Below are 133167 nucleotides of genomic sequence, written 5' to 3'. Positions count from 1 at the left end.
GTCAAACCAAATTCTTCCAGTTTTGTCTAGCTTATTGGTATAAAAGTCACTTTTTTTTCATCTGCTGCAGCCCCCCTAACGAATTTTGTCAAAATTTGAACTTTAAATACTTATTGTGACTATATATTTTTATCATTTATAATATTTTTCAACTGCCATTGTAACAATATATTAAGAGCCTTGCATTACATTTTCAAGCTTTTTGAACAAACGAATAAACTATTACTGACATTTATAGAAAAAAAAAATCTGAAAAAATTGAAAACTAAAAGAGTCCCTATAAACAGTTCAAAACAAGGCAAAATATTTTGAAAGTTTTATTGTGTATAGAAAATACTAATATAAACATTCAGTGAAAATCTCATGTATATGCATTCTACGGTCATTTGTTTTAGAGTTACACCAAAAACCAAAATCATTTTGTCGAAAACAAATCATGCGTGAAAATTCTCGTTTTTACTTATTTTTTTTGTTGTTTTTTACGACGCTTTTAAAAAATATAGGGAATTTTTTACTTTTGAATCAGAAGCAGTATAGGACTACAAATTACAATAGTCAAATAAAAAAAGAAATTACTGATGGAAAAAAATATTACTATAAATACCATAGGTAAAGAAGCTTATATAAGTTATAACAGTATATTTCTGGACTGTGGAATTATATGGATATAAGTCGTAAGACATAGACAGTAAGTTAAAATAAGGGGCAATAATGAATAAGTTGGACTGAAAGAACAGAAAATGAAGACATCTTAAAGAATAAAGAAAATGAGATGGCAGATAATCTAAGGTAAGGTAAGGTAGCTAAGGTATCCCGAAGATCGAAGAATTATACAGTTTAATAGCTGTAAGAATGATTGAAGGAACGTGATTAAAAGGAAAATTAGCCAAATGACGGAGGATGCGAGCTCAAATTTCACTTATCTCATTCACGTGATGTAAGTCAATACGTTCAACAACTCAAGATGTATTAAACAATAGGGAAACATAAAGAAAACAATGGTTGTAAATAAATATATTATAAGCCAATATTGAATTAAAAAACTAAAAAAGTGTGGTAGGGTGGGATGGGGCCATCACCCTATCTAGTCCACACATGTACTGATTGGAGCGTCTCTCCGCGCGTTCGTCCTCACTCCTCAGTCCATACCAATAACTTTTTTCAGGTTAATATATTTTTTAATGTGGTTTTTGAACAATATTATTGTATTTTGTATAATATATAAGATAATATCGAAAAGTTAAGCTTTGAAGTTGTAATACAATTTTTAAATAAATTATTTTTTCCATTTTATATATTGTGCTTTGTAAAAGTTTAACATATTACATACATAAACGATTATAAATAGAACCAAAAATGTAGGTAATTTTTTTTATTAAAAATGTTATAAATTTACTGTCGATTTAAATGAATCTTTTGGTAATAACTAATAAGTCATTTCAGTCAAACTTTTCGATGTTTTATTAATTTTATAGGTCGACAAATCCTATTTATTCCGCTATAATACATATTATTAAGTATTTCAGTTCTTGATAATAATATTAGCGAAATGTACAGTTTTGAGTTTCGCCTTATTTCTGATGTATATGCAACCTAACTTGATGGTATGTGAATGTCATCATATTTTATCAAAATATTTTGTTCAAAAATTACCTAGTTTTTGTTCTTTAAAAGTTAAAATGTTTATAACTTTCTTAAAAATAAAAATATTGAAAAAACTTACGTGAAGCCGCCACTGATAATGTTCTTATATTTAAATTTCAAAATAAGTCAATACTCCCTATAATGCAAGTAGGTGTCGTTCTGCTGTACAGTAGGTTACAAGTGGGTCACTGTGGATGGTATTAAATTTGAATTCAATGATATAATACCATTGTATACGAAAAACAATTATGAGCAGAGACGGGTTGTTAGTGTGGATATTTAATATTATATTTATATTGTTTTTACATATTATTAATACGGTAGCCGTTAAGTTGGATTAATATTATAAAATGTACAACAAAATAACTAAAATCGTTATTCTTGGTTATTTAATAAGTAATTTTGTACAAATTTGAACTTAAAATAACAATAAAAAAATTGTGTTTATATATATTATTATATTTTAGTTTTTTTGTTACAGATTTAACTACTTACGTGGAGCCTAGTTATAAATGTTCAATCCTTAACTATAAAAGTTTAACGTTTTATTCGTTTTAGGTTAAAATTCGAACTTTATAGTTTATATGCTTATAAAAAATGTGCACCTATGTATTTTTAATATTTTTCAACTGCCATTGTAACAATATATAGGAGCCTTGTATTAAATTTTCAATTTTTTTTACCCAACAAATATAATTTTATTGACATTCATATAAAAAAAAACTAAAAAAATTGTACATGTTCGTAAACCGTTCAAACAAATCAAAATGTTTTGAAAATTTTATCGTGTATAAAAATGTTAATATAAACAACCAGTGAAAATTTCATATATATATATAAGGTAATTTTTTGAGTTACACCCAAAACCAAAATCATTTTTTTATTTTATCATTTCTTGTCGAAAACCAATTTTGCGTAAAAATTCCGGGTTTTCCTTAATTTTTATTTTGCTTTTAATTAAACAGTTTTACTCATGAACGGAAATCCATTAAAACGTCAGGAGGGACTAACATTATTAACATCATAACATCAATGTCAGCGGGGGGCTTGACAGACTTTGGGGGGGGGGGGGCTATGCCCCTGCTCGATTTACGCCAATAGTGTTACTTCCCGAAACGGTGATGACAGACACAAAAAAAAAAAATTTAAATAATACACACATTGTAAAATCAATACATTAAACGCTCCGAATCTAATATATAACATATGCATATCTATAAAAAATCATGTCTTAGTCTTACATTTAATTATTGTATTAATCAACATTCGTTTCTGCATATTAATTCGCACTCATATTATAATGTTAGGTACTAGTATTACTTATTAATGTAATCGAACTTTTCATAAAATAGATAATATCCATTGCATGTACCTACTTATAATAAGTAAGTAACTTATTGATCATGACGTTTTAAGCAGAGGTGGACTGAGTACTATATTATATGGTTATGTGACCATGTTGGCCGTCAGCATATACGTCAGATGGGCCTAATTTATATTAAGTAATAATCAGTTTGAATTAAAAATAAAATCATTATGAAATCAATCTCAGTCGTCGTTGCAACTGTCAACTTGTCTATCCTTATTGGAATTTCTTCCTTAGTGGACAAATTTGTAATTCTTTTTATCTAGCTTTTTCATATTTTGTAAAATGTTGAGTAATTTCTTCAAAGTCTGGAGATTTTACAAATTCTCTTTTGGTGCTTAATATTCTGATATTATGAAGAATGAAGATCATAACATATTTTTTAATAAACTTATTTATTCATTTTTATTTCTTAACGTCAAGCTCCAGTTTTATAGATACATAATAAATAATATAAAACAGAATTAGACTTAGATAATAACAAATTACTGATAAAGTGCCATTAAACCTATACAATAATCGAAAATATAAGGACTTTCATTAGGTAGTGCAGTTAGTAGGACCTACCTATGAGAATATATAAGAGAAAGATACCTATAAACAACAAACGCGGGTAGGTAAACGGTAATAACTTTTAGTTTTAGATATTCACATTTAAAGATATTTAGATATTCGCATTTCGATATTTACATTTAAATCAATCATTGTCTTATGCATGCTAAGTAAAATATTCTTAACCTTATTCTAATTGCAAAAAGGTGAGCAAATGGGTACCGCTCTACTGACAGACTTTAGACTTCTAGAGCGCGAGTGACAGTAATTGATGTGTTAAGTTTTTAAATTTGAATTCAATGATAAAATATCATTGTATTCGAAAATCGATTCTGAGTGGAAACCGTCTGTCAGTCAGCTTATATTATAATAATATTTTTAAATTACAACAAAATAGCTAGAATCGTTATTCTTCATTTAAATATCTAATTTCGTCCAAATTTTAACTTAAAAATACATAATATATCTATAAAAAAATTGTATTTAAATATATATTTTAGATTATATTTTGGTTACAGTATAGGTAGGTGCCAAAGTGGACATTGCCCAGCTGTTATTTTTTTAAACTGTAAAGATATGCATTTAATAATAGCGCACATGTTGAACAATAGGTATTTAATTTACTTAAAGCTTATAAAATATTTCTAGAGTAAAACTTTTTTTCTGTCTTATAATATTAAGAAAATGTTGATATATCCCCGGATAGGACTCCTGCAGGCGTGATTGGTATTTTCCGATGACCATTTCACAAAAAGTTAGGTGGTAAAGTAGTTAACGTAGGTGGTCTAAATTAGGAAAAGTAGTTTCCATTTCATGAAATAGATCAAATTTGTATTCACTACATTATATATTATATGCATGTCCATTACAAGACGTTTAAGAAATATATCGATTATAATAAAACATCGTCAGAGAAAGGCGATTAAAAATTAAATAGGTATAGAGAAAGTTGTTAATATGACCATTTGGTGTTTTTATAATATATTATGTTGAAAAACATAGTTAAGGACATTTAAAAGTAAATTCTATGAAAGTTTTAATTCATGACGAAAAGTAATAACATTTGTTATTGAAATATAATAATATATTATAATAAGATAATACAAATGACTAGTCATGGACTCAAGTGAAAGCCTAAAACCAAGATGTATTTGTAGAATAGTTATGAGATATAAAGAAGTTATGTTCATTTTTCGACTTTATATTCCTATTACCTACATAACATTTCTATGTTTTAAGCCACATATACTATATGGTTACTCAGTGGCGTCTGCAAGTACGGGGTAAGAAGGTCCTAACCTAAACAATTTTTTTGGGACGTGGGTGGTGGGTGCTAGGTGGAACATGGTATGGATACTAATAAATGTAATAAGTAGTATAATAATTTACCTACTTATAATATGTTATCAATTATAGTATAAATAAACATTAACTCTATCTATATTCTCTAATACTTTAAATAAGATAGTATAGAATAGTGCTAAAATTAAATTCTTTAAGCAATTTACTGATTGCAATATACATTATATTTTATATTCAACGCCATGATTATACTCTATATTTATAAATGATAATATTAATACAATAATACCCGTCAAGGGTCAGCTGTCAGCAGTCTGGTTCCATTAGGTATCACATCCTGTTCGGAGAGCAAATTAATTATCTCAAGATACTTTTTAATTGGTTTTAGATTTAATAATTACTCAGATAAATAAATTTACAGATAATAATTTAAAAGTTATGAAAAAATTAGCTTTTGTTTCTATTGAAATAATCAATGAAGTTAAAATTAATCTTAAATTCATTTCAAAGGATGGTGCCTTTAAACCAGTCTGTTCAGTATATCATACATTTTAGATTCTGAGCGGAGCAATGAATGAATTTACTTTACAATGAATAATTATGTGTGTCTGCGTACACGATAAGTAGTTGAAATAATGCTTCCATTTTCAACTTTAGTATCTTTAGTGGCGGGAAAGCGAATCAAGTTGCACTAACTAACAAAGCAGCATTTGAGAGTTCAAAATTTAAAGTTCCCAGTAGCTTAAAAATGCATAGAAAAAAAAAGTGGGTCGCTGTAGCAGAAGGTGTTAAAATCTAAATTCAATGATATAATATTATCATTGTGTATCCTGCGAATATCGATTATGAGTGGAGACTTTGTTTTTTTTAGCCTACATAATATAATAATATTTTCGAATTACAACAAAATAACTACCTAAGGTCGTTTTTCTTCGTATAATATCTAATTTCATCCAAATTTGAACTTAAAATAGTATTTAAAAAAACTGTATTTATGTAATTTTTCTTAGATTTTTTTGGTGACAGTATGAACTACTTATGAGATGCCTTGTTTTAAAATTTCAATCTTTAGCTATAGAAACTGAACATTTTATAAATTTGTAACTACAAAATAATTTGAAAATTTTCGAGATTTGACGAATTTTGTCAAATGTTATGCTTTAAAAAAAAATCGTGCCTTTGTATCTTTTATATTTTTTTAACGGTTATTAACATAACATAACAGATTATGAAGAATTCTGTATTAAATGTTCAAGCTTTTGATATAAAAAAATAAATTTATTGACATAAATAAAAAAACTAAAAAAATTTGAGACTGACTATAAATATATCAAACCTAGTCTATATATTTTGAACATTTTATCATGTATTGGAAATTATAGAAATATAGAATAAACATTTGGTGAAAATTTCAAGTATCTACGCGTAGGTACTACGGTTATTTTGAATTACAACAAAATAATAAAATCGTTCGATGAGAATTTATTAATCTACGGCTGAAAACCCAACGCTCATAAAAATTATGTTTATTATTGTTAAAGGCAGAAAAACTTATTAGGAATCATGTATACAATTTTCAAATCTTTAATAGGTATATATACATTTCTAACTCAAAATAATTTGCAAGTTTTCATGATTTTGACGAATTTTGACTGGTAAAAAATTATTTTGGATTTACGCTCAACTTATTATGGGTCGGTCAAAACTCCCCCCCCCCCCGCTATTGTCAAAAATGTACATTACGCCACTATTTAATTTTATATATGATATCGGTAGCTGCTACTAAAATGTTGACCATAACATGGAAAATATAATCTAAATTATCAGTATAAATGTATTATGCAATGATATATTAAATCCATTAGTAACGTAGGTACTTAATAAAATAAACTCTATAGTTTATAATCTTTATACCACTATACTTATTACCTATAACTACGGCTATTCGTATATACATTAGATAGGTATGCATATTGAATAAATTGACTGGTTTCAAGGCTGATGATCGCCTTGAGCATCAAATATTATGATAATTGATAAATATTACTACTTTCACCTTCAAAGAATTTTGGATTAAGGGAATATTAAATATCTACATGCTACTTACTCAGTACAGATTCAAAACAAGTTGCAAGTTCTTAATATTATACAAGACTGCCGGACGCCAGTACCTATATCTTTTTATGGAAATGGAATTAAAATACTGTATAGGGCAGCTACTAGCTAGTAATTTTTTTTAATGATTATTTGTTATTTGCTACCTATTTAATATACAACCGTAGTTCGAGAACATTGTAACATTTCACTAACAGTTTTGTTTTATAAAAGAAACGTTTAGAAACATTTAACTACGAATTGAAGAATGAGAATCATTTTTGGTAGGTAAATTATTCACATACCTATCTTAAATATAGGTTATAAGTATTACGCTTCAAAGCTGGTATTCTGTTCTTCTTACCTTTAAGAAACATTTTGAAGTTTTCTCCAAGACTTTGATTGCAGGGTATGTGGCTGATAATATCATAATGTGCTCCCCAAAAACACAAATGCCCCTAAATAAATGCTCGTAATATTGCCATAAAAATATTTATCATAACTATATTTATTATAACTGTTTCTTATTACCTTATGAGTAAACGCTTACCCTGCATACCCCGTGTGCACCCCTATGAGTATGATTATTGAATATTGATCGATAATTTAATCCTCATATATTTTCGTCTTGATGTCTTAGTAAACAGAATCACGCCAAAGGCCAAACAACAAATCTCTATGCATTCTCCGTGGTTTGTACTAAATTGTAATACTTTGTATAGTAGGTATACACGAGACACATTTTCAGGTAAAGAAATTAGTCATATAAGCCAATTATTTAAATATGTACTTCTAAATCATTTATCAGTAGTACCTACTTTCAAAGTTAGAAGTATAAATGCAACTGTAGATAAATAAATAAACATTGAAATTATTAAAATAAATTATATTATTGTATTCTTTGAATTGAAATATTTAATGTTAAAAAATATATATATAAACAGAATTTAGTAACATATTCTTATGTAGTTACTTACATACATTTTATAAATTAGATCATGTTTATGGTTTGTAATATCTTTAGGGCATATGGGTAGTACATTAAATAAAGACGGTCCATGCATAGAAAGTAAATGTAGGTATATATATAGGCATTTGTCAAAAAAAAAAAAAATAATAATAATGAAATAGTGGGTGAAAGCACTTTCATCGAAAAATAAAAATACTTTCTCTGTTAAAAACGAATCGATAACAATGTTGCATAAGACTCGTATTACATAGATGGATAATGTGTATATTAGAACTCAACGTTGAAACATATAATATAAGAACATTATTATTCTACGCGCGAGTTACTCAGACTTATTTTAGGAAGACAAACTAAATAATATTATGTATAAACAAAATTAAATTATATTATCGCATTTTCACTGTTTTCCAACTTGATCAACTTGGGTTTGCAGGTTGCTGACCACCTCTGGAGGTACGTGGTCGCCGAGGATTTCGAACAGGTTGATGGCCTGTGACCCAGGTATCGACTCGTATGCGACCACCTCTACGCCTTCTTGGACCTTCTGAATCTGAGCATTTTGCGGTATAAGATGTGTACTCTGTGCTTGTCTGATGGCTTCGTTTGAAAATATTGCACCATCTTTACCTCCTTGAGGCATTGCCAGGCACACAGCCATCATGCACGTACCCAAAACCACAACGGTCATAAACAGATTCATAGTTCTAGTGGGGGAAAAAAATATATTTAAAAAAACTCGTTATTCCGTGACTCAACACGCTTATAAACACTGTTATTAGAATAGGTTTAAAAGTAAAATTTATTAATATGTAATACTATAATAGGTACTATTATACAGTCTATACATAATTGTATATTATACAGTCGTGTCAAACACTCTCTAAATTACTATTTATTATATAACATTATATAAGCCCCCACTGATTTATAGATTTCATAATGTAAATCCTAGAAAAATAAAATTTTCAATGACGAACTCTTAAGATCAAGTGTACGACCCGAATTGAGTAAATGCATCTATCAATATTATGAAATATGTACCTACTTAAAACTCATGAACAAAATGAAACATATTATTATGATTTTGTGTTACCAAATAAAAATATATAAGTACATATTTTATACTGTACCTAACTGATCCACTGTTAGATACATTATATAATACAAAATGTTAATAGGGCGTCTCATCCCTTGCATGTGTTATCAGTTATCACCGTCTTACAACAATCATACAACTATTGTCCATGCCATCATGGTCCACACTACAAGTGTACATAGTGGCGCACACCGGAGGGTTCAAGAGTAGCAGCTGTTGCCGCTGATTTTTTTGGTAGGTGAGTCGGTGGACCCCTTTGCTCCAAAATATTTACATCATAAAAATTCTACTACGTATAAAAATATTGAAAATAAACTATTGAATAATTATAGGCTATAGCCATTAGCCTATTAGTAAATATTGAGGTAACCGATTCAATATGCCACCACTATTTATTTTTGAGTGTGGGCCACTGATCTGTACATCATAGGAATAGGACATTTGCGTTCAGCACTTCAACAGAACCAATTCTATAACGTTGTTTTTTATTATCTTTAATATTAGAGTGAATTTATATATTATCTTCAAATTTATAGGTGAGAAAATTATCTGTGTTTGTACGTTGGTTTTTAACGTTATTTTTATTTTTAAGCGAATTACGAGTTGGTATGTAAAATATTTAAATTTAAAAATTCTTACACATTTAAAAAAAAATTAAATATCATAAAATCCAACGTACAAATATAGATAATGTTCTTACCTTTAATTTTTGTTAAATGTATTATTTTATAACTATAGTTATTCTTAATTGTTATTATTTATAAAATATTTAAATATCAGTATTATCTATTACAAGAGAATAAATAAACATAGCTTACCTGAGTAAATAAAACTGTTGTTGTCGATGTGTTGACTCACGAGTCACAACACAATATGAAAGAACACAGTGCGTTTTATAAGAAGACTAAAACAAATCATGTGATGCGAGTACCCAAGTGGGAGTATACTGTCGTTTGTCAGTAGCGAATTGAATTACTTTCTCCGGGATAATTTATGAAAAACCTTTCATTAAACATAATAAATTAATACGCACGTGTCAGTGTCAGTGGATATTCATTTAATTTTGTTCGGTGCAAGTTTCCAAACAACTGAAGTGTTTTCAATATTGATGTATTAAAAGATTGTTAAAAATATAAAACATCTTTTATTGGTAAAATAATAATTTCTAAAAATCATATAAAATTGTTTATAACAATTTGATCGTTGTGCGCACGACCTGTTCCTAATTCATAAGTACCATCAATTATCGTAAAAAATATAACATTGATGTGGCTCACTAATTTACTTACCTAAGTTGAAATATTATATAAATAAATAATCTAGTAGAAAAAACTGCTATTCTTATTTATTTCTAATAAATTGTTAATTGAAGTTTGATTTTAAAAATGCTAAATTCTTTAGACGCCATCCACAATCCACAACCAATGTAAAATCTAAATTTACAATATATAAGTACTCTATAGCAGGTAATAAACATTGAACAAAAATAATAAATAGGCGAATATATAATTTGTATAATGGATTAATTGTGTACATCTTAGTACTTATAACTTATAAGTAGGTATCCAACTTATAAGTACCTATCTAAGTGTATTGTAGTAGGCTTTGTACATTATTATAAATTATAATATATTTTATAAATTTACATGAAATCAGCTTTTACATGACTGAGATTTTTTTATAATAGTTTATCAAGTCTTGGACAAAGTTTAAACATTGACTAATTTATAACTTTAAGGGTACCTTATGATGACTGACTTTTTATTGATAATTTAAATTTTAAAATAATAAAGGTTGTTACTACTATAGGTATTAATTTAATAGACAATAATAAATCATTGGATATGAAAAAAGTAAGTACGATTTTGAGTGAAACACTGAAACCCTCATATTATTAGGTACATCTAATATTACATATGATTTATATTTTCCAAAAACCATTTTTAAAGATTATATTATATCCTTAGTATTAGTTGGTAAGTATTTTTTTGTTAATTTAACGAACAATTTTTCCAAAACAATTGGTAAATTTTTATTAAAAAGTGATTTATAGTGTACCTGTCCGTTTAATTTTATCACAATTATTGTCGTAATATTATGTTAAGAACATAAGACAAATATAAAATAAAACAATAGTATTGGTATAATATTCTTAAAATCTTATACATAAAATTAAATAAAAATAATTAGATTTAGATTAGAATTTAAAATACTTTACCGAACAAATGTTACACGGAAATTTACTAGATTCATTACAGATCATTACTTAGTGTAAACATTTTAATAACTCAGAAACTAATAGGTAAAATGTTGATTTAGATAGGTAGGTACATCAACATTTTCAAGGAAATCAACCACAAAATAACTTTCAGTAAAGAGGGGGTTCTCCTTTGAAAAATAGAAGTTTGATCGCAACAGGATACTCTTGCCGTAGTTAAAAAAATATCAGGAATTTGAAAATATGGTCTTTAGATATACTTAAAAATTCTAAAAATCAGAATTTGAATAAAATGTACGATATGCCATTAAAGTGAAAATGGTGATGAGTAGGCGCGATTTAAGGTATATATTATATGTGAGACGTGAGTAGTTTACTGATTTTCATCGATACGTTACCACAGAATTATAGGTGCGTTTACTATAAATATTTAAGTTGGTCACACTGGCTGTCCGGACGGTTACTTTTCAAAACTAACAATACGGTTATCTCGGCCCTCGGGTAGTCGTCCATAATTCCGTATATTTTGATTTATTCTTCATTGTTAAGTTGTTTGATTGTTACTATTGTAATTATTACTAATTTGTAAGCCTTTCATTATTTGCGTGTTATGAGTGTGTAAAAATTTAACAAATATGTATTAGACACCGATTGACCAATCATATTCATATATACATTTTTGTTAATATAGTTAGAGATATCAATTATCATCTACCTATTCATATTGATTCTTTGAATTTCTTTGCTCTCGGTAATTCGATTAACGTTCGTAAATGTGAGTTTTATACACCATAGTTGTTTTATTAATTTTTTAGGTTGAACCATTTTTAAAACTGTCACTTGCCTGTATTGCATTTTGATTGACTATGATTTTGTCGTCAATAATGATATATTAACTACGTTGTTTATATTATACTGTTTCCACTGGATTTATCAATTATATTAGCAAACAAGTAAGTAAATCATTAACAACCTTATTAGAACATTAAGCCTACAGTCATCCGAAAACATTATACATATTCGCATGTTTTATATTTTCATAAGATTAATTATATACCTACCTGAAAACAATAACAATACTAATTAAAATTAATTTTATTCTTATTACATAATTATTACCTTGGTACCTATCTCATTTAATTTGAAGCATTTATCAAGAACATTTTCATAGCATTTTAAATGTTCAAAATCAAACTATTTAGAATGTATATATATCATAAAATGTACTGATAATCATGTAGGCCAACACAGGTGCTACCAAGGTGCTATCCATCACTTTGTTTTTACTACAGTTTATTTTTTTTGTTAGTAATAGTTATTTCACAAATTGAATTTGAGGTGGATAATATAAAGCCTGAGCAAAAAGTTTTTATTTTTTTTTTCTAAATGAGGTATATTAGTCAGGTACCTACTAAAATAATTAATTTTTTGAAAAATGTATTTACCTAACTTGTTATAATATAAATATTTGAAAATAAAACTGCGGTCAAGCATAGTTTATATTATTATTCTCATCTACAAATTCAATGATAAGCTTCCTATAATATTAACCGTAGTAAGATTCCGGCACATACATTTGATACGTTACGCGACAATTACAAACAATATTAATTTTATTATGCGTGTGTACTGTGTAGCGCTATTAAAAAGAAAACTAATCTGTTGGTAATCACTATTCATCAATTAAGTTCAGTAAAATTTACTTATAACGATTCACGGTACCTACAAATATAATCTATGCACTGATCAATAAATTATTTTAAATGAAAATGAGTAACACAATGAAATATTGATGTAGTATATTACTTTAAATTAATTTATTTTTGTTTTAATTAAATTATTATAAGTCAAACAGACCTTAATATTTTTTTTAATTCACTTATTAGGTATTATGGTTTACCTATTTTATAAATTGTTGTTATAGGTGTTCTATTGAATATCGCTGAAATTTTAGTAGAAATCTACCCTTACAAAATATAATAATATCGATCCTACATTTGTAGGTACTCTTATATTTTGGTACCTATATGATAAACAAAACAATATTTATAAAACGTACCAAATAAATTAATATAGGTACTGATATTTTTGATAATTTTATTACAGAAATGTCAGGATTATTCTTGTCACTGTTAAATTATGAAATGATGTGTAATTTTGTTGCTATAGTACCCAGGTTACTATAAAATATGTACCTATGATTTTTAAATGCAATTAATAATATATATATTTAAGAAAAATGTAGTTGTATACTTTTATTTTATAAATATTCCTTCCTCTGTGTACATCGAGGACCCCGAGGTATACATCATATTATTATACTGCATAGTTTAAACACTGTATAACATGTATAACATCATAGAGTTAGTTATTAGATAAATTATTATCTATATAATATATTTTGATCTATTTATAGTAGATATACTTTTAATAAGTAATACAGATCATATTATAATATTATATTTTAAGAACAATTATACATACTATACATTTATAATTATGGAGGTATTGAATTAACAATTAGTAAGATTGTTTGATTGCGTTTAAACAGTTTTAAATCCATGGATACTTGTATGTTTACTGGTTGATAAAATAACTCAAACCATTGGTAAGAAACCGAGTATTCATGGATTTTAAATTATTTTTAACGCCACCATACAAACATTCAACTTGATTTAAGTTGAGTTTAAAAATGATACATTTCGAAGTGGACCTAAACTATTATTTGGTTTAATAGTTGTTGATTGAATTCCATCTAAATATTTCTCAATTTCTTTATCAGCTTTATAAATTAAATCTAAAGTTGGCAAAGTAACCATTGTTGTTGTCGTATAAACTATGTCTGGGATGCTTGTGTATGTACTTTTTGTTATAGTCAAAGATGGTCCATTTTGAATTGTTTCAAATTCGTCAGGATATTCTTTAGGATATGTGATTTTTTTAATAACTGAACGAATAGAGTCTTGAATTGGTAATAATTTTGTTTCGATAATAAAAGGAGTAGTTGAAGTTAACTCTGATTGAGGGTCGAATAGTTCATCATTTAGTTTTGAAGAATTGGTACAACTATTATTTACACACGATTCAGCATTATTTTGCTCTAATTCCAGAAAATTAGTGTCATTATACATTTCAGTTGCATTATTTGTATTAACAGATACATTTTTTAGATTATATTCTTTATTTTCTGAAATATTATTTTTAATTTTTTTTATCTTTGAATTACTGAATGGTCTATTGAGTAATTCATTTTGGGGAGATTCTGTGGTTGTTTCTTTTATATTTTTTAAGGTTGTTAATATGTTAGGTAACATTGTTGTATAAATATTTTTTTTAATTTGTGTGCTATCTGAATTTGAATCAAAGGAAATCTGATGTGTTTGTGTTTTATAGCCAAAATTTGGTCCAAACATATCTGTTGTATCTTCTAAATCTGTAAATGTATTTTCTGTATTTATTTCATCCTCAATTGTTTTTTGTAGAGTGTCCATAATTAATTTATGAGGTGTACCAATTGTTGATTTATCAGGTGATCTTGGTGTAGTTGCTTCCCTTGACCCTTCATAATCCATTTCAGTTGTTACGTCAATTTCAGATGTTATAGTGGAAAGTTCAATCATTGGTTTTTCTGTATCTAATATTAAATCATTTGGATTAAAAATTTCAACCTGAGTACTACTTGTTTCAGGTGCTGAGTTACTAATTTCTTCAGTAGCCGGTTCCTCTGTCAACCCTATAATAGTTTCAGTACCATTTTGATCAGTTATTATTACTGAATTATCAATATTTGTTGTAGTATCAAATAATTCTTCAAATTGAGGTACAATTTCTGAAGTTGTATTGTTTGTTATAAAGCTTGTATCAGTGGTTTCTACATTTGTTGTAAAATTATCTATTTCAAAACCTAAAAATGAAGTTTTTGAATTTTCAAAGAGTTCACCCACAGTTACTAAATCATTAACATCATCTGATTCTTTGAAACTAATATTTTTTTCAAGTATTGAATCTGATGTTGAAGCATCTAATTCTTCAAAATAATTATTTGGTAATGAAGTGTGTATGTCGCTAATTACTTTATCAGTTTCATATATAGGCATTTTTGTCACAAAATTTGTAACTGTAGTCAATTCTTGTTTTTGAATTTTTACTGTATCTCTTTTCCAAATGCTGTCATCGTAGTAATTCTGTTCTGTAGTATGTGACCAGTAATCAATATTTCTATTATTCGATTTCTTAGAACTCATTGATTCTTTTGGTTTTTGTTCTAAAAAAAATATCTCATTAAATATGATTTTCAAATTTTATATCCACACATATATACCTATTGAAGTTGACGAGCAATTATCATATTTAGGACAACAATCTCCTGGTAAATAATATCCTTGACAGTCATTTCTAGTGTAACATACAATAGAAGTGCATACTATTTCTCCACCATTGCAAAAACACACTCTACATTCTGATTCATCAGATTTATTAATTTTTTCTCCATTATTATACTGTTTACCTTTATGTTCACAATCTAAAAAACAAATATATTTGTTATTCTAATATTATATATTTTTAATTTTAATATTAAATGTCTTAAAATCATTAAGTACCACATTTGTACTTTGGACAGCATTTATTTGGTAACTGAATTGTAATGCAACCAGTATTTATTGGACATTTCATCATTGAACATACAACATTTGGTGGATGGCAAATACATTCTTCACATGGACCTGCTCCAGGTGTATATTCACCTTCTCCATATTTTGAACCATTGACTATACAGCTTGTGTTAGCAAGTTTTTTATCGTATTCTTTTTCGTGTACTAAATGTTCATTCATAATATTTTCTTGATTTGAATATGACATACTTAATGGCACTGAAATGATAATTATATTTTAATTAGAAATAAAATAGCCAACTAGTATATAAACTTCCTTTTCTTTGTTCTTAATGTATCATTTATTTATCTTGTATTAATTATTATCAATATATATATATTATATACATACAAGTACCAAATATTTACACAGTAACCAATTATAACCAAGCTATCAATAAAACATACAATAGAATACAATTATTAATTCAATTTGTAGCATTTGTGTTGCATAAAAATTCCTTTTAATAATTGTATATTGCAAGCAACCAATATTAAAAGTTGCTATATATTTCAATATAATATTTTTTTTATTCATTACTATTTATGACATGAAAACAATTTTTAATGTTGTATAATACTATTGTAAAAACAATTACTTTGAATAACTGAATATATAGACAATTTTAAAATTAAATGGACTGTTTTCAAGACTCGATCTTTCTAGATATACCCAGTATAATTTAGGTATAGCCAGTATAGCAATAATATAAGATAAATCAACCCAAGTTCAAAATAACCTCGAAAATAACTTTGCTTTTATTACATATTTACGTTACTAATATTAATTAGCCAAAATTATATGTTTCTCTCACCTCCAAATACCACGGTATTTAATGTCAAGAAAATACTTGAAACAATAATAATACATTTCCATCTTGAACTTATTAACTTATGTCTCATGATGTTCCTATAATAACAAAAAAAAAAATATAATATTCAATTACATAATTGGTGGAAAATTTAATTTATTCAATAAAGAAATATTTAAATTTAAATTATGGTCAATGGTAAACTAATAAAGATCGATAATAATGTTTTAGAATATTAATAGTGTAGTAAATTTTTTTAGCTTTCGGCCCAACTTATTATCTTTGATTTTATTAATTTTCTTTTTGAAAATATTCATGTAGTTTAAACTTTCTAACATAATTTGAGATTTATAACACTTAGTTTCTCAAAAACCCAGTTCAACTCTTTATAATGACTCAATGTATATTTATTGTTCATGGTACATAATATAGTACCTACCTATATTATTAAATCATTTTAATATTAGTAGGTATGTAATTCATTTTATAATTTGGATTTTTCTGTGAAATTTAATATATTTATAACAATAATTATAAATTATCATTACTTGTAGTTCATATTTATATAAAACAATTTTGGTTCTTAATTGAAATATCAATATTGTTTGTATTACCAAACATTCTAACAGTACTTATGTATAAATTAGTACCTACTAAACAGTTTCATGTGTCTTTTAACCACCTGATCGCTAGTCATTTTGATTATTGCTATACCTACATTAAACAAAGTCTATTTTTAATATTAAATAAAAATTGTACATTGACAAATTAGTTTATGCAGTATACATTTCTAATATTGTAAATAAGGTTTAAGAGGTAAAATAAATACATTTTAAGGTGTTTTTCGAATTAGTATTTTATTATTAGTTAGTAATCTAAATACTTTTTACACTAAAATATCAGTCATATATTATAATTAATTACACTGAAAATAATTAGATATAGTAGAATTAGTTTCTTTCTATCAGATAGCTCTGTAGTTTGAAAATTGTTTTTATCTTTTATTATCGTCATTCATTATAATATTGTACATTGCATTCTGGCAGCTTTCTTTTCAGATGATCAATTGTTGCTTCTGGTTCACTTAAAAATTGTAAATTTTTCAACTCCAAATATTTTAATGCCCTGCAATTCAAATTATTAATTAACGTGGTATTTATTGAATAAATTAATCCTATCCTTACTGGAGTTGTTCCAATGACATTATTCCTTGATCAGAAACATTTATACAGCCATTAATTTTCAAATTAGTCAAGTAATCTTTCAAGATATTAAGTTTACTCAATGCTTTATTATCAATCGTGTTACATCCAACAAATTCCACTTCAGAAATATTCTTACAGTTTTCTATAAAATTATGATTTATGTAAGTCATTAATAACAACCAAAAATAAATGTTGTGCAGTAATTGAGGAACCTACTAAAATAATTAAATCCTATATGTGAGATTGAAGCTTCTTTTCCAGCATAAACTTGTTCTATTAAAAACTGTCCGAGGTTACATGATGTTATATTAGGTAAGCAATTGTAATGACTGACAAATTCTTTACAACCTTTCCATCTAACTTGTGCGCCATTTTTCATAAGCCATTCAGCACATGCCAAGTTAGGGCCAATTTCCTTGATACGATCTTCATCCAAACTTTTTTTAACAAAATAACAATATTATTTTAAACTAAATACCTAAGTTAAATACTTAATCCTTGTAATTTAATTTTATGTAAAGGCACTTGCCTGTTGAATGTGTCATCAACCCATTGCCATAAACAACGTTTATTCGTTCCAATTGTATTTATTTTTAAAAAATTATATTGTAAAGTTTTTAACATCTTCATCTTAATGCAACACGATTAAGTCTATTGTGCAATACAACTCTAATTCTTGTTATTTTCAGTCAAACGAATGACAAATGATAATAGCATTGACTTTAAAAACAATGGTAATGGTCAATAATAAGTTTAGAAATCATAAATTCACATAATATATGCACCACCTATGACCTATGTAATAGGATGTTTGTTTGTTTATACAGCGGACCAATATCTGGTTTGTACTTTGTTAAATGATAAACCAGGGAATCTGATATGTAAAATTGTAAATACTAAATATATAACAGACAAACATCAGTGTGACCAATTGATATTCTCCTAACAAATATAAAAATGTTAATATTAAAAAAAAAAAAATAGGTATTGATTTTGTACGTGATCTACCAAACTCAATTATTAGAGCGGTTTGCGATCCACAATATTGAATTACAAAATTATTTATTATAAATTAATTACTCAAGTCTCAAATGATATGTTAATATTATATTTTATGATAATATATTGTTTCTTTTGTTGTTATAATCACTATTCACTAGTATAATTTATACATCACTTTAATAATAATAATATTATATTAACACTATGTTATGCAATCTATAATTCACTTAGGTATTATTTTTTTTTAAACTAAAAATTTAGTATTCTTGTCGGTCATTAAATTGTTTATGTTCATAACCGCTATAAGTGGTTATAGAAAATCAAAGTTTGGTTAGTTAAAGAACTGTATTTTAAAAATTGTACATCAATATAATATTATAATACATGTTGTACATTTGTAACATTGAATAATTTTACTAATTTACGTACCTATATGGTTATATTTTGAGGGCCTTTTAAACTAAAATGCTCGGTATGCGTTTAGAGTCAGTCCGACGCTGCACTTCATTAAAAATGGACAATATCCGAGTTGATTATTAAATATTAATTAATAACACCACTTGCATAAGTAACTCGTTAATATTAAAATATGTAGTACTTTCATTACGGTAGTACCTACGTCAACTAATTATAATTCTCCATGTATTACCTGCAGTTCTCTATATTATAGGTAGGTAATTAATTTTATCTTTTCGTATGAATTGGGTTATACAATTGTATATAGGACAGCCTTAAATGTATCGTACCTGATTATCGATCAGGTAAAAGTATTAGTGGCGTATCTACGAGGCTGTTATTGTTATTATACCCCTCCCTCTGATACCAAATTTCGTACACAATATATCTAATTGTATATAATAATATGAATATATATATACTATGTGTATACTGAATATATTTTAAAATCTTTATACCACCCCCCCCCCCCCCACCAAGTGAAAAAATCCTAGATACGCTACTGATAGGTTGGTATAATTATACGTTTTTTTCAATTTTGGGAGTTTTGGTAGATCGCGTAGTACAACACTACCAAAAATTGATACAAATTAAATATGGTAAAGAAAATTGCATTTAGTATGTACGTTGATAAAAAACGAACAATAATTGTAAAAAAAAATGCACTAAACCCTAATAATATGCAAATATTATATACACTCAAATTTAAGTAACTAAAAAATTAATTAGTGTAATTAATAACTCTCATATAACTTAATAAGTAATTAATTTCCTTAACAATTCTATAACAATTTAGTTTTATGACGTATATTTACAAAACAAGTATTCACAGAGTATGTTTGGATTCATTTTAACTGGCTTATTGCTGTTGAAAACCATCAAGTTCAAGGCCCCGAAAGAGCAGTGATTTTATGTTATATACGTAGAGATGCAAGAGGGTCATTCTACTGTTGCTATTAACCTATTAGTTACGGTGTACGGTTTTACACCTGACGTGATATTTCTGTTATTTTTTTTTTAGATATTTGTCATTGTTTTGGAGTGATTTGCAGTCAAATATTACGTGCCCATAATAAAAGTATTCCGACAATTAGGTATTATTCCAATTTTGTGTCTCGTCCTGATTTTCCTTATTTTATTACTCGTAATAAAATAATGTGTACTAGTTTTAAACTTCTATAGTTCTATATCGCTATTTGAACTATGCAGATTTAGTAATCGGATATATTTTTTAACCATTTATAACTGTTATATTATACCTAACAATATACATTATAAAAACGTAACAGAAACTATTACAAATATCTAACATTAGATAAATACAGATTTATTACAATATTAATAAATCGTATTGATTTCCGATTATTCTAGAGTCGTGTATATGTGTAATGTATGCAATGTATATAACATAGATTACTTTTGCAATATTTGTCTAGTCAAAACTAAATTATATAATAATTAAAAATAGTTATTAAATTAATTATTAATGTTTAAGTCATGGAATTTATTGCTTTGACACTTTCACAGTGATATTAATATCAAATAACAATTTTTCTGGTAGTATGGGTGATAAACCGTGATAATTCTTGGCCAATAAGTGCTATTTTGGTATTTGTTTAAAAAATATGTTGATTTTTTTTTTTGTTTATATGTATTTTAAATGGTAACATATTAAGTAATATTTATCTTTGAATATTAAAGTAATGGACAAGTGTACATTTGATTTCAAATTAATAAAACGACTTCATTATTATACGGGTAAATAAAATCATATATTAGTTTATTACTATTATTAATATAAGTATGTCTTAAAATGTATTATAATTTTTAAAAAAGACATACTTAATTTCATTGATTGATAATTTTAAATAATATCCATTGTTATAATAAAACACCAAAATACTATGAGTCGTTTTTTTTTTCATTTAATATTACTTTGTTTGCTCCTTGTTTATTTTAGACAACAATGAATTCCTTTTATTACATTTTATAAAATAACATTTCATTGGTGTAAACAAAAATAAATAAATTGTTTTCAGGTAGGTAATCAAGTAGGTATTGAACTATTATGATAATAAATTTAACTATATTTGACGTTTAATATATTTTTTATATAGATATGTCAATATTTGTTTTTTAATTAGTAAATTAACAGACAATTAATAGACACTTTTTATTGTTCCTAATATGTTCATATTTAATAAGAATAAGTTGAAATATTATTTAAATTAATGTACTGTTAAGCTTGTAATATTTTCCTCTTTTATCTTTATCAAAAAGCAAGATAAACTGTATAATACACGGTCAATAATATTATAAAATATGTAGTGACATTTGTATATTTTTTGTAAGTTACTTAATTTAGTAAATATGTTAAATGCTAATTGATAAAATAAAATATTTCAAGATTTTAAAAATTAACATTTAAACTTTTTTCAGTTTTTTGTTGTAAAGTAAAAAACATACTAACTATGTTTATTAATGAAAGCCACATCAAAAATTATACATTTATAAGAGTTGAATTAGGTATGCAGTAGAGATAAATGTAATTTGACGTTTTGAATTCCCCCAATAACGTACAATACGTCTTAGGGCCCGTATTACAATACATAGTTCAACTCCGGTTAAACCACCGAATTCGGCCGGTAAAATAAGTGGTTCAAGCGTAACCGAGGTTTAAACTATGATTGTAAAACGGGCCCTTAGTCTTACGCCTATTAATTTTTTTGACGCTAAATTATTATTTTTTTCTTTTGTATTGCGAATCTGATATAATTAATTAAGTTATATTTATACATTTACGCATACAAAAATGTAAAAAAAAATCATGATTTTTAATATTTTCGACATAAAAAAAATACCAATATTTTTGTATAATATAATAATTCAAATAATAAACTGTTACTCACATTTTTGACAGATGATCTTAGCCTATTAAATATTCGGTTAAATGTGAGATAGTTGTATTGGTCTCCTGTTACTGAACAACGATCTGAGATCTATCTACCTAATGTTGTCGAACAATAAAAAACGAATCGATTCAAATCTAGAGCCTCCAGACTGAAAATCACATCACGCATGCGCAATTTTACACTCGGAATAAAGCGTTTTATTTAGTGTAACAAAAACATTATTGACATTCACTAAAAAATTCTGGATAGTTAATTTTATTTTTTATCAATTTGATAATATTTTAGAACCCGTCTTATGTTTGTGTTATTAGTAAAAAAAATATAAAACAGTGTAACTACAATACTACATAACATTAAAATATAATGCCTATACTTACTTTACAATTACTTCGATATCTGTAGAACATATTATTACTGTGTATAACTTTTTAAGTTCTCGTATTTAAAAAAAAAAAAAAAAAAAAACAGTAACTTTACATTCCGTTTAATGCAATATTTTTGGTAACTAGCGATTAACCAAACAATAAAATCGGCTTTAGATCAAATTCAACATAATTAATACGTCTGCTTAATTCTACTATACAAAATTGTTTATCATGATAAATAATTATTTTTTGTTATGTAATTAAATCTATGAAAAAAATTGTTGTATACAAATAAATATTCTGAAACGAACCACGGTAGAAATTATCAGACTGTGCCCTTAGAAATTGTCTCATTACGAGGGTTGTTCTCCTTAGACACATTCAAACAGTATTATTGATCATCATTTCGGTACTACTATGTGCCATGCACCGAGGTTTAAACTTGTGTCCCAGTGTGAAACAACTTGGAAAAATATAGCATGTCATTTATATTACTCTTTTACGAATTTCATATTTTGGTTATGTAAATTATGAATTTAACTATAATAACTCAGATAGGCAACAAAAACCGTGGAGTTTTTTTTGATCATTCGTGTGATTGGTCTAATAAATCGTTAAAAAAAATACTTTGAAATTATTTGACCTTCTTATTGTAAGCCCTGACACAACAAGGTCCTGACAAAAAAACAACACAAAAGTACTTTCAAGATTAATTATTTCTATAAAATTTAAAATTTTATTGAAATTATTTTTTTATTCACACGCTAGACCGCATTGTTATTTTCAAGATAAATGTTGGTATTTAAATTGTTGTATACCTACTCCACATGTTATCCGTTCTAAATAGGAATAAAACTAAACCAACTGATAATTGTTGTTTTTGTTATACTTAAAAATATAAAATACGAAAAATTGTTCTAAAAAAATTTAAGTTTGATTAGGTATACTAAGAACTTAATAAATAATAATTAATCAGCTATAAATATATATTGTTATATTTTTAAATAATAAAAAATTGTTTCAAGAAAATAGGAATGGAGTGATGGTAAAATTATTTTATCTCCACAAGAATGTTGTATATTAAATCCCCTTCTCTAGATATACTTCAAAATAATTACAGATAGTAATTTATTTTTTCCACTATAGATATATTTTAGGCATATCAAGATTTAAAAATTGTCGTTCCATATCCGAGTTTAAAAAAAAACAGTTTAAATAACTAATTTATTATTCTATGATGTTATCAATTCGTCATTTTAGAAATAAAACTTCGATTTTTGGAACAAAATACGATTACCTAAGAGATAGATGAATATTATAAAAAAAATATATATTAATAATAATTAACTTAATTGTTTAGTTTATAACTCTTGTTGTTAATGATTTTAACGGGAAGGAGAAACATATTAAGTCACCTTTAGAATAGTTTATTATAGGGTGAATATTTTAAAGTTCAATATGTGTTTTCAATACTCATGTTTTACGTTCTAATTCGTGCAACAATCTAAATTTACAATTGAAAACTATTGCAATGCGATTCTCGTAAAAAAAAATTAAAATGCTGTCCTAGAATGACGTTACAAATAAGTTTATTATTTCTGCCTATCACTACGCATAGATACTTAACAAAGCAAAACCACGTTCCACATACTCCTAACTATATTGCTACAGTTCATATTATGTATGTCGAATTTGACGTATTGTAAATTTTATATATTTATTTATTTACAAAATAAATGTATTTTATGCATTATTATCACCCAATTTTTTTATTTTGTGCAAAGTATTATATTTTGAAATATTGTCAAATTAATTACAATGGAATAAATCGTTTTGCTATTAAGTATTAGTTCAATCAATCTTTAGGTTGTATAATTGATACTATAATTTGGAGCAAGCTAGAATTGTACTATTCTGGATCTTTGATGGGCAATGCTACAAATATCTTAAGGCACATTATTATCTTTAAAATACGTATTATAAAATAATAAAACAAATTTTGAATTTTCGTAACTAATTTTTTTTCAAATTGTCAGTGTAATGTCGGAATTAAATAAAACGTATAATAATACCAGAGTATTGAATTCTTGAGTATTCACTGTCACAGTTAATATTTATCTCAAATTCTATGTTTTTATTAGATCTATAAAATACTAAATCTTAAGGGACGCAAATAGTTTTTTTAAGCAGTAGACTAGTATCTAGTAGACATTCTTTCGTATTTTAATTACTTTTTTTCTGATCCATGTACCATGTAATACTGTAATGTATATAATATATACATAAAACAATAACGCAACAAATATTTGTTTATTATGTCTGAAACATTATTAATACAATATTGAAATATGAGTATCTCGTGAGACCTATGCTCTATTATTAGTTTTTACCTATATATACCTTCTTATCGTAATCCATTTTTTTATATCGTTTATATGTTAACTTGGAAACATAATAATTCTCAGCTTATAATGATATTGATTTAGTATCATTGGTGTAATAAACATTTTATTTTTTTATATTATTTTATTATATTTTAAAAATGAACAATAGCTAGGTACTCAATTGATATATTTTTTTATAATTAAAAAAAAACATATCACAATATCTAATAATAAATGTACATTCATAATATTACATAAAAATTTATATAAAATACAATTTTCAGACACAAATTTTTCTCCTTCAAAAACAATGGATCAATTATCATTAACCATGAAATATGATGAACATTTCAGACATGTGTTGGCTTTATTGGACACTACTGTGGAAAGAGGTACATACTTATAACAAACGTGTATTAATTTTATAATTGTTTTGTCCTGTATACATTTAAAAATACACCCAATTAAATTATCAGTAGTTTCATACTGACATATGTATTTTAATCTTTGGAATAAAAACAATACATACTCTACCTTAAAATGTTTCACTAATATTATAAAAATCGATGACATTTAAACATATACGCATACTTTTATGTTAAAACATTACATGATGTACCACTATTTGTTTTCAGTTTAAATATATCTGTCAATTAGAATGTATCCTTAGATATAATTATTTTAAGATTAAAAATGTATACATATTTATATAGACTATAAAGCCAAAATCATATCATTGGATGTACTCAGTGTACAATTTAAAGATCATGGAAGTGACAAAGAAATAATGAAGAAAAAACTACAGGAAATGCGTATTGAGTGTGAACGACTTATGCATAATCTTAAAAGTTCCAATCGATTATTAGATGAAGCAAATAAGGAAAAGAGGCATGCTGAAGTTGAACGGGACAATATGGTAAAATGTTACAGTTGGATGAATGCCTTATATGAATTAATGTAATATTTATTGTTATTAAAACTTTAATTAGGCCCAGAAACTTGAAAATTTCTATAGATTATTTAATAGCGCTAATAATTCCAACATAAATCGATCTGGTTCTCCAGTATTTCAATGTGAAGCAGAAAGGTTTGATCAAATACCACGTCAAGATACAACTGGTAAAATAATTATAATTGTAATTTACAGTTACTTCATTTAAAATTGTATATTCCAGAATCCGTATTATCAGACATAAGTTATTCAAGGGTAGAAGACAGTTTGGATTCTGACAAGAATTTTGAAGATGCTATGGATCGCTGGGAACCTGAAGTATTTGATACCGTAAAAAGAAAACGAACATCCGGTCTTTCAAACCCCAATGGAATGAGGAAAGAAATTGAAGTAAAATCTATATTATGCTATTTAGTTAATATTTTATTTTATGAATTGAGTACTTACAAGTCATATGCTTGGCTTACAGACTACTACAACTACCTCGTCAACTCAAATAGTTGCAACCACTACTGTGACAATGCAGCCATTCACAAGAAATATCAGTGCAAAATCTATTATTGAAACCAAACCATCTAACCTTTTTCCAACACCCAGTGCACCACCTATATCTGGTAAGATATCAATAATATTTTACAAAGAATCACATTTGTTATATAACTAATATAAAATTTGATTTTTGAATAGATTCTTTGGATTCATTTGACTCTGATCCATATGGTAATGAAAATAATCAAAATATTCCTAACACAATACATTCAAGTTCAGCACTTAATAAATTGAACAATAGAGCTCACAATTTTACTCAAAAAAGTGTTATTATTCCAGAAATATGTGGCCCGTGTGGGAAAAAGTAATTTCTATTTTGTATTAAATATAAATGTTATTCACTTTGTGCTTAATATTGTTATTATTATTATTGATGTATCTAAAAGATATTCTTATCACTATTTGCTAAAAATAAAAAACATGTTACAGAGTTAAATTCAATCGTGTTGTGGTGAAATGCTTAGACTGCAAAGCAACAGCACATTTGGAACACAAAGATAAAATTCCTTTACCGTGTATTCCTGTAAAAAGTACACCAAGCAAAAATGGCGTAAGTTTTTATCAAAATATCTATATAGTTGGTAATTGGTACTTTCGGAATATTTATAAAACATTTTTGCTAAAATTAATTTTGTTTTTTTTTTTTTTTTTGTTATGATTAAAAAAAGAATACACATAGATACTATAATTTTGACAAAATATTTATTTTAGTATTTTCTAGACATGATAACATTTTCAAAATATTTTAGCTCTTTTGAGCAATTTATATTTATTCTACATGCCTATTCAATATTTGCGCTATTCTATGGTACCTAAAACCGTCATTAGCTGGAATGGAAAGTGGTATACCATATTTTTAGCAAAAATTATTCAACCTACAAAATTAAGAAAATACTTGTAACACTAATTCATAGTAAATTCAAGTATTAATATTGAGTTCGGTTAGAAATAATTATAATTTAAATCATCTTTTGAGCAAATTTATTTTAAATATTCAAATTAATGGTGAGACGTAATAATACATGAATTATTTTACTTTTTTGTTTGTAAAATATTAGTCCATAATTATATTGTGGAATATTTAATATATTTTTAATAAATATTGTATTTAATGTAAATACTAATAATAGGGGCGAATAGCTGATTATTCGCCAATGGTTAATGGCCGCCCAATGATACCTGCATTAGTCATCCATTGTGTGAACGAAATTGAACAAAGAGGATTTGATACTGTTGGACTGTACAGAATACCAGGTTCAGAAAAAGACGTTAAAGCACTGAAGGAAAAATTCCGTAAAGGAGTACCTAATTTGTCTGATGTTGACATACATGTTGTGTGTGGTTGCTTTAAAGATTTCTTGAGGACTCTTGATGATCCACTAATTCCCCACTATGATTGGAAAACTTTTACTGATGCTGTCAGAAATTCAAAAGATGAAACTGAACACAGGCTATATCAAGCCATATCACTATTGCCACCGCCCAATCGTAACACACTCGCATACATAATGTTGCATCTACAAAAGTATGACATTTTGTGTTAACTTGAAGTACAATAATTATATGTATACAATTTATTTAATCCATAAATTATTTAGAGTTGCTGCGACACCCGACTGCAAAATGCCTGTTGGAAATTTAGCACGAGTATTTGGTCCAACAATTGTTGGTTATTCGAGCGAAGTTTCTGAAAATCTGTATTTTGATTGCGAATTGAGTAATAAAGTAAGAAAAAAAAATATTTTATACTACTTATATACCTTAAAAAATATTAATTCATTTTTTATTATACAGGTCGTTGAAGAAATGCTGAAGCTATCGCCTGACTATTGGTCAAATTTTTTAAACAATTTAGTACCTCTGCGTGCACAAAATACACCAGTGAAACGCACTTCTTCTCGTCCATTACAGCCCACTCATACGCCAATGTCTAAAAACAACAGAATTTTTGGTTCTAGGTTAGTTAGTTCAAACTTTTTAAAATTCAATTCAATTTTATGAAAACATAAATTACTTCTTATTGCAGCACAAAAAGACGATATTTGGAATCTCCGCGATCAGTCAAGGCTGCTAGAATCAAACAACTTGAATCAAAAAAAAAATAATTCTTAGTGATGTTTGATAATTTTTTTTTTTTTTGGTTTTTCAGCTTCTGTTGGATCAAAATTAAATACTAAATAAATACTAAATTAATTATCACAATACTTATATTTACTTATAAATTTATCTATAATTTTTCAAACAAAACTAATAAATCTGATGAATGTTTATCAGGCTTATTTTTTGTCACAGCTAGGAATTTTTTTTAAAATGTGCTAACAAACAAACACATTTTTACATTACTGTTGTATAATTTTCAATCATCATTGTATTATTGTTTTCAATTTTTTTTATAATCTGTGATTTTCTTTTTTACTCTAATTTTAATTTATTTACCTACGAACAAAATATATTTTATTGCTTATAACTTATATAAAAAAATCGAACAATGTATTATATATTAAGTCTACAATAAGTAATGAACAATTTATACGTATGTTTAAATTAACCTTAGTCTTTAATTTTTTTATATAATATATACCAGCATAATAAATAAACATACAATATTGGTATTTAATGTTATTTTTTATGATTTTTAAAGTTAGCCCTGGATTCTTGGTTACTGGCTTAAAAATATTTACTTTTATTATAATTATTTACAATTTATTGAATTAAATTATGTGTATTACATAGATTTATCGATTAATATGTCTATGGTATGATGTGCTGTGTGAGTTTTAAGTTTGTGTTAGTAATAGAAAGCCTGGAAGAACGAAGAACAATGTTTAGGAGATGACAAAGGAAAAGATGTGGTGTTATAGGAGAGACATTTGTGTATGATTTTAGAGGAAGTAATTGATTAATTTATATGTTGCAAAATTGAAAGATGATGATGGTGTGAAGAGAGTGGGAGAATAAGTTCAACTTGACCCATTCAAGTACTTAGGATTGGTGGTACAAAATAATGGTAAATTGGGTGGGGAGGGGGGGGTACTTTCATCAAAAGTATATTGTGTCGTTGTGACAGAAGAATACCTTTGAGAATTGAGATTAAATGTTAGGTTTTATAATGAAGTTGTGAGGGCAGTCATATTGTTCGGATCGGAATGTTTGGTAGTGGACAATAAAACAACAATGTGAGCATAGGCGCAAATAGGAGGGGGGCTTTAGGGGCCAAGCCCTCCCAAATATTTCCTACATTTTGTTTTAAGCTTATTCAATATGATCAATGTAAGGCTTTAGCCCCTCCCCCTCCCCCAAATCCCAAACGCTTTTTGCGCCTATGAAGATGAACGAAGCAGAGTTGATTAGAGATGTGAATGCTAAGGTGTATAGAGTGACTAGAGACGATAAGAATAATACATTGTATTTAAGAAAATCATTAGGGGTAATGTAATCATAGGCGCAACTAAGGTAAAAATTCTGGGGGGGGGGGGGCTATAGCCCCAAACAAATTTATTTGCTTCGATTTGAAATCTAATATTACATTATAATCTTATAATCAAAAAATAAATACAATTAACTGTTATAAAATATTCTATTTATTTATATAATCTATATTCGTCGACATTTTAATTGGTTATACTTTTCCAAAATGTCATTATTATTTATATTATTGAACATATCCCTTTCAATATTTTTAATGGGCAAGTTTGAAAACACCTAAATAAGTGTCATTTTCATTTTATACAATATGCAGCTTGGTTAAAAGACATTATTGTTATCATTGATAACTTCACATTGTTGATACAACTTATCAGCAATATTTCCCCCAAAAAAATTAAAAACTAGAAATACACTTGACAGAAAAACTGGGGGGCTATTTGGAAAACTGGTGGGACTTAGCCCCCCTAGCCCCCCCCCCCTAATTGCGCCTATGAATTTAATGTAAGTAATGTAAGTGGCACCAATAAAGACAAAATGGGGAAGTAAAGCATTCAAAGTTTTAGGTCTAATTAAGTTTATCGTCAATTTGTCTAGTAATAATTATTACATTAATGTACTGTTAAGTTAAATATGGAGAGTTTCATTGAAGTTACAGGTGCTATAATTTACTGATGCAGTTTTGCTTGCCACCTGATATGTGCATTTAAATTGTCATGGTATTGCTAATGTTACCGATTAATGACTACAGAATTGACAAATTAAGTAATAAATTAACTAGCAAAGTAAAAAACAAATTAAATTACCGTATAACAAAATGGTAGTCAATTACACATTAAACTGTAGGTAATTGGAAATGTTTCCGGAAACGCGTTAAACATCGTGAAGAAACTAATGACAATAATTTGATATTGAAATATGTGATTTTTGTGAAAAAAATCACATGATTTTTAGAAAACAACTTTCGGATACTAAATTCTAAGTAGTGGATTGTACATTTCTGAGTTCTAAATTTGTACCTAATACCTATAGTTCATGAATTGTGTAGTATTTGTCTGATTCACATTTCACATAAAAAATTATATTAGATTTTGTATAATAATTAATAATATGATTGTGAATTTATTAATTGTACCTATAACATCAGACTATCTAAACTATGAAAATCTTATACAATATTATGGCTAAAAAGCATCAAAACAGAAAAAAATCACTGTTTTTATACCTACTTTTAACACTAAAATAATCTAGGTTTTTTTAAAAACTGTTATTTTGTAAATACATTAATTATGATTCTTCACTTTCATTAAATAGTATAAAAATATCTAAATATATTCCCAAAATTTTAGTAGATTATCTGATTATATCACTAACAACATTTTAAACAATAAAAATCAAACAAAACAACAAAAAAAGCTACCTTCGGCGCACCTATTAGGAGGGGTGTGCGAAAAGGACTTGGCGCCCCCGAGTTAAAATTTAGCACCCATTGTTTTTTTAGATCTAATTACTATTGTTTTAGTGGAACACAATAAAATTCATGTTTTTAAATTATGAAATATATACCGAAAAAATTAAAACTATTAATAAATCACAGTAATAATTATTAGATAATTTTCTATAATACTTAGCCTATTTTAATTATATTCAAACTGTATTATCATTCAGTCGCAAATCATAAATTCAGGGATATGGATGGATTCACTATCTGTTTAGTGTAATACGTTGCTTTTTTTACTAGATGCCCTAGAAATGTTTTAATGCAACCAAATATACATATTATAAAGCGCGTACTAATACTAATATTTACATAGGAGAAGAAATTTCTGAACTGCGTTATAATTATTATACATTTTTAAGCTTGTAAAATTATAACGGCTCCGATTCAGCGGTAGACACTCGAAACCATCTGACCATCAGTTTGTTTAATTATGATACAACTATAATATAACCATTGATTATAAATGCTAGTAGTTATAATCAATGATACAACCCATTTTAAAGTTTCATAATTGTTGGTACCGATGTAAAGTTTTACGGATTAGAGAACAGTTAGCAGTATTCCTGAACAGTGACCCATATTATTATACTGATTTTCATAAGAGAAGAAATTACTAAACATCTAAACTGCGTTATAGTTGCTCCAATTTTCAAGGTAGACATTCGAAACAAGACGTGTACAGCCCATTCTGTGGTTTCATAATTAATGTAACGTATCATACTTATCTGTGATTGGAAATTGGAATATAGTAATATCGAAATCTATAGAATTAAAAAAATAAAATGTCAGGGAAGATAGGCCCCTATGCCCCTCCAGGATTCGTCCCTGTGTATAACGACCATTTTTTCTCAGATAGCCGTAAATATAATAAAATATTGTATACTACTGTTTCAAAAATATTATTACCTACGAATTACAATACCTAGTCAAAAATAGTAATTTTAGATTTAAAAAATGTCAATAAATTAGAAATAAGTAGATACAAAATCTAGCTTTTAGCCTGTAGGGCATTAAAGGCTTTTAAAGGGCTATACAATAAAGAACATAAGAATTATTAATATTCTACATACAAATTGGATTTATACAAACACACTTAGTAAGCCAAACTATGATCAATATTTTAGTTAGTTATTAATTATTATAACAATGTGTAACTATGTGTAAGAAAATACAGGAATAAAAAATTATCAATATTTCTGAAAATCACTGCATACAAATATACAATTAATGGCAGTACAACACTAAATTGCTATACAGTATTACAGTATACACGATACACCGTACAAACAACAATTTAAATTCTGCTACAGCTATTCTTTTTTTCTGTATAGGGGTATAGGTCAGTTATGATAGTTAAAGCATTAATTAAAAGTTAATATTTATACATGTACCTATAATATTTAAGCTTCAGAACTTATTACAAACAGTTTTTGAGCATAAATAAACAACAACAAATTATATTATTATACTTGTTTGTATATTATCGATTTACATTTTTTTTAAAAATAAAGTCATTTAGCAAATATTTTAGTTTTAAAAAAGAGAAAATACATGTTTCTTTTATATTAATATTCATTGTATAACGTAAATAATAAATATTATAACTGTATAACATTTCACAATTTTGCATTATTTTTTATTCAAACTTAAAATTATAATAATCTTTATAGTTTTAAACACACTAATATAATGATTAATTATATAATATAATATATTGTTTTTTTTTTGCAAATTCAATCACTCCAAATAACTATATAATAAATTATTAAAAATAAGATAAAACTATTAAAAACACTCTAAAAATAATGGTTGATTAAAATATTAAATAACTTTATCCAAGAAAACTAGGCAAGAATACAATATACATAAATATTATATATTAAAAATATTAAATATCATAAAAGGATCATTTTTCAAAGAATAACTAAAGTAGGTAGTTTTTTAAGTTAGCATAGAAAAATAATATTTCAAGGGTAAATTTCTTGTTTTTTTTTTTTTTTTTTAAACAAATCAATGGTACAAATAAAAATGGTAATATAAATTCAAAACAAAAATGCTTTTGATAATAATTATGAATTATACAGAAATAAAATAATAATACACAGCCAGCTTGTGTTATTTAATAAGTTTGTTTTGTCTTGAGAATAGGTAAATATATATTTTTGTTTACAAACAGAATACAATAGAAATAAAGGATAAAATACTTAACAATATTAATGATGACATTTTTTTTTCTCGAAAAAACCTACTCTTACACATAATATTATATTATACTTATGGGTGTATTTTATTCATAAAATCTCTATAATAGAATATATAGTAAAAATAATTCATTAATTCAAAAAAATATAAATACATACAATATATATATATTATATATTTAAATGATTATTATGAGTTTATCCAGATCGATCGAAGGACACTCATAGTTTAATTGCTTATCAAGTTTCTTAATATTTGTTTTAGAGATGAATGTTCAAAAAATCAACATTCACTCTAGTCTAAATTAATAATGTTCAACGCGATACTTATTATTTAAGCACCCCACCTAAAATTACTTTTATATACTTCATAATGAGATCGATCACAAATTAAATTTCTCTTAAACTTTGGCTTTTGTAAAAGATTTGAATCCAAATTATGCTCCCCTTAATAAAAATGTTATAGAGATCAAAAAAAAAAAAAAACAAAAAAACAAAATTATACAATAAAAAAAATGAAGTCTATCAATTTTAGTTTGAACACATCTGAATTATTAAATTCTTAATTCACATTAAGACTTATTTATCTTTTTTTTTTTTACTTTTTTTACATATTTTTATTTCCAGAACAATTTGAGCCTTATAATTAAGAAGCTAATTTGAAAAAAATTATATTTCTTTAGAAAGATATGTTAATTTGGGACAGGAGATTGTCTTAGAGAGCATTTATATAATAATAATAATGAATATAATTATATACAACCGCATGTGACATAACTACTTTAATCTTTTAGTATTACCATAATATTACTTTTGAATGATAATTTAATCAGGTTATATGCACTAAAATTAATGTGCATATTTAGTTTTTTTATTCATATTATAAGTCAAATTTAATAATTTGTTTAAAATAGATTTTTTTTTAATAATCAAAAAAATGTCACATGCGTTTAGTATATTTCTTAAAAAATAAATAAATAAATAAATAAATCAAATACAATAAAATAATAATAGTAAATACGAACTCATAGAGCAATTGGTAACTACTTAAAATAATATAACATAATATCATATAAACAATAAATAAATCAAAGTAATACAACCAAATAAAATAATGCAATTACTTTTGGGAAACAACATAGTTTGAGAAGCAAAAGTCTAAGTAAAATAAAATGCTTGTTCTCGAAATTTTTCATATCATTTGAAAATAAATACAAAAATTATTCTGTGCGCATTTAATATGTAAAAAACATTAAGTTTAACCATATCTATAAATATAATTTATTGTTAAAATTATTGCTTTTTCTCAGGACATTATCTTGTTGTTTTTTATTTATTAAAAACTAATACTTTGTCTTTTTTAAATTTATAAATATGGCTTTTTTGTCTGGTATATAAATATAAATTATCATTTTCATAACAGTCAAATGCATATCAATGCAATAACGGACCTATGAATGAATGAAGTACTTTTCCTAGGAACTTTTCCCCAAGTACTGAAACGTTACAAGTTTTTAAGTATTACGTCGTAGGTATTAGATACCTTAATGTATGTATTTAAATGTTTGTATGATTTACAAATGAACTTGGTAGAACAATTATTATTATTATTATCATTATGATTATACCTAGGTATATTTATATAACTTATTTTACAAAACATAAAATAGAAATTTGTTTGTACATAAAACGGGGTACAAACCTCGATGAAAGTTGATATAGAAAAAAAAATAATAAAAGTTATAAACGCTAGTGTGTCTTAGCGTTTAATACAAATATAATAATAATAATAATAATAATAATATAAAAAAAACATAATAATAATAATAATAATAAAAGGAAAAACATTTTAATTTTGGCAGTTAGCGTAAATTGGTGCAGATTGTCGGCATCGGCGGTACCCGGTGTGTCGTTTTCATTACGCCAATTGTGCGTTTTCCTGGGACCCGACAAATCTAGTGCACGCTTTCTTCCATTTGCATTGCGTGCACCACTTCTCTCGGTGTTCCATGCCGTATACCTTGCGACACTTTTTCGTTTCACCACGCGCTTTTCTCATAGGGCTACTCGGGAACCTCGGTCCACCCAAATTCTGATACATCATTTTGATCTGTTTCTATAAAGGAAAAAAATATATTCAAAATTTAAACCGTATATAATATTAGGTGACGCGTAATTTTCGGAAAAATCAAAATCAAATCTTTTTCTGAAATAAATGTAATTTTAATGCTAGAAACAATGGTGTTGGTGTATCGTAATTTAACAGGAATTGTAATCGTAAATCGTAATAATTATTGCGGTCATAAAATCACTCGAAGTTTCATTTTTTCATACTATATATTTTTATAATATAAATATTAACTGCGACGAACAAATTTTACTCGTGTAAATAAACATTATAGGCAATATAAGCTCATAATAATGGATGGTTAAATAAAAAAAATACACTAAATATGATTAAATTGTATCGCGAAACTTGATAGAAATTATTTGTTTTTATTGATATTAAATTTAAAAAAATGTAAATGACCACAACTTTGATTATTTTATTGTGGTTTTTAACGCCTTCAAATGAATACATTATAAGAAAACAGTTTGATTTTTGAAAGATTTTCCAAATTAATATCATTTTTTTTCCGAAATCGTACACTACGCACCTGTCCGTTAAGAGATGCGAACGGCCAGTTGACAGTGGTGGTTCCAGACGGTATGTTCATCGGGCAAGCACCGCCCGGACGAGGTATGATCAACGTCTTCTGGTATTCAGGATCTATATATTCGACGAAAATAACCAAAAACAAAACAAAAAATAATAGTTAATGATCATTCGCAGATTAAATAGCGCACACGCGAAATAGTAGTAATACGAATCGTACAAATAATGATCATCTTATTGGGCGCGCTTCCTTTACCTTCGTGCGGCGGACGGGCCATGTCCCGGTGCGACAGCGTGGGTGGCGATGAAGCCGCGCCGAGTTCCACTTCCGTGTAATAAAACTCCTCTTCGTGATCGTCAATTGAGTCGTTCGTGCAATCGTCTGACGGAGATTTGTCAAGTCTCGGTCTGAAAAAGTAGTACCAGAAACATACACACATGAAATTAAAAGGATCGACATTCAAGAATGTATAATAAACAAAAACATGAAAAAAAATTTATTTTTCCTCATCAAACTCAATCATATAAATATTATATAATATAGCAACCTCTAACCCCCGGCAACGTCATTGACAGTCCCGAGGTCGATATATGTATAATATATATTATATATATGCATAACGATAATATTAGGTATATATTATTATTATTTTAGTATTTTATTGCAGCGCCCTCGTTATATTGTTTAAAGACGAGGACGCCGACGGTCGTATAGTGCAATAATAATTTAATAATAATATCTAACACTCACGTCCCGCGCATACTAATATAGTTGCAGTTGCAATATAATTATAGCAGCTGCATACATATATACGAAAAAGCGTATTAATAATTGCACTACTTGCTGATCGCTTACCCAAGGTGATTCTGGCGGACGTGTAATTCGATGGAAGCCACAGTGGTAGTGATCATTACGCATCCGGGCCAAGTGCATTGAAAAACTGTGCGGCAATCCGACTGTAACATAAACGTAAGAAAAGTTCGATTATTATACCATAATAAAATTATTATTTTTTTTGTATTCTTTCGTCCAACGTTCTACACCACAAAGGGAGTAACAAAAGTTGGCAACGAACAAAATGAATAAAATTCAGTGAGAATAACGAAGACAACAATTATTGTTAAACGTACAATATTATTATATTTAATAAACGGACAATGAGCATTATGACATTTTGTACAGACAAAATATTTCTAGGTCATTTAAGAATTAAGAGATTAAATTATTGTTCTCCAATGTGTTTATTATAAGTAGTGAGAGCATATCCGTCAGTATTCATTATATTTTCTAAACCGAAGAAATAGTCACGAGAGCTAAAAGCAGAAGTCTATAACAAGACGACTATTAAAATATAATAATATAATGCGTCTGTCGACCACTGTCGTTAGTCGTTACATCGTCGCATGCAAACCATAAAACAAAATTATTAGAAACAAATATTACATTTATAACGCATAATCGAAAGAATTAGTTTATTGGTTTATATAATTATATTTAGTTTAAACTTAAATCATATTGATTTATAACGACAAATGACAACGATATAAAATAAAGGAAGATCAAACATCCCTTTTTGAGCATCGTAATATTGTATTCATGCCTCCATGTTCTAACAAACTTTGAACGGGACGCTTTTTGTCCCGTTTTAATCTCGTTATCTCCATATTATTCTATGAGCGTAGAAGAAAAAACCTGCACACAAAGCAAATACTAAACAGTATTTTTACAGTTTTATATTGAATTCTTGAAACCAAAGTTTAAAAGTTAATAGTCATAACTTATTAACAACAGATTTTGTATAACGAGCATCAAGTGCCGAACAAAATATATCAGAAATAAGGTTGATACATATGTTGTATTGGCGTATTCCACATCCACAGTGTAATTAAAGATTCACATTGAACCCGTACGACTGTGGCGACGCTTTCCAACAACCTTATATCTAACATGCAAAAATTATTTTTAAAAAAATATAAAAAATATAAAAAAATTTAACAATTTTGGTGCATTTAAAGTAAGACAAAATTGTCTGTCCCGTTTATTTTATAAACATGGTCATTCTAAATCAATCAATTATATTACGCGTATTGGCATATTGGTATTGTTTACTGTTCAAGAGAACTATATTCTATAGGTAGTTAAATAGTTTATACATCTATATAATTATTATTTGAATATATTATATGAACGCCATTGACAATAACGGGCGAAAGTGTATAGCGTATATCGCATAATATTATAGTCAGTGTATGCACGTGTGGCTACGTAGGAAGTGTAGGTACACTAACACTGCACCGGTGCACATAATAATATTTCTGCAGTTAAATCGTCGTGCGTCATAATGTAAGTTGGCAGAGGCTGATGTAGTATTTTCGGAATTGCGTAAACAATAGAACGGAGATAATTTTCGGAAATTTGATGAATTTATGAGACGCGTGATTTATTTATTTTTATTTATATTTTAATATTTATAACATTAATAATGCACAATCCGTAAACAAAAATTGTATTATAAATGCAAGTGATTATATTCTTCAACATTTCTAATTAGTTTAAAGGAAAACAAATCGTGCGAGCGTTTAAATACACGACTCTTTCTCTATAATAATATGTTCTACACTAATAATATCTACTGTCTGTATAATAGTATGTACTCGGGCGATAGAACGCCTGTATTATTGACATTTGACGGTCACGAAAAAAATCATGGCGTTCATTTATTATATAAGCATTAATAGCAGCAATACACTGCCATCGTGTTAAATTCTTTTTGAATAATTCCAAAAAAAAACAGGAAGATGATATGATATTGTTATTTAAATGCCGTTGACTGTTATTTTTGGTTTATGGAACAATCGATGACAACGATGACATATAAATACCATTCGACGGCCTTTACCAAAAGGCCAATTGTGTGATAAATATAATCTAAAATTCTTGGACAAGAATCAATAAAATATTAATCGGTAACCGCTTCGTGAGAACCATTTTCAGTGCCAATATGTATTATGGTTTTAAATATTATATAAATGCAATAAGGTCATTACCGAGAAACATTAGTGTATAACAAAAAGTAGGTTCAAAGGACACAAAGAGGAACTGGGTTATTAACGACAATAATATTGTTCCCTGTCCCCTAACCAAGGTATGAAATAATTTCATCGAAAGTTTTAAATCTACATGCCCGATGAGATAGTAGTAGTAATCGATGGGCGAGAAGAGTAAAAATAATAACATATTCGTAGTGAGTACGAGAAAGATAATTATTGCGACGAAAATAAATAATCTATACTTAATGTGTATAAAAATGCATCAAAGGTCAACCCCAACAGGCAACAACCTGCAAGGCGCACGGCTACTCCGCCGGCACTCTAATGTTATAAATTAAAATATTATAATATTACATATTATTGCACAATGCATCATCACAATCACAATAATAATATTATAACACGATCGTGATGCATCACGAATATAAACTGGAAACGGGAGCGAAACGTTTAACGCGAACACGCAAGACAGCGGCGGCGGTCAAGTGCAGGGGAATAAACCACCGTCCGTCAGCAGCTGCAATCGGCGAATGTATTTCGTAATATTATTTTAACGCGCGTACTGCCCCGCGTAGGTATATTAAAATATTTATTATATTAATATCGTCGGTAGTGCGGGTCGCGACGATGACGTGCGACATGGACATGGTATAGGTAATAGGTAGGTTAGCGTACGACAGTGACGAATCCGCGACGCCGAGAGGGACGCCGAAATGAGGCCGGTGCAGCGGCTGAAACCGTGTGTGTACGTCTAAATGGGTCAGGTCGCGAGCGGGGCCGCGGCGCGCGCGTTCATGTTAACTGCTGGGAATGGTCCGGGGAAAAATGAGGTCAGTAGGCACGGTAGCCGACGGTTTTCTGGCGCGCTGGGAACGACGATGACGAATAATATCGGATCGATGAGCGCGCGCGACGGTGGTGATGACAGTGGCGGGACGGAGCCGAGGAACGCGGTACCCACGTGTCAGTTAGCGCGCGCGTGCACGCCGGCCCGCTGCCGCCATCACACGCATACATACATCGACCGGCATATAATATTACACCGCCGCGCGCGTGTGTGCGGCCGGAAAAGCCGACTTTAGCGCGCGCCAATCGCGCTGGGCGCCCCCGCGATAACAAACCGCGGGCGTCGCAGCCGCCGCTGCATCGTCGTCCTTTGTTGCCGTATCGATCTTCGGCCGGCCGGATCGGCGTCGGCGGCGAGTAGGATCGCATCGCATACACAACAAAGCCGACGAAAGTGTAGTGGTGGTGTTATGTTGGTGGTGGAGCGTACCCCGTCCCCACGGGTTTTGTAATCGGGTCAAATGATTAACCCGGTTAACGGAGCGGCCGGGTGCCTGGAAAAACAAACCGAGCGCGCCAACGAAGTTTTCTTTTCCTGCCTACGGGAGCGCGCCGCGCATTCAATTATTGTGTTACGTCAAAGTATATTTAAAAATAATATAGAACACGACAATAACCGTCGCGATGCAAGATGACTCGTATAATAATAATAATAATAATATATAGTATGACGATAATATAATATTATATTATATTATGTATATTGTATACATAAATAATATTATGTGTAGTATACGTTATAGGATGAATACCACCACAACAACAACAATAATAATAATATATTTCGACGGTTTGAGCTGCGCGATTCAAAACTAGGTCAGCTCGACCCAATTCCAGCGACCGGCAGAGGTTCGCAACGCAAACAAACATTCACTCACTCGCGCGAAGAGACCTAGTTTCGTGTCCTCCCCACCACCGCACGTGACACGGGTTAGGTTAGGGGCGGGACGCCCCTCCCATCATAAGTCTATCAATTACTACCGTATCCGCCGTACGTCGTAAATTATTATTATATATACTACTTAATAATAATAATATAATAATACGACGTTTGGTCATTGCGTGCGAAAGATAGAAAAACCGCTACATAGTGTGCGTAATTATTAATACTTCGGACGGATGCGGTTCCGTGATGCGCGATGGAGAGGTGTGTGGACGAATGTACATTACATTTGTATGTATAGGATGAATCACTGTGTTTATTTCGTTTTTCTATCGCGTTTCAATCGTCAGGCGCGAGCAAAAAAGAATATAATTCATAGTAGGTGATAAATATATTTATAGGTACGATAGTTTGACGCAAAATCATCAATTTCCATCGTTTCGGTCTCGGCTTACTTATTAAATAATTTATAATATAATATTATATATACGTACGATTACATATTATACCGTATTACCGTGTGGGCATAACTATACATTACATAAATCGAAATCACTTATTTGTATATTATCGGTACGAATTACGAAAATAAATAAGTATAATACGTCATTATTGTATATAGTGAAACTCCGGCCAAGGTGTGTGTGGGGGTCAAGGTGGCACGGAAATAAGCTAGCTCAAAATAGCAGCAGTAAGGAAAACGGTTCTCGAATAATAATTATATATATAATATAAGAATTGTCGTTACTCGGAAAAGACGACTTATTTTTTGCACAGCGTTTAAACCAAAACTGCGTTTGCGTAATGCAATAAGTACGTATGTACATTGTACCTACAGCGAGACCACTGCCAACATGATTCGTCGGTCCACGCATCGCGAAAAATACACGCTCAAACGCAACTAAATTTTTTTACACTGAGCACAGTCTATGAAACATCTTTAAAATGTTGTCCATCATTCAGAGAGCTTATATTATTATGCAAAAATCTTCTCGTAGTTTGTAAAAACCATTATTATGAATTATGTAGGTAGCACAGGTATAATAATATATTATATTTAAAGTTTTACACAAACGAATTGATTTTTCAAGAGGATTATCATTATATTATGTGACACTAAATTATTATTGACACTATTTTGATGCTCCCGTCACCATTTGGCGTGACATCCAACACAATGTGTAATAATATTCGCGTCACAAGTGAAAATGTGGTCGGGTATACGTTTCAAACAATAGACAAATATAATTTATTGTTTTCGACAATTTAAATTTTAAACCAGCAATTTGTTTTCATTTTTTCCCCCATGCAGTGTTTGGGGACCTTTATATTATGTACCTGTTTTATTTTATCATTCTAATTTTGGTCAATTTGACAGTTAAATCATACGTCGGACACCATACCACGTTCACCAATGTACGTAACTACTCTTAATCTCACCCTGTCACCTACTACCACAAATATTGAGGTCGACCGAATTTATGTTGACCGTTTTGCAACGCAGGGCATAATATAAGGGACAACCATACCGATCGATTTTCGGAAAGCGCGCGCACCAAACGCACACTCACATAATAATCATTAGATGTAGTCGTAATTTTTTTCAACACGCATTTACACTTCATGAACAGTGTATTGACAAGCATTTTTTTTATGATTTATTCAATCCATATTACATATTTTTATGACGGACACGTTATAAGAAGAGAATGTCTTGCACATAATTCTATATACATGTATAATTAGGTATATATACGTAGAGAGAAGAGAATTGTGTAACTTTCACTTTCAATTCGAAAGGTTGGAATAACAACTGTGTGAAGTAAACATTAAACACGGTTCCACAGTAAAAACGGGACTAAAAGCGATGGCGCAGACGACGACGTTGGAAACGTGACCGGACCACGGATGAGCAAAGACTATGTAATACGTCTGAATTTGTTTACCTTCGCATATACGAATGTTTACATTTATTAGATGAAAAACGCCAGTGACAAAAATCCTGACGAAAAAAATCGATTTTATTCCTTCCGGTTAAAGGGTATAGGTTATATTATATACTGTAATTTAATGTGTGCGTATATTTGTTTGTTTGTGTGCAGTATACATTTCGATCGAAAACGCAACGGCCGCCCACGCTCCACAACCGCCGCCCATCAATGTATTATACCGCCACTTGGCGTACCCTACGGCCTACACGAATTCGCATCGCGGCGACATTCCACACATAGTTATCAAGACATTTTTTTATAGAAAATAATTATACGACGACTTGGTTTTATTTTTACACGCATTTACATAACGTCATCCGAAGATATTAAAATATTAATGAAAATATGTGCGTATATTAACATTAATATTTAATACCTACACAGTCACACGCGCTTCATATGTTCATATGTCATATTATATAGAAATTGTATAACGAGGTTACGAACCTTTGTGAGTCAACAACCAAAACCATTATATTATTCCAGTCGTCGTCGTCGACGCCACCGCTGCTCTACACAGGGTCAAGGTTCATCGATCGGAAAAATCTAGCATTATCACGCACAATGGACTTTGAAGCTCCTCCCTCTCAATCCATCACCAAAACTGGTCTAAAGTTTAGACTCGTAAATCAAACAATATTCATAAAGGTATGACACCTATATATTTCTTCGGAGTTGTCTGGTACATGCATGCAATTTTATTTCATTATTTTGAAAATGAATTTCCACACATGCTAAATGTGTTATAATAAGCATTATTATTATTACTATTACTACCTACATGACTTCAGGATGTTTTCGACCTATTTCTACTCTTCTCGGCCAATTTCCATACAATTTATATTATGCTAATCACACAATGCCATTTGCAAGAACCACGATTGCACTCCGACTCGTATAGTATACGATAATATAACTCGTATAATAGCTCCCGGTATTAATAAAAAACGTCAATAATATCACGAAAAAAAATTGACCTCAAATGCAGAATAACATTGCATAGTGTTTGGTATACTTGTAATAAATATATTAGCATAATATTATATATACAATATACTGCTGGTTGGGTCTCGTCTAAAAAATCATACTGTCGGTATTTACTGTCATTAATTTTGAAGGGAACTTTGCGTCTGAGAAAAGTGAGAAAAGTAAGAACAGAGCTGTATGAATTGCAATTGATTTCAAAATCAGCATAAACGATATCTGGTATAAAATTGAAATTTCGTTTATTGTATTCATTGAGAATATACGTGTAAAAGTTTGTGAATAACAATCTGTACTTTAAGAAGGTAGAAAATATAATAGGAATATAATGATTGTTGTGAATAGTGAACATTTGTGTAAGCATTTTACAACAAATTTTAAATGTACCAGCAACATAAATTGTATTAGATTTACATCAAAATTTTAAATTTTCAGTTGTTCGAAAAATTATTATATTTTTTGCATTGTCATTAATTAATACAATCTTCTTCATGATGTATTTTTATTTTTAATTTAAAATAGTTTTTTAGTGTTTTATGAATATCGCTTAAACTTTTAGGAATACTCGGTTGAATACTTTTTTTAACATAGTGCTAATTATTAGTGCATATTTTTTTAAATTAAAGTACAATCGTTTTATGTTAGATTTTCTGTACAATATTGTAACTTAGATTTTACAAGGATTTTCTTTTTAAAGAGTTACTCACTGTCTGTCTAGTTAAAATATTTGGTTACGATATTACTAGATATTACTAGTGGCATTGCCGGTATTGCTATACCTAATCTTTGTGTTTCAACGCATATTATTTTATTGCCAGAAAGTACATAATTCGTATTATATTTGTATTTTATATTATTACGATACTATGATACGATAAATAATTATACACATAGGCGCAACTGGGGTTAAAATTCTGGAGGAGCTAACAAAACTATTTATTTAAAATAACCCATATAGGGGACTTATATCTAAATCAATAAGGGATATTTGTGTGGATTGCTAAATCTTAGTCAGGGGGCTAAGCGACGGACCCAATTCGAACACATCATTTTATACGCCCGGATCCATTTCGTACAACTAATATTATTTTCGGACTCAACTCGGATGCTGCTGATTTTATGGGCAAGTTTGTTTATGTGTCTACGCGGTCACTGCACAGCCATTCCAGAAGTCGCTGAAATATAAGCATAAAACAGCAGCTGAAGAAGAAGTGTTGTAACGGTGGTTTTTTCACGATGTACCACTCCTCCGAAACCATGGCCACTGCCAGCGTGCAGTTGGATGACATTGGCCCGAGGTCATTACCCCACAAACGAAACAGTATAATAATATTATAACATAATAGTAATAATAGTATTACGCAGTATTATACCAGTATACAGTATAATAAACTCGAGATGTAAACACGGACACCGATCGAGAGTGAAGACTGAAGAGGAGGAAAACGAATAGTAGGACGACGGCACACAGAGAAGAGGTAAGACGTAAGAAGTTATTAATAATAACATCATCGTACTGATTTTAAGGTAATATAATATTATAATAATATGAGTCGTATCTATACTGTATAATGAAAAAAATTAAAACGCACGTTCGGGAGATAAGACGAACAATAGTTATTAGTATATTATACAATTTGTAAATTATGCCGAACAGTAATTACGCACGAGTGGCATGGTGCAGTATGGATGTGTGAGCGTGTATGTGTATATGTATATTGTATATGTCTATGTGTGTGTGTTGATGTGTACACACGTTTCGGTGTGGATAGGTCGTCGTTTTAAACATTTTAATTGGCATAAAACTGTCAATCGTTATCTCTGGTGAATATAATATTATAATAATAAACTACACAATATTATATTATATCACTATAATATTATGGCATATTAATATATTATACAAAAATCATTTTCTATGACAATGTTATAATTATTTATTGATCAACCTCCTTCCAAAATTCCTTCATACAAACTCCAGCAGCAATAAGTTGTCTCCTAGTCCAGTAGTTAATACCTATATATTGTTATACTCCTCGCGTACAACGAACAATTTTTATCAGCCATCGCAGTGATTTGTCGCACACAGTACATTATTTGTACACAAAAGAAATGCATAACTTATGTAACTATTACTATAATATATTACAATAACGGTCTTTACTCTTTTCTATTCGTTCGAAATTCGTTCGAAATTTGTTTTATTATTATTTATTATTATTCTTTTCACGACTGCCAAACGGACCAAATATTGCAGATTTCCATTAGTCAATACACGTTTGCTAAAGGTAGGTCGTTACGATCGGTCTGGGACTTTATACAAACAATAATGAGCGCTTAAAAAACCGCACGAAAATGAGCGAGTATTTAATCTATACGCAATCGGGTACGAAAATAACAAGATAGTTCACAAGGACAGAAATTAAATTGCACAAGATTTTTTTCCGCGTAGTATTTATAAGCTGTAGGTTGACGAGAATACACGAACTAAAAGGTGTACGATGTATTGGATGTATATTTATTGTTAATTCAAATTGTTTACGATTTAACTCTGGATAATTATAAAACCAACAAAAACTTGCAAAACAAAACATTTCATGCGAAATGGTTTTTATTAAATCTATTATGTAATCTTTTAAAAAAGTTCATTAATAATAGTGTTTAGCGATAACCTTTTTCCAACTTCTAGTAAACTGCTCGGTGTGATTTAACTTTTTCACAGCCGGCTTGTGTTGTATTATTAAATGCCCATCTCTAATGGGAATTTTTTTCAATGTCATTACGCCGTCAATCGAACTCGCACGACGTTATAATTGCATAAAATAATATAAATGGCAGCTGTCCGATATTACGTGAGCCCAAATGACGGATGGTGAGACGAGGAAAAAACTATAAATGTATATTATGTAGGAGTGAGAGGCACTATAAATAATAAATATAATATATTTATTATAAAAACCATAAATAAATAAATCCTGGCCCAAGTATTTATATTATAATGTTGCAATCATCTGGTATGCGCGCGACCGCCTGAACAAAAGTACGTATATAAGTATATTAAGAGTTTAGATTCAAATTCGTGAAAGTTGTGACGCGTCATGTACCGCCATCGATATACTGAAAAACACACGTCATATCGTCATATCTATCGGCCTTGTGGTAATTTAAGCGATAATGGTCAATACTGCGCCAGGTTTTCGAATACTGTTCCAACCACATCATTGTGTAACAACAATATTGTTATTTAGTAAAACAATAGTCAAACGTTTGATAATAATATTTTAAGAACGAAATTTTGTCTCCCTAATCGTATTTTCTTTGTAAACATTCTTTATCAAGACACATTCATATTTTATTTTATCATCCTTAATCAATAAATTTAATAGTTCTACGCGTATTTCTGTATATTATCAATATGTATATACAAAATATTACGTAGAGTAAATAAATCACTAATCAGTGTAGTTAAGCACACGCTAACGTCAACACATCGTTATAATCATCTTATATAAACCGATACTAGTATGCAGAATACACTATGTACGTACAATCTAGAAGAACGTTTATACAGGATTCAAAAAGAAAATTGTTTGTAGAACAACTCAGACGGACGTGTTGCCGGAATTGATAGTTAATAAACTAATATTCTAAACATTAAACAGACGGGTCATTTATTTATAAACAAACGGTCGTATAATAGCGGTAACTCGGATCATTTAACCAATGACAAAAAAAATTAAACTATACGTGCCAAAAACATTACTGATTTCCTGATGCGTTTTGATTTTTTTTCGACTTCTGTGACAGCTCAGCTCTACCCGTTGGCAATACATTATAGAAAAGATTTTCGATATTTCGATTTTCGATCAAGTATATAGTAACAACCCACACACGTACGCACGACAGGTAGGGGTCGATTACGTAACTGAAATTACACGAATTTATACATTACAATGGAACGATAAAATCTTTTCGTCGTCGACAAAAAGTGACTTGGAGCAAACCGTGTTTTAAAGAATGGGAAAAAAACTTCTACCGTCTGAGACCGCCCGCTGATAAAAGGTTTAAACACCAGTTGTATACATAAAACGTCACCAATTTCGGACGATGTACGCCTTTCACTTATCGGGCGGAAAAAATCCCTATTCTTCGATTGTATTTCTACTGCGTCGCAATACACTCGGAGTGGATCCCTGTTCTTTTCGGATTATAATACATCAATACATAAAATATATTATAAACGGCTATGATAATGAGAACGCACAACTCGGTGCTGTGCTCCCTTCACAATCCACAGACAATCATCAATGAAACCCTGAGGGAACGCAATACGGTAGCACGTTGCATATATATATTATGCAGTTTAGCTGTTGTTCAGTGGAAATAAATAATACGATATAATAATATTATATTGTGTGCGATGTGTGTGTAATGATAACAATAATACTATTATGTGACCTGAAAGACGTGCAGGCACCGAAGACATACATTAACATGATTTGAATTTTAAAAAAGAACTCTACACCTGCTGCAAAGGAGAACGGAAATCGAAACGAGAAATCGTATATACTAGAAATTCAGACCGGTGACGAGGAAAAGGATACTGAGAAGACGATGGGGCGACGTGTACAACAGAAATCCGACGCCGAGAGAACCCAACAAACGACTGCGACGAATATACCGCGCGCCAGACGGGTTCGTAGGTCGACACAATAATAAGATATAATAATATTATATAATGTATATCACGTCGTGTGTCGGCCACGGCAACGACAGGGGTGCGCGCGAGAGTGCATTACACCCAGGACGAGTAACGTCCTTGAGCAACCGGTGGGAAGAAGAGGTCACCGGACTCTCGAACCGCCGCAGACAGTTCTTACCCCAACGGTACGCGCACGCGCATACCGGACCGACCGTGTAATGACCGGTTAATGGTGGTAGTGCTACAACGGTCGTCAGTCGTCACAACATTATTATTATAATAATAATGGTCACAATAATCGCCGAGATAATGATTATTGCTACAAACAATAATAGCTGTCAACAATGTCGACGAGTGTAGTACGTGTGTATGACGATGTCGTTTCGTGTCGTAACTCTCTAGATATCACCCCGTTTATCGGACGTGTGATTTTCGCAGTTCGTTTCCGTATTCGCGTCAGACACACGGAAAGCATGTACATATTATAATAATATTATTAATACTGATAGTTATAATAATAATAATAATATTAATAGTAAATAACAACAATACGGTATTATGCGAAACGGATATAATAGTATATTGTGCGTAGTGCGTAGATAAATGGTGAAAATAAAATATAAACAACACGCACACAGGGGCAGCGGCGTCAGTATTCTTGGAGGGGGAGAGAGCGAGCACAGTCATCGGCGGCACGGGGTCGCCGAACCCGACGGTGTGTCCCGGTGTTGCATCGGCCTCTCTAGATATTGCGTTCAATCCCTACAACAACGTTCTACGCACACACACGCACGTAGACGCACAAGTTCAAGAAACTCTAGAGCCGCCGGCAACAACGGCGACAACGACTCGACGACGACGACCACTAGGACAGGACACGACTACGACGAGACCGCGATGAGCATTATTTATTATTATTGTTACCCAGTTGTATGTTACATACACGCGCATAATATTATATTTTTATATGCGGATATTTATAGATGTTGAACGGGACGACGAAAATAAAATCGTATTCGTTCAAATTGTGTGTACAAATACTATGATAATAATATATATACCCGTAGGTGTGCGTACGTGGATGAATAAATTGAAATAATATACGGCATACGCCGCGACATTGTGATTCGAAGAACACGAGGTAAACGGACTATTTAAAAACGATATTAAACCGATTATTGAGTCGTTACGTTTTGCTTTCTACATACGTAATACTTTGTGTATAGGTACACGACCCTGGGACGTTCGCCTTCGCCTTAAAAAAAGCAATTAACACACGTCCGCAAGCCGCCGCCCCATCAGTAATAGCCAGTAGGTACGCTAAATGTCCAACACCCAAGTAAACTATGTTTGAGGAAAAAAAGTATCGAAATGCCAGAGGGCTATTATATTTTTTTTTCGAGCAGAGGGCTTCATTTTGTTAGAAAAAATTTGGTCAAAAATATGTTATTTCTGAACTGTATACTGATTTGGAAATATAATATTTTACCGGAGAAGTATTTGCTTAGAAAGTTGAAAAAGTATTTTGTTTGAAAATATTATATTGTAATTGTATTTATTTGAAACGTATTAGCTTGGAAACGTAAAAATATTTGGTCGCTTAGTATGAGCTATGAAGCCACGGACCGCTAAATAAACCTTAAATTGGTCCGGGAGTCGGGACCCCCTTTTTTGTAAATACTTACTCTTCAATAAATTTGAATAAATTGATTATCAAATCTTTTTCGCGATAATCGCGTTTCAAAAATACACGGAATTTCAAACGGTTATGAATTTAATAATTTCACCAAAATAAAATAAAAATGAAAAATCACTTTAGTATTGCACAACTTCGGACCCCCAACATCAACACGCGGACTACCAATTATATTGGGAACCACTGCCGTAATATGGACTTTTAACAGAATGTTTTTCATAAAATTGCATTTCCGCCATGATATATTATTTCTAACGGATTACAATAGCAAATTAATATGATTCAATTAAAATACAGTTACATCAATATATTGTTCAACAAAGCAAATTTTCAACAAAAATACTGTAGCAAGCGAATAATTTTCCAACTTTTTATGCTTGCCAGAAAAGTCATCCCCATCCCTTGTCATAACTGTGGTTGTGGGATTAAGGTTTCAACAAACAACGGCGACTGCATTATACACTGTTCGTCGACGGAGTACAGTTGTAGCAGTAGTGATCGAAATTCCGTTACAGAATAGTACACACGCACGATGATTTTCTTATTATTTTTTTGGCCTATTCGAATCGTCCTCGGTGTTAACAACCTCTCAGCGGCGAATTTTACGGTTTCCATATTACAAACGGGCCGGAACAACGCACGTGAGGTGACGGCGGCATCGGCAGTGACCGGCCATCGCGTGGGCATATTATATGTATATCTACCTATATCATTATAATTTATAACGCTCACTCATCTAACAACAACAAAAACAACGACGACGACGATGATGGTTGCGTCACGGTTTAAGATGCAGGGTTTTCCCGTTGTGGTCCATCCGCCGGAGAGATGCGTTGTATATTTGCGTCGTATAATAAATTATTAATTTAGTACCGGACCCGGTGCGCCGGCGGTCGGCCTAGGAACGGCGGTGCGTAGAAGGTGACGACGGTAGGACGAGCGGGAAACGCGCGCGCGGGGGACACGTGTTCGTAAGTGCCGGCCGGCAATGATCGATACCGCACATACGCAGCAGCACGCATCGCGTGAGTCCCGTTATTGTTGTTATCTTTCGCTCGTAACATTCGCACGTACGACGTACCTACCTATATTTAAAAATTCAAATACGCTACGTTTAATAAGTACTTTATTGTTATTATCATTATCATTATCATTATCATCATCATCATCATCATCATCATCATCATCATCATCATCATCATCATCATCGTCATCTGGCGTAGGTAGGTATAATATACCGGTTCGTTTGCTTTTAAAATTTGTAATCGATTTTCGAATGACAGTTTGGTTTCGATTTCTATTGTCGTCCCCATTTTGGCACTGGTGGTTTTTTGACAGCGTTTCCGCCATGAAGCGATTTATATTTTTATTCCAAATGGAGAGAGAAAACTTAAATACGCCATTTTTCCTTTGTCACAACAAGTGTGAGTGCGCGCGCGCGAACGCTATCCCGCTCGCTCAGCCGCGTTTACTTTATGGCCGCGTTGTTATGGTATTGCGACGCGGACCAGCGCGCACGCCCCGCGCCATCCACCCTCTTGTACACACGTGCTGGTCTTCACTCCACGTGCAACGCCGACAGAACAAAGAACATTCCCGGGCGTGCGCAAAAGGGGCCCCTTATTATTCCTCCGTCGTGTCACCTCCGCCCCGCCACAATAATACGACCACTCGTTACCGAAACGACTTGCCACTCCTCCTCTACAGCTGGTATAAGCTGAACAGTGACAGAGAGAGACGCCATAGAGGTAATAACCAGTAGTAGTAATGGTAATATACCAGCGCACCGAACAGCAGCCGGGAAGCGGGATAGGGCGACGACAACGTCCGTGGGCCACGTACGAGGGAATTGCATTGCGAGAAATTTCGCACGGATGACGCGCGCCTCGGACGCTGCACGTGTCGCGCATTTCATTGCACTTTTTGACGCCAAGGCCACTTTGTCATCCTTTGTTAGTGCGTTGCGCGACCGGTTCTCCGACATATTATTGCAGTTGCTGTTGTGTCCGTAGATCCCATTCGATCGCCAGAAAACTGAATATAATGATATTATTCAGTCGGCAACATTATATATTACAAATTGCACTAATATAGTAAACAATGAAGTATATTATAAAATTATTATCATCGGAGACACGAATTTGTTTATCAAACAAAAATATTGTTGAGTGTATACCACAAAATATATTTGTTATAACATGTGTTGGTGGTCGGAACGCAATCCCATAATGTAATAAATAATATTAGAATTTGACACAATCTACACTATCGCGATAAATAACGCATAATGGGATAACCACGATGGGAACGTATGGGTAATGAAACGAATCAAACTTTTGGACTTGACACACCGCAAAAATTATCACCACTGGCGTGCCATAATTGCGATGTGGTGGTCGATGCGTGCAGTTTGTGGTGCAGTATACATAATTTATTTAAATAGAACCGACAACTAGTAGATTGGAAGTAGGAAAAGCGTGTAAAACAACCGACAGCCATTGGGCTTTTTGGGGGGCCACCCGTTCCCGTTACGAAACTACGAGAATACATGAAGGTCAGCGGAATTTTTTCTATTCATCATGATATTTTTTTTTATTCGACACTATTATTAGATTATTTAATTTCGTCAAAATTAGACGGACACGGATTATAAAAACGCACCACAAGCGTGTAAACATAATATATAATAATAATAATAATAATAATAAAGGCGTAATGCGCACGTGCACCACCGCAGCTAGTGCAGTTGCGAAAATTGCAAGGCCAAAGTTGCAACAAAAAGAAAAAAAATTACATGGAACCGACACGTCCAAGGACTTTCTGACACACGTTGCAGCATGCAATCCGACACTCCAGTGGCCCCTTCACCACCGCCTCATTGTCAGTCAGTGCACACACGCACACAATACATTTTTAAAAAAAATATTTATTTTTAATAACGCGGAGGTTTTCCAAAGAGAGAAGATGATGATGAGTGTAAAAAGAATATTAAGCTATTGCGTCGTAATTCAAAAACGTGAACAGCTGTTTTTGGAGGGAGCGGCCCAAAACCGACGGAGTAGATATTTAAAAAAATAAAACCGGTCCGAGTCGGGGTGAAATTCCCAGACACAGCCAATCACCACCAATCCCTCCAGCGGTAGAAGGAAATATATTATTATATCTATTACTCCTGTAAAATGCTACTCTCAATGTAGCTCGGAGGTGGAAAATAAGCGGACTCGAGACTACATTTTGTTAAACACGAACAAATGGATGTATAGAATAAGGTAAAATCCGAAACACCAACACCCGTCGTCATAGTCACCAACCATATAGTATATAGTATACCACAATTATCTATACCGCGTCCGTGCCAAATACATTCCGCGATTTCCTTCGTGGTACGAATTTGCTTTATGATTATGTACCATGTTATCCATGCATTGAGGATAACACTATAACTGCAGGCTGCAGCGCTGTATACAGAACTATTTACATATTTGGGGATGCATCATGCATATCATATATTTATGCAAACGAACACGTGAGTACGTACTTCAACATAAATTTAAAATTTTCAAATTAATAATTATTATATATACGTTTAATGATACGCCTCTCTCGTCGTGGTCATTATATTATATATGTGTTCGCATTCTTTTAACGAGCGATGGTAAACGTAACAATACCTCTCACTTTCTCCTTCCATTCGAATCTCAATTTTTATCTATCGACCATTTATCATAATATTTATAAATATTACGAGGAAAAACGATTTCTTCGGCGGCTTTAGGATGAAAGCTGTCGTATTGAATATTTGTCTAACAAATAATATTTTACTATTTTTTTTTGTCGCAATTGCTATATAGGAAGGGAGTATAGATGTCTCTATATACCGTGTATGATGCATTAATACATATTATTATAAGACCTTTGCATAGTTCACATAATACGTATGCCTGGAATCAGATCGACGGTTATCCCACCCCCGTGGCCATAGCAATTATATATTTTAAAACTACCTATTTAAAATTTAGGGAATACAGAACATGGTTGTAGACTTTACTCTTGTACGCCGTATTTCATGAAAATATATGTTCATTAAAAAAAACTTAATTAAATGTTATTGATACTTATAAATATTAGATAATAGATCAAAATATGAATCGGTTATTATTGAACTAACCTATATAACACATTATTATCAAATTAAATGTATAATATGGCGAACCTAAATTACTAGGTTAATGTAGCTGAAGTTAATTATTATTTGTACACGAAACCATTAATGTCTATATAACATAAAATATAATATACACAAACACCAAGTATAATTATAAATAAATAGCTACTCGCTGTTATTATTGAATATAATATATATATATATAAATTAGCTTATGCTGACAAGAAATATTTTTAAAAGATACAATAATCATAAAATTATTTATTAGGTGTATATGAATACCGGCTGATGGTTTTTATTTGATTAGAAAAAGTTATTCGTATTCAAGTCAAATTGATTAAATGTTAAACTTTAATTATTTATCGTAATACGACAGTTATTGTTAAAAAAATAAATTTATTCGCCTTCCGGTAATGATTTATGATTACGTTGGTGCAGTGCGAGGGCGGGGAAACAGTCCACGAGAGAATAGAGTCAAAAAATTAAAATTGTCGTCACGGCTTACAAGCACCCAACTGAAAATTGTAGTATAGATATCTATTACTAACGGATCAGCGCACTTTCGGGGAAAAAAAACCTACAGCACTACCGTAATTATTATTATTATGTACACCTAGAAAATTCTAGCTATTGAATAAAAAATAATTAAACAAAATAATACCTACACTAACACCAGAATCAGCATGCGAAAAAAAAACAAAGAGCGGGTTTTTAACAAGCTGACAGGGGCGTATCCGTTTTATTAGTTTTATATTTCACATATTATCTCTTTGGGTTCGAATTAACGTAATGTTAATATACTTAATAGTACGTACAACGTACACACATATTATACGCATATTCAGGCCCATTTTAGAAAGGAGGAAACATATAATGACGGTCCGCGCGTGTATATACGGATGGACGATGATGGCTATCGGGGCAATTATTCTAAACATTCATCATAATATACCGAGCACAATCGTATCGACGTGAAATTTAATTTTGAAGAGCAACGTACAGACGGTATACGAATTTTCTGTATTCTCAACGAGGTCCGGCATACGTCATAATATTAAATGAAGTGATACTTTTAGATCAAACTTAAATATATGCCTGCAGCGCCGTTCTATTACACATTCGCATATAATTCTAAAGTAATATAAGCACCTTTCGTGATGCATAATACAGTGTCTGTGTGTAATCACTATAATAACGACAGTTGAAAAGTTCGTAAATATACGACGAACTATAATATTATAAAAACCAGCTTTTGAAAATATGAAAATATGATGTGAAATACCACAGTTAAATCATTAAAATCTTTGAAACAATATTTTCCAATTACATTATAATAATATTATGTGTAAGATGCAGGATTCACTAAATATAGTAACATATATTATGCTACTGACCTTCTTTCGCTTGGGCACGTCTTCGAAGTCATCGTCGGTCAGGCCGATACCTTCGTCGACGACCGACGGCAGGCCGCGTCCGCTCCAGGCAGCCGAGGAACTGGACTCGCTCAATGGTGGTGACGGTGAGCTGCGACATGAAAAAGCTCCTTCGCTGGACGTGGACGGGCTGGTAGACAGCGACTCAGGTTGTTGGCAGCGCGTGATGCGTCCTGAGCATAATATACAAAAAGCATAGTTGTAATTTTTAAAAAAAAAAACACAAAAAAATCAAAAATAGCACGCTTGTGCGTCAAAAATAGCGAGTATAATATTATTACAGTCGCACACCGGTCGGAAGGTGGTGCGTGTGGGGAGGGCTGGGCGAGCGCAAGAAAATTCGCAGAGACCGAGCGCGCGAGACGGGCGGGCGCTCGCGGGCCCCCACGCAAACGCCAGCCGTTTCCGACCGAAAATAAGCTCGTAGGCGGCCGTGACGTGACGTCATCGAATGACGCTAGTGCCGGTACGCGGGGGCGGTGGTTACTTCTGCTGTCGTCAGGTGGTGAATCGTCGTAGTAGGTTGTAGCGAATTGAATAATAATAATAAAAAACACGACGTATAGGTACGCATATTATTATTAACACTCGTGTGTTTGTGCAATTGTGCGTGAGCGCGTGTGCGTAAGTCGGTTCACGCGCACAACAACAACGATTCGTCCTTGTGTGAGCGCGAACGTGAATTTCACTACTTTTTATAGTTTTTGTTTTTAAACCTTCCTAACATTTCGAACAATCGAAATTTATTTCATATTTGTCAAACGATAGTCATTGTACTTATGCATACGATCGAACTGCACGCATTTCGTACGTGATGGACGTCGACAATGACGCGATTATAACATTATGTAGGTACTATACCAATTTAATATGAAAAACCATAAAAACGACGTCGGTAATGATGACGTTGATTGCGTGTGTTTTGCACGCGATTGTCGATTTCCGGATTAAAATCATCAAAATTGGAATAATCCGCCTGCATTTTACGCGATACCACTGTATAATGTATAATATTATACGTCCCAGAAATCTCATATCGGTCGTCATTGAGATAACAGTCGAGCGATTAAGTGGTGCATACAAAACGTTACATTTGTTATTGGACAAGTTCTAAAACGATCAAACTAATCTCATTATAGTATTATAATATTCTGTTTATGTGCTGCACTAGTGCACTTATATAAATAATTATGCGATCGCGGAGTGCCGGTGGCGATTATGCAGTATCAGCGTGTAAATATTGGCTGTTAGTGCAATATTTAGTAAGCACGTGCAGCATAGTGATGAGAATCGACCGATAACAAAATGTACTGTCGATATAAGACACAACGTTGTTTACTTTACAGGCACTGAGGGTACCGCAAGAGTTGTACACACACTTACAATAGTATCTCGTAAGTTAATATTGAAGACTATAATCCGATGTTAAATCTTTATAGATGATCTATATTTTGATCGATAAAAAAATTTTTACTGCAAATAATAATTGATTAAAACCGTACGTTTCGAATGTTAAACTATTTATAGTGATACTGATTGAATTCATTTTCGACGATAAAATGTACACTTCCTAACACTTCTTAGTTAGGTTCTTATTGTATTTTCCCCCGATGATCAGTCACGAACATGGCCTTTCAGGATGACGAGAGCGGAGAGATTATCAACCGGGTTATCATATGAAGTATAATAATATAATATTATAGGTAGGTACCTATACCATTTTAGGTCGTGAAAACGCCATTCGCGGGGATAGAAAAAATTAGAAGTTTATTGCGCAACACCATCGTGTATCTCTATATATGTACATTGTACATGGGTATGGGGACAAAGCATACAGTAACTATAACCGTTGTGCACTAGTGATCGTTATACAACACCATTTCTGGTTAAAAAAAAACTGTTTCTATTTCCTCCGACGCGCAAGACCAAAGCTGCGCGAACGTCTTGTAGTCGCGGTATTATATAATAATGAGTGTTATTCAGACACAATTTTTTGGACGAATTCCTCCTTCTCGTAGTATCATGTTGCGCGTGATTTGTCGTATTAGTGCATTCGGAAGAAATTACGGATGCGTCACACACTCAGCACGTAATAACACGTAGTAACACGCTCAAAATATTTTTAACTATATAATGATGACTCATATAATATAATATATATACCTATATTCTATAAGTCTGGAAACTATGATATTCACTGGTGTGGGGGCTTTGCTAATAATTATATTATTATGAATTAACGTTCAACGTATGCGCAGCATAACATACGTCTGCCGTTCAGGCGAAAATTATGTGTCACGACTCACGAGCGCCGGCCGGCGACACAGTTTCCGAGCGTGGTCCGTCCTTGTCACGTCCAATGTCGGGCGTTTCGCGCTACTCGCGCGCGTTGGCGGGGCGGGCCGGTGCAGCAGGAGCGCGAGACCGGTTACACCGCAGCGGGCGCGCGCTCTTCGCGTCCTTAACACTGCGTCCCGGTTACGAAATGCCACATAAACGTGTACCCAAGCGCACTAGCTGGGCCACCACGGCGGTACAGCGCGTGCTGCATAGAAAGCTGGCTTTTCACTTTTACCATTATCATATCTAGGCCACAGTTGGGCAACTCTCTATATAATAAAAATAATAAAACGCGATGGAGAATTATTATTGTTGTTGTTGTTGTTGAGTAACGGACGGCTTGGCAGTGATAAGAACTCCACGCGCCAGATGGTGGCGGAGGCTCAACCGTGCCTCGATCAGGCGGCTTGCACAGCGTTTTTAAAATAATACCATCGATTAGTACCTATAATATTTATAAATAATAATACAATATTGACGACGCGACGAAATAAAAACCGCAAGCTCGATCCCATGTTATATAATATAATATATATATAGATATGTGCAGGGTCAAGTGCTTTAAAGAAAAAAAATGATCGAGTGCGATACGAAATTCAATACATTTTAAGATCACTGATACACGCGTCGGCCGTAAGACGTGTAAATGCAGTGTATGCGTGTAACGCCCGAGCCCGGTCAAGTGTTATACACACCGCCGCCCGTTATAATTTATACACACGACGACCGTTTAATAATTAGACGTGCGGCCAAGTGCCCCGTTATACACACATTACGCGTAATACATAATATTATATCGGACGACGGACGTTACACGATTACGGTTTTCGCGTTCGACGCGTGTATATTAAACGTGGTTTTTCTTTGCACATTGCTGCTGTAGTAAAGCATTATATATATCTATACCACCCATATATTATGTATATATGTATATTATATTATAGGTACACCATACTCCGCTGTAGCAGTGGTCAAATCAGAGGTCAACGCACCGCCGCCGGTTAAAGTACATATTATTATTATTTTTTTTTATAGGTATGTGCCATGGCAGTGCGGCGGTGTCAATGCACCGTAAAACAAAAACACGCACGAACCACAACGGCATCCCTGCGACGCAACACATATATGGTATATTACTATATTTTAGTGGGCGGCAAACGAAATTGCGTTGATTGCATGTTGTAGCTTCCTGTGCGTAGGTATAGCTGTATACCTAAATATGTATATTCAAATATATGATATGCACCATAATGTGTAGTCGGCGTGCCACCCTGTAACACCTGAAGCGCGGAGTCAATAAGCGCGATAGTATTGCCATTATACATGCATAATATTATAATAATATTATTATTACGCCCCCTCCCGTATATTGCAGTGTATATTGTACGATACACCTAACTACAACGGTCGTCGCTTTTTAAATCGTTTAAATTAATGTTTAGGTTTTTTTGGACACGGCGCGATATTGTTGCAATGTGAAACCGTGGAGAAAGGACGTTGCAGAGCATGACTGAAAGTGAAATCCTGCGTATCAACTTCCCCTCCATATCGTATACAATATTATACTATATATAAAAATATCACTCCTCCCCCTATTCATGTACATATACATTAATTATATCGCGCGACTGTACATATAACTATTTTATCGCCGTGCGCAATCCACAACCCCCCCGCCCCATCATCCAGGTCGAGTTACCGACTGCGACCGTTTTACCGAAGATTTCCATTGGGTTTTCACACGTCCGGAACGCACAAAAAACACAACAAACGGATTCGGGTGAAAGTGCCCGTATGCAGGTAATATACAACTATATAGTAGCGATACACGGAATCGAAAACAATAGCGATTTTATTTCGCTCCAAATGCGATTACGAAAAATATAACGACATACGGTCGGTGCAAAAAAGTGCACTTAATTCAAATACCGACCTTGTATAGACGGTGAGTGGGGACTGCATGACAGGCTCATCAACACCAAGGCCGCGGTACACTCTGTCATTTCTTCCTCTTTGGGTTCATTATCGTCGTCTTCATCTTTCATTTCCTCTTCACGGGATTCGTCCAGATCTTGGCTACTGCTGGGTCGACGTTTTCGGGACCTGCAGAAGTCAGAAAAATCATCAATTTTAATTACAATGCTAATATTCAAGAATCGTGTAGTACTTAGCGCTATTATTATCAAATAAGTAATAAAAAACAAACAAACCGACTATATCAACAAAAATTTTTCAATAACAACAACATTTTGATTACATTTTAAGATTTTAGCCTCAACCAGAATATCATGGAAGGTCAGGGTAAACAACTGGATTCACACCTGGTGTACGAATTCTATTTTTAAACACCAAGGATGACGGAACTAGGTATCAAGTGAGGGTATATTTTAATTCTAATTATTACTATCAAGGTTTAAATTTAAAGCTATGTATTAAATATTATGTAAGCATTATCTATCTCCCGAGCCTCGGCTCTTCTGTATAATAAATTATTAAACTATTATTTTGTTCATAATTCTAGCTTAGATAATCTGACTTTCTAATTTTGATAAATTTTGTAGGGTAACCAGTCTAATTTTTAATATTACATTTCTACAAGTATCACAATACTATTGGCTGATACATCAACCGGATTTTCAATACAGAAAAAAACCTATTAAAATGTTGATTGCCATCAATGTAATTTTATTTTTTTTACATTACACATGCAAATTTTCAATCGATAAGTTTAATGCAAACAACAATCAGAGTAACATATATGTAAACAAACCCATAAGGCATAACAATCATATAACACCAGTATACATATTACCCGATACACACTGTACATAATATATATTATGTTAAACATTATACCTATGTAAATAAACCTCCATTATTGCGTAATTTAACGTAATGGCCGAGTGATTTTATTTGTGCAATTACTATCTGCAAATAGTAAATTTATTGATATATATATATTTATAAACTAATTATATTCCCCTTGTATGCCGGTCCCAAAGTGTTCCGGGACATATATAATATATAATTATGGAAAAAAACCAATAACAATACAACAATGTTAAACGAAGACAATTTTCTCGGATATCACCACGCCCGACGTGACTGAAAAAGCAATAAGTAGGCCAAAACTACAATAACAACCGTCAGCAGTTTGACTCTCATTCATGGTCGCTGGTGTAACCCACACTATTATATAGGTACTACAATATATTCTTTAAAAATCTTGTCGTGTTCGCACTCCATGCACCTGCGTCGCCAACAACCTTGCGAAATCGTATTGAACTTGATTGTTTTTAATTCGTGTACGCGTATGCATGCAGTGAAATAACCAGATTTCATAACATTGTCACATAAAGGCCGCGACCTAGGGTACGGTTTATTTTTTCACACAGCATTGTAACTGTCATTCATATTAAAAAAAATGACGGTGAAAAGCACCAAATTTAATTTTTATGTCACCGCGTAATATATATAATATATTATATAAGTCTGTATACCTATAAATATAAAACATGAATTAATCAAAGCCAATTTGGGTTACAGCATGAACAAAATACCTGCAGGTAACTAAAATTTCGTTACATTTCTTTTGCATGTGGGAAATACAATTTATTATTTTGTCGTTCAATAAAAAAAAAATGTTGACTAAAAAACGTGGACAGAACACGCCGATCAATAATGGAATCGACTATAATAGTGCCTATATTATTTAATGGGCCTACGGGTTACGACAAGGACGCGGACCTTTTACGGCACAGTGGCGTACCGTATTCGGATTGTGAGGGCCTATATAGCGTGTATGATGACATGATGACATGATGTACTATATAACGCTATATCTACTACAACGCTTTATATAAATACATATTTGCGACACAAGTACTGACAGTGCACCGGTTCTAAATGATTTACCGGCTTACAGCAGTAGAACATCGGCAACATGGCAAGGTCGTTCGTATGTCAACCGACCTTGAATAAAAAATATCAGCTGATCCGAGGGCCGCTATTTCTTTTTATTTTTTTTTTTGCGACCGCACACCTCCTCTCCGTGTCTCCAGTCACCGCCCGAAATACACGCATGTTTTAATAATCTGAAATACGGTTTTGCGATGGAACACACAACAAGGTCTACCGGACACAATTTGCATCACGCGAAGGGGGACCACCGTTTAAAATACAGAAGTGTGTACCTATTTGCAATTACGATATAATATTACGTCGCGTTTATATCATTTGGGCGTATGCTACCATGTTGATACACACTTGCACGGATATCTGAGAGACAGACGTGCAATCTGTATCGGAGAACGGGATACAATGTTTTTCAAATGACAGAATATGCAGTCTCGGAACCGGAACTCTGTTAATACACATTTTTTTATATACTATTAATCCGCCCGTGTGAGTAAAAGTGAATGGTACTATGCGTGTGCCGAGCGGCGGCGTTGTCGGCACCACCGATGTTTTACCTGTACCTAGTATTATCGAAAACCGACGGCATACGACGGAAACTAATTTAAAGACGTAAAATAGTTTTCTTCGTCCCACGCACATCGAGATGGGAATTCAGTGGAGAAATAAATTTAAGACCAGCAGTATAACGAGAGAAGACACCGCGCCAAATACCGTAACTGTTTTCTACAGAACAGATCGTTTTCATTTTCGTATTGCTCACCCCTTCCTTTTATGTTATCCTTTTTCACTCAAATTATTATTATTTTTATTATTGTGGCATATATTATGTATAATATAACCATACAACGAATGAAAACAATAAATAAAATTTGTACGATAAGCCCAGCCCACACACTCGCACGCTCCATCAAAACATTTCATGTTTACATTTTATATTTATGACACGTATCTATACACTACCGTCTACCGGACGATTTTTATTATTTTTCAATTAAAAAAAAAAAACATTTTATTTATTTACCTGAGTACTTACAAACTACTATTATATAATTGCTAAACCATCAATAATTTTCTATTTATAGTGGAAACTGATGCCCGATTAACAAATACGACACCGTGCCAAAATAAGTGTACGTTTATCATGTCCTAAACAAGTGTCATTTAGATGACCGACAAAATTCTGAAGTGAAATGTTGTACTATTACAATGATTAAGTTTAACGATATTTTCGGGCTATTGAACTGCTCTATTGTCTTCGTCTTGACTCGTATGTACATTTTTTATCTCTGCGTTATCTCTGAATGTATTACGTTGTCCTCATTATAAAATAGCTATCGAACCGCACAGAATCACAAATATATATATATATTATGCCTAAAAGAAATTTGTTTACTCGAGATCGTTATGTCCAGATGTAATATTATCAACCAACCAAAGGTTAACCGAAAAAGAAGAAGATATACATCAAACTACACCGCAACATTAATTCAAAAAATCCGTTAAAAAATCATAATTTTAATCTATATTTTTTTATACTAACAAAAACTTACCCGCTGATTTCTACAGCATTCTGAGAGGACGAACTACGTTTCCTATCTGACATGTCTGCCAACCTAGCGAAATCTGTATCCTGGTCCATTAGCCGAGCCGATTTTCTAGACTCTAACACGCGAACATCATCCAATTTCTTTATTACTTCGATGGACCCCTGTAAAAGAAAACAATGGTAAATGGTGGTTGTAAATAAATTGCCTTCGGTAAGGGTAGATTATGGCTATAATCAAAAAATGCATAAGTTGCCGGTAGCTGCCGGTAATTATGTATCTTACATTAAACCAACAATAATATAGTCGCAATGCTTTCACTCCACCCGCAAGACCGGTTCGCTTCCTTGTGAAATCGGCGAAATGCATACTCACACACACCCATGTCTCAAAGTTCGCATATATGAAATTATTTTATTTTTCATAAAATTATAAGGAAGTAAAAAACGAGACGAGTTTTCAATGGCTTTTTCTATAAGCTCAAGGCTCAAAATGTTTTTCATGCTTGCAACCGGTTACCACAATGGTGCAAATTACAAGAAAACGCACAAGTGAGGTATATTATAGGTAGGTATACTATGCGTTTTCCATGGCCCGACTAGATGACCCGGATTGTAATTCAAGCCTGCGATATCGGTCGCGCACACGCCGCGGCAAAGTCAAGGTCAAGCACAACGCAGTATGTGCATTATTATTATCTGTACAATATATATTATTAATAAATAATAATAGTAATAATCGCATAAATTTAGTACCTAATCGGTTAATCATAATAAAATTGTAAATATTAAATATGCACACAGTTTATTGCTTAAGTTTCGATAACGCGCGTTATCTACGAACTTTTCCCACCTCCGTCAATAGAGCGAATTGTGGTTACGAGTTTCCAGCCGCCAAGTGGTACACAGAAGCGTGCGGCGGAGGCGTTGTGAGGGGGGACGTGTTTGACGCAATTACGATGTCCTTTCGCCAAATCACGTTCCAACGGAATGTCGCGCACGCTCGCGTACGGCAGGAGAAAGGTATATATTTTTATTGTATACGTGAATATTATTTTATTATTGTTATACACACACCGCGTCGGTGACTTGTGATGTAAAAATAATAATAATAAAAATGAGGTAGAAAGTATAAGGACCACCCCCTCTCCATGTTGCATCCCGTTCACCCAACTGGTTTCAACTGCGCAGTGAACGGAACCCGCATCGACCCGCGGACACCGCATTTATAATGTAATATTATAATACAATTATTTAAATAATATAATATTTCAATATTTGATTTCAACACCGGAGAAGATGAGTTTCCCACACGGCCTAACACGTTACCTAAAAAAATACTTGAAAACAATATTTGAATCTGTGGTTCTCGAAAAACCCGGTTTCTATCAGTTTTTGGAAGGTCAGAAACTTGAACAACGTCGCTGACAACAGTACGCTCTGTATGTGACGTCTGGGTGTCAAAGGGTGAAAAAATAAATAAAATTCCATAAATGCCGCCAACGGGAGGGGTTTTGACTCCGTTGAACAGCAGCTGCCAGCTGTGGCGTGACAGGAGTCGAAAAGGAGATTCCCTGTCCATGTATAATACGTATACGTTATACGTCAGGGCTCTCGGCCCGTCAGATTGATACGTATGAATATTATTCAAAAAACGACATGGTACGCTGATCCCGCTACAGCAGCCGGCCGGCCGGCCGGCTTCAACGGTAGGTTGGCAACCGTGTCGCCCGCGCATTGCATATAGAAACCGCCGCCAACCCGGTGAAATTGGCGTGCCTACGCGGAAAACTGCTGCGTACGTCCGCCGTGGATATTCGAGTTCCGTGTACAGGTAATAAGTATCAATGCTTAGGTTATTATAATATGCCAACTCGGTTTTTATTAGCACGAAACGCACTAAAATCGCACGGTCAGCCGTGCACTCGCGCCGGCCGGCAACAAGTAACGGGCAGTGGACGCGGGCCAGGGGAGCGACCGAGACTTAAAGAAAACACATCCGTTTTGGCGCCAAACACACGGGCTGTCCCGCCGCTATAAAACGCAAACGAGACAGATCGCTTCTTTTTGGTAATACGATAGTTTTTACACAGACCTGCGTAATCGCTATGCAAAGTCAGCAACTATCCCTACAATTTGAATTTATAATTATATTACTATATCCGCTGTCATTCAACACTCACCTCGTGCCCGTGCGGCATTATGGAAACGCGCACTTCTTCAGTGTCTGGTCTGTGGACGACCACATCACCGCATATCTCGCGACCGTTGAATGTGATGTACACCCGCTGACCGGCCATCAGTCGGAGGTCGGACAGCGTCTGGAAACCGGGGCCGACCAGCTCGGTGGCCCGGTACTCACGCCGGCTGCCGGTTCCGTCGTCGAACCGTATTGAATATCCGGTCTCAGAGCCGTCCGCAGCAGTCTTGACCGCGGCGATGATGCCAGCGCACAGCTTTCCGTCATCGCCGGACGGCGCGCAGACGCGTGTCCCTATGATGGACCGCTTGGCCAGCCGTTTACCGGCGCCCGGGATCAGCCCGTTCCTGTGCCGCATCGGGATCGCGAACGAAGCGTCCAGCTTGGCGGTGTGGTACGACGTGATTGATGGATATCGATTATCGCGCGTAAGCGCGATCAAGGAAACGGGCGGGGAAAAATTAAACACGAAAAAAAATATGTACCGGCGTCACTCCCGTACAATATCAGTCGACACTCACGCCACCATCGTACCGATTCACAAAATTATAACAGCACATTTTTATCTACCAAAAAATAGTTGAAGAAATAAACTATATAATATATAATATATATTATTAGTAATTACGTTTATATTCGCGTTATTTAAATAACACAGATTGAAATCGTAAGAAAAACGGTGAAGTTTTTGAGCGGCGATTTTTTCAAATTGTTTTCGCACGAATGTTTTATTTTTGCGAATTTGAGTTCACAGTCGACGGGGAAAACGACAACAACAACAACAACAATAATAATCGGTGATCTGAGGCTGAACAACCGAACAGCGAAGGACTACCGGCTACGACAAGACGTAAAACGGAACTATGGACGTGGTTTGGCACAAATGTTCAACGCCACAGCTGACAATGCCGGTTGCCGGTATCCGCGCAGTGATACCAATTTACCGTACCCTATCGACCCGGTTTTGCGTTCTACGCTTCTATTATTATTATTACTATTACGACGCGCATCCTGAATCCGCTTCTCGTTCACAAAGGAAATCAACACCGATTTTCTGCTGTTTTTCCATGAAATATGATATATTCGACATTTTTTTTTGTCCTCAAATCTGTATTGGCTTTTGATTCGGTGGCAAGTGCAGCCGCGGTCTGCGTAATATTACAGATATTGTGTTTTTGGTTCATATTAATGACGTCATCACTCGTATTATAGAAGTTTTATTTTTTATTTGCGTCGTCATTGGTATTTCCAATAATAATAATTATTATTGTGTATTGTATTATTTTATGCAATACACTTATACAAGTTGGTAGCTTAGAACTTACAACAACATATCATTAAGTTATATTATTATATTATCTAGGTACATTATATCCAAATGCATTATGCATAATGCCATAATATTATTATTTATTTATTAAATAGGCCGCAGCCTGCAGGTATGGATATGACATTATATTCCTGAGAATACCACTCTACAGCCCCCTGGTTGATGCGAAATAAATAATTGTGAAACAATAGCATGGGATTGCCTTACCTAGTTACCTATCAAATATCAACAAGGATAATTATTAACTTATAGAAAATCTCCCACAACAACATAAATAAAATAAAAAAAGTACGTCATTACAATATTATCTAAAAAGTCTAAATCTAGGCTAAAACCATGCCTACCACAGGACATCTTCCTAGAAGACCAATCATACAACTATAAAGAAGATATTTTTTGTGTTTATTTGTATTTATTGAATATTATTGTAAATTTATAACATTGTAAAAACAATTGGGTTGTTATAAAAAATTCGCGTTTCTGATATTGCAAATTTGTGTACGTAGGTACTTATATTATATTATATTCGTGTTTGGACAATCAAAGTCGAATTATTTGTTACTAAAACGAATCGTAGTGTATAATTATATTTTTACTTGGAAAATAAAGTATATGAGAAACAAGCAATAACAATAAAAAGTTTAGATTTAGATTTATTTTTCTACGTATTCGTTACTGGTTGCAGTATAAATATTACGTTTATATGCAATGTTACAATACTATAATAACGTGAATATAATGCCATAATATATAATATAAGTATACATGCTTTATTTCATTATTTTGTGTGAAATATTAAAGGTTGTCAAAGTTAACTAAAGTTTTTAAAGCATTTAAATTTTTTAATAGTAACCGTTTTAAAATGTTCACTATAATATAAATAGTCGGGCTTTTATCTTCTATTATCGTGTATTCCTGTGGACCTTATATATAATTATATTTATAAAATTATCCTGCTATCCAACTGTAAAAAGAATAATGCATACCATTGTTTTTTCTGATTTTAGTATTTATGATTCTTTTACAAGTAAAAATCATTTATATTTAAAATTGTTTGATAGATTAATATTTATTGAAATTATCAATTCAAATGTTAAGCTAAACAATTATGATAGTGCAAAGTATAGTGATTTTTAATAACTAAATATAAATATAATAGAAAAAATAATTCTCAACAATATGCATCATTTTACATTTACGTGTGATAGATATGTAAATAAAATGAAATGTTAATTCAATGAATACCTAATTTAAAACTCCACCTGTAACATAATAGCACTCCTCTAAACAGTCCAACGCATTTATTTTAAAACATCCAAACCCTATAGGTAGGGAGGCACTGAGGCAGTATAGGTAAATAGAAATAATAATAGTTATAAAAATTACAATTATAGTCTACCAAGTCTACCAAAATTATATCAAATTAAAAATGAATACAAGTAAAGATACAATGATAGAAATAAAAAGATACAACACGGTTTTAACATTGACAATAGCTGCTGATAAAATAATGATTGATGTTTTTAATGATTTGGCATTGCCATTATACAAGCACAATTTATCCTTGTTTATATAACGTAAAACAAACAATAATAATATAATCATCCCGCGATTCATCTTTCATGATATTTAGTATCGTAGAATTATTGAACAGAATAAACTATAAAATCAACTTATAAAATTATGCGTTTTACTTTGTAGATATAGCTGATATATAGGCTATTCTTATTCATTTATATCCAAGTTTCCACCTAGGAAATAATCTAAATCTATATTATGCTTTTAACGTTAATATTTTTGTAATACGCTTTGAACCCGTAGTATTAACTATAAGGTGTAATTAAGTCCCCACCCAAACGAAGGTGAAACCCAACAACATAATGGGGCTTTGGAATATTTTTTTTTGTCTTAAAGCTTTCCATCAATGACACGCAAACCACATACATCGTTATATTGCATCGACAATGCTTATTGTTTTACTGTTTCTAAAAGCACTGCACACATACATAATACATATTATATTATATGATATTACACGACGTAACAAACATTCTAAGGTTATTTGTATTGTGTTAGATTTTTTTCTCATTTGGAATCTCGTTTACCCCGCACCGAACAAAAACTGTGTAGTTTATACATTTTATAGAAAAATCATTGTGCTTGTGTGTGACTTTGTGTAGAATAACAGGTCCATATAGACAACAGGTCTAACGCGCATAAATTCGTATTCTTTTTGCAATAATATAATTAACACACAAAACATAACAATCGGAGAACTATCCGTTAATATAATATATCGCTATAATATTTTGTCACTTTTTTTACACGTATATTAACAATCATATTTATAATGATCAAGCCTTTTTATCAAGCCTGATTAAGACATTTTGAGAGCCAGGGGCCAAAGTTTTAAATGAGGCCCCTGTACGAAAAAAAAATAATAATGTATATATTAATATTACCTGTTATAATAAATATATAGATATTAGGAACATATCAATAAATGATGAATATTGTATCATTTTATTTATAAATTATAATTTACAAGCTTTTTCCACCGCTACATAATCATCGATTATTTTTTAGGTGATTTATGCACTGTTATAGCATATAACGAAAAAAGTAATGGACAAATCTGAGGCCCCTAAATAAATACTAACTATCGAGACCCAGGGGCCATGGCCCCCTTGGACCCCCTCCCCCTTAATCCGGGCTTGACAATGATATAACTTCTGGTAAGCCGTCACTATAAACGTTGTCAGAAGTCAGAACACTGTGCATGTAGACATGCAGTCGTTCAAGTTTACGCTAGTATACGGTATACGGTACCTATACGATATATTTTAATATATGCCACGGTAGGCACTGTGTCCAACACGTTCTTCCGTAATATTATATTATATATTTATATGTACACTATAATCGTAATTTATTTTATACAATATATTACATGTTTATAATACTCATAACTCATATAGTGATCGAACAAACTAAATAATGTTGAAATATTCTGCGCAGTTGTTTGTTTATGTTTAGTTTTGATTTTTCTTGTTCGTCTGCATCGATCGCGTTGTGGTACAAATATTGTACACTTAATATGATATAATATAAATATACAATATTATAAGCAACAACTACCGAATTTAATATAGGAGTGTGACTCTCCGCAAGCTATTTCGAGTCCCCAAATCTATAAGTTTATCGATTCAATTTGTATTTTTGTTTTCAATATTATGATTGCCGTAATATTAATAAAATGGTGTGTACGGCTGATCCACGTAACACAGTGAGAGGGGAAAGGGAAGTGACTGAGTGAGGGAGAAGCATCCCGCTTTATATAGTTATTTATGTAATTATGTATTAATGCACAAGATATAATAACATAATGTATACACGATAAATACAAATCAATAATAATTAATGACATAACATAAAATATTAAAGTAATACAAAGTTTACTACAAATGTTATAGTAAATCAGCAAGACATAATTTTGAACTTTGGGATGTTCAAAAACTTTGTTGTTATCCTTTTGCCATCTTAGATTCAAATATAAGAAATAAATAAATTTAAAAGCCGTAATTTAAAAACGCCTTTATTTATGTACGCCTTATATCTATGTATATCGACATCGTTACTGACACACAATCTGCGTGTAATATAAATTCGTTTCTGCGTGTATTACATCTGTATAATATATTATTATTGTATGTATATAATATATTATACACAGTGCGGAGCAACGTAACAGACGTAAGACCGACCACCGGGTACCGGAATGACCCACTTTTCGCGGTCAGAGCGAGAGCAAAATGTCCGTCGTGACCGGGTTTTATGTGTTTTGCAAACGGGTCAAAAGAGCCACGGCGAACAAAACGCCAACGATAATATAATAATAATAATAATAATACGGTACACCGTATATTATAAACGGAACGGATGAAATGTACCCAAGTGCAGCCATTTATATGCCTATTTTATAAAAATTACACTTTTTTACTGTACATCTATATAAGGCAGCACATATAAATCTACGCGGAATTGCGGAAAATCATTCACATGGAAGCGTGGAAAGTGAAAATGTGGATTTCACTCTACCATTAAAAACTTCTTTATAGGTTGCAGTGGCGTATAATAGAACTAATAATAGTATTTGTATTATTATGAGTGTGTGTGAGTGGGTACTTGAACAATAATTTTTTTACGACGCCAAAAAATATGTTGTTGCGCCGGTCGGCCGTGTGTGCGATTTTATTTGTCCCTATACAAATGATGCGCGCATTGCCGGCCGGCCGGCCGGCCGGCTATGGCCGCTCAGCTGACACGCGTAAACACAACTTTCAGCACGATCGGAGGCGGTGGTAGCGAATGGCCGGGCGCGAGGGGAGTCTGCGGTGACCTCGGTGCCGTGTTTACATTGGTTGACCCACTTTGGCATCGACTCGGCGCGCGCACAACGCACACACCGACTTGCGCGCACGCGCTTGCCGCAGGTACGCCAGCCCGCGCGCTAACACGCCACCCAGCCCATCAGCCGGCCGGCCGGCCGGTCGTCGTGCCGCTAGCGAAAAACAGCGGCTGCGACGGCGATTCGCACGGTGAAAACATTTTGCGGCGCGTGCGTCTGCGACACGATAATTATCGTATATTATTGTGGTGCGCTGCCGCTTAGAGTGCCGTGACGTAACCGACTTGAACGACGGCGACGGCTACAACGACGCTCGGTACCACCAGCGAAAGTTTTTTTCCATCATTTCGCTTACTGCGTAATATTTTTAGCGTCCCTACACCGCCGCCCCGTGACCCTTTCGCCGCCACAGCCGCTAGTTCAGCGCACGGCTGCCATCGCGTTTCGCCAACGTCCGCACGCGCTAACTCGCGCATGCACTAGAGTTGGATCAACATTGTCGCATACGTTTCGCACGAATGGGCCACACCGCGAACAACAAACGCGTATTTTTGTTGTTTGTTTACGCGGATCGCGACGCCCTACGTTTCGACCAGTATTAATAATAACTCAGTAGCTCACACGACAATAACAATATTATTGCTGTTGATATTACTTGTTGTTATTATTTATCATATTATAATATTGTATCCGTATATAACTTCACGCCGCGAACGTATGAAATAATATTCTGATACAATGTATTTATGTATAGGTACTTTTCGACCAACTTGGTCACATCCTTTAATACATATATATACATGTATTATAATTTGTAATATTATTTAAACACCGTGTTATTATTTATTTAATAATAACACGTGTCCGACCTATGTATATAGGTATAGTAGGTTCAATATGCAATTATATTGTAATAGGTACCCAATACAAGCAATAGGTGCATAATTATAGTACCACCTATGGTTACACGATGCATATTATGTGTTGAACGGTATAGTTATAATTTGTGTTCGATGTTTAATTTGTTTTTTAACTGGATTTATTGCAAGTAGGTACTTGCTATTTACCTACATACACGCTCCGTTTACGTTTAATGTTTATATGCAGTAGCAGCACACACCCCTAAGACCAAATTAATCTGCAACTAATTTTCAACATGTTATATTTCGTCATTAGTCAAATGTAGGTACCTAATAACAGTACATAATAACTTACAACTTAAAAGTATTGACATTGCTCTTCCATAACGAAATAACCAGCATATTCGGCAATATTCGTTGTAGTTGTACCTAGCGGCTAGCTTATATTATATAGATGTAAAAGTACCTACATATAGAACATATAGGTACTCAATAATTTCGAATGATGTAAACATCAAAAAGTTTATTTTACTCAAAACTTTGAAGAAATATTTTTCACTAATCAGTATCATATAATCTTACGTTCAGAGTCCGGAATTGTAAAAATTTCGTTTCATTCTAATTCGTCTCCATATATTATTCCACATTTAAAAAGAATTAAATATTTATAAAAGGACCTAATTACATTTTTATATTGTTAAATTATAAATTTTATTTATTAATTACATTAAATATTATAATTTATAATAAATATATTGTTGTCAAACAAAATATAAATTCACTTTTAAATATTAATAGGTCATATAATATTAAATTATTATTTATTTTGTTAACAAAAAACCAAGAGATAATTTTTTTACGAACACATTTATAATTATAAAATTATTTAGTATTTTAAGCACGTTTAAGGTATTAAAATAAAAAAAAAATGCGTAAAACTATATGATGTTTATTGTGGCAAATATTATATAAAAACCACAACCTTATGCACTCTTAAAACAAAATATCAAGCTAAAGTATCATAACATCGCATTTAATTGTTAAAGATATTTTTTACTTTTGGAGTTTTTTCAATTCCCCAATCGGATAATAGCGGGGAGTTTGTTAATTTTATAGTTGAAGAATTAAAAAAATATGTAAAAACAACTTATAATTATACATGTGAGATTATACATACTTCGCCACTCTCATACCCAATGAGGAAGTATTGAAACTTAAAGTGCAGGGAATGTTCAAGATATTTTATAAAATCACTTTTAAAAATGTTTATATGTAGGCACCAAGGTAGGTAGGTACTTATTTAAATGTTTAAAATATTTTTATGTGGAAAAACTATAAATGAACGTCATAAATATGATCAAAATACAATTTTTACTTATGTCTTCTTTGATCAGGAACATTGTCCAGCGATCACTTCTCGAAATATACAATTCTGGACTATTAGTACCTAACGATATTATACATTTTAAAATATCCTAAACAAACGTTAATAAAAAATACAATATAACCTGCTCAAGTGCAATATAAAAATAATATTAAATTAGCCACGACACACTAGATTTAGACTTTTGACTTTTTGAATGTAGATACCTCATAATTGAGCATTTGAGTATCTATACGGTACCTATAGGTATAGGATATTTTACAATTTAATTGTATCATACTTTCTAGCTTTAAATTAATTATCAGTAGGTCATTAATTTTTACTATTTAATTGCTTTTTCTAATACGGTAAGTTGAACTAATTTGTTGCCAAAATATCAACACCGCATAATATATTATGATTATTGATTAGTGATAACTTTTATTATAAAAATATAGTACTAGTATACAATACAATATATTACCTATTTATATTATATTACCTATTGTAAATAAACAATAATTTAAATATTTAATATAATATTAATTTTTAATCACAATAAGTAATTTTCAAATTTCCTCATAAAAAAAATACTCGCTCCACTCAGAATAGAAAAAACGTTGGCGTGCATATTTTATACATTAAATTGTCTTAGTGAAAATGTCAAGTTCAATAATATTATGACAAATGTCGATATACGATATTTAGCTGTTATTGGAACTGTGTAATATATATCTATACGTTATTCATATACCTTACTCGTTCAGTCATTCGCCATTGAACGTTTTCACACAAATCAAGCACATTTTAATACAGAAGCAGTTAATAAATAATAATAATAATATTACTTAGTACCTATTTTCTCCCGGTCATATAATAATAATTATAATCTTTAACATAGTTTTGACTCGTTATGCAATTACATAACACTATAATAGTATAATACAGTAGGAACCTACACCTATACATTATATAATAATTACTTTTAAAATAATTCGATTGTTTAAGATCAATCCCACTGGGGTTGTTGTTACAGGTATTTTTATTGAGTAGGTATTGTTCTTTTAGCTGATTGCAGTATTGCACTGTAAATGTAAAAACTATTATAATTACTTTATTTGTACACAGTCAATAGTTAAAATGTACATTACACATTTATACGTGTAAACTGATTATATATTACCCAACACAATTTTGTACTTTTGTACCTACTTGGCTACTTATGCTACTTAAGACTATATTGGCTATTAGGTCGTTATTACTTATTATAGGTATTTACTTAATGTATATATTCTACATTTCTACATATACGATTTAAGTACATTTGATTGTTATCATATATTATAATATTATAATAATATATTAATACCTACGCAATTTAATATATATTATCATCTAAATTAATAAAAATAACAAAATATATGTAGATAGGTATGTAATGATATGTCGTTAAAGGAAATAAGGTAATGGTATGGTATGGTATTGAGTAGATAATATGTAATTGTTAATTATATTTAAAGGTACATTATACTGACGGGTCAATGAAGACACTATGTGTATTTACATTCGTCGTTTTTGCATTATAGTTAACTATATAATATATAGGTAGGTATAGTACCTATGTATTAAATATTACAAACAATATTAAATTTACTTATTTTAATTATTATAAGAGGATGTCGTACCCACAACCCACCATTGTGTTTAGTAGACATCCGTCTACTATAATAACACAACAATAATGTCACGACGTCACGTTAAGAAGAATCCATGTAACTATGTTTTTTAAATATATTAGAGTAATAAATGGTGATTGACCTATTATAAAATAAATTTAAAATTACCTAGGAATATTATCTAGGGCATCGTAGGCTTTTATTTTGATTTTAATTTTTAAGTGAGTGTTATAACTTATAGGTATAATAACGTAAAATATTACAGTTTTTAAATGCTCATAACTCCCTTAAAAATTAAAATATCAATAACAATTGACAGTTGATATCTTAAACTTTTAAATAAGCAATTTTAACAAATGTTTCTATTGTATTAAAAATGTAACAATTACGTTTAATTTTATACTATTTAAATACAAAGCATTATGTTCAGTAGGTACTATATTATGTTTTTATCTGTATAAAATCTGCCTATATAAGTTATCGGAATAATATTTATCATATAATTTATTCTGAAATATAAATTGCAGTATATTCTATTAAGTTGAATATAAACGTAAAACGACCATAATATATAAGTCTGAATAAAGTCTGATCACATAAGTTAATCAACGTCGGGCGTAGTTAGTACTTGAAAGGGCTACTGCTTGACAACACTAGCTACTTGCAGTCGTTGGCATCTTTTTATTTATATTTTATTACTTTAATCTTAAGTTTTTAGCTTTCTTAATGTACATATCTTTTTTTTAGTTAATAAAATATTTACAAAAGTTAATTGAATTAATTGAAATTATATTTTTATATAAATACCAGAGTTTTGGACCCCTGGCTTTTTACCGAGATTTATATTCTAATTTTCGAGGAATTCATCAACTATTTTCTGATAACCGTATGAAGGACTTAAAAACAAAATTTAATAAACAAAAAGGGGGAAAGTTGGTAACTCATCATATCTGCTGTACAGTTAAGTGCTATACTGAAAATTCCCTGTAATATTAATAACTGAAAAATAAAAATAAATATTAAGGAAAAATTTAAATTTTTATGCAAACCCAGGCTCTGAAAAAAATTATTTTTTATCTTGTTGTATAGGTATAACAAAAAATGAATAACCAAAGATACTTGAAATTTTTACCAATTATTTATAATAGCATTTTCTACACGCTTTTATATAGCTATTTATAGACATACCTTTAAACATTTTTTTTTCAGATTTTTCTTCAAAATACAAATATAAAAACTTTCTCTGCAAATCCATATAAAAATGGTGCCTATGTACATTTTTCATACTTTTAAATGGCTATAATAACAACTTATAAGGAACCTTATATTCAATTTTCAGATCTTATGTCCGGTCCACAAAAGACAAAACTAAACATATAATCTCATCTTTTCCCAACACATGGACAATATCTAAATTATTTTTAAAAACAGAAGCAAAACAAAAACTGTACTCTGTATTGACCCGGCATTAGGTATGATTGTATGTGTATTAAATATTTTATGAATTTTTAACTAGAAAATAATTTGCAAAATTTCGCGATCTCGATAAAAATCGTAATTTTTTATTGCAGGAGTTGTATTATAAATATTTAATTTATCAATGTTGAGAACTAAGAATCTAAGAAGTAAGAACTCAAAATCAAATCATCAGATCAAACTTTAAGGTGCGTTATACCTAAGCATAGTGGACGTTGGCGCACCACAAAGTGATCATTTTCTCCAAAACTGAGTTTAGTATAACCGATTCATATAAGTTATATGATATAACCGATCGTAATCACATACTTGAAATTCGTAACCCAAATCAGTTCTCGGGAATACCACTTTTCTAATGCGGGTGTCATGGTAACGTATTGAAGAAGCTGTAGGGTATAGTGTCGTAGCGAGGGCGTATATTGATTCCACCGATTTAGTAATTTAGTATATCGACTCCGCGCAGCAACTGTTTATAATATCTACTACAAATTATTGATTCCGCCGGATACTCATATTATGTACTTATATTGATCCCACTGAGTCTAAATAGGTTTTAAATATACAAAAACATTTAAAAATAAGACAAAAAAAACTAAAAAATAGAAATTTTTATTTTTATTAGTTACAACTATGTAAAAATTTATTTTCAAAAATGTTGATAATATTTGAAATAATGAGTCATTGATCATTCATGATAAAAAAAACCACTCTGTTAACTTATTAATATTAATCATCGACAAGTTTTTAATTTTACTGTATGTTTAAAAAATTAAGACTCATTATAGAATCAATAGCCAGTGGAATCAATATCGATGTATAGATGTTATAAACAGTAGCCTGGGTAATCACAAATCACAATAGTCAGCGAAATCGATATAAACCTTTTTCGAAAGCAGGTATTTTCTGCGGATCAATATAAATATTTTTTCCAGTGCATGTAAATAGGTTTTAAATATACAAAAACATTTAAAAATAAGACAAAAAAAACTAAAAAATAGAAATTTTTATTTTTATTAGTTACAACTATGTAAAAATTTATTTTCAAAAATGTTGATAATATTTGAAATAATGAGTCATTGATCATTCATGATAAAAAAAACCACTCTGTTAACTTATTAATATTAATCATCGACAAGTTTTTAATTTTACTGTATGTTTAAAAAATTAAGACTCATTATAGAATCAATAGCCAGTGGAATCAATATCGATGTATAGATGTTATAAACAGTAGCCTGGGTAATCACAAATCACAATAGTCAGCGAAATCGATATAAACCTTTTTCGAAAGCAGGTATTTTCTGCGGATCAATATAAATATTTTTTCCAGTGCATGTAATTTCGGCGGAATTAATAAATCCCCCCTATAGTGGTATGCACCTCAAACATTTTGTTTATTATTTTATGATATAGATGACGTTTTAAAGTCACATAAATCTAATATCTATTCACTATTGTAATATCCTATCCGCAGATTCACTATAATAGTATAGTGCCTATTATCAGTGGAGGATTTTCAAAATTTTTGTGCGGATACTAATCAAATTCTTTATAAAAATATGTTGCCAATGTATAGTCGTTAGGTACCACTATAAAATGTTTAGTGCAATGTAGAGCTTATATTCAAGTATTCAACATACCTATAACTGTTATTGAGCATAAACTTATAAGGTAATTCGCGAAAGGTACTTAAATTTATAAACATTACTTATAGTCGTGTATATATACTGCAGCAAAGCAGCCACTGGCCATGATAAAACAAATTTTGGTAAATTCAAGGATTTTTAAATTCACATTCGAATGTAAATTACAAAATGCATTTATTGTACCTACATTTGTACGTGTATGACTAGGCCAAATAACTTTTAACTGGGTCATTACCGCCTTATTATCAGCGGCGTTAAGCTCTCGTGAGTCGTGGAGACATTCAGAACTTGACAGCGGTGCACCTAAAACAATATTCTTTATTCAAGAAATTTTTTGTCTGCGAGCGTTTTACCAAATTATCTGTATATTATTTATAATTCATAAACAATACCTAGTAGCAGTAATAACTGTTAATTACAGTATAAAACATGATTGTATCTACGTGTTATAATGGAGTGAGAGCCTATTATATAGGTACCTATATTACAGTTTTAAAAACTGTGAACCATATTAGTCCATTGACTTGAAAAAGTTAAGTGCGACTTCAGTAGAAAATTAGTGTACAGTTGTATTGAAAAATAATATGCCTTATGCCGTATTATACCTATCGCTGTTACTATTTTATAATTGAGATTATAATAATAAATAATTATAAATTATAATTGAAATATTATAGCAAAACGTGTATTATGCTTTATGCAATTCAAATACCAAGTATAATTATTATTATATTTTGTATTGTATCTTAAAAAATTGAATTATTTTGTCTCAACTATCCACTAGCAAACTTAATTTTTAATATTTGCGAATAAAATAAACGTTTAGTAATAGAGCGGTGATGAGAGGTATATATACAAGGTATATAAAGAAAAATTAAAAATAATAATGACATTATTATATTATATTACTAATATATCATAATATTAATAGATGATTATTTATAATTTATAACATTATATTAAAACCAAATTTTAATGACAATCGTAAATATTGAAAATTATTTTGTATACTAATTACTTACTTATGATTAAAAATGCATAACATTTAAATATTATTTGGCTTGAAAATATAATACAAGATTCCTCAAAACTTCATAAGTTGTTCTTATAGGGAAAAAGAAACCATTTGAGCGTAAAGCCATATAAGTTTATTATGATAGTTTTTATCAAGTTTATAAATGTTGACGAAATTGAATATTATTTACACGTAAATTAACGATTTTACCTCAAACGATTATTTTAAAAGGCATCAATCGTTGAAACTTTAAACTTTTTGCAAAACGTATATTATTATATTTTCTAGACACAATACAATCTTCAAAATATTTAAACTTATTTTAATTTTTTTCCATAAATCCATTATTACACCATTCTACGGCATGTCAGTATTGAGTTATAGGTATATATGTGCAGTTGCGGATCTAGGATTTTTTATGATGCATGCTGTGTTGATAATAAAGTTCCTTAGGTACTTATCAAGAACAACTTAGGAGTAAAAATAAATTCAACCTATTTTTTGGTAGTAGTCTACAATTAATACGTTTAGGTAGTTCTATTTGAAACTTAATACCTGAAAAAACGTTCAATATTTGGAACGGTGTGTGCTTCAGAGTTCAGCTTCCAAGTATCCCCCTAAATCTACCATTGTATTGAGTGTATATCATGTACCTACATAACAATACTATATATATGATATAATATTATACATTTTTTCGGTAAAAATGAATTCATCTTATTAGGTTCTGTAGTACTAATAGAAAAATAACTCATTGTAGTATAAATACATTATAAATATAGATACCTACTATAGAATATATATAAACTTAGTCACTTAGATATATAGACAATACATTTTGACACTCTTACCGTTTAAAACTATAAACAATGATTTATTATTTTATTAAAATTCAACACATCCATTATAGTGGCCTACTCATTGATGAGGTATAGCTATTTATAAAACTTGCTATACTGTAGCAGAGCGAGATCCTCGGTTTTTTAAAATTAGGTATTATTTAATGAACATTAAATAATAACTCAGAACACGCCGCGGCCGCTGGGCGTTGGCTCGGCTCAGCCGTTCGGGATACAGAATTGAGAATTTAGATCTAATTATCGTTGAAGTTATTATTACTATTAAATTGTTTAACGGGAAACACTGATAACGTGAAAAATTTCATTTGACGATGACGCTCTTCAAACTTCAACAATGTAATAAAACAATTTTTCAATGTACACTCAAACTATTTTACATTTTAGCAACCCTTCTTATTACAAACTGCAAGTAGTAATGTCTTATCTCAGCATTTCAAAATATTAAAAGCATATTTTTCAAACACCACGATTTACAATTTCATGAATGAAATTTAAATTGAATGGTTTGGCAATGATTTATGATATGAATATTGAATATACACAGTGAGATAACAGACCCCAATGGTATCTTAAAAAATTAGTGACCAAGACAAGAAAATTGCGATTAATATAATTTAAATTTTTTTTTAAATTTTTTATATAATAATTAATAAAGTCTACAATGATTAAAAATTAGCTTTAATTTGTACACTTAAATTTAAAACCCCGTTGATAAATCTTCGCTACGCCATCGTTCGTATATTGCAGTCATTGTTTTACTTATTATACACACAACGTATACATATATTCGTTATAAAAACGAGTGTACAATAATAATTATTGTAAATGACATATTAGGTTTCCAAAAACAAATAGGTCAATGTCTCGGTTCGTATTCCATTTTTACGGTTAAATGGTGTTTCGTTTCCACACACGTCGCGCGTGTGCCTATATATGCCTCTCATGCTGTAGCGTCAGTAGGCGTGAACTTGCCGAGCAATAATAATAATTGTTTTTTTCGTCTTCGTCGTCGTATTGGAATTTCGCCTGGAAATGTATACAATTAGATTTGCGTGTGTGTGTGTATTTTATTCAATTTTTCCCTTAGGTATTTCCACACGAGTAAGTATATTATATATTTAAAAGACATAATATTTTGTATTTTTGAACTACGTACGCATCACGTTTGCGCATGCTTCTTACATAATATAGTAAGTCTGAAAATGTTATTGGAACCGTATTATAATTTATTAACATAATGTATAATATTATTATATTATAATGCAATTTCAAACTTGGTGGGAGACGCATTGTATAGACGTATAGTGCATGTAGGTATATTTTATTATTATATAATAATATAGAAGTTACCTATATATTATATTATTATAGAATATATAGAATATAGATTCTTATATACTAGCTACTACCTACACGAAAAGTGAAAAATGTCACCAACTAGATATTACGACCAGTTATCACCAAATCTAACCATCATATAAATCAAATTCTCATTCCTCACCCATCCCTGCAATTTAGCATATTGTTTGTACATAATAATATAGTACAGTACTACAGTAGTATATGATTTCCGATTATTTATTATATTATATATGAATGAGTGTACAATATAGGTACCTATACCTATGTGTTATTCTTACTTTAGATCTATATAGTCAAATCCTATGTAATGTCAATGCCGTATTTACGTAAGTACAAAGTACCTACCTACGATTTTATGTTGTCTACCTATATATACCCACTAGGGTGTTCCTTAGCCATATGAGAAAATAATAAATGATGATATATTTTTAGTCTCACCCCCTAAATCGGTGTGTATACATATAAAAATGAATTGCAAGACATTTTAGGTCAATCAAATAAAGTTAACCCGTGCCGACTTGAAGTTGAAGTTTGAGCTTAATATATTTTTAAATAACTCTAGAAATTTTTGGTATTTCCGGAAATATTTCGTAAACCGTTATGAAAATCGTATTTTTTTATAATATTTTTTTTCAAGTAAATTAAATTTCCAATATATTTTATAATTTAACATTTTTTGATAAATCTATTTATTTACAAGACGCATAAGCTTTAATTTTAAAATTCACAATTTCCCCACAACAATATAATGTGACAGCAACATATATGGGAAAATTATGTAGAGATCAGTGTGTCAAACCGACGCAAAAGTCATATACATATTTATTGCGGGCGTTCTATTTTAAAAGGCACCGCCAACTGCCAAGTCACTTTTTCTGAAATGTACAGTAGAGCAAAATCAAAGTTAAATTTTAAATTGAATTTTTAATAGGCTACAGAGTAGATATAACTGTTTATTTAATCAATTATTTTATCTAAATGGTTTGCCTTATAGCTGCAATTAATCTTATATTTTTCTGTTAATCCTTTCAATTTTCATCGACTCAAAGTTTGGTAGAGATAATTTCTTTTCAGATTTCTGGTAAGATTGTATATGTATCGGTCGTCCTATTTCTTTTTTAACATTTATTTTCCCTTACATTATGTTTAAAATAAATAATTGGAACACATATAGTTTTTTGAATAAGTGTTGTTCTTCTTGCTCCTATCATTTTAATGATCAATCTTCGCTCTTGTATTCTTGCACTATGTTTAACATTTGCACTTCTTGATTTGATTTCCTTTCTGTCCCGCTTATCTGATTTTTGAACCTAGGGTAAGATTCCAAGGCTCACTTCTGTACAGTGCTATGCTCCAAATGAAAGTTTTAATAAATAATTGCCTGGTTCTAAACTTCTAAATTATAAGTGTTTGCTTGTTAAGTAGGTTTTGTTTCTTGAAGAAGTCTTGCTTATAGCCAAAGAGATTCTTCTTTTTATTTCTTTAGTATATAATTTACATATTTATGTTGTATAGCGTTATATAATTATCTAGTTAACATTATAGAAAAATTACCCTCTATATACTGATGATAACTCATCACAATAATAAGCTACACAGTACACTTTGTCGCGAAAAAAGGTAGAAAAAAAAGAAGTCCGACCCGGTGAGGTTCTAGTAAAAGGGATTTAAACAGGGGTCTCGAATTCAAACCACGGTTTCGGAGTACACATTTTTTGCATTGTTTTTTTTTTATTAATTTACTTTTATATTTTTCTTCTTTATCTATACATACGATTGTTTGGGTTTTTTTAGTAATCGAATTTTACTACCTACGGTTAGGTTAGGTTAGGATTTTATATTAATTGATTGTATAACTTTGATACTTTAGAGGTAAGTTATACACTTACGTACTCACCACGGTGGGTCCGAGATCTACCGCAGGTAGATTGATTGCCTGACGGCTATCTAATAATATACTGCTCGCATAATCACAAAGATCTAGCAATAGTAACGCATTGCCGTGTCAGCTGATTCATCTATAATATAAGTGTTTCTATAAAGTATAATCCCTGCACGGTAACAATACTTGCAGTGGGCTGCGATTATTGTGAGCTGGTGGTTCAATTGTTCAAATACCATATATATTTGTTCAGAACCTTTAAGTGGATCGCGTTCGATGAAAAATATTTTGGATTGTTTGTTTACATACATATGGGTCTATGTGACTTTGATTTTGAACGCGTGTAAGTGTGGTTGGTACCTAGGTACTAAACTAACTGAACTATTTCTTGACGTATATCATCTGTTTTATTTTTTGAAATTCCACCCTCCCGTTAAACCTCGTGAAGATGTACACATACTGCCGACGCTTTCGAGCTTTAGTTCTATAGTAAAAAAATGATGGTAATAATAATGAATATAAACCGGTATATATTCCGAAATAGGTCAATCAGTAAACGCGCTTGCGCTATAGTTCGTACTAACTACTAACCGACAATCGCACAAAAGTAACGTCACGGTTTTTTCATTTTCGTTAGCCGTATTATATTAAATTACGCGTGTAATATACATTTTATACATACACACAGGCTCGTGTAAGGTACTCTCGTTATACCTACAAAATATATTATTATTATCACTATTATAAATTATAATGAGTTTGACCGGAAACGTTTTGCGAGTGCAGGCTCAGTAAGTATAGTTAAGTTAAGTAGTCATATGGTATATAATAGGTATATAGTGTACACGTACTACAGTGTACTTATATTATATAGGTAGGTCGTGTTATAGGTAATTGGTATACCTTATAAGTTATAGCTATCTATACCTAATCGAAACATTGGAATCGTGCTGCAGCAGCTTTTAATATATATATACCTACAGGATTCATCATCATCTATAATCACGATGTTTGCAAAATTATCGTCATCCCATCGATAACTCTTGCATTTCTCCTAATCGATATTTTTTAACTATTCGATTATACGCAGTGGCTAGCGGTGCATGTACTATGTATACAGTTACCATTACAATAATTTGAGTGGCTCTTAGGTAATTTATAAATTGTAAGGCACTGAAAATTAATCAAAAATTATCACAAAACGTAACGATGCGTCGATGCAAATGATATTTGAGACTTGGTGAGCTTAGGTCCTGCCACCCTGATGAATAATTGTTGTAAGCCTAGTCCCCAAATAACTGGTCACTAATGTTTGTGTAGATATCTACCTATGTATAGCCAAAAGTATATGGTATATCTATATAGATAATAGGTTGGTACCTATCTACTATATATATTTGTAATTTGTATTATCTTATTTTTGTAGAATTAAGTCCAATAAGCATGTATTTTAGAGAAATGTAAATAATTCAATTATTTATATAATTATAATTAGTACCTACTTCATAAGTTTAAACTATAAATGTTCATTGTTTTTCTATCTTAATTTGTTCCATTTTAAAATTAACAGTTTTTAATATTACAAAATTACTTATTTTTACTTTTTTATCATTAATTCATTTTTAAATATCACAATCCACAACATATTTGATATGTATTAGTTAAAAACATAAAATAACATTTTAGTTTAAAATATTCAAATAATATAAATGTATTATCTTAAAATAAACAAATAAATTCCTAGACCATAAAAATGTTGAACTCGTTTATTGTCTGATAATAATGGAATAATATTTCTGAATATAATGTAATATTATTCATGATTTTGCTTGTGTATTTTTCCAGACCTTGGAAAATTAATTTAGCTGGAATAAAAGTTAATGCACATATCTAGCATCATTGCTATTTGTATACCTGTCCTCTCATAAAAACTCCTACGATGGTGGAGAATGATGATTGATTTTATAAACTTTTATTGTATTCGCCAACGCGTTCGGACGATAACGGCAGCGTCATCTATATTCTAATGCCACGTTTTGAACTATTTAAATCTATATAAGATATACTTACGATTTTTGTTAAATATTCAGATTTTCGATTCCATGAAAACGTCTATAGGTTTACGCAGATATTAGTTAGGTTAGGTCATTTCAATCATTTTAAATCAATGTATTTTACATATGTTTTCAGATTTTCTTAAGTACCCATTTGTGCTTATTGTTTAACACAATATTTTCCATTTAATAAGTTTCATTTTTATATCTTTGGTCATAGAACCTACAGTTTAGCAATAAAATAATCTTCATAATTACCTAAAAAATAAACAATTTATATAGTTTCCTCTAATTCGTTCAAACTTTTATGTCCGACATTTATTTTCTTACAAACTTTTCCTTTTTCGTTTAATTTATTTCGCTTAAAAATTGAAAATGTATTATGCCATTTTTAAAAACTTCAAACAAATTCTGGGGAGTAAGTAAATAGTGATAGCCCATACAAGCCCGGATTAAGGGGGGGCCAGGAGGAGCCATGGCCCCCGGGCCTCGATACTTAGAATTTATTTAGGGGCCTCTAATTTGTCCATTACTTTTTTCGTTATAGGCTATGTACCTACACTAAATAAATCACCTAAAAAAAATCGATGATTAAGTAGCTAGGAAAAAAGCTTGTAACTTATAATTTATAAATAAAGTGATACATTATTCATTATTTATTGCTATATACCTAATATCTATATATTATATTTATTATATCAGGTACCAAATATTGAATAATATACAATACGTTCCAGGGTGAAGTGACCGGCCAACGTCATATAAAACTATGAAAGTATACCAAAAATGATCAATAAATACCCTTTAAAGATTGAATTTAACTTTTTTATTTTTTTAGTTATGGGCAATTAACTTTTTTTTATCAAAACCATGCATATCACGTCCCAGACAGCATTTTGTAATGATAATATTAAAATAGTATTATAATAACGTTATGCTAATATTATTCATTATTATAATGTTATAATAATATTATTAAACAAAAAATTGCTGTCTGGGGTATTTGTTTATGTATCTTCAAAACTTTTAAACATTTTGACATAATTTTATTTTTATTTGATTTCACTCCGGAACACATTATAATATACATTAATATTTTTTTTCGTACAGGGGCCTCTTTTAAAATGTTGGCCCCTGGGCTTCAAAATGCCTTAATCCGGGCTTGAGTCCATACAATTTTTTTTATTTGTTTTATAAAATAATTAAAATTATCATCTACGTTTAATTATAAATATTACGATAAATTATCATCTACGTTTAATTATAAATATTACGATAAATTATCATCTACGTTTATTTATATATAGTGCAATGAATTGTCATCAATATTTATACTGCTTAGTGCCTAATGTCTGGTAACAAAAGTATTACCTATATAAATATTTTTGCTATGCGTATGGAGAACGTATATTGTTCGCCATCTGGTAGACAAACTTTGGTACACAAACTTCGGTAACGACCGACCTGCTTTAATTATTATACCACTCATTTTAAATGCAAATATCTAGGTATTTAAAATCAATGATAATACTAATTAAAACACCAGACAGTGAAAAAATAGTTTAGGTATATCGTATATATATCATCATAACTGGCGTACCTAACTGGGTAAAAACTGCAGTACATAGGAGCAAAAAAATTAGTTCACCAAAATTGAAGCCATAAACTAATTGTTCGTTTTTACACACAAGTATTTTACTCGTTGTATGGCATAGAAGCATAAAATAATCGTCATGTAATATTATGTTCATAAAAAATGTGCTACACTGCTACCTATGACTGGTTTGAAAAAAAAAAATTATGATAATTTTATTCCTGTTCCTGTAAACATAATTTAAGAAATAATATTATATGCAAGGTGGATTAATAACAATCCATCTTGGTTATTGCCTATTGAGTTATTTTTATACCCTGGAAAATGCGACAATGTTGACAATACGTCAATCTTAGTCCTTAATCATATATATCGTATATGCTCGAAGATTTCAACATAATATTATAAAACAAGAGAAACAAGCTATAAAATAATGTACTATAATTGTACTTCCTGCGATGATTTGAGGAAAAAAAATGTTATCTTATAGATATATTATGTTAATTATTGCATTCTTTCTTTATCGTAGAAGATTTAAAGTATGAAGTATAATAATGTAATAATATAATATTTAAAATATAATAAATCCATTGATTTTTAATTGCTTAAAAACGTGAAGACAGTAAATAATTGTTGAGTATCAACGTATAAAATATACCTCTGAAAGAAGTATAAAATTCAAAAACTATTTTGAATACAGTGGGCTTAAAGAAAATCCCTAAAGATCAGCGTACCGGCGAAATCACCGTGACTTGCCAACGCGATTTTGCAGGTCTAAGCCATATCTTAGCTCATCGAAAACTCGGTGCATTGCAGTCGATTCGGTGGACGGCGAACGAATTAAGAGTACAAAATGTACAAAAATAGGCTACAAAACTATTACTACATAACTATTTACTGGTAATTAACGAACGGACTCGACGATATTAATATTATGTTCTGATACTCTGAGCATCAACTGTGGAAAACATAATAATATAAACAATGAATCGTTGTTCAAACTTAAGAAAATAATTTCTTCAAAACGTTCACTAAATTATACAGATTAGATACCTAATGAAGGATTTAATACTTCAATTAAAATACAAATTTTTAGAGGGGCTAATCCCCTTCAAGTTCCCCTTCCCCAAATTGCGCTTTGGTTAAGGATAATGAATCGATTGTCCTTTACCTACTACCTACGCAACTAACGAGGATTTGCTATTCAGTGGTAGATTAATGATATCCTAGCACCCAGAGGCGTGTCCAGGATACAATTTCTGGACAGACTCGGTTATAAGAAAAATTTGTACAATATATACATTATTTTTTTTAACGAAACTAACTATAACAACTAATAATATTGTAATGTTTGTTTATAAGAGTGAATTGATTACAATATTTACACACCGCACAAAATGAAAACGTTCACACACGATATTTATAACTGCCGAACGATGGACGTATTATTATTATTTTGAGCATAATAATATTATTATCTAATATAAATTAATTTTAAATTTTTATCATATCATTATAATATTTGTCGAGTGTCAACAGTTCGCGGACTCATGTTTTTTATAAAAGTGCTTATTAGTATAGTTAATGATCAATTGTATATTTATTAATTGTCTATAAATTGTGTATTTTATATCTATATCTATATATATATATATATATATATAAATAGAGCGTAAAAACTGTACGTTACCTCATCAATCAAGAACGGCTGGTCCGTCTATTAATCCACCATAAATGGAATACGACAAACTTGGTATAACTTAGATAGGTACTTTAGAGTTGAATCATACACTTAGGTACAAACAGCACGGGGTCCGCGACCTACTGCAGGTAAATTGCTTATCTGATAATATACTGCTCCGAATCAGAAATTTTATTCAGGGCAACGGAAAAGTCATAGACCTTAATTAGTTAATAGGTCTATGGGAAAAGTTAAGATAAATTTTGAACACCATACACCGAATATTAAATAACGAATTGAACACAGTTTGAATCATATAGAGTTGGTACATTTAACGAGGAACGAAGTGCACGGGCTCAGCTAGTTTATTTATAATTTTATTACGATTTTTACTGACACATATTCCTTCAGTTTTGAAGTTCAGTTAACAGATATATTATTAGTTAAAAAAACAATTTATAGCTCTCGAAGTATAAGATGACTTTTAGACACCTGATAACATTATTTTTAATTTTGTTGAAAAACGTTCATCAAATGTTTTTGGTAAACATGTTTTGTTTCAGAAAAAAATGATTAGGTAAGTAATATAGTTACATATGCGTGTCCGGGATACAAATTCAGGACAGTCTTTTGGTAATAAGAAAATATGTACAATTTACACATTTTTTTTTAAGGAAACTATAACTATATCTAATAATATTGTAATATTTATATTTTATAAGATTGATTAAAATGTTTACACACCGCACAAAACACCTACAAAACTAAAACTATCTATTAACGGTGACCGCCGACCGTATTATTATTATTTTAGAAATATCTAATATGAATTAATTTTTATCAACAACCGTAATATTATTATATGATGAATTACCATAATATAATAATATTACGGTTGTCGAGTCTTAACGGTTCACAGACGCAGATTTTTTAAAAGTACTTATCGATCAATTGTAATTATTATAATATAATAATTGTACATTTTATAGATAGATTATTGTACATGACACAAAATATTATGATCGATACACGGACACGCATACCGACACATGGGTACATATTTTTTTTTATAGGAAGTACGCCGATGTATAAACATTTCACATTATAATAACTCTATTATTATTAAATTTTGCAATATTTCACTTACCCTTTACTGTTTATATTTTAATATTATAATGTTTTAGATTTTTAATAATATCAAGTAATAATTTTTAATTTGATTAAACAAATGTATCGATGTTACAATAAAATATGCATTGTTTGCCTCCCACATCAAATTTTGGGCCCCTGTACTATAAATGTTTTTGAGAGTCCTAAAAAATATTATTTAATATAAATTAAGTATTCCTATCAAAATTTACAAAATTCTAGTTTCATTTCAACTGGCCTTTAAAATAGCCGGGCCCCTGTACTCCAGGTCCAACTGCCCTCCCCTTGTGGGGGGCCTGCCGAAGACTATATCTCCGTAGGTATAAGTATAATCTATTTTGTGTATAGGTATACTACATCTATTATATCTCAATTATCATTTTTTCGATCACATTAATTGATCCAGTTCCCAAACTAAATTAAAAATTCTACTTAATTTATAAAATAGATGTAGTTTAAACAGTAATAAGAGATGGACATATAGAGATACTCTATGAAAAAATACAAATCACGGTTTGATAAAAATCCCGAAAACAATATTTTAAAACTATATACAACAATTCAATAAATAAAATCAAGTTTTTGTCTTTAGCCGTCGTCGGGAGATCGCGTGGACTAACAGACACAGTTCTAAGTTAAATAAAAACCTTTAAAATAAAAATAAATAACAATAGAAATAAAATTTGAAGTAAGTACCTATAGTGAAAAAATTGTTACATAATTTCTAATATAAATTCGTTTTTGCACCATTTTTCCCATTATAGCATTTTAATTGCACGTTTTTTAGGCTGCACAAAATCCTGTTTTTAATTATTATATACATAATTTTACTATACAGACAGTGGATTGCGGAATAAAAATCACCGGCTCTAGGAAAAAAATCATAATAATGTGTATGTTAATAATATTAATATAATAATATGAAAATGGGTGCGGTCAGTTTACTTTTAATATTTTCAAGTACCATGTGAAAGTGAAGTTGGCCGCACAATGTGTAAATGTTTGTTCCACATTTTATCAAACATTTGTAAGTAATTTGTAAGGTACATCTATATAAAATATTTTTAAAAAGCTAATTAGTCTAATAATTACCACATTATTAATATTTAATTACAAATATAATACACTAAGTTTAGGTATTGTCAATAAAACAATTAATATATTATAATGAATAATTTTCAAACATTAACAATAATATTATTTTGTTTTATAGCACGATTTGAAACAACATAAATTATGTTAATGGCTCTTTTAAAAGAATAGGCAAATAGGCACCACCCCCCCCCCCCATCCAATAACAGTATATAAAACAAAATATTATTGTTAATGTTTGAAAATTATAATAAAAATATAAAATTAATTTGAATAAGTTAAATTGGAAAAAGTGTACCTACTGACCGATCACAAGTAGACTTAATAACTTAATTACAAATCAGTTGTAAAATTAATTATCATCGCATTACTATGTCGATCACTCGATCATCTGTCTGATGGACAAAACAATTACACAAATATTTGTTGTCTCCGACCTACAGATAGATGAATAGGTGGTGGGTTGTGGATGCCAGCGGGTAAATTAAAAAAATATTTGGTTTCACTTTTCAAAACATGTATGAAGTAAAGATATATAAAATAATGTACCTAATTTTTGAATAATTTAATTGATTCAGAGAATCGGTTCAATTTAATGAACTTGATAGTGATCATATGAATTAATTCACTTAAATACTAAACTGAATTGAGTGAATTGAAACTTGAAGTTTAAAGTACAAATATTTCTATAAGAGATTTTCTGTAACATTTCTATACTGGGCACTGACAAAAAAAAGCAAAAAAAAAAACAAAAAAAATTTAAAAATACAGTGCCCGGTAACCAGACCCTGGTTGCTGATATCATAGATAATAGACATTCTTTATTATCTATGGCTGATATCGCCAATGTGTGGTGATAAAACGGATTGAATGTTCGATATCGATGATAACAGTTATGCCTGTGCCAGTGGAAAAAAGGGCGAAATCAAATCATTAAAAACACTTGTAGAGCTTGTAGAATTTCGAACAATATGCATTAGAACAAAAAATATTAACGTTACCCACCTACACCAATAGTATTAATGGTTTTTATGTGATCATTTACAATGAAAGTCTGCCTCAGATAGCATTACGGAAAGCAGGTAACTACAACAATCACAATAATGCTAAAAAACCAAAAAAAAAAAAGAAGAAGTCATTCAACAATTTATTTGATAGTGGTTTTGTGTAAGGCGCACGGTTTTTTGAAATCTTTGTTTGATCAGCAGGAAATGATCTTAAAATGGAGTTTGCTGACAAAATTAGAATACCGAAGTTGAACGGCGTGACTATGAGAGGTCCACACATATCCAACACTAGTACTGGGACACTAGTCATTACTGGTCATCATTTAATATTTTCATCAAGATCTGAGGACGTTGAACTATGGGTAAATAAACAAAGTTGGTTCAATATTTTAATTTCAAATAGTAAAAACAAGTTTGTTAAAAAATTTATATTTTCCAATATTTCCTAATTTTACATTTTCAGTTCTTATAGTTTTACTAGTTGTAATTGTTTACTTTACATGAAGTGAGTGGCAAACGTTTTTTATAAATATTATTCAAAATAAAAAAAACATCATATTATAATAAGTAATAACTATTTCTGATTTAATGACAACTAGTGTCTTAAATGAAAAAATTACACTATTTATTCTAATATTTAAAACTAATATTTTTAGATTTTGAACCGTAATATTGACATTGTGGAGAAAAAACTAAATACAATTACTTTAAAGTGTAAGGACTTTAGGATTATTGTTTTTGATATGCCGTATATTGAACAAGCTACCTCTGTTGCTGCTTCTATTGAATCACTCATAATGACAGGTTGATAAAATAACAAAATACCTACAATATATTAATGCAAATTGGTAATTTTTTTTAAAAATTTTTTGTGCAATTGTTAGATGAAGCAGATTACCTACACCATATGTTTTCAAATAAAAGTAATGAATATCGATCACCGTTTGATGTACAATCTCAATGTGAAAAACTAGTTGCTGGTGATTCAATGTGGAGAATATCTCAAGTCAATAAATCATATAGGGTATGTTATTAAATTTGTTTTTTATTATATTTATTGTTTTATTTATCATAAAAATACTGACATGGTCATATGATATGAGTAAAAGATAAGATTTTATCTTAATAAGCTTGTGGACTGTGGTTGTTCATGGGCATAGGCGCAAATTGAGGGGGGCTAAGCCCCCCCCCAAACTTAGCCATAGCCCCGCCCCCAAATAAACATAGGACATACAATTTTAAAATGCTATATTGCAATGGCCTGTTTGCCTTTAATATATTTAGCCCCCCCCCCCCCCAAGTCAAAAGTTGAAATTGCGCCTATGTTCATGGGTTCATTACTAAAAATTAGTATGACGAAGGTTTGCCAAGTAATTACAGAATTTTGTATTTTGCACAAGACATTTTAGTGCAACATTTATATAAACAATTTCAAAACTGATGGTAAAATAGGTACTTAATTGTCTTACCATCAATATTATATAAAAACTATTTAATGTAGAATTTAAAATATTTTAAAAAATTAAATTCATGTACTGCGTTTAAAACCTAGCCTTACTCATAGTTCATTAGTCATAAGTAATACATTTTTAAATACAAATTTATAATTTTTTTAGGTTTGTGGTACCTACCCAGAATTGACTGTTGTTCCATCTAATGTTGATGATACCATGTTGATTGCTTCTGCTAAGTTTAGACAAAATGGTCGATTTCCAGTTTTGAGCTATCGTCATGAAAAAGGCGTAAGTTCTTTATACTATACCTAGGTGATTCTTTTATCATTGAACACTTATTATTTTAAAAAGTGTAAATTTTTTTACATAGTTTTAAGTCGCTTATAAAACAACGTTTTTCTTAAAAAATTATTTTTTATCCTTATAATTTTTTAAGTTTTTTACTTTTTTGAATAACAACATTAGGTTTTAATTTTATATTCCAAAGCAGAATATTTTTCTTAGTATTTTGATACATGAAAATCGAATTTCGGGTGAGTAGTTTATGAGTTATAAATATTCAAGGTTTAGATGAGCGGAGAAGTGGACAAACATTTCGCGGGGTAAACCTGTACCACTCCACTCTGGTCATCTAAACTTTGAATATTTATAACTCATAAACTACTCACCCTAAATATTTTTAATATAATATTAATACTGTCTAAAAAAACTAAACAAATTTATATAATTTATAGAGTGTGTTAATGAGAAGCAGTCAGCCTTTAGTTGGTTCAAGTTCTAAACGTTGTAAACAAGATGAACGTGTTATAAACTCTGTACTTGGTCCTGGAAAAAGAGGGTATATAATTGATACCCGCAGTGTTGCTAATGCTACAAATGCTAAAGCTCGTGGAGGTGGATTTGAAATGGAAGCTCACTATCCTCAGTGGAGACGAGTAAATTCAGCTCTTGAACGCCATAATGTTTTATTGGACAGCTTGTCAAAAATAGTTGAAGCTTGTAATGATACAACATGTACTATAGAGCGATGGCTTAATAAATTAAATGGTAGTGAATGGTTGTCCCATGTCAAAGATACATTAAATGCAGCATGTTTAGTTGCACAATGTTTAAATAAAGAGCGGGCTTCAGTATTGGTACATGGATCAGAGAGCACAGATGCGACATTGGTTTTAATATCATTAACTCAATTGATATTAAATCCAGAATGTCGAACAATTGTAGGGTAAGAATTTGTAATATTATTTTAATATAAATTATTTGTATTGTATAAACATTTTGAAAATATTTTTAGATTTGAATCACTAATTGAGAGAGAATGGCTTCAAGCTGGACACCCATTCGAAACTCGCCATAAAAGTGGTTGTTATAATGCAGCTCGTTCAAAAGTATCTTCGTCATCTTCATCAAAAGTTTTCCATCACGGATCAGGCGCCACTTTTTTATTATTTCTAGACTGTACATGGCAAATACACAATCAATTTCCATGCTGTTTTGAGTTTTCAACAAATTTTTTATCATCACTAGTTGATCATTCATACTGTTCAGATTTTAGTACATTTTATGGTAATTGTGAGTCTGATCGGAAAAATAATCAATATGGAAAACCAAATTTATGGTCGCACTTTGATCAAAAAATTGATGAAATTATTAATCCTCTATACCTACATACAAATAATGTAATTTGGCCTTCTGTTGCTCCATTTAGTATAGTAAGTATATTTTCATTTAATGCCATATTATTGTTGATCATAATTTGCAAAATATTACTTTTGATAATTACTTCTTTTAATTTATAGTTTACTTTTGTTACAATAAGTATATTAGATTAAAATTATGTTAAAATTGTATTGTAACTGTGCAATCAATCCAAATTTTTAGGAGTTGTGGCGAGATATGTACTTAAGATGGTCTATTGATCAAACACACCAAAAGAAATATAAAAAATCAATTGATGATTTAATAAAGCGGAACAAGGAATTAAAAGTCTTAGCTACAAAATTACTCAATGAGACTCAAGATTCTGGTAACAAATCTACATAATTAATTAAATATATTTTCTATATTATTCATACTGGTAACAAACGATTATTTAATGATATGTTATTCTTTTTTTATGCCATTTAATTTGTAAATCAACTGTAGAAACTATATAATATATTTATAACTATGTATATTATTATTAATTTCCATTGAAACTATATTGTACCAATTTACCTGAAAATAAATAATTTGATAACCTACATTAGTGTTAAAGAACAAAGGTCACAATTTTTATATTTATAGTCAAATAATAGATTGGTAACATTTATTTATTACATTAATTTCTAATTTAAAATAGATATATATATTTTTTTTTGTATTTAGTACAAATTGCTTAAGACTACTTATGACAAAAAATGTTTGTCTATTTATCACAATTATCTTTCTATTTTAAGTATTCAAATTATGATTTTTTTTCCTTTGATTTTGTTATAACTAAATTTTAAGCTTTTTTGATCTATTAATTACAGATAGCTAGACGACTAATTCGTAATAATTGTTATATATTGAATAAAGGTGCATAATATTATTAAATATTTAATATAAAAATGTTTTAAAAAAAATTGTATACCTTTATTAATTAAAACATTATAATTATCAGTAATAATATATAATACTTACGTTGAACCATTAATTATACAGGATAAAAAAGACAGATCTATGTGGCCTAGTATTGTTTTTTAATTTCGAGTCAAGTTCTAAATATGAGTACTCGACAAATGCCAAGTATTTGAAAATAGGGTTGAGTACTGGGAATTGCTCAAGTAGGTATTTTAAATTGTACTGGAAATAGATTTTCCAAAAATTTTAAATTTTCTTTCACACAAACCTTGCCCTGACAATTATCAACGTAAACCAAATTCAAACTATCAAGTATCACACTATCACCTTCCTGGTATTCTCATTGAAAATATTTGCGTTTTTTCAGTTATTTATAGTTTTAACATTTATTTTTCAAATAGTCTTGAATCTAGTACTCGTAATTACAAGTCTAAAAATTGTACAATACTTTTTCTTCTAATAGATCAATTCACTCTTATATTAAACACACCAGAGTTAGATTATTCAGATTGTACAATTTACTGTTATGAATTTGTAAGACAGAGACGTGTGAATGTAGCTTCCTTTTAAACATTTGTACTAAATGTTAGTATCATTGTTAATTAATCAATCAATGTAGCCAACATATTTTGGAAATAACTTAACATTATAATTATTTTATTTGTTGAACTACATTACAGTTACATTCTTTTAATAAAGTAATGCAATTGTTTATAGTTATTACTATATAATTCATGTATATTATATAATAAGTAATTATTAAAATTTTATATTTAATATTAATTTTAAGAAGAAGAAAATATTATAGGAACACAAAAAACAATGAAAATGTTATCACATCTAAACAATGAATAATGTTTTATTATTTGTAATAATTAAATTATATAATAAATAAAACAGTCTATAAAAAAATTGGCAAAGACGCGGCAACGATTTACAAAAAATAACATAATACCCAGTACCCAGTTGTATAATATACAAATAATTAATCATTGAACTTTTTTTTGTATTTTTTTTGTTTCTGGGCTTCCAAGTGTTTTCTTCCTTTGGTATACCATATGCATGTACATTTGAGGGAAGACTAAAAAAAAAATTTTAAAATCACTCATCAATTTTAAATTTTAAATTACTGAATATTAGCATGATATAAAATTTTTTTTAACCGTATTTATTAAATACTAGTCTTTTTATCATTGGTGCCAAATAAAATTAAAACTGTGGCAGTTCAAATAGTTCGATTGACCCACACCTTCAAACATCTGAGAAATGGGCTTAACTAATTAATAATTATTTTCAAACAACTGAGAAACTACTTAAAGCAATCAAGTCAATGGGATTATATATAAATTATAATAAAACTAAGTATACGATGATGTCAAGGAACAATCAGAAAGCAAACAATCTTTTAGTCAGCAATATGAAATTAAAGTAGTGGATAACTCTTAGGAGTAAATGTCAATAATAAGAATAATATGCACCAAGAAGTGTATGAAAGAATTACGAGTGGGAACAGGTGTTATGTAATATATATATATTTGATGTCCATAAGAGTGGTTTTGATTTTAGTAGTTTCATTTCCATATGCCTAGTCAATTTATGTAACGATCAAAACTATACTCCTTTTCAAAAGAGAATATACCGGTCCAATTTATGTCTGGCGCATTCCCCACCAATTTCCCATTGTTAGCGTGATCACGTGGTTCTCGAAGCACCAATCGAATCATTTGACATGTACGAAAGCGGTTTATTCTCTTTTGAAAAGGAGTATACTCTCATGTACATTAAAATATTACAATTTTTATTTACTAAGACTAATTTGTTTGGATAGGAAATAACATTTTCACCAAGATTTTTTATAGATCAATGAACTTACATGGTATATAAATCAGCATAACTATTGCAATTGCAGACCATAGACTAAATGCAATATTTAATTTATTAGGCATTTCGATACTCCACATTTTCGTTCTTCCAACATATCCTAATGACGTCCAGTATACTAATAATTCTCCAGTAACACCAACTGGATACAGAACATAGAAGAAAGTATACCTGAAAAATGACATTATCAATGTATAGTAATAAACCCAATAATAAGACAAACATAATAAATACTACCTTGCCCAAACGATTAGGTAAGGTATATAACCAACAATATTGAAACCATAGTATGAGTATCTGGTAATTTCTGCAAAGCACCAAGCAGTTAAGGCCAATGGTAAACCTGGTGAGCCTGATGTCTCTGGTATAAATACAATAGCAGCAACAATGGCTACACGAGACAGAACTTGTTGAATAGTAACTGCCAAATTAGATTTCACCAAACCAGTAGCTACATTGAATATCTATATTAATAATAATTAAAATACAATTAAACAAATAAAACTTAAAGAAAACCTATAAATAGTTTATCTTTTAACTTTTACATTAGAATTTTTAATTGAAAATATTATCAAATAGGTAGCAAGTATTTAGTAAGTAAAAGTGTGATTAATCTATGTACTTGTCAAGGGTAAAATATTTAATTTTGTTAGTTACTACTTACTAATTACAAGTAAGGTATTCAAATTGATAAATAAATTACTACTTATTAGTATTTTAGGAACTACAAAACTACAATATTCTTGACTAAAAATATCTGATTATATAAGTAAGCGTATGCTTAAGAAAAATTATACACCTATTATATGAATATGGATATTTATACCTATAAACAAAACAAAACCACTAGATGAAGGACTGCATATTATGATATTGTATATTTATACTATTGCTAGTGAGAGTATTTCTATCTCCAATAATATCAGTAATTTATGATTAATAAAATTAAATATTAAAAAATATTTCTTAAAATAACATTTGGATTGAGTACTTTTGAATACTACAGCAAAAACCTGTTGTTAAATAGTCTTTACATCTTACATGCAATATCAGTAGAGTATCTACCTATAAATGATATAGTATAATATGAAAATTAAAACTTGTTATAGACCAACAAGGAACTGTTGACCTTGTATGTGACCTAAAATAGTGAATATTATGAATAACAACTTACAAACCCAATGTCGCTCACTTAATATCAAACAATTTTACACTAGATACATTTATTAATATTTATTCATCACTTCATCAGCAAAAGAGATATCTAACAACTTAAAATGTATACCTAATACTTGTATTTGATCAATATTTTTTTTCAGGCAAAAGCAAAATATATTAATTTAAAAATAATATTATATGCTGATTAACATTAATAGGACATTATACTTGCATGCGGTGTCTCCGTCGTACAAATGCACAACATAGCAAAATCTGTTTTGAGCAGGACAACTATGCTCTCTCTGTATATATAGTAGAATTAGAAAAATTCCACAACACATAGGGGAGAATTTTATCTGTGACTTAGTGTTTTTATAATTTGGTAGGTATATAAATACAATTAAAGTTATCAGTTTGAGAACATGAGGTATTTTTTTGTATTTTTCGTTTAATTATTAAAAATTATTGGCAAGTGATATCAAAAAAACAAAAACTCTACGTCACAGATAAAGTTCTTCCTTATGTGTTGAGGAATTGAGGTAATTCTACTATAAATACAAATTGAGCAAAGTTGTCCCGCGCAAAACAGTTATCGCTATGTTGTACATTTGTAAGGCGGATACAACGCATGCGGATGTAGCGTCTTCTTAAAACAAAAAAACTTCTAATAAAAATTACCTCATTATTTTTCTTAACAAACTAAAATTACAATTTATTTTTCATTTCAGTTAAATAATGAATGAACCAACCTCAATGACCGCTGCGTTTTGGAAAATTCCAACTGTATACTTTACAACATCCCACAATGATTGAGATTTGGGTGGGTTCACATAGAAATTAACGATTTGAAATAACAAATAACTCCATCTAAAAAAAAGTAAAAAGCATTAAGCTATAGCATTCTGTTGCTCAAGCAAAAAAAAATATTTGTACGACAGTAATATATTACCCCAAAATTTGAATGAAATTGTATGAGAACAAATACGCATTTACCACCAGACTAGGTTTTTTGTTCGTTTTTCCTTTGGTCACCGCCATTATATTTTAAGAAAATAACAATTTTTTTTAAATAAAAAATAACAAGAATAGGTAGTAATTAAGTAAATTTTAAAACTAGTCAAATTTGACAACCACGTTACATATGAGATCAACGCAGTGTAGAGTAATTTGTCATTACAACGTACACGCCACACGGGCAAAAATTGACAACTGTACAAAACTACGAGCGTGGAGCCGGAGCGTACAGCATATAAGGAATTAAGCGCAGTGCCGAACCAAACGATTATCGCTACGCTACTATCACTGAGTAAATTTCAGTGGAAAATCAAAATTCATAATAATATTATCCTTCCCAAGGTGGATAAGTATATCTACCTTGATAATTCCTAAAACCTAATATACGATTTACGAACACCCGAGACACGAGTCAGACGAGTTGGCATCGACGTGTTTGAGTGTTCTCCCTCCCTGAGTCAACTTTAACGCGGTACAAGACCTAAGGTACGTCCGCAAACAGATGAGCGACCTCATGCGGTGACATTAAGCAACAAGTTCAGTAAGTAATGTCGTGAACATCGACCATAGTCCATAGACCTCCCCACCTATAAACAGTAGTGTATCCAGGATTATGATGATGGGGGGGGGGGGGGGTAAAGCTTAAATTAAACCAAGTTTTTACAGTTTTCGTATATTGATAATATAAATAATAAATGTATTAGTGGTAAAAAGAATGGTGGGTGGTGGCCCCCATGGGGGTGGGTTAACACCTGTTTATTTGGCTGCCCACTGCTACTGCCTATTTAGCTATTATAAGTTATAACGAATAACGATAATAAATTATGTTTTATAACCACACGTCTCATAGGCGTGTTTACGGGAGGAGCCGGGTGGGCACTGGCCCCCCCGGCAGACTGTGCCTCCAATAAAATCATGCCAGGATAAAATAAAAGTCGTGTGTACCCTGCAGTACCTATAGATTTTGATTAATTGTAATTTTTTTAGTCACGCGTTTATTAATTAGTGATTATATGATCATTATAATATTATGTTCATCAATTCTTTATAACTACGAGTACATAACATGCAATGGTACTGTTGTGCCCATCACGATTTAAGATATCTTAAATCGTGGTGCCGATTTACCAAGGTTTATAGAATATAATATATTATATATTATATTCTATAAACCTTGCCCATTTACCAGGTCTTGCGCTGTGATATCACAGATTAAATACAATTTTATCTAACCAGTGATAATATTGTTTTATCAGCTGAAAATAATTTCAAAAATGTGTTCAGATATTTTACGACTTGTTAAAATTATTTAAATTTTGTCAGAAACTCAAATTATTTATTACTGATTAGATAACAGTTTTACAAATTGTATGTTGTTTACCTTGTATAGTGGATGGGAAGTATTTTTATTGTTTTGACAATGGTTATACTTTTTGATCATAATTAAAAAATATTCCTACCATTGTGAATTTTGTAACATAAAAAATGAATGTTTCTTCATGTCTCAAAAAAAAAAAAAAATAGGTCTCATAATTTAAAAATGTGTTATGCCCCTTCAGCCACCAAAGTCTGAACACGCCTATGATACATCTTATAAAGTTCTAACTATTTTTTTGTATAGCTTTATAGGTTTTTACCTAGTTTATATATTGTAGGTATGGTATGTACCTATCAGGTATCTACTATCTACCTGGACTACGTTACATCATATGATCTGACTATCTGAGCGTAAGTGGTATCCTGGTATCTACAGACAGGCAGTCTACATTCTATAGTTAGGTATCTTCTATCTAGTACCTAAAACTAATTTTTTTTTTTTAAGGAGGAAACTGGAAATTGGAAACAATGTTTTTTTTATCGAACACCTACGAATTACGATTTACGACTTCTTAGGAGATACATGGAGACTGGGGAGATCAATATGATGAAACTTTTGGCTATTATTCAATATAGGTATTACGGAATACGGTACCATATGCGGTTGTCGGGCAAAATGCCACAATCTGCATAGAACAATAATACAACTGATACTGATGTATGTCTGTAGCCTGTATCGCTGTATGTTTGTTCTCATTAATAATATAATAGTAAAACAATTTTATTTTAAGGTTTCATTGAAATTGCCTGTACTAGACTCGCGGAGAAACGAATATGCACTGTCTAAAAAAAGAAAACTGTAACAGTAAAAAAAAAAATAATTAAAAATATTTTAGTACGGCATTCGTGGCATAGAGAACCTAGGTACTAAAATCTTATGTGTGTAAGAATGAAATGAAGAGTAAATAATATACAACTGGTTTATAAGCTATAACTTACAACTATAATAATATAATAACCTAATACCTAATCTATGTTTTTTTAATCAAGGCTGACTACTGACTGGTATTATTAATGTACATTTTTTCATATGCAAGACTAGCCGGTAAATACTATGTTGTAAACCTTAAGTTATGTACTTAAGTATATAATTATATCAATTTGTATTTTTGATTTTGTCATCTCCTTTTAAAAAGGTATAACTGCTTCAATCTTCAACTTCAACATATTTTCTGGTAGCAAAATGAATTTAGTTATTACTTAGGTAATTCAGTTCTATAACATAGGTACTTTTACAGTTATAATAATTTAATTTTTTTGGTTTTTAAATTCACTTATACCCACAGATGTATTTGATACACTCTCGTTTTTTTTTATCTTTAAAGGTAGTAGGAAATAGGTATATTAAGGTTACAAAATAAATTATTTATACTTCATTAATTATGTTTGTATTTTTTATTTTATTAATTTATGTGTGTACTGTGTTTATTATTTTTATTTTTGTGTCGGTTATCACTTTGTGGGACAGTAAAAAATCTTTGATTTTCTTCTTGTTCGATGGGCAAGTGAGTCTATAAGTTGGTGCATTCAGGAAGTAAAAATTTAAAATTCCCATTAGTTTTTAAAAGCCCCGGGAAAAACAAAAAAAAAATAATGAAAATGGGAATATTTATTCACACTCATTTACCCACTTTTTTTTATGTATGACATATAGTAGTTAAAATATAATATTATGTCATTCCTTAGTACCATCAAAATAGAGAAATACATTTAAGTAATATATAGTCATAAGACACAAAGTCCCCCCACTATTATTGTAACCAAATTGTTACTCAAAAACATATTTAATGTACTAATGTAACAATGTATAAATAGCTAATGGCCATGTCGCCGAAGCTACAAAACGATCAATTAAAAAAAAAAAAGTAATAATATTATGTTTTTTTTAAATATTTTAAGTTACTCCTTACAATGATAGGAACATTTTTTAAATTGTACAACTAAAATATTTGACATTGTTTATTATTAAAATAATAAATGTATCAGAAATACACTAATATAAAAATTGTTTAAAAAAAAATGTTAAACGCCTAATTTAAAAAACCAGGAAACTTCACTGATAACCAAATATCTATGAAGATATTATCAAACTACTATAATATTATTACAGTATTATAGGTGTATAGCTCGTTATTACTTATTATAAGGGATCTGTGGTTGGGCTAAACAATAAGCACGATTACCTTGTATGGTTGTATGTTTTTACAAAAATAACGATAGTTAATTTTTGTAATATAAAATAATATGTAAAAATGTAAGAAAAAACCATACAAATTGTATAGTTAAAACCCCTTTAAAGCGGGTGAATGACAATCCGATTACCACAAGTATAAGCTAAATTGCCTACACACAATTCCTTAAAAATATGCAAATTTCGGAACACCTCAAAAAAATCTATGGATTTCTTTTACCAGTTCCTTCGTTTCAATTAGAGTAACTAAAAATCAAAAACTTAATGCATAACAAGTAATTTTTAGTAATGGCCATTATTATACTATGACTAAATTATGAAATTATTGTCCGCTCTCTCACAATCATTACAAGTATATATTATTATAATTACGACCTAATACAAATTAAGTTCATAGGTAATACATGGTTCTGTAACCTAAAAAAAATAAATTTAATAAGATCAGTTACATGTAATAATTATAAATGCAAAGAACTTAATCATTATTTATTAATGGTATACACTATATACATACTAATTTATTAGTCTAATCCATCATAATATGACGCATCGACCGTAGTAGGTATATATTATAGTTACTAAGTATAGTAAATATTATTAATTGTTAAGTATTTATATTTATTGTTATCAGTGAAACCATTTAAACACACATTTGTAAATTATTTTATTATAATAATGGTAGTCCAAACTCCGAGTGGTATTCATAATAATGCTATTAAATGGAATATATTATTAAGTAGGTATATTAAAAATGATTTAAAATTTCTAATATTTATAGGTATTATATTATTATTTGAATAAAAAGTCCATATATTTGAAATTTGAATTGAAAAAAGATAAATTATGGGTTATCATTACCACTTACATTTTATAAATTTTAAAATATATTTTATTTACCTATAAGACATATATATTTATTCAGATTTTAAATTATTTTTTAGTAGCGTACACCATATTATGTCCATATATATTATATACTTCTATTACGTCTATTAGTATATATAGAACATGTATAGGTACTTGGGGTTAGTGACCAAAACAAATCTCTTTTTGATCAGCATTTCAAGATTTACTTGTAATTTATAAATTTACTATATCACTGTCATATACCCATATATTTGTACTTTATAAATATAGTATAAATATAATATAATATACATAATATATGTGTAATATTGTCGTATTTATTCTATCAAACAATTACTATATTAAACTTAGATGTTAGAAATATATTTCTATAAAAACCTCGTTAGGTACTTAAGTTCTAAGGAAACTAAAAATACAGATAGATTTTATAGCTTTAAGCGAAACTATCATTGGTTGCTGAGGGATGTATTGGTTTTAGTAAGTGTTTTTTTGTGTCTTTATATTTGATTCAGTGAAAACAATTCGTGGTAGCAAATTTCATCTATGACCTATGTATTTTGGGGTGTAAAAAGTAATACATTTCTAGTAATTTTTTTAACAATTAAGAAAAACTAACAAAAAATAGTTAGAAAATGCCAAACGGTAAAATAAACGCAAGCCAGTTTTTGACAAAATCGATTTGTTTACTTTTTTGTAATTCAAAAAGGAATAACCGTAGGGACTTGAAATGCATATAGGTACATATATATTCAAACGAAATTATATTAATATTATGTTCTATTTTTTTTTAGATCTGATCCACTTACGTTGATAAAATTGTTTATTTTTAAATTCAAATAGCTTATCTGGTTATTTTATATTATTATCTTTAATTTGAATAACATTTCTAAAACTAAAATGTAAATTAAAATTAGTAATCAAATAAATATAATGTGTAGGTATTATAAGTGTTGTAAGTGGTTGTAAGTATTAAAATTTAAAATTACGTTTTTGAGGAATATCCAAGTATAACTTATCTCCATGGTTTTAGATACTGAGTGGAACGAATAATGTATTGATTTTACAATGATGTGTTTTTTTTATTTTTATTTTTTTTTGTGTCTGTCATCACGGTTTGGGGCAGTAAAACTTTTTTTTTTTTTTAATTAATAAATACCAAAAACCATAAATTTCTATACAAGCTATAGAGCATTTGATTTTTTACTTATTTTTCTTCAAAAAATATCAGTTATTTGTTATAAGTTTATAACCCAAAAACTTAATATTGTAGAGACTTTAGTTTGAAGCTTATCTCGTTAATAAAATTTATAATTATTATTATTAGGTTTATTTTTGAAAAATTGTATTGTGGATAGGTACTAGGTATAGGTAATAATGATAATGATATAAATTGTATTAGCAATAAGCTTCAAAGTCTTTTCAATAATACGTTTATGGGTTATAATCTTTTATGCTTATAACAAATACACAATACAACTTTTCAAAATACTTAAACTTATTTTAAGCTACTTATACCACGAACCGACGAACATATTCATACTATAATTCTATATAGTACGTCGCCACGACGAATTGTTTTGACTTCAAACGAATGGGAAAAACAGACATATTATCCTACCACTCTGACCTCGGCGATACTGATACGTTCAAAATTCTACACCAAAGAGCACCACTTCGGGACTACGTGTGACGTCTCTGCTCTCTACGTATGTCACTTTAGTCACTACGTCGTTCCGTCAGATTCTGATATCTGTGACGACGCCAGAACAACAGAGATGTCGTCACGCGGGGAGATAAAAATAATATCGTCCACAAGTAGGTTAATCGAACGGGATAAGCACAAATCGAGTGCAGCTGCGTACTGTATATTATAATTTATTGTATAATAACAAAATAATTATTTATGCTTAAATGCAGTTAATAATAATCCTTTCGTATGCTTCGCGAAAATAAATTATTTACTACACTCACGCGCAGTAGTATAAGATCCTATATTATATAGGTTTAATACTAACGCTCTACGTCATCCATCAGCATCACGACGTAATAATAAAATAATAGAATACGACGCCGTTTTGGATTATTATTTATTATTGTTATTAGTTATTAGAATTTGATATTTTACAGTTATATATATTTATTACTTATTAGTTATTACTGATTACCATTGATAACAAATACTGGAATACTATAATAAGTAATATTTATTATCAATGTTTTATTGTTATTACTTTTTATTTACCTTCGTTTGTTGGTGATTATTATTGTCATTAACCGTAACCATGATAGTAATATAGATCAACATTTTGTCACGATTACCAATACATATATTTCCATTTAGGTAATTTTGAGTTTTTTACTCCGGATTTTAAAAATAGTAGTATTAGGCATTAGCCATTAGCCATTAGGTAGATATTGTAAATACCTATAGTCATTCACATATGAATATGCTGGCCGGAAACATTTAACAATATCGTTAAACATTTACGTTAACGTAGGTATCTACTTATCTATCTAATATTATTGTTCAGAAACAATTTGTTTACGATGTTTTGAATAACAATTATGCTGATTAAGGTGTAAATTATTATAATTCATACTATTTATATGATTGTAAGGGAAGGTGAGCGCTTACAAAATGTTTCTTTATGAACTTTTTTTTTTGTTAGGTTTTAGTCGGTGATTACTGACAATGTTTCCACGTTATAATGTTATATATTGTATATTATAGAATTTGATGTATGTAGGATATAAGATACACGATATAGTAGGTATACAATATTATTGCTATAATTTTTAAACATTACACTATTGTATCTAATGTTGATAGTTGATACGATTATCAAACTAATGTTTTCCCTATAGCAGGGCCATATTTAAGGAGGGGCACTGGCTACAACTGATCTGGTTGCCTAAATTTTGTCGTCGGAAATTTTTCCCTTGTGAAGTATTAAAACTTTTAGAATTTAAATTATTTCAATAACAATATATAATTATATAATATTAATGTATTCATTTTTAATTACAAAATGTACATCGCTTGTTTGCTACATGTGTACAGACAATTTTAGTTTTTCGCGACGTTTTTTAAGAGGTAATTTTTGATTTTTATCTATAAAAACTCAAAAGTATCTTCTAGATCAAATTTTTTATCAAAGTTGGAAATCGAAACATTATTTCGACTAATTATTGTGTTTATTATGTAATATGTTGTATATATACAAAAAGAAATAAAAATAAAAAAATCGGGTATAAGTGGATGCAGCTCTGCTGTACTGCAGTACCTATAGGTTACTTAAAATTTCAATCCTTAGCTATAAAAGGTGAACATTTTATACATTTTTAACAACAAAATAATTTTTAAATTTTAATTTGATAAATTGTGTTAAAATTCGAACTTTAAATGCTTAAAAAAAAATTGTTACTTATTCCCTATGTATTTTTAATATTTTTCAAATACCATTGTAACAATATATTAGGAACCTTGTATTTTCGAGCTTTTTGATTCGACAAAATACAAATACAATTTTATTGACATTTATAGAAAAAAAACTAAAAAAATTGGTAACTGAAAATGTTCGTAAACAGTTCAAAACAAGTCAAAATATTTTTAAAACTATATGGTATATAGAAAATGTTAGTATAAACATTCAGTGAAAAGTTTAAAGTTACACCAAACACGATTTTGTATTAAAAACCGATATTGCGTAAAAATTCCCGTTTTTCCTTAATTTTTTTTGTTTTCCAGGTGCTTTTGAAAACTACTGGGAATTTTAGATTCTGAGTGGAGCGATGAATGTATTGTTTTTACAATGATGTGTGTTTTTTTTGTGTCTTTGTACACCACAGTCCACAGGTTCTCAAACTTATTTAATCCACCACCTACTTTTAGGATCTATTATTTTCTAAAGTCCCCCAACATTTTTTAAGCTTACCTGCTTACCATTTGTAGTACATAATAAAAATAGTAGGTACCTATTTTTTTAATTATTGTTATATTTAAATACGCCATACCTATAACATATATCTGAGTTCAAACTCAGATATTCCATGTTTCATTAGAACAATACAAATATAATTAAAACACATACTTGATCATATTTTAAATTATATCTTTTAAAGTTCAAACATAAATATAATATATAATATAGCGTAAATTAAAAATGCTAATAACTCACTTAAAAACTGAATGATCGTAAAAAACCCACAAACAAACACAGATTATGTTCTTACCGTCAAGTTTCATTATAAGTAGATTCACTCAATTTTTTAAACTAACGAAACTTAATATAATTTACTATGTTACGCATTAATTGTAAGACGGTGACAACAAATATCCGTGTAGCGTACTAGCGTCCTCTTAACAGAAGGTTATAATAATATTATACATTTGTTTATTTATTTTTGATACAATTAATACCTTGATACTCAATAGGTAATAATATTCCGTATAAACTAGTCACCCCCTAAATGGTCCAGAAAATTGGTCAAGGGTATACTTGCCCCCTTCGTAAATACGTGCCTGGGGAAGCCATTAAGCCAAGACAAGTGACAACCACTGCGTCGCACGAAAAATACATCCTGGTTAGTGGTTCCTATATTTACAGTGATTACCTACATACGCCATACAGACTACAATAACAAGAAACATCTACCTACCTAATCTATTTTTGGCTCTACATGGCTACACGTGTATATTATATTCATTATTCATACAACGAACGTGGCTGCCGACTGCTATAATATTACTATAATTACTACTTATAGTCAACGTTTGTCTATTGTTTAAGTAGTAAGTGTCATAGTGTTAAGGTTAACTGTTTAGTATCTTACTGACTTCAGACTTACTCTCATGAGTCATGACAATCAGGGACGGCCTGGGCGAAAAATTCAAGTCGAGAAAATACACTACCTAGGCCACATTTGACATTTCTAAACCTACGTCGTAAGTAGGTGGGTTGCTGTAAGGGGGTATTTATCATTTTTTATAACCCCTCCCCCTTGCAAAGCTGAAATATTTTTTATAATTATTTATTTATACATAATCTTTTAGTTTGCTTATATTATAATATGTAAGAGGATCACAAAAAAAAAAAAAAACATTAATCAGTATCGACATTTTAGTGACTACTAGTCTACTCTCCATAAATTGCTTATGCCTAGATACGCCTATCTATATTAATTCTTTTAAAAACATTTAAAAAAAGTTCAATTAACAATTTATCAAATGTAATAATGTATGTCTGTATGCTTGTAGCTTATTTATAATAGTTCATAATTTAAACTCTGAAGTGGATACTATACCCACATTTGTTGTCAACGAAACTTAATGGTAGGAATATTGTCTGTGTTCGTAATTCGTATGTCGGGTTTTTTTACGATAATACTCAATTTTTTTTTAGCAAGTTATGCTTATGAGCATTTTAAATTTGAGCTATTTTTCTAGATAATCTAGAAAATTGAATCATCGTAAGAAACCAAAAATACGAACAAGGATAATGTGCTTACAGCTTACCATTAAGTTTCATAACACCTAAGTCGATTCACTCTAAATTTTAAAGTTTTAAACTAACGAAGCTAAATGTAAACGGCTGAGCATACATTTGCTGATAATTGTTACCTACGCGCTTGTAAAACGGAGGCAACAAATGCGGGTGTACAGTGGCGTATATACGAATTATATTCACTATGGGCCGATTTATCAGTCATCACTAGACAAGCATAGCATGACTAACATGGCCATAATTATACATTTTTTAGGGTGGTTATAATTATGACATTTAAATATATACAGTACAAATATAAATTGCGCAATTTAATTTTATAATTCCTATATATAAAATTAATTTTTTGGTTCTTTTTTTAAAAATAATGACAGTGTCATTTATATATTTTGATGTTATCTTACTATGAACTTAACATCAAAGTCAATAAGTCATCAAAGTAAGTACTGACAATATAACATTTCCTTGTTGATTCCTCAAAAACGATTTTAATCAACCGGCTAACTTAATCATGGTGAAAAACTGTAAACAGTGCAAATATACATGCAATGGTTTGATTGAACCTGAAATTTCACCATGGGCCCTGGCCTAGGGGGCCACCCCCCTAAATACGCCACTGCGGGTGTAGTACTGTAGTGACCAACTCTTAATACAAACCAAAAAGAATATACATTTGAACTTATAATAAATTTCATATTTGAATCATCAATCAAGTTTCATTGAATATTATTGTAAGAATTGCTGTATAAAGTTGTATCAGAGTATCAGACTAAATACTAATACAGCCGTCATGCCAATGGCAAGGACCAATAGGCCAGGCGGCAGGCCACCGAGAACTTCCCGTTATCCCGGTGGGCCTGATGACAATTGACAAATAAGATTTTATTTATTATGCTTAGGTACTATCTTGTACAAACGTACAGCGTGGGTCAGTGCTACAACATGAGTAGTTGATGTATACTTGTAGTCATAGTCACTCTCTGACTCTCAATACTCGTAAATTAAAGAATATGGCTGTAGTGTAGTTGTACACGGTACACCTAAATCTGTATATTATCATGTTATAGAGTTATTATACACTTATACATCATATTATTACATAGGTACTGCGCAGTAGACGTATTCGAGTTTTTTTCCTATTCGATTTCGCGCGCGTGCACCGCTGACGACACAGATTTCCCTCCGATGTTTTGACGGTTGGCTGCACTGTCGTCATGGTCGGCGGGGGCCGAGGATCGAACCTCCGTTCGCCCCCCTGCCCATCCAAATCGTTGCGCGCATTCACCGCGCACGCCGACAACAACACTGCGGCCTCGTCCTTCAGTGGGCCCGTCCGTAACATTCTGGGTCGTCGTTTCGACTGGAAATTTTTTTTTAAACGCGTTTTTTTTTTCCCCGTTAACTTTTTTCCGGTCGTCAATCGTCGGCGCTGGACTTTTACGCTTTTCCGTCGGTCCGTCGCGCTTCGCGTTCCCCGGACAGACAGGCGTGCGTGACCAGCCCCACGGCGGCAGCAAATCTCGTCTCGGGGGCCGGACAAATACACGGAAGGACCTGCAGCTGAACTACGTCGTCGTCACCGTCACGTTCTAGGTGAGTTTCCGGACTACCGATTGTTATTATAACGATGGGTACATATATTGATAATCGCGCAAACGCCAAACGGTGATCCGCGATCGGGGCTGCCGCCATAAAATGTTCATGAGGAATGTCGAAGGCGTGCATTATCGACGGTGTCGTGATAGCGGCGTCCGACGGTCGAGCGCGCGCATCTCGATGCCGCCGCGGGCTCAATATGGCCACCACCTGCATTGCGCGCGATGGGTTCGCGCCATTTTAACAGCCCCGCTGTCGCTGCCTTCTTTAATCGATTTTGGAACCTCTCGACTCTCAAACGCATTTGATCAAAGCTTGGAGTCCGTAGCAAAACTCACTAGTCGACTATGGCCAAACGAATCGATCACGAACTAACAACCGAGCTAACAACTCTCAAATAAACATAGATAAGGTTTTTGAGACCCACTTGACTGTCGACTTTTTTAAGTCAACAAACCCGGATTTAGGCGTTTGCTTTCTGTGCTCTCGTTAATAGGACCAAAATCCTAAGTAAAAGTCTTAATTAATTGTTTTCTTTATTTTCTATATCTATTGAAAATGATGAATATGAAAACTGTATTTCAAATATTTCCTCTTTAAAAATTGATTTCTACCTAGACTATAATAATCATAATTAGTGATAAAACCCATTTTTAGACTTTAAGCTGCCTAGTTAGAATCAATTGTTTATTTAATAATTTCGGTTTTAGGTAACTTACCTATGTCTAACTACCTATTAATCAGATGTGTATTATCTAGATTTCATTCAATTTTTTTGTATTTAAGTAGATTTTAATAGTGTCCTACCTATCTGCAAATAATTTAGCTTTCTGGCGTTATACCTTCAAATATTTAGATTGTATTTTTTAGATGCATTTTTTTGTGATTTTTCTCAGTAGTTTGTCAACTTGAAAAGGGATCTACTGACAACAATCTAAATTTTTCATTTATGTATAAGTATAGGTACCTGCTGTGTAAAACTCAATTCAAATTTAAATATATAATTATAAACCTTAAATTATTTCTTTATATTGAATTTAAAAAAAAATGAATTTTATATCAATTACCTACCTACTTACCTTCATACCTAGTAAATATTTATTTTTAAATGCCAACCGGCTTTTACAAAAGAGTGAAAAGGTAGATAATATAATACCCAATGTAATATGATAATAACAATAATATACAGTATAACCAAGTTTAACAGTGATACTACCAATATCTTATAATACAAGTATGGAATATTAAACGTTATTTGTTTCTAAACAGATACAATTATTCATTATTGTAATGAATTTTTCTTTAACATTTATCTATAATCAGGGTTCGAAGTACTAAAACCCAGTAAAAGACCCAACAAAAAAAAAATTAACAAACTTAAAACTGCATATTTATTTTTATTACTTTTTAGTAACATTAAAAAGAAAAAAACATTAAATATTATAATTTTTCATTTCTTAATTATAATTAATTTTAAACTCATAACAATAAACAATACAAATTAAGTAATAATAATAAAACAACTTATAAGCACTTTTTAATGTTAACTGGTCAATGGTAATAAACAAATTACCTAACTGTATAATATTATATAGGTAGGCACACCAATACTTTTTATATTTCTTTATACCTAAGTTTTTTGAATATAATATTTACCTATAATTTATAGGTAATAAGTTATATTTAATTTGAAATAAGCAATAGGTTATAGGTATATGTTTTAAGTTTAAATGTTTAGGGAACTTCCCTAGTAAAAAAGTGCCAGGAATCGGCGTTCATTTAAAAATTATTAAAACCCGTCAGGGTTTTTTGAGCCCTGTATAAATAACAAGCAACTGATGATAAGTTTATGTACCTATTATATAATAGTGTACCTACTTGATGTAATGTGCCTAATTACCTTTTTAAATATTAATACTTCAGTTCACATTTTTTAAAGTACCTACTCAATTAATATTTTATTGTACTGTGTATAATTAAAATAAATTACACTAAAAATATAGGACACATTTTGGCATCTGTTATTTTATTATTCCAAAGTCTCAAATAGTTTTGTTATCTAATCTCAATATTACTGATATTGTGTTCAAAATAATATGCTATGTCTAGTTCGGGCTATGATTATACCTAGTACCTAATTATATAAAGTTCTTTTATGAGTTCTAAATGTTCTTGTATATTGAATAATAATGAATACATTGTCTAAAAAGTTAAATTAAAATGTCAAACTGATCAAATGTTAACTGATAATACATAATATTAGGAACCTAATTATTAGATTACATATGTTATAAAAAATAAAATTATTGCTTAGAGTTGCATTTTATTTGTTATTGTTTAGTTACTTACCTATAATTAATTTGAATATTATCTGAATTGTATCCAGAAATGTATTAACAATATTGCTCATTTTATAATAGGTGACATATTTGTTATTAAGTACCTAGGTACTTAGGTACAATTAAACAAATTATTTTTATGAGTAGGGAAATGGAATTGGTTAAGTATATTATTTTTTTTTATTCTATAGTTGTTAATTTATTTTTTATTGAGTAGAGGAATTTAATGAGTATCTTCTTTTATTCATTGAGGGGTTTTTATTGTTGGTACATACTATTACCTGTGACGGGATTATATCCATATTCTTAGTAAAGGCCACAAAATTGTTAAAAAATAGGTAGTAATTATATTAATATTGGTTTACTTTTAATGCTGTAGTTTTCGGCTAATACTGAGGCTAATACCTATATTAAAAAACTCATATAACTAGTGTTCCTGTTTCCTGGTTACGGCAAACAGAATACTTAAAAATTAAAAAATAAGATGGTAGGTATATACAGTGTCGATCTGATTCATGATTGACCCTCTTACAAAATTATTTTATATTTGACATTATATTTTATATTGACAATTTGTTCAATTTATTTAATATTGTAGTACTTGCAGGCTCAGTGAGCTAGGATGTTTGAATAAGTACCACTTTACTGTTTTTACTTTTTGGAATTTTTTTTACTATTATTTCTTTTTAAAATTCTAATGTATTGTTTAAATATCATATTTGAATATAAGAGATAAAATAAATTATAAATTAGTGCTTAATTATTTTTTCTAATCACCTACCTACCTAATATTTGTTGTAAACTTAACTTCATACTATTATTTATACATTTATAATTAATGATTGATTATATCAATATTAGATTAACTGATAAATACATGGGCCTATTTATAATCTGAGTTTAATATTAAAATTTAAGTCAAACATTAACAAATTACAAAACAGAAAGTAACTCTGTAATAACTAAACAAAACAACAAATTAAACCTAGGTATAAATATATTTCTTATATCTATATTTTCTTACTGGTACCTATTTATATTATATATTTGTTAATTTACCTTGTTAGTAATACTTATTATTATTTTTAGTATTCATAACAAGCCTCCTGAATGTTCATTCAATAGGAAAACACAGAAGCGGTTGAGAAAAAATGAATTCCAATACACTTTACTATTAAACGCTGTTCGCTGCATGCAGCGACAACAACAGAATTGTAAAACGTAAGTACCTTAAACCTATTAATCTGTCTAGTCCCCGGTCTAGTCTATTATTATCTATGTAAAATCAACTTTCAACATGGATGCCAAAAAAAAATGTTCAATTCTTATGAACTAAACAGATAAATTCATTGATTTAGGTACGTAATGTGTGTAGTATTCAAATATTTTACACATTGAGAAATATCAGTTGTTAATATAAAATATCAGGTATCATTTTTAAGGATATATGTACTTATATATGTGAACATTTATATTTGCAACCAGCTTTAAAGAGTTCTAAAAACACACTTGCGCAAATACGTTTTGTGGTTTGGTTTTGGCATGCATGTATGCTATCTGGCATTAATTTTGATTGCACTAAGTTAAAACATATACTTGGTATTAATGTTTTCATTAAATTAAGCATTGTCCTTATTAATATAGCATTAAAATTTGAGCTCTGTATTGAAATAAAATTATTATGGTTACTATTTTATTTCTGATATTTTTCATTATTGTACTAAATTCAGATCAATAATATTATTTTTTTTTAATATAACTCAAATTTAAAATGTATGAAGAGGTAATATTTACTAGGTAGTTACTATTTTATACAAGTAAAAAAAATCCCAAATTATGACATAATGTCTTGTTCTTATGAATAAATTGCCTACAACAATACATTTATAGGAATATAACTCAAGTTGTAGACCTACTGGGCCTTACTTACATTAATTTAAAGCTAAATATTATTACAAATTTATAACATAAATATAAAAAATGTCTTCGTACAATAATGAATAAATACATTTGAGTTAAAGAAGTAATTATTTAGCCAAGAGTCACTAATGGATGGCTACTTTAATCATACCTTTCATGTTATATACTACTCTTATCATATAAAGTTATTGTGCTAATTTGTATAGATTGTTAATGTCAAATAAAAATATAAAAAAAGAAGTAATTAGTAGCTAGTGAGCAATTGTAGTATATGTTTTGTCATATTCATAGGTGAATGGGACTAGCATATGCTGCCCCTGTACCTTTTCTCTGGCAGACATGGCTGCCAATTATTTATTTATGTGCCTCTGTAGGTATAGTTATATTTTCACAAACTAGGTAATGATAAAATGTTGTTAGTGCATTGTTATGCTTAGGTAATTGAATCAATTATGAGTAAATATGTAACAAAAATCAAGTAGTATTTATTTTTTGGATCTGTTCATCTTATTCAATGAAACTTTTTCCATACAAATAACCAATATAATTTTAGTTTTGATGACTAAAATAAAATAAGTGAGAATATAACCCTGGTTTTAATGAAAAAAATTGGCCAGATTTATCTCCTACTGTTCCTTAAACCAGAATTTGCCCATACTATAGTCATATTATTAGTTCAGAAATGTGCACTCCTGTTAGAATTATCTTTTGCCCAACTGTGTAGTGTAAATATTTATGAAAAATATTTATAGGGTGATCCATTTTTACTACTACGTACATTTTTTATTTAGGTGGTTTTAAAAATAAAATCAGTGGTGTAACTAGAATATTTTCAAGAAGGTAGGGGTAGAACTACAAATCTATTATTATCATAGTATATATATAAAAAAAAATATTTTTAATACTGTAAAATCCAATGACATGGGATCCAAAATCTGAGAAATCCTACCAATTGTTGTTATAGAATTACTGTTCTAAATTTTCAATTATCCTATCTACAAAAAAAATTTATTTGAAAACATTGTATTTATTATTTTTTAATTAATTTAATTTGGATGTACCACTAAAAAATATAATATGTATCTCAGAATGAAAAGACTGGTCAGTTCTTGGTTTATTATATAAAAAAAAAGTTGTGTGGATCACAGGACCCCCGGCAGAAGCTATGCTTCCAAAGAGAAAGAACATTTTTTTTCTACTATATAATCTACATTCTTGCTTACAAATTTCATGAATATTGAAGGAGATTATTAAATCATTTTTATTTCACGTCTTATATTTAATGATATTCCCTAGTTAGCTCTGTGTCTCTCTATTTTTTTTCGTTGACCCCCAGCGCCAGCCCAGGTGTCCCATAAAGTATAGCTTCAAAAATTTCAAGCTATAGATACCTAAATCTATGTTTACTTATTGAGATGCATTTAAATAAAATATCTAAATCAACAATAAATAAAATGTTTCATTGTTATATTTTAAATGTTTATAAAATAAATTGTTATTGATTTAAAATTTTGTATTAGATATAAGTAGAGAGAATCTAACTGTATATGATAACATTTATTTTATTGACATTTCCTAGAAGATTTCCACAAAAAAGAATTAAAGAATTGTTAAATATTAATATAAATGATCAGTAAAACTTGTTGTTTAAGAATAGTAACTATTTTATTGTCTACCGAAATGAATCTCTATAATCAGTATTAAAGTTAAATTAAACAGCTGGAGACTTAAGCACTAGCGCTTATATGTCATAGTGGCTATCACGGAACTACAATTTACATTTGAAAGGTAATTGCATTTAGAGTCACTACAACAAATAAGCGCTAGAGCATAAGTTTTCAGCTGTTTAATACTGATAATGGAGATTCATTTCGGTAGACAATTTTTTAGATTCGTTGGGCAACTATACTATCTTTAATTGTGTTTATTACTTAACTTATTATTATTATAAATGATGTAAAATACATAACACATTAATTACGGTTTTTGTTTTTTTTCAGCCAAAGAAAACCAAAAATGCTCCATTAAGCATCTATCCCCTCTTACAGAAGATGGGATATTCAACTACATACTCATCAGCTCAATAAATAACTTTTTTTGGCTGTTTTGTACTTTTTTTTTATTTAGTTTAACTTGCAACTTAAATTTTTTTATTCATACTCAATACATTTTAAATTAAAATCATTTTATTTTAAATCTGAAATTACAAGGTAAATTAATTTAAATATAATTTCTGATAAATTGTCATTAGTTTTCTAATAATATATGATTTTGATTTTTCAGTCATAAACATCAAAGTATGTCCCACAGTCATTTTTTAACCAAAGAAAACTTTCCCAGCTTTTGTAAGAAGTTGTCCGAATTGGAGTGGACAATGGATTCAACATGTACGGAAAAACCTGAATCTTCATCTCCTGCTTATTCTTTTTTGCCAACGGCCCGAAATGTACCCAAAAGTGATTATCATCCTAAAGAATCTTACCAACGTTTTTTAATTGATTCTAATGAAGACAACACTTTAATTGAAAAATATCTGAAACAAGAATGTGACACTTATAAGTTGTTTGGCGGCCCACCAATTAATCCGTTATTTACTGATGAAGGACGTGGTTCTAGTATTGAAGATTCTCCAAAATCATTTTCATATTTTTCAAAAACGAATTGCTCTTACATGGATAAAAGTATTTGGGCACAAGATTCTGGTAACGATAGCTGGCCTGATGCTTTTTTGCCATTGGATATTAAAGAAGAAACCACATGGAAAGAATTGAATACTGAAATCAAAAAGGAGCCAATGTCATGGGCAGTTATACAGCGTCCGGCCAAAGAAGATAAATTTAAACCCATTAATCAATTGGTTGATGCTGGTGCAGCAATTTTTCCAGATGGCTCACAATTTGAAATTGATCTATCATATGAAGCATTTGACGCAGTTGAAGTCGAAGGAAAATTATACATTGGTAAAGATGAATTTAGGCGTACAGATGATGGATTGTTGTATAAAGTCTGTAATCAAGATAAAGGTAAATTATTGTTTTATTCTTAGTAAGTAATCAATAAAAATATACTATATCATAAAATATTTATTGAATTTAGGCACTCAAACGGACAGTTGGGATGATGATGAAAATGTTTTAGTAACACGTACTGCTAGACGACATTACCATTTTCCGATATTCCAGAATTGGCACACATCTCAATCAGGCGATAACCAAGATCTGCTTAGTGATTTTTTTAATCCACAACGTGCACGTGAAGTCAGAGGTGACATGGATGATAGGTCTCAAATGGTAGATATGCTTCGCAACATTATGGGTATGCAACATATATGGGATAAGCCAACCATGTACAATGAAATTGATCCTTATCCAGAACAAAACTTGTACATACCAACAACATGCAATGAATTGGCTGCTACCTACACAATGTAAGGTTTAATAATTATATTCCAAATGTCCAAATTATCTAAAAATATTGGTTTTATTATTAGATTGCAGTCAGATAGTGGTTCAGAAAGTTCAGATGATATAGACAATAACTGTGGTACACTATTCCGTAATTCGCGAACTTAAAAAAGGCATAATTAATTTTGGAACTTGCAAGATTAAATCAACACTGTAATATTTTGTTTTGCCGTGCACCGTTTGTGTTTTTTGTCAAGACATGTTAGACTCATTAAGGTTAGGTTATACATATTTTTTCTTTGGGACAAAAAACTATAATATTTTACATTTGTATGATCGTTAACATATAGTTTTGGTCGATAAGTTATTTGTTTAAAATTGTATTTAAAAACAAAATAAAAAAAAGAACAAAACGTCAAAAACCCTTAAAAAAAAAATAAAAATATTTATATATTAAAAATAAATATACAATAATATATATTTATATCTTATGGATAGACCTAAGGCTCTAAAATATTACCATATGGGTTATTTTCTTAGGTTAAAGAAATTATCCCATTTAAATAATTTGCTTTGATTAATGATGTATTTCTTTTTAATGTGTTCAAAACTGTCAAGACATTTTAAGAATTTATCATTTTGTTAGCCCAATGGTAGCAATATTTTGTAATTAATCAATTTTATTTTGAAGTTAAACGATAATAAAAAATATTAAAATGGAGAACTACCCGAAAGTTGAATCTAACAAGATATCGAAAGTTAGGTTAGGTGTCTATGAGCAAAGTACATACTCTATTCAAGTGAGGAACTGGACAAATTTCTTTGGATTTTTTTATGTGAGAATATTTTAATGAATTCAAGTATTTTAAAATTACTCGACCTTTAAAGTTTTATATCTTATTTGATCTAAAACATACCTAAAATTTTAAATTTATAAATATTGTGGGTCACATTAAGCTTTAAAAAAATGTATTTATTCTCGGAATTCATAACTAATCACCATTCATATAAAAATAATTTTTATTTTGAATCTGTTAATCCTGGTCATTAGCGTTTGTCCAGTTCAGTAAGAAGATATCAAAAAGACGGGTCCTGATTTTTTTTAAATATGGCGCCCGAAAATTATTTGACACTAGTATATATATATATATATATACACATTCACACTTATATATACATATGTATAATATATATGTATTTTTTTTTTAGTTAAAGTGAAGTAAAAGTTATTTTTTCTAATAAAGCAGTCCGAAAACCGTTTTCGGCCCTGATTTTTAATAAAAAAGCGCCTAGAGTTTTATGTTAACACTAACCATTTTTTTAAATTATTATTTTTGTTTATTACTCACAGTTAACCAAAGTGCCTTTTAGAAACATGTATAAAATTTGAATTTTTCATTTTGTGGAGGGGGTTTATGACTGAATCAATCGCTCTTTTGTTTATCGGTTATTATAAAACTGAATTAAAGCCGATAAATACACGAATAAAATATTTATCAAAAGATGCGCACCCCTTTTTAATTATTATTTATGTATGTGTTAAAATTCATATACACTAAGACCCACATAATATACATAAATACATTTTTTTTATTGCTTTTATATTTGTGTATATGTATATATACACATATATACATGTATAATTTTTTTTTACAAGGCCGAAGGAATATTGTTTTTATGCATTTGTTTTGTTAAAGTTGTTATTTATTTAAAAATGTTTTTAATACATTTCGCAAGGGATGGAGCACAAAATTATAAGAAAATTTGCTTATGTTATTTTATATTCTACCTTGATTGTCTTGACAGTTTAGAACAAATATTATGTTAATCAAGTTTGAAAGAATCTATATAGTATATAAAAAAAGTACTTAAGAGGTCGTAAGATCTTTTTAGGTAATTAGTAATTACTAACTTATATATATATATATATATATTATATATATATATATATATGTATATATATATATATGTATATATATATATATTATATATATATATTATTATATAAACACACAAAATGTAGGTTCATATTTTAGTTTGTGAATTTACATTTTTTATTTCAAAAAGAATTATGTGAAATTTTGGTAGGGCATTAAAAAGAAATAGCATATATATGTTTTTTTTTTAATTTTACTTATAATTTGCAAGTATCTATTGAATTATTTCACTTGAATTGCACAGTTCAAGTATTCAACAATTAGGAGCTATATAAATTATAATTTAAAAACTAACATTTATACTTTTTTTTCAAATATTGATGTACTCCCCTCCTTTCCCACCAGTATCTCAGAAGCCTGGGTTCTTTTAGGCAGTTCAGGTGAAAACACCGTTCTTATGTTAATATTTTATTTACGTCTTATACTGTATTGTAAAATGTAATTAAAAAATTCCAACTTTGCTGTCCAAATTGAAAATAATAACATTTTCATTGTTTATATTCTTATTTTAATTTGTAAAAAATTTGAATTTTATAAATAAATGGTACTTGGTTCATGTGGGGAATACCATTCTATGCAAATTTTGTTTTATTCTTCAGTGATTATAACTATTTTAACATTGTTCCAAAGTTGGGTGTAACATTTTATATCATTACAAAATTTAAAAATGCATTATATCTAACAAAAAAATAAATAGTTATTCAGGTGTTTCAATAAACAATATTAAATATTTTAATGTACTCATAATTTCAAAATCCATAGGTTTGACATTTTTATTTAATATCTAAAATTTATGTTTTATATAATTATAACAATATTTAATTTCTAGAAGGTTAAAAAATATATCATCCTTTATTTGAATATTTTGCCTTATTTTTTTTTTAATTTAAGTTTTTTTTTTTTTTTAAACAAATATTGTAATAATTAATAAGTATGCAATCAATATTATTCTAGTAGATAAAATCTTAAATTCATTTAGTAAAATAATTTGTTTTTATTTTTAGTTGTTGTTTAATAATAAATGTTATCATATTGTTGAATATTTATCACTTGACAAGTCTTGTCAAAAAAAAGGTTTCATACCTGTTCTTATGATAAATATATAAAATACATTTTTATTCCAATAAAATAATTTTTAATTATCTAGAACACTGCAAAGAAAAATAATTTTTCAAAAAATGTAATCTCGTTTAGTCCACAATAATCCCTCTACAATTAACTACCTTTTACAATTACGATAACTAAACTATAACTTGAAAATATTTTCTATAAGGAATAAAAAATAAGGCATATAATAGTTTAATTGACATCATATTTTATTATAACTGAAATATTATACTATGATAATGAATATTATATAATCGTTATAATATAAATTTGATATATTATCCTCTATAAAGTATCCTCTATAAAGTATCTAGTCCAAAACATAAAATTATAATTGTATGTTTTAATTTAATTTCATACAAAAAAAAAAAAAAATAATAGTAACTAATTTAATATAATCTCCCCAATTTTAATATTATGATATCATGGTGTACAGTTAAATTACAAAACTTGAAAGAGGTTTTAATATTTAAATCAAACAATTTATTTTTAATTTTAGAATATAAAATTGTATCGTATCTAACAACCTAATTCTTGAATAAAGTATAGTATATATTACATAATATATTCAAGTGTGATCTTTCCTTGTGCACTTGAATTGATTTGTAATCTACCGTCTTTGTTTATTTGATTTTTGTCCAGGATTTTTTTCATGATAAAGTAATATTTCCTTTTCATTATATAAAATTTGCTACCAATTTAAAGTAAGAATATTATATTATATCATAAAAATCATATTTTTGGCGAATTAGATACATTTTTGTTTTCAAGTGTATTTGATAGGCATAAATATAGTTTTTTTTTTTTTGTTTTTCTATCAATCATAGAATATTAATATTTTAAAAAGAAATTAATTATTACAATTTTGATTTTTAGATAATATGAGTAAATACTAAATAATGATATAATTGGTTTTTAGTAATCTAATTAAGAAATTTTAATTTTACACTCGATATTTAATATTTATTTTTAAATGTTCAAAGAAAATATTATTAATATAACTATTGCATGTATAAAACATTTAATATAATATATTGTACTCTATATTATGTATAATGTTAGTTGATTGGATAATGGATATGAGACAAATGAAAATGTTCGTCAAAATATTTATGCGGTGTAAACAGAAAATTGATTTTAATAAAGTAACTATGAACGAGTATTATTATTTATGTTAATATTATGTCAGTAGACACTCTCCCTCTGAGTTCAGTTTGTTGTCTAACAAGGTTTTACGGATGAAAAGTGGATACGATTAATATCATTATGGTGATGTACTGCCGGTAATTTCTTCGATGGAGGTCTATTATTTTACTGTTCAAGCAAGCACTTCAAATGTAATAAAGTGTAAACGGATCTGCTTGGAATATTTCTTTAGTGTGTTGATACCTATAAAATGAATGATTTGTATAAATCACAGGTGGGTAAGTAGGTAACATAATATGCTAAGCTAATGAAAGCAGTAGATTGTAACACCCCTACCTTGTTATTTCAAATTAAAGGGCTGGTAGTATTTATTCTTAAGAGGGCGCTACACCCTCGTGCGTTTTCTCTATCTTACAAACACATAGCAGCGAATTGTATGCTCTACAGATCACATTTAGCTCTGTTAGCTTAAAAATTAGAGTGATTTGACCTCTTATAAAATTTAAACGTAAGATTATTATCTAGCGAATCGTAGTTTTTTTTAGATTTTAACTTTAAAGCAGGTTATGAGTATTTTAAAATGCACAAACAATTTACGATTTTAAAATACTCATAACTTGCTTTAAATTGAAATTCGTAGACGACATATGCACATTCTCAGTACTTCATTTGTGGTGGGGAGGGGGGGAGATCCGGGGCGCTAATCAATAATCATAGGTGCAACTAGACTTTTGAATAAGGGGGTGCTTAGCTCTAGGTATTTTGTGACTCAATTGGATCTAACACCATTATTTGCATATATTTCAACAAGTAAACACAACCACTAAAACAAAACAAAAACCATAATTCCGAGCCCACACAGGACAGTCTAAAATTTAGACTCTAAATTATATTTAAAAACAGAAACAAAACAAAAATCATGCTTGGTGATATTACAATTTTACAGGGTTTTTTTTAATGATTTTTTCTGACTGCACAAACTTATTCCCACTCTTGGGTTATAGTAGGAAATTTGTCCACACATACCAAACCCTACGGACTGTTATCTGTTAAATTGTCAGGGGTGGCTCCAGGGGAGCCCTAGCCCCCTCCCCCAAAAGCTGTATTTCAAAACAATTTTATACTGATAAAAACAAAATTACAAAAAAAGAATCATCGACATTTTCTAAAAATTATGACTTGATCACCCCCTAATCATGTCTCTGTAGCCGCTCCTGTGAACTGGCACAGTTGTACTATCTAGTACCTACTAACTTACTGTCTACTGTATACTGTACTATCTACATTTTTTACTTTCATAAGACTCCATATAGGTACTCAGAAAGTCAGAAACGATATGTAAAAAACTTATAAATCCCGACTCTCTCGTGAATAAATAAATAATTTTATATTAATGAACTATTTTTATTTTTTATTTGTAAATAATATTTTTTAAATTTTATTTGTAAATATAAGTAATAATACTTACTAAGTAAGTAAGTAATATTTACTTGAAAGTTGATATAGGTAATTTGTAATAATAATTTGTTTATAAAAATTAAAAGATTCAATTGTCTAGATACCTAATTTCTTTATAATTTTTGAAAAATACTTTTACATCAAATAATAGTCAAAATGATAATTTTGACTGAATAAAAATGCGTCTAGACCACTACAACTTTTTCAAAGAAAATTGTTAGGATATGTTTAAGTAAAACTACTTTAATTGGTTCAACTAAAGAAAACTTTAAGTTATTTATTAGATGCATAACCGTCCCAAGGGGGAGGCAAAGGGGGCAAGTGCCTTAGGGCATCCATGAATTTAGGGCGTCATAAAAACAAAAAAGCGTCATAGAAAATTGTGGTGTTTTATTTTAGATATTAATTTTCCTTTTATAGTTTATACTGTAATACCAAAGAAGAGTGCCTATTAAATTATATAATATATTATTATACTATTAACTATCAGTATAAAATTATGTAAATAATAAGTTATATTTATACATACTTACATAGTTAAATGCCTATAATAATGTAAAAATATCTATATATTACCAATAATAAAGGGTAGAATATTATTGATAGGTACATTATTAATGATGATATATCTATAATGTCCTAATATGATTACAAATTTTAACTTTGTAAATTGTAGACAATAGATATTATACATTAAAACAGTAAGTAGAAAAGCTAAGCATTTTTACTGCACCAAAATGGAATGACAACAAAAAAATCATCGGTCCACTCAGAGTCTAAAATACCTACTAATATTTCTTCTCTAACTGATACTGTAAGTACATCATGCATAATTAATGTACTTGAATGTTAAAATCTTATGTTAATAAATTACCTCCAAATTATATATCTGAACTTGAACTGATATTATTATTTAAGTCTAATACCTAGAACCAGTCACCGTTTAAATTTGTATTTTAATACCTATAAGCATTTAATAACATTATAACATGCATTTATTAAATATCAGTAAGTTTCATCCACTATTGTCATAATCTATGGATCAGAAATTATCTCAACTGGGTACATAATAAATTATACATATTGTCAATTTTCGAAAATAATAATAAAAGTGCAGATACCTACCATTATTAATTTAAGGAATGATGTTAATTATACGATAAAAATGTGAAGTTAATTTTACATATTTTTTTTTTTTTGTGGGGGGGGGGGGCGTCAAATATTTTTGCCCTAGGGCATTACTGGTAATCGGGACGGCACTGATTAGATGTGTTACCATTTGAGACTTTGAATCCTTTCTGGATATGAAAAGGGTTATTATAAAAAAAAAAGCATTTGATGTCAGAATGGAGTATTCTAAAAAAGCGTTTGGTCAAAAATCCAAAAATTATCTAGTTCCAAAAAACTACAACTCAACGCCAGTAAATATAAAAAGTACCATATTCTATACTGAAGGGAATCATATAACTATAGAAATGAAAAAAAAAATTCAGATTTGGTTATTTTTAATACTTGAATAAATAATAAATAATTATATTTAACTGATAAGTATTCTAATTCCAAAGATTGATTAATCAGTTCTTATTCGTTTTTCTTATTTATAATTAAATTGTTCATATTATTTTATTCAACTCTCTACCACCATCACAAGCATGTGCCTAAAGGTGGTAGATATTTTATTTTTGTTCAAAAAAAAAATAATAGTATAATAATGAATAATATAAACAATTTTAAATTTTAATAGAAACATTTTTTTTTATTTTGAAGTTTACTGAATTATTATTTTATAATATACAATAAAAAATATCATCCTGAAATTCCTTTTTTTGCACTGCACAAAGTAACAAGGTTCACTGCACAATTACTTTTCTCACTGCACAAAATGTGTCTCACCGCACACTAAAAAAAACCCTGCAATTTTATATTAAAAACAATGCTATTATAATAATTTGAATTCGATAATTGATCTTTCATTTCAAATTTTTAAACGATTTTTTAGGTGGTGCTAATTTTGACTTAGGGGGTGCTAAGACCCAAAGCACCCACTTAGCTGCGCCAATGGCGCTAATATTATATTGTGCCCGCATTACATAACTTGTAGATCCGGTACTGCACATTCTACTCCTTATTCTTTCGAGAATACGAAGCTCGTTCCACTATAGTCTACATATTTTATACTATAATTATTATATTATTATCACTATAAGTTCGGTTAGTTTTATTTTTTTTATGATATCACTTCCCAGATGGAAATCGTTAGTACGCCGCTATTTTCAGTGTACTTACATATTATACAGATCACAATAGTTGTACTTGGGAGGGGCTTATGATAAAAAACCTATCTTTTTTTAGTTGGTTGGTGGTTGGGTAGGGGTAAGTGTTTCAATCACTCGCCACAAACCTGATAAAATCACGCCACTGACGTAGATTTCAAATGTTACGCGGGCGTAACATCCTACTTTTAATAAAATTAGTGTTGAGTTCACGTATAGGTATGTCTTGTATATTAAATATTTAAATGAATTTTCGCTGTTCGATTTGGAAAAAATATATCTACTAGTTATAAATTAATGATTATATGATATACCCACCTTATTATATTTTTTCTCTCAGTGGCGGATTTGGGTTTTTATTTCGGTAGTTGCTATATTATGCTATATCTATGCTCCTTAGGTACTTATTATAAACAACTTCGAGGTAAAAACAATTTTTACCTATTCTGTGGTAGTTACATTTAGATACTACCTAATATTTGTATAGCATTTGATTGCATTTATTTGCATTTTATATAGCAGTCTTAAAGGGCGATAAGGAGGACTGATAACTGATAAGTTGCCACAAAATTGTTAATTTTTTTTATGATGTAAAATAAAAAACAGAATTTATGGTAAGTGTATTATTTTTTCGTTGCCCCCCTCCCTCTCCCCCGAGAAAAATTTCTACGGGCGGCCTGCAATCTACAAATTATTACGTTTACTTATACGTGAAGGCTGATAGGTAATTTTTATCAGGTAATTGATATAAGCAATTTATCATAAAAAAAGTTCAATATGCAGACCCAGCAGTGACTGATTTAAAGGGGAGGGGGGTCCTGGGGTCAGACACTGATATATACATAATTATATAATTGATTAATTTAATGAAAATAAAAATAATACGTTTGAAATACATATTTTTTTTAGGACCCTCGGTAGCCGGTGGTTGCTTTAGATTCCAAACACCTCTCTCCCCCTAAATCCGCCACTTTTTGCTCCTTGGAATGGAAGTGTGAAACGTATTATATTATGCAATATAGATATATCTACTAATTAATGCTAGTAGTTAGTACATACGTACACTTGTACTTGTACAGTAATTACTAATTATAAGTAAATTAATGGGTAAGTAATAATTATTTAATATTTAGTCAATAATAATTATCATAAACAAATAATCGTATTTTCCACTTTGTTCTCGTGTAGTGTCCAAAGAATCGTCGCATAGGTACTAACATTTAAATCCTAAATCATGCGTCTCACGTCTTTAGTGTCGCGATCTCTTGTTCCATCAATCGTAAGTAAAACGTGTCTGGTTAAAGAACTGTATATAACACACGACTATGTTAATTGAATATAAGAAAAAAAAAACATAATATATCCTGTTTCCTTTTCACGATTCCTGAGTAAGAGTGCTACCGCGGTAATTACACCGGATGCAATAAAATGAGTTTATTATTTCCGTATAACAATAGATCTCTAATTTACTTATAGGTTTTCCGGGTTTCCTAATCGATTTGCCACGATTTAGAGACCTGCAGCACGGGTGAATGATCTAAATTATGATATTATTATATTCAAAGTATAGGTGTCTATCGTTTAACGTGTTTAGTTATCGGGAAACAGAAAGGAGACGAATTAATGAATAGCACTTTAAACCAGTGTAACGTACAGGGCCGGAAATAGAGGGATGCATTGTGGAGGGGGGGTGATGACGCCAACCCCCTAAACTTGGTAACTAGATTGTCAAGTCGGAAATTTAAGAATTTTATTCCCAAGTCAGCAACCATAATAATTTCTACGTTTTTTTTTTTTTTAAATTGTATTTCATTATTATTTATTGCTGTAAATAGGTATGGAGGTATGGTATGTGATTATCGTAGTATTACTAAATCTATTATCATTGGTTATAAATATTATAATATTATAAAATGTATTATGTACTATAATTGTGCAAACGAAGTAAAACATAACAAGGATATTCCTTGTTAAAATCAGCATTCGGCGTATAGAGAATTTTATTGCATAATGCTTTGACCAAGTTCGGTCGGCATGCGCAATGCTCCCGTGATTGAGCATTTTATGTTTATATAAACATTTTCTATACAATATAAAATTTTCAAAATATTTTGTCTAACGTTGAGCTATTTATAGGCATATGCAATTTTCGCTTGGTTAAAAAACTTGAAAATAAAATACATGTTTTTTTTAGTGATACGAGAATTTCAATGAAAATACGAGAATTTTATAGCCACAATACGAGAATAGCTGTTAGAAAGTGTGGTAACCCTGTTTCAGTTTCTCTAATCAGATTTTTAGAAAATGTTGACAACTAATTATTACAACCTACAGAACAATTTTTTAATGATTAAAAACATTTTTTAATTATTTATATCACTTTAAACGTAATTTTGAGAACAAGATAATTTTGATCCATCAAGTATCAAAAAATAGAATGACTTGGCTTATCAAAATATTAAATACTGCAGAACCTAACCTTTGATTATAATGATTCAGAAGCCTAAACTAAAAGGAATAATATAAAAAATCCCGAAATCACCACTCTGCTCCACAAATGTCATCATTACTCATAACTATAATTATACGTATCAAATATTTTCTTTATATTGCATTCTATACATTATATTAAATTAGACAGTCACATAAATTATAGATAGGTAGCACTGGTAGGTTAGGTAGGATATGTAGCATCGATGTGTTCATAGTTGATGTGTATTATGATTTATGACAGTTTTTCTATACATCTAATAAAATAATTTTGTATCTGTGTGAAAACTGAAAACAATTAATAATTATTACGTCTTAAGACTAATTTCTATTGGTGGAGAACTCAACATTATATTTATAAAATATAAACAATAGTTGTACTAGAAAACAATAAACCATAAACTCGTCGCTAAAAAATGAAAATTCTATTAGATACTGATACCAGGTTTAGGGGAAATCTTCGATCAAAACAGTTATTTATACATGTTAATACATCTATGAAACGCATCTATTATACATTAATTGTAATTTATATTTACAGCAATGACCATTAATGTAAGAATTACGATGATCTTGGTTTTAGAACTAAGCTCACCGAATTAAAACAAATATACCGTCAGTCAACGTATTATAGGCGGTTCGTATACTTTGTATTCAACAGTATGCCTGTTATACGGCGTAACGCATAGGCAATATAGGTACATCGCTGTACGGTTTTCATGAATTTATTATCATTTTTAAACACATGAATTAATGCTGCATTTAAAGTTTTGTTACAAATAAAAAACCAATAATAATTACAATATGGATTTAAAACGATTACAAAAATAAAAAATGTATTATTCACTAAACAGTAAACATTGGTAAATCCATTCAACTCACCTTACAGTACAACGCCACAACAACTATTGCAAAATATCGTAATTCACACTTTTTGTATTAGGTAAGCTTATAATGTGTATAAGAGAGTCAAGTTCTAAGAAATTTTAATAAAATTAAAGCGTATTTATTATGTTTTTTTTGTAAATACTAAATTCGTGTAAATGTCTATTACCTAAACGCATTTGCAATTTATACTACCTACTACAATAATGACTGGTACAATACGAGGGTGTGTGATCGAATGCATAGGGAAAAATTAATTTTTGAATGTATAGTAATACACATATATATTGGTTCAGTTTATTTCTTAATTTTTTGAATGACCTACATTTTTAAAGTAATAATAAAATAATACTATAGATAAATACATGTAATTATGTTTTAACTTTTAATTTTATAATCTTTGTATTGCTAAATGCTAATATAAATATAATATTAACTATTAATTGTTCCAGAAAAATTTGTTTCTTAGTTAAATTAATTTAATGATACTCTGTCATAAAACATTGTACACAACAAACATAATTAAAATTGGGGTTTAAAGTTTAAACTTTGTATTAAATATGTCAAGTATTTTTTTTTTATCTCGAGCCCAAACATAAATAATTTTATTTTTAAAGTATTTTCCACACATAATTTATGATGTGAAAATAATGTTTTTCATCGTCCCGCATAACCACTTATTCAATGGGTCGTTCGTTTCGTATAGGTAATGTCTTTCGATGTCCATCGTACATCTCCTTGGCATAGGTATAATATGCATTATATTATGTTCCCTTGTATAATTGTATCTATAATACATTAATGTAATAAAGATAATAATTATTATCCATACATTTATTACCTATGTGTGGCAGTGGCCTGTATGTGTAATAGTATATTCAAACATATTAGCGTTGTTTTGCACTATAAAATCCCAATATTTAATGAGCCACAATGATAACACGGACAAGTGCAACATTTGTACATCCGAAGGCCAACTCGGACTCTAACTTGTACCTAATATGATATTATCATATTTATATATTTAATGTATGAAAATGAATGTTTCTTTGTTTATTTGTCCTCTATATAGTATATATAGACTCAAAAATGACTGGACCGTTTTCAATAAAAATCATATCAATGGATTTCCTGAGATTCGATTTGTATTTTGTATGCAAAACCAGCATTCGATGTTTTGACAATATCAATGTAGTTTTTGATGTTACTCAGAAAGAGCTTAAGCTTGGACATTTCATTCAATATATCTATCGGTTACAATATGGAAGTGACATTGTTACAACTAACAACCACTTTTCGCGCCTATAGCATAGTGAGCAGTGCGACGACATTCCAGCCAAACGAGTCACGTACGACCTGTAAACTTGAGAGTTTATTACGTAAATTTCTCCAGCACCACTCAATTGAAATATTTAGCACTTGATTCAAATGAATTTGAATGATCGTTTTCGAAATTTGTACGGTATCGGTTTACCAGAAAAATTAAATTTTCTAAATGAGAGAAGGAACATTTTTTTCTTGCGAGTATTTAGCGTAAAATTCGCTATTTTAATTTGCATAGAAAAATTGGCAAAAAAAGTTGCTTTTTGCGTGGGTGTGGTTAGATAAGCATTTCTCCAAAGAAATGAAACTATATTGTTCAATAATTATATAAAAACTATAAAATTATTGTATTTTATATTTTTATACTGAGAGTTTGTTTTTTTGCATGTGAAAATCATCCATGTAAGTGGTGGTAAACGTATAGGACACATGCGTACCAAAGATGGCATGTTGGCCAATAATTTAACGGCACAAAAATAATAATCATTCTAGACAAATTCTTACTTATAATTTTAATAATTTTATTTTTCAATATAATATTACATTTTTAACTAAGTTTCCTACCCCATTATTGTAAATAGAATAGTATAGGATAACATTCTGATATTATGGTAGCTTAATAATAATATTACGAATACGATACGGTTTGTGAGTTGTTTTGTTTATGTCGAGGACAATAATTTGCGGCGGCAGTGACCCACACGAGAATAACAGCTGTTGACT

At 30.0% G+C, this 133167-nt stretch overlaps 8 protein-coding genes across 12 annotated transcripts; 3 read left to right on the top strand and 5 right to left on the bottom strand.

Moving 5' to 3' along the window:
• Positions 1-7829: 7829 nt before the first annotated feature.
• Positions 7830-9899, bottom strand: LOC100164287 (CG17127-like). Its single transcript, NM_001162711.2, has 2 exons — positions 9843-9899; positions 7830-8632 (listed from the first exon to the last, which is right to left on the bottom strand). The coding sequence occupies exon 2, from the start codon at positions 8626-8628 to the stop codon at positions 8326-8328; it is 303 nt and encodes a 100-aa protein (NP_001156183.1). The 5' UTR covers positions 8629-8632; positions 9843-9899; the 3' UTR covers positions 7830-8325.
• A 1848-nt stretch (positions 9900-11747) lies between these two features.
• LOC100159483 (rac GTPase-activating protein 1) lies at positions 11748-29143 on the top strand. 2 transcript variants are annotated; one of them, XM_008188764.3, is made up of 13 exons: positions 11748-11993; positions 12058-12195; positions 25315-25422; positions 25744-25946; positions 26020-26149; positions 26206-26372; positions 26452-26596; positions 26670-26835; positions 26961-27081; positions 27662-28056; positions 28130-28256; positions 28326-28489; positions 28558-29143. In XM_008188764.3, the coding sequence occupies exons 3-13, from the start codon at positions 25341-25343 to the stop codon at positions 28634-28636; spliced, it is 1779 nt and encodes a 592-aa protein (XP_008186986.1). In that variant the 5' UTR covers positions 11748-11993; positions 12058-12195; positions 25315-25340; the 3' UTR covers positions 28637-29143. The 2 variants fall into 2 exon arrangements, with proteins under 2 accessions (XP_008186986.1, XP_016663114.1); XM_016807625.2 differs by having other exon boundaries at positions 11749-12195.
• Positions 13485-22586, bottom strand: LOC100573877. Its single transcript, XM_029491721.1, has 5 exons — positions 22279-22586; positions 16710-16804; positions 15844-16113; positions 15564-15764; positions 13485-15506 (listed from the first exon to the last, which is right to left on the bottom strand). Coding segments are annotated over exons 1-5 (2157 nt in total). The 5' UTR covers positions 22281-22586; the 3' UTR covers positions 13485-13917.
• LOC100573954 (ATP synthase subunit s, mitochondrial) lies at positions 17545-18768 on the bottom strand. Its single transcript, XM_008188762.3, has 4 exons — positions 18441-18768; positions 18128-18348; positions 17891-18053; positions 17545-17831 (listed from the first exon to the last, which is right to left on the bottom strand). Exons 1-4 carry the CDS (start codon positions 18539-18541, stop codon positions 17717-17719), a joined length of 600 nt encoding a protein of 199 aa, XP_008186984.1. The 5' UTR covers positions 18542-18768; the 3' UTR covers positions 17545-17716.
• Positions 29144-34624: 5481 nt separating the features above from the next.
• LOC100161599 (zinc finger protein 395) lies at positions 34625-66948 on the bottom strand. Of its 2 annotated transcripts, none has more exons than XM_008188765.3 (8): positions 66048-66948; positions 63872-64029; positions 60337-60506; positions 56025-56236; positions 37169-37269; positions 36533-36720; positions 36314-36426; positions 34625-35772 (listed from the first exon to the last, which is right to left on the bottom strand). In XM_008188765.3, the coding sequence occupies exons 1-8, from the start codon at positions 66420-66422 to the stop codon at positions 35575-35577; spliced, it is 1515 nt and encodes a 504-aa protein (XP_008186987.1). In that variant the 5' UTR covers positions 66423-66948; the 3' UTR covers positions 34625-35574. The 2 variants fall into 2 exon arrangements, with proteins under 2 accessions (XP_008186987.1, XP_001948206.1); XM_001948171.5 differs by having other exon boundaries at positions 36569-36720.
• Positions 66949-92383: 25435 nt separating this feature from the next.
• Positions 92384-96106, top strand: LOC100163671 (myotubularin-related protein 9). 2 transcript variants are annotated; one of them, XM_001948120.5, is made up of 8 exons: positions 92384-92591; positions 92718-92878; positions 93173-93320; positions 93401-93540; positions 94133-94258; positions 94705-95195; positions 95265-95682; positions 95852-96105. In XM_001948120.5, the coding sequence occupies exons 2-8, from the start codon at positions 92732-92734 to the stop codon at positions 96011-96013; spliced, it is 1632 nt and encodes a 543-aa protein (XP_001948155.2). In that variant the 5' UTR covers positions 92384-92591; positions 92718-92731; the 3' UTR covers positions 96014-96105. The 2 variants fall into 2 exon arrangements, with proteins under 2 accessions (XP_001948155.2, XP_008186988.1); XM_008188766.3 differs by having other exon boundaries at positions 92387-92591; positions 92715-92878; positions 95852-96106.
• Positions 96107-97201: 1095 nt separating this feature from the next.
• On the bottom strand, positions 97202-101003 carry LOC100144797 (protein tyrosine phosphatase-like). The gene is given in 5 exon segments (NM_001126150.2): positions 97202-97655; positions 98448-98626; positions 98693-98919; positions 100363-100480; positions 100563-101003. Coding segments are annotated over 5 exon segments (705 nt in total). The 5' UTR covers positions 100652-101003; the 3' UTR covers positions 97202-97563.
• Positions 101004-109873: 8870 nt separating this feature from the next.
• Positions 109874-121205, top strand: LOC100167733. 2 transcript variants are annotated; one of them, XM_016807630.2, is made up of 6 exons: positions 109874-110007; positions 115591-115722; positions 118422-118631; positions 118705-119444; positions 119518-119848; positions 119912-120221. In XM_016807630.2, exons 4-6 carry the CDS (start codon positions 118721-118723, stop codon positions 119991-119993), a joined length of 1137 nt encoding a protein of 378 aa, XP_016663119.1. In that variant the 5' UTR covers positions 109874-110007; positions 115591-115722; positions 118422-118631; positions 118705-118720; the 3' UTR covers positions 119994-120221. The 2 variants fall into 2 exon arrangements, with proteins under 2 accessions (XP_016663119.1, XP_008186989.1); XM_008188767.3 differs by lacking the exon at positions 109874-110007 and adding an exon at positions 111859-112159 and having other exon boundaries at positions 119912-121205.
• Positions 121206-133167: the final 11962 nt, after the last annotated feature.

Source organism: Acyrthosiphon pisum, chromosome A3 (assembly GCF_005508785.2).
Source record: "Acyrthosiphon pisum isolate AL4f chromosome A3, pea_aphid_22Mar2018_4r6ur, whole genome shotgun sequence".
Classification (NCBI taxonomy): domain Eukaryota; kingdom Metazoa; phylum Arthropoda; class Insecta; order Hemiptera; family Aphididae; genus Acyrthosiphon; species Acyrthosiphon pisum.
The sequence above is the reverse complement of the archived record's forward strand: the minus strand, read 5'-3'. Positions and strand labels throughout refer to the sequence as shown.

Bases quoted from the DNA above. Each gene is read 5' to 3' on its own strand.
- LOC100164287 (NM_001162711.2), bottom strand. From the start codon at position 8,628: ATGAATCTGTTTATGACCGTTGTGGTTTTGGGTACGTGCATGATGGCT.
- LOC100573954 (XM_008188762.3), bottom strand. From the start codon at position 18,541: ATGAAGATGTTAAAAACTTTACAATATAATTTTTTAAAAATAAATACA. The intron at 18,054-18,127 runs GTAGGTTCCTCA...ATAATTTTATAG, and splicing joins TATAGGATTTAATTATTTTA to AAAACTGTAAGAATATTTCT. The intron at 17,832-17,890 runs GTAAGGATAGGA...TTTGAATTGCAG, and splicing joins ATGTCATTGGAACAACTCCA to GGCATTAAAATATTTGGAGT.
- LOC100573877 (XM_029491721.1), bottom strand. The intron at 15,765-15,843 runs GTACTTAATGAT...TTTGTTTTTTAG, and splicing joins CTGTCCAAAGTACAAATGTG to ATTGTGAACATAAAGGTAAA. The intron at 15,507-15,563 runs GTATATATGTGT...TATTTTTTTTAG, and splicing joins TTGCTCGTCAACTTCAATAG to AACAAAAACCAAAAGAATCA.
- LOC100159483 (XM_008188764.3), top strand. From the start codon at position 25,341: ATGGATCAATTATCATTAACCATGAAATATGATGAACATTTCAGACAT. The intron at 25,423-25,743 runs GTACATACTTAT...ATATTTATATAG, and splicing joins GGACACTACTGTGGAAAGAG to ACTATAAAGCCAAAATCATA. The intron at 25,947-26,019 runs GTAAAATGTTAC...AACTTTAATTAG, and splicing joins AAGTTGAACGGGACAATATG to GCCCAGAAACTTGAAAATTT.
- LOC100161599 (XM_008188765.3), bottom strand. From the start codon at position 66,422: ATGCGGCACAGGAACGGGCTGATCCCGGGCGCCGGTAAACGGCTGGCC. The intron at 60,507-63,871 runs GTAAGTTTTTGT...TGACTTCTGCAG, and splicing joins AATGCTGTAGAAATCAGCGG to GTCCCGAAAACGTCGACCCA. The intron at 56,237-60,336 runs GTCGGTATTTGA...TATTATGCTCAG, and splicing joins CCACTCACCGTCTATACAAG to GACGCATCACGCGCTGCCAA.
- LOC100163671 (XM_008188766.3), top strand. From the start codon at position 92,732: ATGGAGTTTGCTGACAAAATTAGAATACCGAAGTTGAACGGCGTGACT. The intron at 92,879-93,172 runs GTAAATAAACAA...TAATATTTTTAG, and splicing joins CTGAGGACGTTGAACTATGG to ATTTTGAACCGTAATATTGA. The intron at 95,196-95,264 runs GTAAGAATTTGT...AAATATTTTTAG, and splicing joins GAATGTCGAACAATTGTAGG to ATTTGAATCACTAATTGAGA.
- LOC100167733 (XM_008188767.3), top strand. From the start codon at position 118,721: ATGTCCCACAGTCATTTTTTAACCAAAGAAAACTTTCCCAGCTTTTGT. The intron at 119,445-119,517 runs GTAAATTATTGT...TATTGAATTTAG, and splicing joins AGTCTGTAATCAAGATAAAG to GCACTCAAACGGACAGTTGG. The intron at 119,849-119,911 runs GTAAGGTTTAAT...TTTTATTATTAG, and splicing joins TTGGCTGCTACCTACACAAT to ATTGCAGTCAGATAGTGGTT.